The 144,179-nt window shown below is 43.1% G+C and overlaps 3 protein-coding genes and 1 non-coding gene across 6 annotated transcripts; 2 read left to right on the forward strand and 2 right to left on the reverse strand.

Annotated features, from left to right (window-relative positions):
* Positions 1-21,668: 21,668 nt before the first annotated feature.
* LOC134396762 (uncharacterized) lies at positions 21,669-31,268 on the reverse strand. Of its 2 annotated transcripts, none has more exons than XM_063123324.1 (5): positions 31,165-31,268; positions 29,303-29,389; positions 26,029-26,147; positions 22,601-22,657; positions 21,669-21,843 (listed from the first exon to the last, which is right to left on the reverse strand). In XM_063123324.1, exons 2-5 carry the CDS (start codon positions 29,319-29,321, stop codon positions 21,802-21,804), a joined length of 237 nt encoding a protein of 78 aa, XP_062979394.1. In that variant the 5' UTR covers positions 29,322-29,389; positions 31,165-31,268; the 3' UTR covers positions 21,669-21,801. The 2 variants fall into 2 exon arrangements, with proteins under 2 accessions (XP_062979394.1, XP_062979395.1); XM_063123325.1 differs by having other exon boundaries at positions 26,038-26,147; positions 31,165-31,262.
* Positions 31,269-36,963: 5,695 nt separating this feature from the next.
* On the reverse strand, positions 36,964-59,943 carry FAM114A2 (family with sequence similarity 114 member A2). 2 transcript variants are annotated; one of them, XM_063120906.1, is made up of 14 exons: positions 59,864-59,943; positions 55,108-55,316; positions 52,119-52,218; positions 51,171-51,266; positions 49,663-49,775; positions 48,218-48,352; positions 47,871-48,029; positions 47,258-47,381; positions 45,033-45,112; positions 43,112-43,240; positions 42,817-42,956; positions 40,194-40,266; positions 38,602-38,655; positions 36,964-37,937 (listed from the first exon to the last, which is right to left on the reverse strand). In XM_063120906.1, the coding sequence occupies exons 2-14, from the start codon at positions 55,300-55,302 to the stop codon at positions 37,836-37,838; spliced, it is 1,500 nt and encodes a 499-aa protein (XP_062976976.1). In that variant the 5' UTR covers positions 55,303-55,316; positions 59,864-59,943; the 3' UTR covers positions 36,964-37,835. The 2 variants fall into 2 exon arrangements, with proteins under 2 accessions (XP_062976976.1, XP_062976975.1); XM_063120905.1 differs by having other exon boundaries at positions 59,809-59,938.
* Positions 59,944-60,126: 183 nt separating this feature from the next.
* Positions 60,127-76,069, forward strand: MFAP3 (microfibril associated protein 3). Its single transcript, XM_063120907.1, has 3 exons — positions 60,127-60,226; positions 67,711-68,125; positions 70,668-76,069. Exons 2-3 carry the CDS (start codon positions 67,843-67,845, stop codon positions 71,417-71,419), a joined length of 1,035 nt encoding a protein of 344 aa, XP_062976977.1. The 5' UTR covers positions 60,127-60,226; positions 67,711-67,842; the 3' UTR covers positions 71,420-76,069.
* Positions 76,070-113,171: 37,102 nt separating this feature from the next.
* LOC134397031 (small nucleolar RNA SNORA17) lies at positions 113,172-113,258 on the forward strand. Its single transcript, XR_010025320.1, has one exon. It is a non-coding gene; the product is annotated as a small nucleolar RNA SNORA17 (small nucleolar RNA).
* The last annotated feature ends 30,921 nt before the right edge of the window (positions 113,259-144,179 follow it).

Consider the following 144,179-nt stretch of genomic DNA (forward strand, 5'->3'; position numbering starts at 1 on the left):
TTAAGTGCATCCCTCTGCTTCCCGCAAGCAGCCCTTCCTGAACTCGTGGCCCTGAGCTGGACGTTTCCCCTCTCTTTCTCCCCTTCTGTCCTTTCCTTTACGACTCCTGCCTTCGGAGAATGACGCGTTCCGGGAAGGGGATTTTTTTTTTAATCGTTATTATTGACATACAGAGAGTACAGAATGTACCAGATGCTAAAATTGCTAAAAATGTGTGCTGAGATTCAAGTCTGGCATGGTTCAGTGGGGCTCCCTCCCAGGTAAGTGGGCCTAAGCAAGGGTGGGCAACTTCTGGCCCTCCAGATGTTTCCGCCTACTGCTGGCATGAGCCCTCACCATTGGCTCTGCTGGTCACAGCTGATGGTCAAAACATTTGGAGAGATACAGGTTGCTCACCCCTGTGCTTACTAGGGAGCAAGCCCCATGGAATGACTCACTGGAACTTCCTTCTGAGAAAACTTGTGCTGGCTGTAAAACTGCAATCCTGCACACACTTAAGCGAACTCAGACGCCAGGGTCTGCTTCCTTGATGAACCCAAGGGGGGCTTTATCGCTAGTAGCCCACTATGTTGCATGGTAAATTAATTTTGAAATGAGAAGACATGCTGTTAAAGAGGGGGGGAGGGGGAGTCCAGAATTCTACTGGATCACACACACACCCTCAAATAATAATGCTTTGTATCAGCCTAAGTAGCCTCTTGTGTATTCTACTTACACCTGAGAAAACATGGATGTGCTCAGGCTGTATGGCTGCAATGCTAAACACACTAATGATTAAGGTCATTGGAATATGGTGAGAATTATTACTAAATAAACATGCATAGGATTGCAGGATAAAACTCACTGAACTCAATGGGATTTACTGAGAATGCATAGGATCAGGCTGCACAGTTAGCAGGGATGCCTATAGCTATATGGTACTTCCAGAGGGAGGGCTCTTAGCACTACTAGCGAAAAAGCTTTGGGCGACTATTCAACCTTTTCTTTCTTATTAGGGCACAATCCTATGCATGTTTAGACAGAAAAAAGTCCTATTATCCTCAGCATTCCCCAGCCAGCCTGGCTGGGAAATCCTGGGAATTTTAGGTCTTTTTTCTGTCTAAGCATGCATTAGATTTCTCCTTAAATGGCTTATCTGCTCTAAGAAGAAAAGATGAAAGAAGCAGTGGGGAAACACAAGTGGGTTATGAGTTGAAGATGACTGGTTGGAAACCCTCCTGGATAATTCTGTGACTGAGGCAGATGCCATGAAAGAAATTCCCTCTGCGTATAGCTATGCTAGAGAGAACAGATACAAAAGAGGGCAGGGCTCCTACAGGTTTAACTGTTGCGATGAAGAGGGAATTTCACCAGGTGCTGCATGCCTACAAGTGACACCTGCTGAAATTTCATTTTCTAAACAACTGTTAAAGATACAGAAGCCCTGTCCTCCTTTCCATAGGGTCACCCTAAATTGCAAGTGTATGTGAGAGGGAAAAAGTGCACCAAATAGTGTAGATGCAAAAGAGATGAGCTCAGGAAATTGTATAATTAAAAATATATATATGCAGGAGTGCTCAACATTTCGGACTAGAAGATTACAAGAACAAAATTACAAACTACAATTCGAGAAACTTTGGACTACAGCAGCCCATTGGCAGCTTGTTATCCATTTCCATCTCCTGACGAAGGATGTCTACTCCGAAATGTTGAGCACTCCTGGATAATTTTTTTTTAAAAAAAATATACAATTTCCTGAGCTCGTCTCTTTTGTTTCTACACCCTAAATTGCAAGCCTCACCTGGAAGCAGCCCTGGTTGTGAGAGCATGAGAGAAAGAGCTATTTTTATTTTTTTACAATGAGGAATGCACCATCCAGGGCCGGTGCTACCATAGAGGCCACTCAGGCGGCCGCCTAGAGCGCCAAGCTAAGAGGGGCACCGGGTACAGTGCAGCACTCATGCGCATTGGCTGTGAGCTGGGCCAGCCCGAGAATTCAGCTGGGCCTGGGCGGGCAAGATGGCGCCCCGCGCCCGCCCTGCCAAAGCGAAGCCAGAGACGCTGGGGTGGGGGTGGGGCGGCTCCACGTTCGGACTTCCAGAACGTGCCCAGAAGAGAGAGAGAGAATGTATGGGTGAATGGGGTCTTGAGTGAATGCATGTGTTCATGCGTGTGTTTGTTTGGAGTGAATGATGCTGAGTGTGTGTGTGCGCGCGCGTGTGTGTGAGTTGGGGGGGTGATTAGGAGGTGATATTCCTATTAAATAATGCATTTTAGACCCATAGACATTCCTTTCCAATTTGTTTGCTACAATTGGCATGACATATTTCTTGCACTTTAAAATAAATTTAGCACTTTCAAGTTTTGTGCTTATTTTTTCCAGGAAACATATGTTCTTAAAAATCAAAGTTGGCATTTTTTTGGGGGGTGGTGGTGAAAGTAGCTCACCTTGCCTAGTGCGCAAAATAGTCTGGCACCGGCCCTGGCACCATCTTTGTTTAAGCCCAGTCTTTGTTTAAGGCTTCCTGCCCATGTTCCCCAGCAGCTAGTGTATATAGGCTTACTGTTTCTGATACTGAAGGTAACACAGTCATCAGGAACAGTAGCCATTGATAGACTTCTCCTCTTGATGTATTCTACACCCTGGCTGCCACTGCTGATTCCTACAGCGCTAAAGTGCCGTGTCCCCATATTGACACATGGACAGCATCAGAAGGGTTCTGTGCACATCGAGCAACTCCATGTGAAGGGGATGCGGAGACGCTCTTTGCAAATACATTAGTGCATGGGAGAGATACAATTTCCCACACAGTCCAACTGGGTTGTGTGTGGGGGGGGATTTCAGTAGGGGGACGTGCCCAAGACACATGTCAGTGGCTGTAGACCACACAGCCCTGCAATCTTTCAATGAACCCCTATTGTTTCCACCCTCCCCAGTTCCCAAAGCAGTAAGAAGTTCCAGGGGTAGTGCTTAACTCTGATCACTTAGCTTTGGAGGAGAGATCACTGGACTTTTGTAACATTTGGGTAAATATAAAAATATACAGATTGAGCATAGATGAAAGCAAACAGCCTGAACACTCCTACAAGCAGAAAATCCACTGCCCAACATCAGATCCCATCCAAAGAGAGTCCCCTTTACCTGAACTCTAGGTTACAACTCCCAGCTCAGTGGTCTTTAAGCTCCGTCCCACGTACCTGCTTCCCTTGGATTATCCCCGTAGCACTAAGCTTTCGGGGTTGTTGTTGTTTTTTGCTACCGAGCGACAGCGATCCTTTGCATACCAGGAAGTGAGTTTAAGGGGGGGAAATTTAAAAAATCCTTAAAAAATCAACAGATGACCCAATTCAATTCAAATTTGGTATGCTTAGAACTCTCCCTAATATCTATTACTGTGCCAATTTTGGTGTCTTTATCTTTAAAGCTTACGCAGATGTAAGCATTTCTTTAAAATCCTGCTCCTGCACCCCAGCGGTGGCTCAGAAGATACGCTGAAAAAGTTGGGGCTAAATACAGCAAATCTTTTTGCTTTATTGCACAATTAAGGCAGGATGCATGGGAGTACTTCACAATCAAAGCAGATTATAAAGTGGAAGACTTCTGAGTCCTTTGCATGCAATTCGCAGTGATTGCACAGTATAACGCTGGTGTGATAAAGCTCTTTCTCTGCCCCTCTCTCAATCTTAAACTGCCCTTTCTCTTTTGTTTCTTTTCACACATGCACATTATTTCAGGTGAGGCAGTGGGGGACAGATCAGGAAAAGTGTGTCTCCTTCCCTACCTCTGATGGCTCCCTGCTCCCCATTCAAATAATTCCAGGAAGGTCTCTGTTGTCAAGAAATCAGCTCCCATAACAATCAGCTCCTATAAAGAAACATTCACTGACCACTAAGAACACCAACCAGCCATTAACTTTCCTTTGCCTAGTTAAGGATATGGCCAGGATGCCTAGCAGGACTTGGCCAGGCTTTCGTAACATCATTACAGCCAGTGGTGAAAGTGGGCAGGAAGAGAATGGCATTGGTCACTGGCACAATATCATGGAATACGAGAAGAGAAACATTTCATGCACATTTATCATGGATTTCAGGGCCGATTCACACATTACCACAACCACATAGAAGCCACCACAGGAAATACTTTCTCAGATCAAGATGCTATTCCAAAGCAAGGCTTTAAAAACTGTGTCCAATTTTGAAATTAAGGACTATCTCTCTCTCTCTCCCCCCGCCCACCTTCTTGAACATGTAACATTTATTTCCCACAGCTCAGCAATGTATTTTCCTGCAAATGTTTATTAGAAAGAATATAGATGGGGTTTGGCATTTAAAGTTACCCACAGCTTTGTTATCTCACAAAGGAATTATCAGATGTGATTTCAAAGAATACAATCGGAATAGTTGGTTGCCATAACAACAAACAGTCACACATGGCATCGTCATGCAGATCAGGGGATAAAGGCATTTAAAAATGTGAAATGCCACAAATGGCATGTATGTATGCAGAGAGGTCAGATACAGAGTACTCCGATATCCCATAATTTGGAAACTCCTATGGTTAAACTAGATTGACAACTGTTACCCAGAGGATCTTCTCTTCTGCTGCTCGGAATGGCCTGCTGGAGGAGACTCATCAACTTAACAGCCTATCAGCATTTAAGAAAGCAATTAAGACTGATCTCTTCCCGGCAGGCCTATCCAGTGGAATTTTAGGGAGGTTTTAGAATGTTTGTTAGGATGCATTAACAATGTATATTATGTTTAATTCAGTTTTATGTATTTTATATTTGCTGCTGTTCCCTGCCTCAATCAGAATGGAGAGGCAGATAAGAAATAAGATGATGATGATGATGATGATGATCCTATCTTTTTGTTTGTCTGGTTGATTTTGTTTGCTCTGTAATGTTCCAAGTATATTGATAGGGCCTTTTCCGTTGAAGCACCCTGATGATTAACTTTCTTCTGGAGGGGGGGGAGTTTGATTGGCACCCTTTCTCCTGTACTTCAGACAGGCAGCAAAGATGGTTCTGTTTCACCAAGCTTTTAAGGGTGTTGCAATGGCATCACTATTTTTATACTAATTTGAGGCGCTGTTAACCCCAAAACAAGTATTTCCTCCAAACATATGCCAACGATTTGTGCCACAAATCCTAAGTGTAGTGCCACCACCCACAACTGTATACTGATACATCAAATTTTGTAGTTAACACACACAAAAACCAACATTTTCATATCACCGCCAAACCTGTGCCAAAGTTTTGTGCTGTTTTAATAATAAAATAATAATAATAAATTTATTTCTTACCCGCCTCTCCATTTTGATTGAGGCGGGGAACAATAGTAAGTATAAAATACTGATTAAAAACATAGTATACATTGTTAAAGAATCCTAAAATAGCCATCCTAAAAGCATCCTAAAATTCCACTAGATAGACCTGCCGGAAGAGATCGCAACTCTCAGAAGCCTGAAAATGTCATACCCTACATGAGACCTGGTAAAGGCAAGAAAATCCACATTCTCATATCACTTCTGAACCTAAGTCTAGGTTTTGTGCTAGTTTTGTGCTACCAATTCCCAACTTTGTGCCATCAGCAAAAATGTGAAAATGCTATCCTGTTAGGTGGGTCCTGGTGAAGGCAAATAATCCACATTTCATATTTCTTACCCCACCTAAAGAGAATAGTTTGGTGGTTCATAGTTTATAGAGCCCTAATTTTATGGTATTGATGGGGTTTGAAGAAAAATCCAGTCATGTTTTAAGATGGGTAGCTAACCTGATGATTTGGACTTCAATTCTCATCAGCCCCAGCCAGCAAGAATCTTGAGAGTTGTGGTCCAAAGTATCTGAAGGGCATCATGTCCCTGACCCCTGTGTTAAGGTGATTTGAGTCATTGTTTTATTTGGTTTGCCTGTCACCTCGAGTGCCTATTAGGTAGAGGGACGATTCAAAATGTACTGAATAAATAATATATAACTAAATAATAATATTACTTTCGGATCCTGTGTTTCTCAACAACATTGTGCGTTCACAGAGAATATAGAAGCAGTCTTCCCTTTCCTAAGTATTTTAACCAATGCTCAACATTCTTAAAGTAGTGCTACCTAAAAAGGCAGTGGCATAACCCACTGGCCTGAATGGTCAAGAGGGCTTCTTATAGGTCAGTTTCCTTGCAATAGGAGAGCACTGAAGACTTACAGCATAGTTATAATTTTTGATTATTTTTAACTGAACCAGCAGAGGACATTGGGAACTAGCAGTCTCCTACAGTAGACAGTACAAATGCTATTTCTTGCTCTGGATTCCCCAATAGCAACAGTTACATTCTTCATTCAGACAACTTCAGCTCAATAATGGTCTCTGTTCATATTCATACTGCAGTTCTTCCATTTTTCTGCCACACACACAGGGCCATTTCAGTGATGATTAAAAATGATGGCTTTCTGCTACCTGAATGAACTTGCATGAATCCTGGGGTCATGAGCCCTGGGGTGGGGTGGGGACTCTCCCCTCTCTTCTTTTGCTCTCACAAGAGAAATTTGGAAGTATCTGTTTCAGGTTTAAAACAAACTATGACATCCATATCTGGGAAATTGTGGTTTGTTTAGACTATGGTTTGAGAACAAGCCAGGCTCTGAAATCATGGTTTGATTCTAGCTTGTTCTCTGTTTCACTAACCATAGTTTAAACCAGGGGTGGGCAACTTTTGGCCTACAACTCCCATCAGCTGCAGCCGGCATAGCAAATGATGAGGGATTATGAGAGTTGTAAGCCAAAACATCTGGAGGGCTACAAGTTGTGCAGCCCTGGCTTAAATAAGCCACAGTTCCCTGAGCTTGGGCATCACAGGTAAAAGTGGTTTGTTAATGGGATAGAGTTCAATGTTATTACCTGCTAACTGCTGCTGAGCAAACTGCTGTTATACAGGGGCAGCAAGCAACTGCTGGCCCAAAACTGAGTTGGTAATCCTCTTTGGAAACAAGTAACTGTTGCGAACTTGCAATAGTGGTATTTAATGTGAGCTGGATCACTCTAGAAAGAGCATTTCTAGTATTGAACTGTATGCTTTTAGCCTTTTATGTTATCTCTAACTAGTGTTTGACCGTGTTGCCATGCCACCCCTTAATGCAAACAGATCTCTAGATACCTCCTTCATAAAAAAAAAAAAAACTGGATCTTTGATGAGTTCCCATTAAAAACAAATCTATTAGTCAGCTATTGTCAATAATGGTGTTGTTCGGAAATTTTAGACTCTGGCCAGGTATCCTACTTTATAGACGACAGTACTCTACTGTGAAGAGCTGGCAGAGGATACTCTTCTATTTGAAGGTGTATTCTGTTTGAAGTGGGCCTTGAAGTAGCTCATCCATAGTTTAGCACCTGAACAGTAAACTGAGCAGGTACACAGGTCGCCTAGTCAGTTGACTCCACTATGGTGAGATAGATCGTATTTATATTATAAAGGGCGACCATATGGAAAGGAGGACAGGACTCCTGCGTCTTTTCCCTGAAAAGGGAATTTCAGCAGGGGCGGATCCACACTTAAGGTTCGGGATGCCCTGACGGCGCATTAGGGCGTCCCGAAATCGATAATGTGTACCCTACCTTAAGCGTTGCAAGAAGAGGCAGCGGAGGAGGAGGAGGCCGCCCCTCGCGGGGACGGGATGAAGAGTAAACCGCGCCCAGCTTCTTCGCTGGGCAATCAGCTGCCGCCCACCTACCCGCCGGCCTCCTTTTGCCAGCGAAAGAGTCACCCAGGGCCCACCCAGGTCGGAGAGCTTTGCGGAAGAAGCTTCCGCCGGCTTCAGCCCGGGTCATAGCTCCTCCTCCTCCGCCGCCTCTTCTTGCAACGCTTAAGGTAGGGTAAACATTATCGATTTCGGGACGCCCTAATGCGCCGTCAGGGCGTCCCAAACCTTAAGTGTGGATCCGCCCCAGGTGTCCTTTGTATGCATGCAGCACCTGGTGAAATTCCCTCTTCATCACAACGGTTAAAGCTGCAGGAGCTATACTAGAGTGACCAGATACAAAAGATGGCAGGGCTCCTGCAACTTTAACTATTGTGATGAAGAGGGAATTTCACCAGGTCCTGCGTGCATACAAAGGACACCTGCTGAACTTCCCTTTTCTATTCAACTGTTAAAGATATAGGAGCCCTGTCCTCTTTTTCATATGGTCACCCTATTTAAATTACACTTATGATTTCTATTTGCACCTATTCCTATAAATTTACATATGCAAATTTTATGGCAATTGATGTCCTCTTTTGGGGTAACTTGCTGGACAGAATGGCCTTACAATGTGGGGTCTCTTTAGATGGTAATATGTATTCCTTCTCTTACCTCCAGATTTGGTAAACCACCCCAGCTGAGTTTGAGGAGCCCATTCTGTTGAGAGGAGTCCTGGACAGCTGCCCCAAAGTCCTTCCTTGGTTTCCATTGCAGCAGCCAGCTTCCTGGCCTTCCATGGCATGCAAGTAAACCAGGGATGGGCAACTTGTGGCAAAGCAAACCTGTACCTCCACCGACAGAGCAACATTAAACTGTGGCAGTTTCTTCAGAACATGTTTCCCCATTGAAAACATCATTGTTTATTTTCCAGTTGCCTTCCTTTAGTGACTTCTCAATCTGAAAAGTAGCTCAATTTGAAGAGGGAGTCTATGAATCATTTCTGAAAAGTGATCAGATAATTTGGAGTAGGGAACAGACAGTTTTGGGGCTTCACATTTATGTTTTATCTTACAGCATCAAAATTCTGAGGAAAATCTAGGCCATCTGGTAGCTGGAAGTTGGATTGAAAGGTAAGTTGTCCCATCGAGGCCTGCCAACTTCCACCCCACTAACAGAGCTCCTATGTCTTTAACAACCGCAGGACAGATAGAAATTGAAGAATAATTTCTCACAACTACATCTCCATACTAGAAAAATTGCATTCCAGTCTGCTGAACGTTATGCAACTGTTAGAAGTACAAGAGCCTTGCCGGCAAGAGATGGCAACCCATCCTAGCCACAAATAATAAATATATACTCGCGCCCCAATTGATCAGAGTCTGAGGCTCAGAGACAGTATGTTGGTGAGGTGCAGGGCCGATATCAGAGCCTGGCAGAGTTGGGTATCTGCCAAGACCCACAACTCTGCAATGAGCCCGCTGCCAAGCTCTCCCCCGGACCCTGCCACCCGGGTCATGCCGATGCTACTCTTCCTTAGCATTCTCAGTGGTTGCTCCAAGGCTCTGGCACACCTGTCCCAGGGAGGCTGGGCTGGCTCCCTCTGTGCTACAGTTTCGGAGGCAGGCAAAAACTTTTTTATTTTAACAGGCTTTTGGAACTATACTGGACCTGTGTTAATGTATTGGATTCCCCCCCCTTTTAACCTGTTACAGTTTTTGTTTTATTTTTAAAGATGATTTAAATTTTACTGTAGGTTTAATTCTATTTTAACTTTTGTAATTTATATTTATATGTTTTAACTGTACATATTTTAATCTTGAGTCCCATATTGGGGAAAAGGCGGGATATAATAATAATAATAACAACAACAATTCCCATTTTCTCATTTATATGCCCTTTTCCCTGAATATACAATGCTGCTTTGTATGCTGTTTCCCTCAAAACGCTGCAGCATTGCTGCTGTGAGGTGGAATTGGGAAAGCTAGATGGCAGGAGAGAGTGTTAGGCGATCTTGCCAGGAAAGCCTCAGTGCCGGCGGCCATTTGGCTTGCCAAGCCTGCCCCCTGCCATGTGTTCCTAGTCTTACCCTGCACTGGAATCTGCCCCTAGGAATGCCCCCGAATTGAAGGCACCAGAGACAGACGAAAGAAACGACATGATGGCATCGAGCAATTGGAAAAGTCATGGTAAAATGACACCATGAGAAAGCGCACTTCAAGAAGTAAAAAGCCCAATGTGGCTGCATCATGTAAACAACACAGTGCCACTGTGCAGCCACTACAGGATTAATAGAGCATATAAACACACACTCTGCCGAGTTGGTGAATTATGGTGACAAGCAGGAGGAGAAACAGCATCTGCCTCCTTCTCACTCATCAGCTCTCTCTCCCTTGCTATCAGGCAGGCAACCACGGTAAGAGGAAACACAGCAGCTGGTGACAACATAAGCCAGGCAAAAATGGCCCCACACAGAAGGACCCCCCCATCCCCGAGGATGTCTTGTCGAAGAGCCCTCCAAAACCTGGCACCAGCAGTGGTGAGACGTTTAATCTTTTGTTCAGTTAATCTGTTCTCGGCTCTGCTGAAGAACTTGAGCACCTAGGTTGGATTCCTTATGTAAGGATTTTTCTCAGCCCTGCACTGAATGTATGTAAGTGTTTGGAAAGAAGAAGAAGAAGGAGGAGGAGGAGGAGAAGGAGGAGGAGGAGGAGGCGATATAAACCATTTGTCAACAACATTAGTCAAAAAATACATCTGGGTAATGTCTTGAAGCATTACTGGGAAGCAAACAACTCTGAGCAAAAGGCAAAGCTGAGTCATGACTATCAGTTACAAAAAAGTATTGTTACGAAACATGTTTGCAGTGGGGGGTTTATTACTCTGCTCTGAATTTAAGCCACTTTAAACATCTCTAGAGAGTACAGTTATTTTGTGAGTAGACAAGACAATGACATTTGGGGGGACAATGTCAATGAAGTTATGTAAATTAATACAGGTAAGGCTGGTGGGGCTGTTTGGAAGCGGAGCTTTACATGTGGATATCATTCTGTAGCAGAATATGCATTATAGTGTGTGAAATTGATGAGGATTCATTATATGGTGTAGATGTGATTAGTTCTGTGTGTGTTGGGAGGTAACTGTATATATTTTATATTGTATTTTATATTATGCTTTTATACTGGTTGTTTTATATTTTGAATGGTTTTGGTGGTTTTAATTTTTGTAAACCGCCCAGAGAGCTTCACCTATTGGGCAGTATAAAAATGCAATAAATAAACAAATAAAATGAACTGTAATGGAATGTATTCTTGGAAATAGAGGAAGGTTGCCACAAGTGGGCTGGTTAAATATTGAAGGTAGAAAGATGCTTAGCTTAGCAGGGATGCCTTCATCTAGGTGTTAATAGTATTAATGGCAAACCTGGCTACATTGGAAGAAATAGATGTAGTGGTACGACCAGGTCTGAAACTTAGGATGAGGTCATCAACATCATGGGAGTTTTAAAAGATAAGGGTTTGGTCTGTTTGAGAGTGAGAGATCCTGGGAGAATGAGAAACCACCTATGCTGACTTTGCCCACCTTGCCTTCCATTTAGGTAAATATGAAATTCTGAAATTAACTGTCAGATTAGGAGGAATTTAGTTAGGAAATAAATGAATAGATGTACATTCAAGTGTTGGATGGTAACTGGCTTGGCAGTGATATGTGCGAAAACGATCTTTGGATTGTAATCCATTAGGAATTGAATGGGTTTGTTCAGACAACATGCTAAGCCATGGTTAGGCTGCTAACCCTTTTGCAGCAAGTGGTTAGTGAGCATGTGGGTATGTAGCCACCATGGTTAGGAACAGTTCACATGACACACTAAATCATGGTTCACATGACACAATGTTTCGCTCAAAAATGGTTAAGCGTTTTGTCTGAACAGGGTCATTATGAGTTATACTGGTGCAAAAAAGGCTAACGTGATTTTAGGCTGCATGAATAGAACCACAGTTCCCAAGTCATGAAAAGAAGTAATCTCACTTGACTCTGCAAGGCCAGTGATCATCACTATTTTTCAAGCAGGAGCCACTTTGGCTCCAGGCACTACAGCAGGGGCCACTTCCTGAACAGGTTCACAATACTCACTCTCTCCCATTCTCTCTCTGTCACCTACACGTTCAACTTCCCCTCCACCTCCAGCAGCTGTGCAATACATGACTACAGCTAGCCAATCATGTTGCTCTTCATCTTTCAGGCTACACACACACACACACACACAGAGAGAGAGAGAGAGAGAGAGAGAGATCGCTAATTGGTTGATTGCTCCTACATTCCCCAATTGTCTGATTGCTCCTGAACAGCCGCCATACAGCTGATGAGCAGTGGTTGGTCTCTTAATTCTCCACCTCTGAAGCTGAGAACACAGCTGCCAGCCCACTGCTAAAGCAAAGAAGAAGGCACAGTTTGAGAGCCCCTGCTAAGAGTGAGCAGCTAATGCAAAGAGAGAGAAAATGGAAGACAACGACAGAATTGTACTTGGGGTGGCCCTCGGGCCTTGCAGTGAAGAACATTGCCCTCGGCAGTCCTCATCGGGTGTATGGGGCATGGTTGAAAATAAAGAAACTACCTGAAAGTATTAAAAAAACACGTTCAAAAATATCTTTACCATTCCATCAACTTTAAGCGAATGCTCCAGCGGCACAGACATTGCACTGTGGCTGACAATATGGTGCATTGTCTTTGTGCTCAATGAGTCACTGCTCACTGCCCGGCCACCCAGTTCCTTTTCACCACTAAAGAATGATCATGTAAGAAGATAAAGCTGTTTCCACTCCTTATGTTCCTGCTTTCATCCAGCTCACTGGGTGAGAGCGTGATGCTTCCCAATGGGACACATGTAAGCAGAGAGCATCAGCACTCAGTCTGCGTTAAGGTCTAATGAGGTTGTAAGTGAGGACTGGATAGAGACAGTTTAAAAACTGGAGGTCTGAGCAGATGGCAAAACACTGCCTGGGATGAATTCTCTCCATTAGGAACAATGTATGTCTTGCCTTGCCTGACAACAAACCAGCTGAACAAGGGAACTGACGATTGTTATATTAAAAAAAAGACCTTTAGGCCCAAGTGGTACTTATTACTCGGGTCTAACCAGTTTCCCATTTACATGCAGCAATAAATAAATACTAATCAAACCATCCAATTCAGCATGTCTTTGATCAGATGAAAACTCACTGCCAATAAATTGATTTTTGTGGGCTTGCCTCAAGGCAGACTTCTCAACCTGGCACCTTCAAAATGTGTGGACTACAACTCCCATCATGCCCAGACAGCATGGATACACTGGAAAGCAATTTTAAGGCAAAATTTGGCCAGAGTCTTGGGCTTGACAAAGAAGGGATAATAGCTCAGGCTATTCAGGTGATGTCCCAATTTTTAGACAATTGGTTCTTGATACAGGGCCACTCTGGAATTGATCAGGGAAGAGGAAGGGGGCATGTCTCCTTCCCTTTTCCCAGCTAGGAGTGATGATGATGCATAAAAAGAAACAATAGAAATGGCAGTTTTGAGTCATGGGGCTTCTCCGCACCAGGATAAAGGTCAGAAAGCACAGGAGAGGCCCTGGAACTTGACAACTTCATGTAAACGGCCTGCAAACCTCTGCATTTATTACATTTATATCCTTTTTCCTCTATTGCAGGAACCCAAGGGTAGTGTAAACCACACTGGCTCACCATACTGGTTGGCACCTTGAGAGAGTTCCACCTTTTAAGGCAGGGTGACCATATGAAAAGGAGGGTACAGGGCTCCTGTATCTTTAACAGTTCCATAGAAAAGGGAATTTCAGCAGGTGTCATTTGTATATATGGGGAACCTGGTGAAGTTCCCTCTTCATCACAACAGTTAAAGTTGCAAGAGCCCTGCCCTCTTTTAAATCTGGTCACTCTAGTATAGCTCCTGCAGCTTTAACTGTTGTGATGAAGAGGGAACTTCACCAGGTTCTCCATATATACAAATGACACCTGCTGAAATTCACTTTTCTGTGGAACTGTTAAAGATACAGGAGCCCTGTCCTCCTTTTCATGTGGTCACCCTATTTAAGGTGGCCTAGAAATAATTTTAGATAACGATAGATTAGTTGCTTTGATGCCTGTTCGTAGGAATCGCCTTGTATATTTTCAGACACATATTGGAAAGATGTCTTAAGCCTCCAGTGCTCTCTCAACAAAATAAAACTGAGGCTGAAAACCTAAGCACACTTATTTAAAGTAATTTCCATTGAACTTAATAGAATTTTACTCTGACTAAAGATCCCTAGGATGATGCTATGCATATTCTTGTACATTACTCCTGGACTTACCACCAATAAAAGTGGGGCATAGCAGGCTTTGGAGGCAAGGTTATGTCGAGCCAAAACTAAAACTAGGGAATGGTAGGAAATTGTTGACAATCATCCATTTAAAGTCTGTAGGTGTGTAAGCAGCTGTTTAAAAATTTACTGCAGACAGAAATGCTAGCTAGATTTAATTTGTGGGGCAGTGTGTGGGGGGGGTTATATTGCATTGTTAATCTGCTGGGTTTGTTTCCATCCTTTAAACTTTTGGTGAATCATCCTTGTTTTAATGATTCAGAGATCCCAAGGAGCAAGCACACCAAGTTTTGTACACGTCCCCCGAAAAATGTTGTTTAATGTAATGGGATCTTTCCAGTTATAACACAATGAAGCCTGCCGTTTCAGCAGCAGTCCAGAAGAAGAAAACAGCATTTGTGGAATGCAGTTTTCTTCCAAACTACTTGGATCAAGCCAGTAAACCTGCAACCTAGGGCTTCAATATGCTCAAAATACCTCATTGTGGCTGCGCAGTTGTGCCCTGTCATTTTTATGATGCAACCACCAACTTGCAGCCACATTGGGCTTTTCCTCTTGAAACTGTGCTTTTTCTAAGCACAGTTTTTTGAAAGAAAAGAAAGGGCTGTTAAGATATATGATGCATAAATTTCAAAGGCTTTCAAAGTTGCACAGAGTTGCCATAAAAAAAGGTTTCCCATTTCTGCCATCTGACAACAACACGGCAATTTTTCCCAGGCTGGATAGCCTGCACTCATTCGTGCTGTGTAACTCTTTTGATTCCACTTCTCAGTAGCTATGCTGCAGGGTTTGGGGGGGAAAGAGGAGGCAAAGGCCTGGTTCAGACAACATGCTAAACCATGCTGCTTAACCACAAAATGGTTAAGGAAATGCATTAACCTTAACCATAGCAATACTGGCTATGGAGGAAGAGAAATGGCTTGCAGTGATCCCAAGACATTTTACTAGCAGAAGTGAGCCTTGACTCTTTTTATCTTCACCATACAAGTTGCTAGAACTCCCTTCTGGCAATAAAGTCATCATGATAATTTCAAAACGCTATGAACATCATTCAAGTACAGGCATGTCAGAGGCAGCGGTTAGATGACATCCCAGATTACATTGACCTGAGTTACACTGAAACTATTCATGGAAGCCCCTTCTTTTCTCAGCTGGTTTTGCCTTGCCTTTATTTGATTTGGTCCAATGCTCCCCCCACCCCTCAGTGCTGGGGGAACGTGGGTGGGAGGGTGCTCTTGCATCCATGTCCTGCTTGTGGGTTCCCTGGTCGACAGCTGGTTGGCCGCTGTGTGAACAGAATGCTGGACTAGATGGACCCTTGGTCTGATCCAGCATGGCTCATCTTATGTTCTAACGTTTTGGACTACATCTTCCAAGGTTCCTGACCTTTGCTCATGCTGGCTGGGGCTTATGGAAGTTGTAGTCCAAAACATCTGTAGGTCACCAGGTTGCCTAACCCTGCTTTGTACAATAAAAAACAAAACAAAGGTAGTTGTGCTGGTTCATTGGGGGGACCCCAAAATCCACAGTTAGGCAATACCTTTATTAGGAGCAACCAAAATGCCACAAAAGCGTGCAACCATTTGACTTCTCCAGAACACTTTATCTAGCTAGATGGTACAAAAAGCACACAATACTGAAGGAATGAGATGCTCAGCTGTGGATCTATTCCAGATTGTGTTTGCTTACAACTTACACTCCATGCACTCACATTTTTCCTTGGTCTCTCAGGCCCAGATGTGGAAGATGGAGTGTCTGGGACCAGCAAAGATGCCGCACATTGTCCTGGTCCTGTACTGCCCCATGAAGCATCTGAGCCTTACTGTACTCTAGAGGAATCCTCCGGTGAATTTACCCATCCCTGTTTGCTGCTTATATCAGTAGGCATCAGGATGGATTAAATAGTGAGTGGCTATTTCCGGCCCCGTAGTTTACAACAGTAGATCTATGGCAGGCCAGAGAAGAGCTCACCAGCACACACGGAGGCCTCAGATAAGTCCAGGGGGTGGGAGGGGAGAGCAGCTTGCCATTGGGCCAAAGCAGCCCAAGGCGCTTCAGCTGCTTTGGGCTAAGACAGCCCAATCTGGTCCTGAACCAGCTTCAGGCTGAGGCGGGCCAAATCAGCCACTTTGACTCAGATTCAGGCTTCAAGGCTGAGGTGAAGCATAACCCTACAAATCACCCAGTCTATGGGCTTCTCCCCATGGAGCTTTTATCCTGCAATTGAGATTGGTTACTCAAGGAAGTTTGTGGGTCCTTTACATGATGTCAACTTCCAGCGCTTCCTGTGGTTTCTGAGCATTTCCACAGCTTAATTTGAAATAGAAATAATGAACTAACCAAAAGATCTGCTGTCAATCAGTCTCACATGTACGTGAAAAGAGGACATGGCTCTATGGTGCTGTTGTTAATGAAACATATAGATCTTGCAGATGAACTGGAGAAAGTGGGGGTAAGCAAAGCTCATGTGTCAAAGGCGGATCTTATCCCACAAAGAATGCAGAAGCAGAACCTCCAGTAAAATCACAGGCCAAAAAGCCTCAGGGTGGAAAAGCTGGTGAATAAATCACCCACTACCACAAGCCTCCCCTCCCCCAAGGCATATTCTCAGCACAAGGAATGGGTCCTTCTAATGGATCATTTCCCTCCTTCTGGAGTGGCACCCTACTTCCCACAAATCCTCATTGTCCTTGACAGTAGAGGAGGTTTCATACCCCCAAAGGCCTCATCTGACAACCTCTTTCCCCCTCAGCTTCTCCAGTTCAGCTACTTTGGCCACAAGGCAATAAGCTCATTCCCTGAGAACCAGGCGTTCTTTGCACTGAATGCACACATACAGCTTCTGCACAGCGGGCAAGTAGTGGTACGTATGACGTTCTGTGCAATATACTGGATAATCCCTATAGCTCTGCAAGCTTTCTACCTTCATAGCTGTTTTTCTTTATTGAGTTGGTTCACCTGAAAAATCTATTTACTATCATTACAGTGGAGGGAGATGGTTGACTGCCTGGCCTCCTCACCCTCTTTCTAAACTTGCACGGGTGCTCAGCTTGCCTGTCTGCTTAGCTTTCCTTTCATTTCTACAGTTACGATTCATTTCCCTGGTTAAATGTCATTTCTTCAAGACTGAAACAGTACTTTCTGTTTTGAGGGAAGAGGATATAAAAGAGTGAGAGAGCCAGAGACGGGAGAGCAGGAAAAGCTGAGACCATGGGGAAGGAGGAGCTGGAATAACGTAAATGCAACTAGGGTAAAAGAACTTGTGTTTTGCAACTTTCATTTTGTTTTAATGCATTTAATGTCAGCTCTGTTGACTAAATATCTTTACTTGTAATTAGGTAGGTGGCAGGCTTTTCTACCTGCAACCTATTTAACTCTTCTAACTATTCCAAAATACAGAAAAGCGTTTACACTGGCTAAGTTCAATGTGCTTCCCTCTGCACTTTTGGAGGGTAGATACAATAGTATTCCACATTCTGAGCGCTTCTGCCCCTGTAAAGCTGGCATGATAGAGACTGTGGGCCATGTACTGCTTTATTGTTCCTTTTATTGTGATTTCCATAATATTTTCATTACCCCTGTCTTAAAAGGAATACCTGGGAGATCTGATGTGTTTTATATAGATTATCTCCTGGCCGACCAGAATTCTCAGATATCCTCCAAGGTGGCTAGATTCTGTGCTGCTGCAATTGCTTGTCGGCCTGGGATGATACCATCTGACTGTGAGAATGTTGTAATTTCTTAAACTTTATATTATTACGAGTGGGACATGCACAATGTACAATTTAATTAAATGCTTATCTACTTGTACTTTTAATTATTACCTTTTTATATTATTATATTAATAGCCCCATCTTACTTTGCTGGCCCTGGGAATATTATTGTGTTTACAGTGCTGTGCTGTTTTGCTGGTCTTGTGACCGAAATAAATTTTATATTACATTACTTGTAATTTGGTTATTTTATTATTCTAGTAAACACGTTGAACTTAAAAGTGTCTGGAGTCTCACTCACCTCACCTCTACAGCCTACGTTATCACAGGTGTGTGCGGCACATTTCATTAGGGTGTGCACTCAGGGAATTTTATTTATTTAATTTTGAAGGACATTATTTTTATTCATTTATTTATTAAATGCTGTAGACACTGATGCCCTATTCCGTGTTCAGCCTGCATGACCACGGGAGGGCCATTGCAGGGGGGGGCGGAGGGATGAGGAGAAACTCCTCAATCCCCAGCATTGGTGGAGTTTTGTGGTGACACTGGCCGGAAGAGGATCCTATGAGGTGATATTAGCCTTCGGGGGCTCTCCTCCTGGCCTCTTTGAAATGAGGGTCCTGGCAGAGAGGTTCCCAGCACAGCAATTTGTATTTGCTCCTGCTGCTGGGAGAAACGGCACACTGTTGTGGGGGGGGGCAACAGAGCAGCCATAGGGCCATTTCCACTGCATCTAGAACCCCCTATGGATCCTCAATTTGACACTTATTGCTTAAGACATTAGGGTGTGCCTGGGCACACCCCTTGCATGTGCCTATGTACATTATTGGGAAGGAAGGAAGGTGGGACTCTTAAGGAGGCAAAAGATCCTAAAGAGGGTCCAGGTCATAGAAGGCTCCCTGACACCCTCCCATACTGGATCCAAATGGCACCTAAAATCTTATTAACAACATACGCATACACATGTCTACTCTGAATTATGGGATTTACTCCCAAATAAAAAACCATACAGGATTGCAGTGTGAGCTTGATTGTGTATTTAAGATATTTAAGGAATCCTATAGCCCCCTTAAAAAAAAAACCTTTCATTTTTATTTATTTTATTTTTATTTTGTATTCCATTTTACACACACACGAGCTATTCTGGCAGTGCCTGATGTATAATATTCCTGTTATTAAGCCTCTTTGCATGCTGTTTACAGAGCACACTTTTAAAGTATCACTTAGAATGAAGCGTGATGTAACTTGGGTGGCTGTGAGCTTTTCTGTCCAGAGCCAATAAAATGTATTACTCCTAAAGAAAACCTCTGTGTTATAATACTGTTATATAAATGTGAGTAGATGCATGTAAACAAGGTACCTCTTAATTAATTATTGCAGGGACTGCTACTCTTGGCTGTTTCTTTCTTCTCTCTCTCTCTACTCCACATTTAGTGCCTTATGTAACACAGGCATGTGGTTTATATACTGATTCTTTTCTGTAAAGGCTGTATTGTCACGTTGCTCTAGGGGAGAATAAAATACGTTTGAATGTTACGTGATCTCATCAGCATATTAGGCAATGAGCTCTCTTCAGATCGTGAAAGGAATTGGTCCCCTTTCCAAAGCAGATACTTTTAAGATTAATAATATGAATCCTATGCACCAACAGTGAACTCATTCTCCTGGTGGCAATCATTCTGTAGTCAAAAGGGCATCACCTAGGCACAAGAGAGATGTGTGGGAGTCACAAGTTTTGCAAAAGTAGATAGAAAGCTAGCTAGCTAGCTGAGGGGGACCCCCCCCCCAAAAAAACCCCAATGAGAGCATGCTTCATTGCTGGCTGACTATTGTAGGAGGGAGAAATGAAATCTGGGGGTGGGGGGAATGGAATGTTGTACACTGGGAGAGGCATGGCTGACTAGCTGTCACCCTGAACAAGAGCACTCCGCAGAAAATACAAGGCCTGGCAAAAGGCAGCCTTAATTCTACATTAAGGCATTTGGGACTAAGGATGCTGAAGAAATTTGGGACGGACTAAAATGAGTTCAGATTTCTAAGAATCCAAACCTGTGGTGTCTGTCGAGGACTGGCCTTCCCAAGCCATAAAGAGTCCGCGGACTTATTATTTTTTTACTTTCCTGAAATTTACGCAAATTCATTTGTAGGAAGATATGCCTGTTTCTGCGGAGTCATATGCCATGCTGGAAAATATACGTGGGGAAAAGTTGAATGGAATGGGGGACAATACACTAAATGTTACATCCTAGCATAAATTATGTTAATGGTTGCCAACTTTCTTATGGAATTATTTGCAAATTTTTCCGCATAATGTGAAAAATCGCATCAGTCTGTGAATGGACGTCAAAATAAATAACATTGTGCAATCCATGAATCACATACGGAATAGATTTCAGAAAATCAGGATATCCTTACTTGGCACCACTTTCTTTCCAAGTATGTGCCTTTAGTTACCTCCTGTAATGGCTGCTATTCATTCTTACGGGGGGTGGTGGAAATAAAACACTGTAGTAGTGGGTGGTGTTGGTGATGGTATGGAAGCTAGTTGTTCACCCACCCACTCCCGCCGCCGCCACACACACACACACACACACACACTCCCCTTAGCAAAAGTGTGTCTCAAAGGCACTAAGAACCACGCCAGCCTCTGTCTGGAATGCTCTGCCATCAGCTCCATTACCTGGCCACGCTACAATGTTGGTAAATGTGCACGATGTGTACAGAGTGTTCAGTGTACAATGTGTACAATGTGTACCGAGATGAAAGATAAAAATGTAGCCAACCATCGTTTCACCTCCAATCACATAACTACTGCAATAAAAAAAACTTAGTCAATGCCAGCAGCTTAACTCTATCTATTAAATGAATGTACATTGTGCAATCATGTGGCTTGCAGAGGGAAAGCTTTATGAGATGGAACATTTAGGTAAGCTGCAGCACATTAGCGGGACCAGCAGGGGGCAGTGCTATCTCAGTTTTATATACTGCTTCAGAGCTGCTTAAAGACATTTTTTGATAAAAGAGGCAGAGAAAAGTTTCCCCTTACTGCAACTGGGTATTCCACAACCACAACGCTATGAAGTTAATAATTATGAACATTTGCAAAGGCTAGGTGAAGGCATCAATGTTTACATATTCATTCTTGCCACAACAATACACAATACTAACAGTGAATATAGTATCCCAGAACACAGGTAGGAAACCTTTGGGAAGGACCATCGCTGAGTGGCAGAGCACATGTTTTGCTTGAAAAAGGTCCCAGGTTCAATCTCTGGGACTGGGAAAACTGAATGTAGACAATGCTGGCCTAGATGGATCAAGGATCTACCTCACTATAAGCCAGGTGAGATCTGGCTTATAGTGACAATAGATCCCGCTAATGTCCACTCAGAAAGGGGCACGTCTGAATCCATAAATTAATTGGGCTCCAAAGCAAGGTCCAGCTACAATACCCTGCAAATAGCTAACCCAAACACATGAATATATTAATGTATATATGCATATGCAACCCTTGTGTCTGTCAGTAGCCAGGGTCAGGTTCAAAACCTATGGCTTATTTCATTTCCTTCTTTTATATTTGGTTCTGGCTCAAACCTGGTCAGTTCTGGCTCAGCTTTGATGGATTTAAAAGTAGCTGAGACAAATTCCTGGAGGATAAGGCTACCCAAGACTACTAAACATGATGGCTAAATTCCCTCAAGTATCAGAGGCAGTTAGCCTATGTACACCAGTTGCTGGGGAACATGGGCGGGAGGGTGCTGTCGCACTCATGCCCTGCTGATGGGTTTCCTGTGGGCAGCTGGTCGGCCAATGCGTGAACAGAGTGCTGGACTAGATGCAAGCAAATCGCAACGTTTTCAAAAAGATAATGCTGAACATAAAGCATCAGTGAAAGAAACAAGACCTATTGCTTATGAAGGAAAAAAGTAAAACAAATATTGTGTTTTAATGTAAAACAAAATAAAGCTACTTTATTTTGGAGGAGCTAAACCCAGACACTTCATACTTCCCCTACAAATGCCCGGAAGGTCTCCTGAATGAGCTCAGCTGATGCTCCTGTACTATTTTGTAGGCTGTCCCAAAGTTAATCCTTCTCCTTCTTTTTCTTCTTGTCCCCACCGTGAGCCTGTGTGAGGAGAAAAGAGAATGTGAGTTGCAGCTGAGGAGGAGCATCTTCTCCAGTCAGTAGGACAACCATTTTCCAAAAAAGAAAAGGAAAGACACAGCTTCCATCTTTTTAAGTAGGAGAATGTTCACATCAGGTGAAGTTCTCACCATCGCTTCTGTGTCCTTCATAGGCAGAAGCTCGAAGGCGGCCTTCCCCAACATGGCACTCTCTGGAAGTTTGGGACCACAACTTCCACCAGCTCTGGCCAGCATGCTCAGTGATAAGGATTGAATGCTTCCCTTGCATATTCATGTTGTGCTACATCAAAGGGTGCCGTTGGATTGGGTAAGTTTAATACAAGATTGAGATTGTCACTGTTCTTGTGCATGTAGATCAAGTGAGAAACTGGATGTATTTTAGGGTAGCAGCCTTCCCCAACATGGTGCCGTCCAGATGTTTTGGACTACAATCCTTCAGTGGCAGTTGGTGGCCACTGTGGCAAGGGGGAGGAGGACAGGTCACTAGGAGTGGAACCAAGGGGTCACCAGGGATGGAACAGCCACATGGTGGAAGAAGCCAGTGTGTAGAAGAAAGTTTTTTTCTTTACACTTTTGGCCAGGGAAGGGGAGGTTGGGTGGGTGGGTGCTGAACACCCTGCCCTCTGATTGGCACCTCACCTGCAGCACCTGCCTGAAAAGAGCTACTACCTACTAACCAAAAGGAGAACACCTTCCTTCCCATTCAACCTACCAAGCCCCCATCAAACTCATATTACCTTTTCAGAATCACTGTCAGAGCTGCTACTGCTGCTGTCATCATCTTGTCCATCATGCTAGGGGGCAAAATGCAAGAGGTTATTCTAGTGGGAGACAGAACACAGAACTTGCCAGTCCACTTTTTGGGAAGGGCTGTGGCTCAGTGGTAGAGCACCTGCTTTGCATGCCAAAGGTCCCAAGTTCAATCTCAGGCAGCTCCAGGTAAGGCTAGAAAAACCTCTTGTCTGAAACCCTGGGAGAGCTGCTGCCAGTCTGTGCAGACAATCCTGAGGCTAGACAGGACAATGGTCTGGCTTGGCAAAAGGCAGCATCCTAGGATCTCAATCTAGAGTAGCCCCTAGGTGCTCAATGAAAGTTCCTTTCCCAGGACTTCCTCTTACTAGTGTCCCTTCCACCTGGTAATCAGTTTTCCTATACCTCTCCTTGTTCTTCTTCTCGGTCTATCACTTATATCCAATTGTAAGAGAGTTTCCACATGAGGCTTTTATCGTGTGCTCATGATTGCTCAGTCACAGTAGTTTGTGGGTCCTTTACGTGACTGTAGTTTGTGGGCCCTTCTTCCAAGGGCCCTCCCATGCTTTGCAACCATTACTGCAGTTTTCTTTCCCCTAATAATGAAAGTGTTGTATTATTTAGAAATGGCGGAATGAGAGTCTCCTGCAATGGCACAATTCCACTATACCACAGAGCCATCTAGTGGTTGCATAATGAAAGGCAACAAAAGAAAAATCCCAGAAAAAAAGTGCATGTAAAGGAGCCAATCTTAATCTCACAAAGAATCAGTAAGCAGAACCCTTGGTAAAGGTGAGAGATAAAAGCCTAATGTAGAAATGCCCTAAGCCACTCTGGCAGAGACCTGTTTATTTTATTCTTTGTGCACCACTTCGCTAAATTTTATCACAATAAATAGTTCATCACCATCATCAGGCAGGAAGGATAAGGGGACTACCTCTTGCTTCTTCCATGGCTGGTTCCCTACAGTGCTGTAGCAGAGGGGAAGTGTGCAGTCTGGAGGCATGGGCAGGAAGCAGAGCTCCAGCACTTTTTTTCAGAACAGGAGCGGTGGTGTCATATGCTGGAATATCAGGGGAATACATGGACCTGGCAAGCACTTTTCCTGTGTCTTTTTAAAATACACAGAGGTGCCTGTACTTTATGTCAACGAAATGTTAGAACCTAACCTGCCATCTGTCGCCAATGATTGGAAATGAACCTCTACAGCAATGTGAAATGACAGGTGGTGCACTAGATGACACGTTAACAATGCCCACATTTCTCTGACTGGCAATTGGTGGTTTCCTGGCTTTTGTGCATTTTTTTTTTTTTTTTTTTTTTTTTTTTGCACTTTAAAAGGTCGAAAGGCCTCTTTTAAGGCTGAGTTACCTAGCTGCAAGAGCTTTAAGCTAAAATATGCTGGCATTTGGGGGGATTTTGTCCCAGCTGCCGCCCCTTGCCTTTGGCCTTGCCCACTATTTATTTATTACATTTCTATACCGCGCAATAGCCGGAGCTCTCTGGGCGGTTCACAAAACTATTGGACTGCCTTCCCCCACTATTGGACTGCCTTCCCCCTAAGAACTTCTCCAAAATGGCATTCAGCCTTCTTAAGAACATAAGAAGAGCCCTGCTGGATCAGACCAATGGTCCATCTAGTCCAGCACTCTGTTCACACAGTGGCCAACCAGCTGTCGGCCAGGGACCCACAAGCAGGACATGGTGCAACAGCATCCTCCTACCATGTATCCTAGCAACTAGTGCATATAGGCTTAACTGCCTCTGCTACTTGAGGTTTCACATAGCCATCAGGGCTAGTAGCCATTGATAGCTTTCTCCTCCAGAAATTTATCCAACCCCCTTTGAAAGCCATCCAAGTTGGTGGCCATCACTACATCTTGTGGTAGCAAATTCCAGAGTAACTTTGTGCTGTGTGAAGAAGTCCTTCCTTTTATCTTCCCTGAATCTCCCACCAATCAGCTTCATGGGATGACCCCAGGTTCTAGTATTATGTGAGAGGTCTGACACCTCTGGCTGAAAGAGATTTGACACCCCTGTTTTATACTGTCCTTGGGAACGGTGACTACGGGATCCGTCACAATGCGCTCCCTCCAACATTTACCACAATGCTTTTGGTTTTCTAACATATGCTGCTTCTTTCTAGCAGCATATGCACCAGTAAGAAGAGAACGCCAGGATCACACTAAACATGGTTTGGCACACATTTTCTGACCTGGTAGATAAATGAAGGATAAGAATCGCTTGAGATTCTAAATCCCCAGCCATTTGCTATAGCTTACATAAAGGAAGAGCACTGACCACACCTTACAGGAGGAGAAACTAACAGAAACATGGCAACGCCACTGGGGCTGAATTAGCATCTTTTCTCCACACCTTCAACGTATGTCGACAGACACTGTGCTAGTTATATGCTGTGATGTGGGAACATGAAAGTGAATCCTGAGACCAATCTTCATGTCTTCATCACACTCTTATACTAGCTTGGAGGCTCATTCATAATGAACCCTTTGAAAAAAACGTTCCACGCCCATGCCTCTGTTTCCTGTACATTTCCCAAGAGAGTCTCTTTCTACCTCCCTGTTACATGCCCTGTTTCACATGCATTTTCCTAATTAAAGTTAACTCTAGTTAACCAAGTGGGCCCCAGGTTGACTCATGCATAGAACTAGAAGGAAACAGCCAGCAAACTTGACTGCTTTTTTTAAAAAAAAAGTTTTTAACAATGCAAGTGCTGAGTCATGCCCAAACTATCAGTGTGGCATGTAATACCTTGTAGACCCCCAGGGTGTGTGTGAATGACAGCATATATAAATTGGACTCATGGTTAGGTAAAGGGGTACCTCTTCTCCACTCAGACCTTGGGGCAAGCAAGACATCCCCAACTTTTTTTAAAAAAAAACTTCACCAAGCTTCTGTGCCAGTTTAGAAGCTCTTGTTGTCTGATGAAAACGCACCTGTTCTGTGATCATTTTCACTATTCCAAAAGGGCATCTCTGTCCACCAGGCATCCGTTGATTCCCCCACGCCACCTGGATTTACCACATTTGCACCCAGTGTCTGGTGTTGGAGGGCCCTGGGGCAAGACACCCTCAATGCCCCCCTCCCTCAGGGAGTCTATAGTTCCACCACCATTTCCACCAGCTGCTCTTGCTCCTCATCCTCTATCCCATCATTGCACTCCCACTTGTCTGCTAAGCAGGCAGAGAGCCAGTGAACAAGGGCGTGTTTTTACATCTACTGCCCCTCCTTACCACCGTGGTCTGAGCAAGTTTGTTCCTTTGGTTGCTGTGGAGCTACAGGGCCCCGTTATTCATCTCAGATTGTAGTTTTTAACAGGATATTGTTATATTTGATCTGAAAACCAGCTATCTGAGGAAGGAAAGTCACTTCTAATTCTCCATCCTCTTCTTACCTTTTTCTCCTTTTTCTCCTTTTTCTTCTTCTTGTCTTTTTTGTCTCCATCTTTACTATCCTTTCCCTTCTCCTTCTCCTCCTTCTTCTTCTCCTTCTCCTTCTCTTCTCTCCCAAACACTAAGAATGGCAACAAGAAGTGAGAAGTCACAGAAAGAGAGGCAGGTGTGCTGTCACATTTCCAAAAGAGGGCAGGGGAGGGGATATCCATCAGCTTCCCTGGCTTTTCCCAACTAAGGAAACACTGAAGCTCTATTGCAATAGTGGCGAAGGATGGTGGCCATTTCTGCCCAGTGTACCACATGCCAAGTCCGAAGTAGAGAACAGGTTACATATGCAGCCCCCACATTCGGGCATTTGGTGTAGATTCACTGAACCGAGGAATGGGAAGCGGCACAGCACATAGGGCCAGCTCAAGACATTTTGCTGCCTGAGGTCAAGGATAAGATCACATTCTTGCCAGTGGTGTAGTATTGAATTTGGAAGTGCAGGCACTCATCATGATGCTCTCCACAGCCACGCCCCCAGGGAAAGTCCAAAGATTTAGGCAGCTGCGTTGATCCATATCAACAAACCAGTTCTAGTACTTTTCTTCTCCTCCAGGAGCCAGTCTTTTGAAATGATAATGGGTCTTAATTGTTGATGCAAGACCAAGCTACTCAAAAGATACTTTGCATTACAACAAGAATAGCTCAAAACAATAGATTGTTGCTAGGAAAATTCATTCTCCCCATCTACAGTGAGGATTGCAGCTAAACTGGGAAGAAATGGGGAAACCTTGGGGGCAGGGGAGCAGATGAAAAAAACATCCCTGCTTAAAAAAAAAAAATGTTAACCTGCTGATGCTGTGTCCCTGGGAGCCCTGATGCCAGTCCATTCAACATAAAATTGCCAACCGGACTAGCAATTGAATTTTACTTTTTCCAACCCAGCTGAGGGCAGCGGCTAGTTCAGGAAGCCTGCTTGAAACACACAGCAGGGTCACTGCTGCTCCCCAGCCATAGCATTGGCCGCCAGAGGGGGCTGCCTCACTCTGCTCATGGTAGGGCCAGCCCTGAAATTAGCATAGGAGAGACCTGCAGCAATGCAGGCCTGCCTGACTCAGTGCTGTAGGCAGCCTCACAGGCCCTTATCTTCCAATCTAGGTGTGCCGCAATCTCCTGTTGCAGCTGCCACAACTTGGCCGCCCATGCTCTGTTTAGCCCACCGGAAGGGAAAGCAAACAACAGCATGGCCAAACATCTTACCAGAAACAAATTTCACCCTCTGGTTTATTCTGTTATTAAGTTGATAATTGTCTTTGATAGCCTCAGAACAGGAGAAGTGAGAAGGAATGTGGAAGAAGGGAAGTTAACCGTTAGCTCTTGGCTACAAGAGAAAGGAGGGTGGGCCAGGTGTCTTCTTCTACGGAGGACAGTCCTGTATTCAAAGGACTTCCAGAGGACCATCCTCTATTTGAAGGGCTGTCCTGTCCAATTCCAGGTTAAAGATAAAGAACTATAAGAAGGGTGGCCCAGCAACAGTGAGCACCCAGGCAGCAGGTGGAACAGGCAGGGATGCAGGCCACTTGGTCAATGTCTTCTCCGCTATGGTGACATCTACTGTATTATTATTATTATTATTATTATTATTATTATTATTATTATTATTATTTATTATTATTACATAACAACAATGACTTCTAAATTTCGATATACACATATAAATTAGTATGCACAAATTTTGTGAAAATTGCTTTCCTCTTGTGTCCAGAGCCAAGTTAACTGGATCCCTGGACAAGAGACTCTTTTCAGGGAGTGGGGTACATTGCTACAATATTTTGACACCATCTCCATTTGTTAATGCATAAAGCTGAAAGGGGTAAAAGGGCAAGAGGTGTGTCAGATTCCGAGCCTGTACTTCATGGCATCCAAATATATGCCATTCTAGCACTGAACTAAATCTTCCAAATCTGCAGTCCTATGCAGAGTACACAACAGGGCTTCCTTCTGAGTAAATGTGGATAGGATTGCACTGAGGACGTTTTAGTTGAGACATTTTGGGCTGTCTTGATGAAGGTTCATTGGCGCCGCAAGCCCCCCAAATCCCACAGTTTCGCTCCTGCAGGGTAGCACCACGTTACCCCCATGCCAAGGATCAAGTGTGAGGTTTACATAGACGATGTGGGGGGAGCTGCCACCCATCCCTCCCTGGCTATTCCCCCCTTACCTCGCAGGGATGGAAGCCAAGAGAAGGGAGAACTTCTCTCCCTCCCCCTCTAGCAAAAGAGAGACTCTTCTTCACCCGAAGGCAGCACAGGGGTGTTCCGGTGGTCATTCAACTAGCCGGCCCACCACCTCCCCTCCCCTTTGCCTGGGCAGATGGAGGCCAATCAGGGGTCACCATCTGCCCACCCAGGAGCATGGCGATGGACAGCAATGCGCTGTCCTCACCTCGCTCCAGACAAAAAAGTCAGGGTAAGCACCCAACCTTTTAGCTTCAGAGCTATGGGGGTGGGGGAGCCCCAGGATGCCTGTGCGGTAGCTTCTGCATCATATAATTGACGCCGCACCACCGCACACCCACCCCGGGGCTTTCATCATGTATAGACAGCCCCTTGATTTTTGATGGAAGACCAGATGTTCATTTCTTCCTCTTCTCCTTACTCGCTTGAAATTGAATAGTAGGGTGATCAATACTTAATCTTACTCATTAATTGCTGAGGACTAGTCTAATGATTGACCTTGTCTCAATTCCCAAAGGGAGTAGCATCCTTATTCTAGAAGTGCACTATCCTGATTTGAGGAGACTAACCGTCTTCCAGAAGTAGCTTTTTTGACAAATAATTTGGGAAGAGTATACAAACTAGAATACCGATAGGAAAACAGGGAGACATTGATGTTGAATGCACAAGCAATGTGGAACAAAGGAGGAATTTTGACTGCAAAGGTGACTGGGAGGTTTTGGTATAAACATGTGTGGGTCTCCCAGGTTTAGGCATTACAGAAACAGGTGAGTAATTGAGGAATTCAGTATTGGAACTCCCGCTGAATTTCAGGACCATTTCTGCTGTTGACTGATATGTGATCAGATGGATGGTTGTTTAGCGATGCCAAAACACCATGGATATATCCATGCAGAGTTAAAGGTACATAATGCTGAAGCAAGTGGAATTTGGTGTTGATGATATGAGAGAAAGAGATTTTCCTATGTCAACATCTAATTTGAAACAAAAACAAGAGTGGGGTTTTTTGGGGGGTGGGTGGGGGGTGGAATGCAAAGCAAAAGCGACTCACCTTTTAAGATTGAAGACATCCTGCAGTCGTGAAACAGTTGTTGCCTGGAAATTTAGAGTGTGTTGTTACTATTTGGATTGGAGATTCCTAGGCCAATACAATGCAAGTTAGCTGCATGTGAGCAGAAATGGTAGCAGCTAATTGGGGTAGAATGTGTGAAAAGGACATTCTGTATTATTTTTCTGCTGACATCCCTGCCATGATGCCTGAGTCACTGAATTTTGAACCACCTGACTTTGTGAGACTTTCTTTTGGAGGGTAAGTCATGATCCGCCTCAGCGATTTCCAAACCCGGGCAAAAGAATCTGGTTTTGCCTGTTGTCATTTGGCCTCGCCCACCTTCAGCACGATAACCAACAAGCAAATACACAGGAGGCTCAAGTGGGACAAATCAGCAGTGCTAATTTTTGTACATCCCCACTCCACCAACAAAAGCACCACAGATCAAATCAGCCCCCGCCCCCAGCAAAAAAAAAACCCGAGTATAAAAGCTCACCTGGACAATTTTATGCAGCTCCACTGTCACTGCCCCCCACTTTAGGCAGCCATCTGCATTACTTCTATTGTGAAGCACACAATGAACGCTTCTCTTCTCCCCTGTCTCACCCACATCCCATGCTTTTCAACAGTTTCTACTTTCCCTGCTACCTCTGAGCAAACAACCACCCTTTGCCAACCCTGATCAAACAAAAGCAAAAGCTGCTTCAGGGGGAGAAACGCTGTTCCACCAAGGGTGAGCTATTCCACTTGCTCCCCCACCCCACCTGGAGACTTTAAAAGCAAGGCTGGAGCTGAAGGTTGGGAGGTGCTGCTTCAGAGGGAGAAACATTCCAAGTTGTATTTTTCCTTATCTGCTCTGTTTTGCGTAACCTTGTATTTAGTATACTTTTGAATATTATTGTGATAGTGTTGAATAGTATATTGTTAAATATTGTTGTAGTTTTAATTTTTGTAAACCGCCCAGAGAGCTTTGACTATGGGGTGGTATAAAAATGCAATAAATGAAAAATGAAATGAAAGAAAAGCAAAAAGAAAATGCTCTGAGCATGCGCTGCTTTGTATTTTTAAACTCACTTCAATCACAGCACTGCAGCAATAAAATGGAGTTGGCTTCTGCTGGCCCGATGCTGAGCACACCGTCTTGGGAATAAGCCCCATTTTGGAACCGAAAAGAGTAACGTTTTTAATGCAAAAAGAATAAAACGTGTAATGGTGATCATGCAAATGCACATGCAGGGGCCAACTGAGACCATCACTACTCACTTCAAACCTAGTCAGCCCTGAGTAGGGTTGGAGTTAAAAATTGTGTTGGTCTCAGTTGGCCCCTGCATGCAGATGCAGATGCAGGTGCTAGTGCTGGGCCTGCTTGCCATGGTGCCCTCACCTGCCTCTCTCCAGGCAGTCATTTGGGAGGCTGTGGGGCCTTGACTGTAGCTACACCATGGAAAGCTGGGATGGGGAAACTTATGTCCCTGTTGTTGGCATTCAACTGGCTAAGGCTGTTGGGAACTGCAGTCCGGCAACATCTGGAGGGCCAAAAATTGCCCAGCCCTGCTCCAGAGCCCATTCACAATGCTGCCTGTGCTGATTTGCCTCATGCACACTTGACAAGCCCTAACATTTAATCCTCCCAAGGAGTGAGGTGGGGCTCTGGTGAAGTCTTAATCCATTGCTGAAGCAGCAGCACTTTCCCCTGCTTAACTCAAAGCAAAACATCCAGATCCCAGTCTGGTAAATCATACGTAATGCACGCAGCCCAGAATCCCAGGTCCAGAGACCACCCTCCAAGATAAGACAACGTCCTCTACAACCACATTAAATTCTCTTAAGAGGAGAAAGTGATTAAAGGAAAGAAACCTCACCCGGTAGCCTTCCGAATGTTCTCTTGAGTCCTGACAGATAGAAATGCAGCTGTTTAGTACTTCCTTGTCAGTTGTGCTGTGTCTCCTCCCTCATAATGCCCTAGAAGAGATGAAAAACTGGTTCCATCCAGCACCCGGCTGAAGGAGTGTGCTTCGGGTATATGCAATCTTTGCTCAGGTGAACCTTGATCCTTAATCCTGACTAACTCTGCTAGGAAGTCCTGGTTCAAAGCAATTAGGCAGGCCTGTGGCTCAGCTGATATATCTCGCCCTCTCTTTCCCCACACTAGGAACCAAGCCACTTAGGTACACAGACGGTTAATAACAGGGCTTATGCTATTGGCATAAACAACTGCCAATAGCATAAGATGGTGCAAAGGGTTTCTCTTAAGTGGAGCAGTAGCTTTTGGTATTTCTCATAATAATAAATTAATGGTTTTCGGTTTTTTATGACCCCCCAAAACCAGCTATCTGAGTCAGTGTCCTAATTCTGCTAGCCCTTGTCTTGACTCAAAACTTGGATTATGGTTTAATTTGCTTTTAACTGTGTATATTTATTGTTTTATACTGTATGTTTTTATCTGTACGCTGCCCTGAGATCTTAGTGATATAGGGCGGGATATAAATATTTTAAATAAATAAAATAAATAAATAAAATTGGCTCAATGTTTACCAAGTAATACTTCATCAGCCATGTGCCGACAGCATCATAATGTCCCTTTCTTTTTGAATGGTCATTTAAACAACACAGCATTGTCTTGTTTCCCTCTCAATCTAGAATCATAGAGTTGGAAGGGCCCTTGGTGACCATTTAATCCGACCGCTTCCTTAGTGCAGAGATCTTGCAGCTCCAGCAGCGTTCCCAACTTGCTGCCCTCCACATGTTTTGGACTTCAGCTTCCATTAGCCCCAGCCAAGATGGCCAATGGTCAGGAGTTGTAGTCCCAAACATTTGGATGGAACCAGGTTAGGAAAAGCTGAACTAAAGAATTTCTAACAGATGGCCAGCCAGATTCAGCTTAAATGCCCCATCCAAGGAAGAGGCACCTCAACCTTGCATGATAGCTGTTTTCAAGCACCTTGGATAGTTCCTTTAGAGTTCTGACTGAAACCTGGAGCAATTTACCACTCCACTGACATCAGAGACACCAGCCTCCACTGATATTAAGGGTTTCTCCGCCCTTCATCTTATTTTATATGACCCAAAGTTAACTTAGTACTATCCAAACAACCACCTTACTGTCATCTTAAAGTCACTCTCCCCTCACCCCCTTCTAAAATAACTGAGTAATTGCAAGAACAGAAATATACCATGTTGGGAAATTCTGGAAGATTATCAACTTGCCTTCAAGCCTTGTGCCTTAAGGATTTGTTCTGTTCTAAGATTTCAGACAATGAACTGCTAACAAAATGTCAACTGACAAAATGCAAATTCAGCTGTTCTAAGTGGTAACACAGTGACCCATCTTGCACAATAAAAAAGGCACTGTGGCTTATTTAAATTGGTGGTGCTTACTGGGTGCCATCAGCCATGGCTTGTTGTTTGTCTGAACTTGAGCAGCATGGCTTGTTTGAGGGGAAAACAGCCCTCAAATAACCACAGCCTTGGTAGATCATACGAATGGACCCAGTGTGTGGTGAAGGAGTTGGTCTGTTATTTATTGCACTCTACATAGGGAGCACCAGGAGAGAGACTCTAGCTTATCCAGAATGTCTTGTCTACTTATCAAAAGCTTGATGCATTTTTACGGAGTGGAAAGGAAAGGTGCTTTACAGAAGGTTGCTTGGCTTCAGGTCACTGCTGCAAAACAATGAGAGAGGCGAGGGATTTATTAAAGCCAATGTTGTGGACCCCAATTCCTATATGCAATCACAGCATTTTATGATGTGTACTGCTTAGTCATACACCTATGCAATTGAGAGTTGTGGCCTACAGCAGAGATAAACCCAGCATTTATTAAGAACTACTAGATGGAACACTAGCGCAAACACACCTTTGTATACTGGACTTCACACATACCTGAACAGTCAGCAGGAAGGCAGCTATAATGAGAAATCCAATAGCCATCTGTCCCGTAAGAAGGTATTTTATCTGAACAGATTGCATTACAGACTGTTGAAGAAATCCTATTCGTTTATAGAGGAACCACGGGTCCTACTTTACAGTCCTCTATCAGAAGGAAGCTAATATTTGAAAGGTTGTCCAAACCAACTGTGCCACCAGGCTTTTATTGTGCAATCGTCAAGCCTCATTCAGGAAATGGTACAAGGGGTCCAGACATTGTCATCTTCCATTTGTAAGCTTCCTGTGTTTTTCCACTGCTTGATCGTATTTTCCCTTAACAGAAAAAAATCTGCTAAGCAGGAAAAATGGAAGCGCTGCACAATGCTTTCTGATTAGCAATGCTAGGAGCCTTCCCTTGAGAAGTATCCCAAGTTCAGTTTAAAGATAAAGAGCCATAAGAAGAGACGGAAGGCAGGGGCCTTGAAGATGACCATCAACAGTGAGCACCTGGGCAGCAGATGGAGCAAGGCACACAGGTCACCTGTCCAGTCTTCCTCCCTATGGTGAGATGGATTGGATTTAAATTAGAAATATTTGTTCCAAATTTGCACATATACAAATTTTATGCTAATCCATATTGTCGCATCTTGATTTTTGGCAACGTGTTTCCTCTTTTGTAAAAGCGCCCTCCCCTCCCCCATTCAGGGCAGGGAACTCCCAAGCATCCTGTGAAGAGCTGCCAAAGGATCTCTTCTCCAAACTGAGTGGATGGTCAAGAAAAATGTTTTTTGTGAACCGCCTAGAGAGCTTCAGCTATTAGGCAATATAGAACACACACACACACACACACACACACACACACACACACACACAGGCAGATGAGTCAATATAAGTGAAAAATGACACATAGTGGGCCAAAAATATATAACCATATATCAAATCTGATGGTGTCTAAATTGACTCACTGAACATTAGCTCAGGGTGTTTGATGAGTTAAGCATTATTATGAAAGGGATCAAAAATAAAAAAACAATTCTGTTTTCCATCATGTAATTTTATGGGACGGCCAAATTCAGAATACTCCACACAGTTCTGGGCATCCCGTTTCAAAACGGCTATGAGAGGAACACAAGGGTAAAGAACACAAGATCTTTTTTAAAAAAATGAGAAAGTATCATTGCCTCTTTTTTGTTTGTTTGATAACTTATCTGTAGTGCAGAATAGTTCTGCTCCATTAGGAAATAAGAGGCCTAGAGACATGCCATGGCACATTGATACCACTAGAAAGAAAAAGAAGAAAAATCCCCAAGGGGGCCTGGAAATAACTTGAACTGAAATTCTGCCATCATCTGTTCGATTCTAACATGGAATGCAGGAGACCCATGGACCACTCTCCAGGGGTGCACTGGCCGCTCACCACTGCCAAATTCCCCACTGTCTGTACTCTCTGCTCCCTTCCCTAGAGGCCCTGATACAGCTCCCTCTGTCCTGACCAATGCTAACAGCAAGGAAAGGTCAATCCACATGTGTGCATGGTGCACTTCCCGTACACCATGTGGGGCCAAAAAGATTGCAGGCCCAGACTGACTTCTTGGATCCTTGCTGTCTCTTCAAGAGTCTCTAGGCTATGTGGAGTAGGTTCCAATTGCTCTCCTCCTTTCACCTCCTAGTGCCCTAGGAAGCATCTCTGAAGTATCCTTAGAATTACTTGAAATGCCGCAACGGTCAAAACACTTTGGATGCTGTATGTTGCTTGCAGATTTTTTTTATATTACAAGTGATTTAAAACTTGTATTTAAACCCATTCCCCACTTTTTTTCTTCGGTTTTTTTTTGTAATTTAACAGTACTGCTCTCATCAGTTTTGTTAACAGTCATTGTCAATAAATAAGGATTTATATAGAAGCTCCCATTTTCTAAAAACAAATAAATAAAATTGCTCTGATCACAGAATCAATTTGTGGTGCATATGTATATTCTAGCCCCTCTCTTTATATGCCAACATAAAATGTAGGTAGCCAGACTATAATACATAAAATGGTTAGGCTGCAATCCTATGGTCCTGGGGAAGACATCCTTAGGATATTGTGGAAGCCTTGAGAGGGAGGGGGGTGTCTTTGCATTGTGGCAGCTGAGACCTCTGCCACCAATTGTTCCTCCACCAGTGCATGAATGGCAGCAGAGAGAGAAAGGGCCGTGTCAGAGATGCTTTCGATTCAAAGTTCCCTCATTTGCCCAGCATGCCCACCAGAAGGGGGAGAAACTGTGCCAGTCCTGGAGCTGGAGCAGTGATTTCCCCTTCCATCAGAACCAATGGGAAGAGAAAAATGCTGACAAGTGAATGAAGAAAAGCCCTTCTCGCACCCCCCCCCACCCCTCTTTTTGCCCTGGCTGCTGCAAGCCCGACAGGACTTAGCAATAGCAGTTCATTTGGAACAGTCCCTCCCCCAGAACCAGCTCCATAGGATTGTACGTCTGTTACTATTCCTTTGGGGCAAAAGCTTAGAACACTGGTGAAAAGTGTGATTAATCTTTTCCCAAGCTATCCTGGGATAAAAACTAGCCTACAGACCAAGTAAGTCAAACCTCTTTCAGCCCAAGGGCCAAATTCAATTTCAGAGAAGTTCTCAGGGACTGCGATCCAGTGATGGGCAGGCCCCAAACTACCAGGATATTTTAGCTTAAAGTCCTTACTGGCAGTAACTCAGCCTTAGGAGAGGCATTTCAATGTTTGATGGTTTCCTGGCTTTTGTGCAATTGGCGGTCAGTGAAAAGGGCACAGCTTTCGGGGAACCCCAAACGGAGGGACTGGGACCCCAGGAGGGCCAGATTTGGCCTACAGGCCTGAGGTTCAACACCATGGGTGAGTAGCCTAGTCGTTCATTGGAAACCTTTTCTTTTTTACATCACAGAACATTTATTCTCATTATATAATATAGTGCAGATTTCACAAATGTCATACATATACAAAATATAGATTCTTTGCTAGAAAAAGAATCCATCCAAAAGAATAGTCTATACATCTAAAGCGCACGAAAGAACTTTTGCCCTGATGTAGAAGACTGAACATGTTATTGCCACTTTGTGAATGTGTTGCTCCAACACAGTTTGCAAGTAGACAGATTTAGCCACGACAAGATTTAAAAACTAAAGTGTTTGAAGGTTGGAATTGATGCTATAATATTACAACAAACCCATCCTGATAAAGACAGTAGCAAGTTCACGCTTTGTTAAAAAAAGAAAGAAAGCTGCAATCCGCCTCCATCCAAACTGTTTTACCCTACTGCTCAAGCATTAATTTCATTCTCCAGTTGGGGGGAAAAAAACAAATGATAAAAAGATGCACATAATGAAAAGAAGCAGGAGTCACAGTGACCACAGCAAGCTGCTTGGTTGTGAAAAAATGTTATAGAACAAGTCCTCCTGAAGAAAACTAAGATCTCAAGCATACGGAGGAAAATAAAATAAAAACCACAGCCCACCAATAGTGGTACAAGATTAAAAACTGTGCAAAGTAACAATTCTATAAAAACAGAAAGAGTAGTTGCGTCCTGAAAGTTTTGGGAAATGTCCATATGAAGTAGCAAATCTCAATCTTGGAGTCCAATCATGGATCCCATAGTCCTGAATAGTTTCCTCCACAGAAGAAAGCAAACGTTTTCAACCACTTTTAATAGTACTAAGCGGAACAAGACACTGCATCTACTCTGTGCACTTCCCCTATGTTAGTTACCTATATAAAAACATCCTAAATCAGTTATTCAAATAGAATCAACTCTCTTTCAGCTACTCAGCTACTGCTAGAGAGTGAGGACACTGAAAAACGGGTTGGGCAGGTCAGGTCTGACCTATCCACACAAATGTGTTCATCAGAATTTGTTCATGTGGGAAATATTGTCATTTGAAAGGGTTCTCTTTTTTTTTAGAATTCCTAATTTATCTCTAATCACCAAGCTTTCATTGACAGACAGACAAGGCCAGGAGAACTGCAATGTCAAGCAGGCCTTTAATTTCATCTCTTTTTTTAAAAAAAAAAAACCCAAACAAAACACACACTTAGGCATCTTTACTTGAAAGCAAGTCACATTGTGTTTAATGGGACTTGTTCCCAAGCAACTACACATAGGAGTGCAATTTCAGCAATCCTCTTACTGAATTTTCTTCAATGACCTGAGCTCCAAAGGAAGACTAGACCCAACAGGCAAATCATTCCAGGACAGTGTCACATATCTTCTTTTTGCAGTAACTTCATTCTAGTTTGGTAGGTAATGAACTTGAGATAACCATTCATAGTGTATACTGTACATTTAACTACACAGTTACTAATTCCAATAATTCCTCGAAGCTGATTCCATCAGTGCAGCTGTACAACCCCACCCCTTTCTTTTATTCAATAATCTCCTCGTCTCAAAGGCCATAGTTTCTCACCAAAGCACTGGGAGCAGAAGTAGGTAGAACATTACCCAGCATGGAAACATAGCCACACGCACACAGTGAACTTTCTTCGTTGTCTATATGTTAATCCTCTTCGCTTAGGCAGCTAACCGTGGCCATTCAGTGTCTTGTCACTGGTCAGTGAACAACTAGAAGTCAAAACTTTTCTCTTTATTACATGTTCTTATTGTTTTGTGGATCCAGGGAATTATCACAGTACAGTCAAATTTGATTTATTGCGGTGTTAACTCTGTCCGAGCCTGGATGTGAGAGATCTGCAGAACTGGCAGGAGCAACTGGAACGCATCTTGGATATAAGAGGCACTGTTTGAAGCCTATAAATAAGAACAAGAAGGGCAGTCACGCTTGGCATATAGAGTACCCATTAATCCTAGGGGCTTGCTTTTCCTCAGCATCTCACAATCCGTCTCCAAAGTGATCATCTGAATGGACCAATGGACTAAAGGGACACAACAGAGCAACAGGTGTGGAAGGGGAAGAACTGGAGCACAGCCATATGGCTTGCAAGAACCTACATCCCATCTTCACTGAAAGCTGTACCCAAGCACCCCTTGGGTTTTTTAAACAAATTGTTCATATACTTTCAATATTTTTGTGCAATCCAGAGAAGTACCTTAAAAGCTTGTGAGAGTTTGTGCCAAGTTTATAAAGTTTTATAGCACAACCTCATATAGTCCAAGTGTGTAGCTATGAAAATTTCTTAATGTCCTTTCCTCTACCTTTTATCCAACCAACACAATAGAGAAATCACATCATAGTACTACTCTTTTGGTAGTGAGATTTCAGAAATATGTTTGCAATTATATAATATGAATCAGGATCTGTCACAGCATAACAATGGCCACACCATGCCAGATCCCTCAGCGTATAATTATCCCTTCACGTGCAGTCAAAAGTCAGCCATTTCAGACAAATTCATAGGCAGTAATGATCCACTTTCCATCACTACCTAAAATGTGCAAGTGTATTACAACTGACCTCCAAAAATACTCCAGTGATTAAAGGGTTAAGGACATCTGCCTTCTCTTCCACCTGTAATTAAGAGATATTTTATGTTGAATTTTAAAACAGAGCACAAACATTCTTGAAAGAAATGCAACATCCAGTCCTAAAACTGATTTAATATAGTTCCACTGATTTTTATCAGTTGAGAATCCATCTCATACTTTTTGAACATGAAGCGCTGAAGAAGCATTCCATGTCAAGAGCGTGGCTGCATGCACACTGGAGTCAGATCCTCAACTGAGATGTTTTTAAAAAAGGGGGAAAGGAACATCAGATGCAAGTTACATGTAAGTGAGAGAGAAAAGGACAACAGGAACCAAAAGGCTATTGAGGGTGCTACTAGAAAAAAAAAGTTGTCTTAATAATATGCCATCAATGTGAGCTTCTAAAGGATGCAGGAGGGGGGGAAAGCCCTCACCAAGAAGGCACCTCTAGCTGGTCAGGTGAAAAATGCTCAAGTCTAGCAAACAGTTGTCGCTAAACATCAGAATGCAAAAGAATAATTCCTTCTTTTCTTTTTAAATAGAAAGCTCCAATAAGGGAAGGGGAAAGTGAAATATAATATTGTATAGGGCTGTGAAGGGACCCCCCAATCCACCTCAGAGGCTGGTTCGGAGCCCCCGAAGCAGCCCCAATCCACCTCGGGGCTGCCCGACTCACCTCAGCGCTGAAGTTGAGACAAGATTCGGGACCTCCAAGGCGACTCGGACTTTTCTAGGTACCGGCTGTGCAGCCAGCACCCAGAAAAGCCTCCCTTTCCCCACTTACCTGCCACCACCTCACTTCTGCCAGCTTCCGTCACTGGCGATGCAAGTAAAAAAACACCAGGCCATGTGTGATTTTAAGATATCGCGGGGCCTCTGAGTTAGTGAGAGTCTTGTGTGGCGCAGAGCAGTAAAGCAGCAGTTTCTGCAGCCGAAACTCTCCCCATGGCCTGAATTCGATCCCAGTGGAAGCTGGTTTCAGGCAGCCAGCTCAGGTTGACTCAGCCTTCCATCCTCCCGAGGTCGGTAAAATGAGTACCCAGCTAGCTGTGGGAAAGGTAATAATGGCCGGGGAAGGCAACGGCAAACCACCCCGCTATAAGGCCTGCCAAGAAAACGTCAGCGAAAGCTGGCGTCCCTCCAAGAGTCAGCAATGACTCAGTGCTTGCACGAGAGGTTCCTTTCCTGAGTTAGTAGTACCTCTACGGCCATTTTAGTTTGTGGCCCTGCAATATCTTAAAATCACGTGCGGCATGGTTATTTTTACCGGCGACGGAGGTGGCAGGTAAGGCCCACCCGGTGCCGCTCCGAGTCGGCCCAAGGTGACCCGAAGCTTCAGAGACAATTGGCTTCGGGGCACCTTGGGCTGAGCCGGAACCGAGTCAAGGCAGGCCGAATCAGCCTGCCTTGGCCCAAGGCAATGCACAGCCCTGATACTGTATTATTTGCTACAGCCACAAAGGACCATAGGATACTCTCATTTGAAATAAACTAGCAAAACAGAACAAAACAAGGCTACTTTTGCAGGCAATTGCATCCTTCTGTTTTCACAAAACAAGCCTTTCAAACTTGACATCTTACCCCTACAGCTGTTAAGCAGGTAGCAAAGTCTTTAGAAAGAGATGACAGTTCTTTACACAGGACAACGGTCATTCTAGAAAAGAACACAGCATAGTAAATACAACTTGTTAGAGAAATTTTCCTCCTTTATTCAGTGTTGTTCAATCGTTGTTCATTAAAACAAGTGAGTTGATGTAGAATTTATTTCTGTTTTTTGGTAAAAAGAAATTAAGGGAACAACCATCTGCAAGCTGACAAAATGTGTGTCAACAAAAGACAGATGGCAGATGGAATATCTTGAATAATTTGCATGTACTGTCCCTTAACTCCCTCAGGGAGTCACTCCAAAGGTCATTTGCCAATGTCATCCACCTGGAGTTAAAGGGTTAATGTGCACCTGAACAAGGTGGGAGGGGATACTGTTGTTTTTATACTGTTGTTTTTATGTTTCTGATGTTTTTAAATTTTGTATACTTTGTTTACTGTTTAAACTTTTGTGAACCGCCCAAAGAGCTTCAGCTGTGGGGCGGTATATAAATGTAATAAATAAAAAAATGCTTGCTTTTCCCTTTCCTGTCTCCTCCCTCCACTTCCTTCTTCTTCTTGTTCCCTGCCTCATGGGATGCTAAACACATGGCTGACCTGAGCCATCCTAGCCTAGGATGGAAAGTTACTTATCCCTAAAGTAAAGTTCCTTTCAAACCACCACAGGCGTGTTTCTTTTCTTGACACACATGGCTACTCACAGGGAGCCGGTTCGGACGACCATAAACATGTACATGGCCTCTTTAAGGAGCCTTGCAATCCCCCAGAGGCAAGAGCAAGCAGCAGAATGAGCCATAAGTAGTCTGGTCACCACAGCAGAGGGGCCACAACCTCACCTGCAGGAAGTACTGGAGGTCTTAAGAGAGACGGGAAAACTCTTGCAAGACTATGCTGGTTGCAGCAAAATGTATTGCAGAGTTAAGTGGGAGGCCGAAGAGGAGACAGCTTAAGAAAAAGGGGTTGGGCAGGAAGAGAAAGAACTGGGTACTTTTTAACCCCCTTCCCCCTCCATTTCTGAGGTGAAGGGAAGGAAATCCAGAATGGCCAAAGGGAAAACCAGACCACATGTCGTGTCTACACGTTCCCATTGAACTAGGAGCAGCCCCAGAGGCTACGTACCGTGTGAAATAGGTGCAAGGTAGATATTTCACACCGGTACCAATGTTTGTTTCAAAAACACACTTGTGTGCCTAAAAACATTAGCATTTTCAAACGTTTTCCATTCAAGGAACTCTTCCCCCATCAACTGCTGCTCAACTCCCACAACAGAATATTCTGAGGAGTACGTTAAAATCACATATTTGACTCCTGTGGCATACTGACTAGACCTCTTGGGGCTGACCATTACCACATGTGAAATGAAGGGCAAATTAAACATTAAATGCAGACACGAGTAACATTACTCTGATGTGTTTTTGTTTTTTATTTTTTTAATAACTGGAAAAACTAAAGAAGTTTTCAGAGGGGCACTTGGGACCTGAAAAATGGTAGTGGCCGCTTGGGTACTTCCCTGCCCACCACTCTTCTGCTCCACATCCCCACCACCACCACACACACAAACAATAGTGTTTATATCTGTCAAGAAATACTTTTGTAAGCCGCCGTGACAGCCTTTTTTGGCTGAATGGCGGCATAAAAATCCATAAATAAATAAATAAATAAATTATATCTCTAGGGTTTCAACTACGTATTTGAACCCAGCAATGGGACAGGGAGTGGGAAACCTGTTTCTGGAGGAATAATCAGGATCAGAAAAGCAAGTGGCTTGTAGGTTTATGCAAGACGAAAAGCAGTTGGTGTGGGATCTTAGCAACACACACTGTAGATGGGAGGTGCTGAACTTCTTTTAACCCCCAGGGTTGAATTCCATTTCAGAGCAGCTCTCCAGTGATGTGCGAAGCTGAAGGCAAAAGAGATCAGGCCAAGACACCAGAAACACCAGCATAATGTAACTTAAGCGCTTACTGCCAGTAGCTAAGCCTCAGGAGGAGCATTTCAACCTTTTAGAATTGGGGGGGGGGGACCCGTGCAAAAGCCAGGAAACCACCCAACAATCGACAGTCAGGGAGGGGGGCAGGGAAAGGGGGCGTAGCCATCTGGGGAACCCTGGGACTCCAGACAGGGTAGATTTGGCCCACAGGCCTGAGGTTCAATTCCACTGCTGTAGATGGAAGTATTAAGCAGCCTGTGTCCACCCCTGACCCCTGCCGCCCACCCCAGACCATAGCTTCCAAGGCTGCATTTGACGGATGGGAAAAGGAGAAACATGCTCCATGATTACGCATCAGATATAGTATGGTCTAATAACTGTTTTAATTGTTTTACTGCTTTTAAATTATATACTGGTTTTAACTTGATTAGTGGTTTAATTTGTTTTTAGCTGTATATATTTATTGTTTTATATTGCATGATTTTATCTGTACGTCACCCTGAGATCCTAGTGATATAGGGTGGGATACAAATGTTTAAAATAAATAAATTATGTGTCTCTTGTTAATTGCAGAATTGGTAAATAAAATTGTGTAGTTGCATCAAAGCCAATAAGAATTTTATCATCTTAACCATACACGGCAGAGTAGCCAGGAGCGATCAGACTTACTGTGAAAGGGCTCTGGCTCTGTCTATGGCCAACACCTCTTCTTTCTGACCATGAAGAACCAAAGCTGCAGTTTTGTGGAACACTTCAATGGAATAGGCTGTCAACTCAGCCAGGCTTCTGATTGCAAATGTGTGGATATCCTGCAGAGGTTAGAAAAGAGGTGTTTGTCTACTGGCTTAAAAATATATCATTATATCAGTTTCCCAGCCAATTCCATCCCAAAGGCTTCACAAGATTATCTAAGCACATCCACAGTTAGATTGCATTGCAACATTCTTTTAGTTAAAATTACTACCTCTACAGTTTTTTCATCGTCTCGTTCAGCATCGCCCAAGCCCACTTGCTGGTCTCCATCGTGCAGCCTTTCTTCTTTCGCAGTTTGTACGCTGAGGCTTTTAGCCAATTCACGAGCAGAGTTCCTTGCCTGTCCAAGAGGAAGCAGAGAGACATCAGCACATTGCTGAAATGACAGGGAGGATGACCCCACTCATGCTGCCATTGGAAGAAGTGCAAGCGCATTTGGAATGAAGGAACACCGTCCCCATTTGGGGAAAAAGAACCAGAACTAGAGTCGGAAGCATGCTGAACTTCGCAACGAATTTGCAAAGAAAGCAGTTTCGTTGTATAAAGAATTCTCCTCCCCTAGAGATTTGACTAAAGCCACAGTTGAAATCTTTCAGAAGCATTAAGACTGCTTCTGACAAAACTTCAAGCAAATCCCATACCCATGAGGAGGGGGCAGGCAAGCAACTGTCCCCATTGCAAAACTTTCCCCATAGAAGACAATGAGGACTCCTCATTATGAAGAAGTGAAGGGGAGTTCTCTTGGGCACCAACCTGTTCCCTCCCCTTCACATCTCCAGCCATCAAGATTCAAGCCTGCTTCTTTTGGCATGGCCCCATCACAGATTTTTAGTCACGCCAGAGTGGGGTAAAACACCGGAAAACAGCTTGCACAAGTGTGACTTGCAATAAAATGTTTGCAGCAGATAGAGCTCCCTGATCAGGATTCATACCACTCTATTCCATTTCCTTTTCCCCAGTAAGCTATCAACACACTCCCAATAATCATATAATAATTATTCTCTACGTCTGCAAACATATATGCGCACATGCATGTGAGTTACTGTCATTTGAACCAATGGGCTGGGTGACAACATTCAATAAGTAAATTCCTTAAAAACCGTTTCCTCTCTAACAGTGAATATCATTATATGCTTTGCCATAAGAACGGGTCCATAAATAAGAGGCTTTTTAAACTTCTTTGGAAAACAGTGCCACCCACTGCTATGCAAGTAACTACAAGCGAGTGTCTGGCTATTTACTGTGTTATCTGTACAGCACCATGTACATTGATGGTGCTATATAAATAAATAATAATAATAATAATAAGAGTGTGGAAATGGTGTTCATCTATTCCTTTGAAGCAGAACAAACCACCTCTAATTGAAGATTGCATTTAGTGCACTTAGTAGACATTGCATGCTTTCAAATTTGTACCATATAAAGCCTACGGGGCAGTAAACCAATATCCAGGACTTAACTTTAGAAACCTGGCCCTTTTGAAAAGCAGTGACAGACCAGTAGCACAGAAACAGCCTGAAGAATTTGCCCTATTAAAAGATAGAAGGTTTATAATACCTGATGTCCCAATTTGGAAAATCCTCCTATTGTTTTCATATACCATTAAGTAGAGAAAATATATCACAGGGAATGCCACCCCTCACATTTCACAGCCAGAAGACACTGCAAGAACAACTCCATAGACGAGCCAGGCTGGATCAGACCAAGGGTCCATCTAGTCCAGCACTCTGTTCACATAGTGGCCAACCAGCTGATGACCAAGAATCCACAAACAGGACATGGGAGCAACAGCCCCATCCCATGTTCCCCAACAACTGGTGTATATAAGCTAACTGCCACCGATACTGGAGGTTGCGCATAGCCATCAGGACTAGTAGCCACTTATGGCCACTAGTAGCCATTCCTTCTCTTCCAGGAATGTATCCAAGCCATCCAAATTGGTGGCATCACTACATCTTGCAGTTGTACATTTCATAGTTTAACTATGTGCTGTGTGAAGGAATATTTCTTTTCATCTGTTCTCAATCGCCCATCAATCAGCCTCATGGGATGATCCCGGGTTCTAATATTATGGGAAAGGGAGAAAAATAACCCCAACCACCAAAAAGAGGACAAGACAAAGACTCACTCACTTGGGTCAGTTTGGCTGGCTTTGTAGAGACACGTAGTTGTGAAAAGAGATCTGTTACTTCCTTTGAAAAGTCTTCGTCTTCTGAAAGCAACAGGAGACCGATGTTGAATGCTCTATGTAATCATGCACTGAAAACCCTGTTACTATTTCTGCGAATATATCACATGAATGGCTGCAGAGCAATCACACACTTGCTTCTTTCCATTCTTCAGAGGAACACTGCTTCAAATATGCCTAATGCTTTGAAATAGAGGGTGTCGGTTTGGGCATCCCCACTGCCCTAGCAAATGATAATAGCTCAGTTCAGACAACACATTTCTCAATGGTGGTTTTAGAACTCCACGGTTGAGTTTTTACACCATCGTTGAGAAATGTATTATCTGGCGGGAAAACTCCACCCCACAGCGTTTTTTTTGGAAAACACTCCATGCTGAATATCTATGCTGTGCAGAGGAGAGTTCCTGTTGCATGTTATGTGGTGAGCTCCATGGTGTTTTCCGTTGCATTGAGTTGACTTTTCCCATTGGCTACAGAGATTCCTGGCAAGAGGGGTGAAAGCAGGGAGTGCCGCTCTAGGATAGCTGCCGGGATTATTTTTTTGCAGCAATGGCTGATGAGATACCATAGGGAGGACCAGGGGAGGAGAGAGGGCAGAGGAACTATAAATCAAACTTCGCAATGGATTTCACTCAACTCCATGGTAGCCCACAGTCAGGCAACAGTGGAGTTAGAATATGCTGTGTGGGGAGCGACCCCTAAAAGCTCAACTGTTGAGTGGAGTTTTCACACTGCATTGACTATCGTGTTGTCTGAACTGAGCCAATGATGACGATGGGGCAGAGGCCATCAGGCAGCACCAGCACTTTGGCCATCATGACATACTGGGGCCCATTAGGGCAGATAGTGGTCACCACAGAATCCTTTCTTTCTAATTAAAAAAAAAAATTGTAGTCTGGGGCATGGATATGAGACAGCTGCTCATTGTATTATTTTTCCTTAAAATATGTTATCCTTTTCTACAACAAAATGGTGCTTATTCCCGGTAAATGTGTCTAGCATTGGGGAAGCAAAAGCAAGCTCTTTTTTATTCTTGCAGTCATGATGGTGCTATTATTTCAGTGAGTTTTAAAATGTGAAACTGCACATGGTCCGAGCATTTCATTTCTTTTTTAAAAATCTGGGCTGGGTGGCAGGTTGTACTTTGGTTTTTGCTCTAACGTATCAAGGATGGAGAAGCAATTGAAAAGCATGGAATGGCGAGTGGCGGGGAGAAGATAAATGTGAATTGCGTGCTTCACAACCAAAAACACATAGTCATTTAACAGGGCCCTCTGTAAGACCAAGAAGTCCAGGGTCTGTCTAAAACTACTAAGCTGCACCACTGGTGCAAAAACAAACCATTAGCCCATCTAGTTCAGTACTGTCTATACTGACTGGCAGGATTTCAGACAAGGCCTTTCCCAGCCATAACTGAAGAAACCAGGGATTGAATCTGGAACCTTTTGTATACAAAACATGCACTCTTACACTGAGCTATGACCCCCACCAAACTTCCGTCTGAATCCTTACTAGCTCAGCAAAAGAGTGATTGACCACTATAGACTTTTGGATTGGTTGGGTCACCCAAATAGTTGCCAACCTCTACTTTGAGGAGACCGTTCGAAACACTGTAAGAATACTGAAAACAGTAATAAATGTATTGTCAGCTGTGCTTCAAATATGTCTAATGCTTTGAATTACAGGGTGCCAGTTTGGGCCCTTGTTTCATAAGAGGACGTCCTGTAAGGTCTGAGAATCCCCTGGCTCAAGCAGGGTTGGATGTAAGGGCTGGGTATTCAATCTGAGCAACCCTAAGCCTCTTGAAGGAAGGGCAGGACCCAAACATAACAAAGAATGGAAACTAAGAATACCAGTGACCAAGATGTCGATGGCATATATAATCTTGCCAAAAGCATTCACCTGAAAAAGTCTGAAGTACATAGAGTACTCAATTAATGTCCTGTGCTGTCCTGGACTTCCCACAAAGATTTGAGAGAAATGGACACTGTCAGAAATGGAAAAATGCCTAGATGGACAATTGATATGACTCACTAGGCCTGCTCTTATGATCAGTCTACTGTCCTTCATGTGGTACTGCAGCACACTTACCGCAGAATGAATTAACTTGCCATTCAATTATTTTAGAAGTCTGCTTTTACATTTGTAAGCTGGAATTCTTGTAATTACCTTTCTTTTCTTCCTCTTCATCGTCATAAAATTCCGCTAACGAAAATGCTTCTTTGAGCTGTTCCAACTCTGCCTTTATAATATCTAACTCCTCTCCAGAGAGAGCGCTTATAACTGACTTCACCTGATTGAAAGAAAGAAAGCCACAGAGAGAATCGTAAACTCGGTAGCAAAAAAGAAACGCTTTGCAATTGATGTGAAAAGTAAGGCAGCAGCACTAATGATAGGATGCGTAGTGAAAGAAATTCTCTCTTTGAGAGGAGAACACAGCGTTTGCATACCCTCTTTCCCCTCCATGAGGGAATAAGAGTATTGAAGTCACCACATCTCACATAGTCATTGATTTTTTTAACTATCAAGGGCCTAGTTGGCCAGCGCAACAAATATTGAGAAAACTCTCATTTAAAACACACGACACAAAGGCAAAAGAAACAGCGGGAGAAGGCAGGATGTCATTTTTCCTGTTTTTACTGGTTTTCATTTACTTGTGCTTGTGTGGAATCTATAAAAGGACTCTTCCCCCAGAGTTTATATAGATACCTATGCTTACTCCTCTTCAATTGTTCAAAAAAAAAAAAAAAAAAAGGAAAAGGAAATTGCTCAAGGCCATTACCTTTGATTCACTCTCTCTGGAAAGCATCTCTAAAGCTTCCAAATGAGAAAGGCCCTGAAACTCATCAAAGAGTAGCCCATAATGGGCTTTCTTCTCTGTAGCCATGGAAACCTCAGTAGCTGTCCGCTGTTCTTCTCTCTCCTTTGCCTCTCGCAAGACCTACAAATGGAAAAGCTAACACATTAGAACTCCAAAAAAACACAAAACCCCGAAATATACTAAGAAAAAGTTCATGTCTGGAATATTTGGAATTCTACTGTGAACCATTCTATGGACGACACGTTTGTTATTGACAGCCCAGAAAGAAACCATTCATGTTGTTATGGGAGCTTAAAGGGATCCAGTACCTGAGAAAGAGTGGAATTTCTGTTCATCAGACCTTTTGTTTTCTTAAATCCAGGGTCACCTTCAGCTATCACATCCATAGTCTTCTTACCAATGAATTCTAAGGCATCCAAACTTCCAGTAATAACCGTTTTCCCCTAGAAAACAGGTTTGCACATTTTAAGAAAGGGGAGTGAAAGTCAAGACTTGGCCTTGAAGAAGAAGGCATTCACTTAAGACAGAGACATGAACACACGGTGGAAGCTCTGGGAGTCCAAGGTTCAAAGTGCAGAATGGGCTTTTATCACTGTCTCCAGAAAGTAAGATATAGGTAAAGGTTACAAGAAAGAGCACAGCCTTTATTCTATTGGTGGAACAATCCCAAACAAGACAAAACCTTTTTCAAAAGCATATCATTATATGCTGTATGAAGCTGACAAATCTGAGTGAGTTGTGTTTCTTGTTTTGTATTATGAACATGGCAAGATCCAAGTTTAGTCTGGTTTCAGATTGGTATAGGATAGGCAAAGAATGCTTTCGCCAATGAACAGAGAAATGAGCAGCCACTGGGAGATGGAAATTTCCTGGATCAAGAAAGTAAACTGGGCTGGGGAAAATCTGCTGGTTGAAGGAGGCCCGAGCTACTTTCTGTGGTGGACTTACATGTTTGGAATGCCAGGAAGTACATACGACCCCCCCTCTCTTTGTTGGCCTTTGGGTGAATTCTAAAGACTTATTTATTCCACTCTGCATTTACTTAATTCTCACATGCTGTGCTTTAACTAAGGTTTTATCTGTTACCTTATTTGTTATATTTCTTTTTTATTATTTTTATTATTTATATACTAAATATTTTTTAGGGTTTTATTTTGTATTTTAAACTAAGTTATAATCCACTTCATGGGGGTTGTTATCCTGAAAAGGGGCACTATACATCTATTAAATAATAACAACAACAACTCAAAATACCTGCACATAAAGCAGCATTCTGAACTCAGTCATTACAAAGGTCAACCACATCACTAACTCTTGGCAAAGTCCACAAACTACTAGATGACATGTCTTTTGCTACTGTATGCATGTACTCTCAGGTTCTTTGACTCCAACCCAATTAAACATCAAATCTAGATTGAGGAATTCACATAAATTGGTGCCCAGGTCTTAAAACACAGCAGGAAATCGTCTTCTATGAAAGAATGACATCCTACATTTCAGATTTCATATCTCAAAGCTAGAATGTCTATTTCTCCTCAGACTCTTTAATTGGAAACTTTCCCCTAAGACAAACAGGCTCTAGACACATCACAGGCTCCTTACACATAGCCAACAACTCAGTTATTAATAGTTAAAAATAGTACATGGGGCTCCATAACTGAATGACCACTTGATGAAGACAGCAGAACAAAGGCTACCCAGGACTCAAAATAAAAGACATCAGTGTTCATGTATCCGTTTCAGTCTCACTCACTGTGCTCTGAACAGCAGCAGAGATGGTAGAAAACATTCCAAGTGCACCACTAATAGGCGAGGGGTTTTCAATCTCTCCTTTGTCATTGTTGCCTTCTTCAAGGTTTTGGTTTTCTGAAATGAAGGGGGCAGTGGAATTTAAGCGTTATAAAATTTCAGCTCCCCAACAAAAAAATTTCCTCTGCAAACAGAAACTGGATGTCCTGTGGTTTAAAATAGGCAGCTCAGAGCAACACTGTGGCACGTTGCCATGGGAGTTGCTGTTTCAAACCAGTCCAAAGCCCCTTTGGGCATATAAAACTAGCATTTATTTCATTTCCAAAACATATTAGTTGCTCTGTAACTAATGGCTCTTGAAATACAAATAAAATCTATATGTCAAATCTAAACATCACAGTTAAAAACAACCAGTTAAAACAGCAATGAAAAGCAGCAGAGACTAAGACAGGCATCACGAGATCTAAAAAATATCGCTACGACAATAAAACTACTTAAAAGCACAACATAGCAGCAGAAACAGAATGAAGATTAAAAGATCTGAGAGAATCAAAAGGCATTTGTCTGGAGATAACAAAGCAGGGGGTGGGAACACAAGAATCATAAGACATGCCCTGCTGGACCAGACCAAGGGTCCATCTAGTCCAGCACTCTGTTCACACAGTGGCCAACCAGCCATCGGCCAGGGATGAACAAGCAGGACATGGTGCAACAGCACCCTCCCGCCCATGTTCCCCAGCAAATGGTGCACATAGGCTTATTGCCTCAAATACTAGAGATAGCACACAACTGTCAGGGCTAGTAGCCCTTGATAGCCTTTGCCTCCAGGAATTTATCCAACCCCCTTTTAAAGCCATCCAAATTGGTGGCCCTCACTACATCTTGTGGTAGTGAGTTTCATAATTTAACTATGCACTGTGGGAAGAGCTCTCTGTGGAGGGTGTTCCATAACTGGGGGGCCACGAATGAAAAGGCCCGATCGCCTGTATTTCCCCACCACCACCACTTCCAAATGAAAGGGCACCCAGAGCAGTTCTTCCATTAACTTTCCCAGGGATCTAGTGGTGCATTTCCCTAGATCCCTTCCACTGTAAAAAAAAACTAGTAGCACAGCCAATAATTTTATAGAGATCTACATTCTTATCTATATTGGAGCCAATAGCCATTGGCAGCAGAGGCTGCCCAGACACCCCAGCCCAGCCCAGAAGCCAGTGTGAATTTACATATACATCTAAACCTCCTCGCTGGGTGAGGGCAGCAGAATGGATTGCAGCTGCATTCCTCTGGGAGAGCAATGTGTATAAATCCCAGATAAAACGAGAAGGCAGCAGCAACACTTATGAAAAGTCTCACTATTTCTAAGTAAGGCAATGACAGTGGGGCAGCCAGCTTCTCTGGCAATATACAACAGATTCCCTTGAGTAAGAAGTAATACTGTTAACACAACACCATCCTTCACAGTAACCACAGGTGGCCAACTTCAAGTTGTTTTTATCTTTAGTAAGACCTGACCTTCCATAGCATCTTTGGTCTCCGAAGGTAATTCACTCGGGCTGGGGATCCCAAGGGAGGTCTCTGCTTTTTCAATGACGTTTGAGATTCCATGACCTAAAGAAAGCAGAGATATTACTTTAGTCCTAAGGGGGGGGAAATAAATTACTTCACCAAGCAAGCAGAGGCCAAGTCGATATGGTGGAACTGTTCAAGGCTGTATGCTGCATTTGGAAAAAGTACAAATAAACCTACAAAAGAATAGCCATTAGCTTAATATTCATTTCACATAAAATGTATCCCTTGCTCCTCTGATTAAGAGAGAAGGTATGCATTTTTAAGAGCATGTCATGGTCTACGTGTGTTTATCCCACATTTTAGAATGATTTGTTAATCAGTCTCTGATTACACAGCTTGGGACCACAATACCTGACGAAATGCCTCTCCAGACGTGAATATACCCGGTCACTACGTTCAACATCTAAGGTCCTCCTCCGGGTGCCTACTCCGAGAGAGGCTCGGAGTGTAGCAACGAGGGACAGGGCCTTTTTGGTGGTGGCCCCCAGACTATGGAACGATCTCCCTTATGAGGCTCGCCTGGCGCCAACGCTGCTATCTTTCAGGCGCCAGGTTAAGACTTTCCTCTTTGCCCAGGCATACGGCAGAACATCTTAATCACTCACATGTTTATTTTTAACAGTTTTAATGCTTTATGTATGTACGTTCTGCATTTTAGAATTTTAAATTTTGTATACTCTATTTTATCTCAATTTTAGAATTTCTGTAAACCGCCCAGAGAGCTCTTGCTATGGGGGCGGTATATAAATATAATAAATGAATATTATTTTGCTTCTATATTTCTCCTTGCATTTGCCACTATTAACATTTAAAAGCAAAAAAAAGCAATATTGAGTGGAGCATTTATATGATTTCAATTGCAAGATATATTACATAGCTAGCAAGCCTTACCTACAGTAGCCACTGTAGCAGAAGCAGTTGAGAGGAACGATTTCCCCCAGCTTCCCCAATACCCCCATCCTGTTCGTGACCCCTCGATGAAACTGGAGGCCTTTAAGAGAAAAAGAAAAGGAGGTGACCAATCTCTCCATTATACCTGAGACCTGATGCCCTTTTTAAATAATGGCACAATCCTATGCATATCTAGCAGAAAAATGCCCTACATCTCCCAGCATTTCCCAGCCAGCTATGCTGGGAGTTGTAGGGCTTTTTTCTGTCTAACCATGCCTAGGAATGCACCCTAAAACTCATTTCCAGCCACGAGAATCAAGATAGAAACAAAAATAATATATTTCTAATCCTGTCTTATAATTGTTTTATGCTACGATTTAAATATCTTACACTTTACTGTTAGACGCCTTTTGCGCTTAATATGAAAAAGATGTATAAAAATTTAAATAACAACTCAAATTATGATATAAGAAACGAAAAACAAAATTATAAAATAGGAACCAAACCAAAACTGTACAATCATTTTTTTTATACACACACAAAACTATATAACCCTCAAACTGATCATTACAGAAAGTTATAAATTAATTCCATTTTCAACTAATCTATTTGGCTCTTCTTTTGATTTCTTATGTGTCCATTTGTTTAAGAATGCTATATTCCAAATATATTTATACCAGCCTATTAACAGTAGGGGTATTGGAGAGCTAGTATCAAAGGCAGTAAGCCTATATGCACCAGTTGCTGGGGGACATGGGTAGGAAGCAGAACACTGGACAAGATGGACCCTTGGTCTGATCCAATATGGCTCTTATGTTCTCATGCAGCTCCAACAAAAAGCAATACACAATTTGCAGTTACTCTACTAGCAATCAATACCAAATAAACATTTGCAATGGTATTCATTAAATATTCTCAAAGAATTTAGATTTTTTTTTAATCACATAGGATTTGGTAACATATTATTTTTTTTCATTTTTCCTGGAATCTGATTCAAGAATGAGTTAGAGGACAGCCATATTGAAATGATTGATTCAATTGCAATATCAGCAAGACAAACAATGAAAATAAAACGTATACCTGTAATTGGAAAACATTCAGACTCAAAACTCTGAGTCTCCAGAAAGGACAGAGTGCCATCTGTGGGCAATATCCAACGGGGTACTGTTATGCCCCACTGATTCACTTCCGCAAGCGACCCCTCCTGCCGATTCCATTGCACAAGCGGAACCCACTTAACACTTCTTCACAATCCCTTGCTGTTTGTATATTAGCACTGATTGTGTGCCACTGTTTCTGTCAGACATTGCTTAAAGTTATATACACCAATTAAAATCGTAAAACAGATAGAAGGGTGAAGTGCAGACAGATAGCAAAGATAAAGGAGTGCACTGGACTGGCTCGCATGTAATGGCAGCAAATACTGTGTTCTAGGGAGATTTTGAATATTCAGCCTCCGATTGGGAAGATCAGCGGTTGCTCTGTGACATCCAAACCTGGACTCTATAGGTTAATTGAGCATTAAACAACCCCCAGTTAACCTACACTGTAGTAATGTCTGGGTTTGGATGTCACCGTAACAAGCCCCAATTGGCAGTTGAATATTCAAAAACGTTGTGGGATGTGCCCAGCACATGCCACAGCAAATCGTGGATTAATTAACCCATGACTTGTTGCCCTCACATCCAAATGAGTTGAGTGGCTACTAAGGGCAGGGTCTTTTCAGTTGTGGCACCCTAGTTGTAGAAAACCCTTCCCAGAGATTGCCTGATGCCTTCATTGTGCTTTCTCCAGCACCAGGTGAAGACCTACTTATTTTCCCAGGCTATTTAGTCCTCCAGGTTTTTTTTTTTAATGTGTTGCTGTGTTTGTAGATCTTTACACTGCTGCTGGCTTTTACTCTGGTTTTATTCTGTTTTAAAACTTCTAGAAGTTTTATATTTTATCATGTGGCATTTTTTTAGGGGGGGGGAGACATTATCTTTTGTGAACTGCCCAGAAAGCTTTAGCTATTGGGCAGTATAGAAATATAGTGAATAAAAATAAACAAACACAAGCAAGGTAGGTAGAAACCTTATGGTGAAGCAACATCAAAGCACAAAAGCAGGGTCTGGCTGCAATCCTACACGCATACATACACAGAAGTAATACATACACTTTGAGACTTCTGAGAAGACACGTACAGGAGTGCATTTTTAAGGAAGGGCAGCATCTGTGTTTTTTTAAGGCATTATAGGTTAAAACAAGCGCTTTGAAGTGTGCCAGGAAGATCAGTGAACTCCTGGAGGATAGTTGTAATGTATTCTCAGGGTCCCACTTCTAATAGAGATGCCTGCGGGGGTTCTGCACTAGCTGGTATTTCCAAGACCATCATTAAAACAGCTCCACTTAAAGCATATTATAGAAGCAGTGCGTATGCTACCGCCTTCCAGCACTCTCTCTCTCTTGCTGACTACAGAAGACAATGTCCACCCAAAATGATGTAGGTCACCAAACAAATGATGCCAGCAGTTCCCATTCAGGAAACTGAGTATGTGTCTGCTCTCTCGGGTCAGGAAACAGGGCACCCTCCTCCCACCCTGGTTCATCTGCTGTTTCCAAACAAAGAACTGGCCACCTCTGGAGCACAGTCAACATGAGCTCTGCCCCAGAAACAGGGGTCGCCTTGAGAAGGTTCTCCCTAAAAAGCAGCACACACACGTTTAGATAAATAAAATCCAACAGTGAAATACAGGACAAATTTACATGGAGAAAGTTGCCTGTTTTGTCTCTTGCTTCTCCACGATCCAAATAGTTCGAAGATTATAAATATTAGGGATGCATTATACACTCCCATGTACAGAACAGTTGGAAAACACAGATACACCTGGATCTTACATTTAAAGGGACTTTCTCAGTCTCAAAGTCTTGCCATGAAGGGTACAACACTGAAAGTGTGAACACTGGGGGGTAAACTGCAATTTACTGATAACAGGTTTAGCACAAATACCTGCACATTCTGGCCCAGTAGCTCTTGTGACTTAGCGGGCTCAGTGGTTTTGGCTTCAGGTCTTTTCCGTGTCATAGCCACAGGCTCAGCTTCCACTCCATTAGTCTCAGTGGTGTCAGCCTCTTCTGTCTTCTGATTATTTTCTTCGGGTTCACATGCATCTTCTTTCAAGGGTTCACTATCCTTTTGGGACATGACTGGAGCATATCCTAGATATATAAAGAATTATAAATTTATAAAACATGTTAATTGTGCGTCTACGGCAGATGTGTTTTAATTGAAATACAAATAATCTCAAAGGAAACATAAATAAAACCATCCAATACAGCATCCATAGGGTGTCAATTCCTGAACTCTGTGCCACAAAAGCTGAAGAGTAACATGAACATTTATGCTTGTGGACCTTAATGTGGTATCCATGGATATCTCCGTTGGAGCCTGCAAGGCTCCCTGCCTGTCCTAAAAAAATTTTTTTTAAAAAAAAATCTTTAAGTTGGCACGCTGCAAAGCAAAAGCACCAGCCTCTAGTGTCTTCTTTATTTCCAAAAATGCAACTGGGCCCCCGAGGAATTCTTAGAAAATAAAAATGGTGATGGCTGTAGCCTGAGCTTTTTTTTGAAGCATGCCAGCAACCCAGAAAAAATAAATAAAGGTATGCTGTGGGTGGCAGGGAGTGAGGTGTGTCTTTGGCCTAGGTTTTTGGTGTGTGTGCATGTGTACATATTTGTTATCTGGTTTTGTTTTGGTATGGTGTGTTTTTTCCTGGTTTCTCTGGGTGTTGTGTGGGTGCGGGTGCGCACGCACACACACGCACACACACACATTTTGACTGGGCTTCTTTGGTGTCAGTGGTGCCTCTGAGCATCACCAGTTTGCTTTCCATGAAATGGATATATTGTGCTTTGTGGGGGCAAATGTGGGATTTGGTGTTTGTGGCGCAGACCCCCACCTCTGCCTTGGGTTCAGTTTCTTGGCCAACCTACTTGTTCCTGAGCGATGGGTTCAAGAGCTTGTTTTCATTTTGGAACTCAGATCCTACCTCTGCCTTGTACCTAGGTCCTTGGGCAAGTTACTTTTCTTTTAGCCTCACCGGTTTTCCTTTCTGGTATTTTGTGACTGGCCATGGCCACCCTGGCTGCTATTTTGTGTGAGAGTACACACAACATTCTCTCAAAACTCCAAATGTGTCCACTGGTCCGAAAAAATTGGGAACTTCCACATCTTTTGGCCTCAACTTTGACTCTTGAGGCCCCAGTACAGCTATGGCCAAAGATGCCTTGGCCCAGTTTGCTGCTGTGACAATTACATCCGTTTTTGGAGAAGGCATATCTAGGCGTGACAAATGCCTTAGTTACATCATGACTGGACTATATGTGGGGCTGCCCTGTACATTTGCAAAAAGCTTCAGCTAGGAACAGCCAATTTGTTAACTGGAACAGGATACGGAGAGCATGACATCCCATTGTTGAAACAACTGCATTGTCTCCCTAACTGTTTTCAGCCCCAATTCAAAGTGGTCATTATGACCTTTAAAGCCCTATATAGTTTAGGACCAGGGTATCTAACAGATTCCTCTTTTTTCCCACATGGGCCTGCCTGCTTATTAAGATCACCTAAGGAATACTGCTCTATTTGTTTGAGATAAGGCTTTCTCTTTTGCCACATCCAGACTGTAGGTGTTCTTATATATGGAGGTTCATCTTTCCCCTCCAGGTTGGCCTTCCACTATTTTTAAATTGCTACACTGCCTGCATCAGTGACATGAGTTTTCTGGAAAAGTTTGAGTTGGAAAATTTTCTGATGAAATTGTGCTAATTTGCTTAGGGTCATATGCATCAGAAAATGTTCAATTTGCCTCAGTAAATCACTAGACAGTGATCGAATTTGGCATGCTTTCTAAATACAAGTAAAATAAACAACGAAGTCAAATGAAGTATTCCATATTATCTTTTCCCCTGTGCACAAGAATTTGACCTGAAAGGTTGAGGGGGGGGGGGGGGATTAAAGCACACTTAATATGATTTAAGTGTTATGTAGACATATTTATTGGAATCCTTGTAAAAAAAAATTAAAGCCAATTGCTTGCTTAAACGTAAGAAAGGAGCAAATGTACTGAAAACTGTTGATACATTAATTCAGCCTACCCCAATCTGGTGCCCTTGAGATATGTTGGACTACAATTCCCAGCACCCTTCAGTCAGTATGGCTGTCTGGGGATGTTGGTAATTGTGGTCCAACACATCTGGCAGGCACAAGGTTAGAGAAAACTGCACTTATTAATTATAACAACCTAACAAAATGAGCATGATATACTGACAACCACTCATCTATTTCAACAGAGCTCAACTCTCCTCCACTGAGGTTGTTGGCTTCACTACTTATTAGTCCCATTTCACACTGAGGCATATATGTATTTCAGTGTCATATATGTGTCCTCTCACATACTTGGTTCTACGGATAACCACCTGAAAAACATTAATTACTGCCAAACTTGCCTAATACTGTATTTGCAACTCACATCCATTCATTGTTTCTAATGAACTTCTGAAACAAAAAAATCCCACAGAAAAATAACTATATGAGGAAATAAAAGGTATAAATATTTTAAGTATAAATAGTCTAAGTGAATAAATAATAAAACGACTACTCTATGACCCTTGGAGCATTGAGGCCCGTACAGTGGCTGCTGTACAGCTTTGATTCTTCCTCTCCACGACAATGACATCTTCCCAAGGGGGAGTCACACCAAGACTCCCTGATGCAACCCATGCTACACATGACAGGTGGAGGGGGGGGGGGGGGAGAATGCCAGCATTGTCCAGTCACCATCAGAAGCAAAAAGGACACCAGACACCAAGAAGTAACATTGGCAGTGATACATTGCCACTGAAGGAAGATGCCAGCCGATTGTTCTGCAAACTGATCAAGATGATGGGCCTACTTGCATGATCATGGTGGGAAAAATTGGCTTATTTCCCCCACCACAGATGCCAGTCACACATTTCCCCCTGTTGTGCATGTCATGGTGAACAAGCCACTTCAGAACCCTACAACAACCATTGTGGCTCTGTGATCGTGCAAAGCTGGTCAGTACATGTGTATCTTTTTAAGTGTGAAAATGAGGTGTCCACTAATTGTATTCTAGAAAAATATTGTGCCTCCAGGGTACTAAAGTTCTGAGAAACCTTGATTTACAGAGACATAGACAATGGACTGAAGCTTCCATGTGAGCATTTATCATTATTATTATTTATTTATATAAATTTATAAATATATAAATTTATTTATTATATTTTTATAAATGAGATTTCCACCCTATCCCACCCACTCCAATTGGGATGCTCTATGTTTCAGAACATTTTTTAAGTTATATCATTTTATCACTGTCTGATTGTGTTTTAGATTTTCAACTTAGTATGCTACCTTGGGAGGGTTTCCCCTGAAAGGAGGACTATAAATCTCTTTAAAATCATTGTCATCTATTTCCCAGTGCATTTTGCAGCCAACGTACAGGGATCAGCTTAGATGTTCATCATACAAGCGTTTTATCACACACTCGTTACTGCCCACTTATGGATGTGAGCACATCCCACTCCTTTTGCTCATTTTTCCATCGCAAAAAAGACCCCTTTTAATCCAACTTTTTAAAAAAATGGAATATGCCTCCATCTCCTGCTGTGTGCAGTAAAAGTAGTGCAATCAAAACAGCCCCTGAATGGGCCACATGGTCTTTGTTTACTTCCTCTTTCCCCTCCAGGAACATTGAGGAAGTGTGGAGAAGTGAGGGTAAGGAAACATGATTTTCCCTGTGTGATGATGCTCTTAGAATATAAACTTTTTCTTCTATTAAAATCTGAGATAACAAATGACCTTGACTATCCCTCAACAGTCCTTTTCTTCTGCTTTTCCTTCCAACACTCCTACCTGGCACAACACACTGCAGCTACCCCTGAAAGTATTTGTTACTGCTTAATTTTGTTGAATGACTTCAGTGTGCTGTGTCCAAGGAACCCTGGAGAGATGCATCCTCAAGCTCAGAGAACTTACAGAAAGAAGGTAGAGGAAATAGCCAGATGCAGTGGAGATGAGTTGAGCTACTAGTGAAGAAGCTATCAAAATACAACTTTTCAAGAAGTATTCAACTAGGACTTTACTTAAACACGTTTATTTTATCCAGGGCAACAGTCATTCAGTAAGGAAGAAAAGAAGACACCGGTCTGGATTCAGACTACTGGAGTTCAACCCAAATTTAAATAACAGGCCAAGTTGCGCTAGGGCTACTTTCTCCATAATAAGAAGCATCCATTGCAGCTGCGTTTTATGGAGCAGCTTGAAGGGGGGCGGGAAAGAGAGCTAAATGCAAGAAACATCGGGAAATCCGTAAACAGGGGCAGCAGCGACTGACAAGAGCTCTCGCTGCTTCATCCGAAAAGATGCTCAGTCAGTACCCCAGTTCACAGCCTCCAGAGTTGGGCAAACAGCCTGGGTGGGGCACCGGGGATGCACCTCAACAGAGCGACTGCTCATCCTGACGGGGAAGCTTTAACCCCATCCCTTGGCATACATTTTAACTTGGGGGGGGGGGAGGGCTAACAGCGTATCGCTCCCCACACAACAACTTTCTAAAGATTTTGAATAAATATCACTCCCCAGAGCAATGCAGCACAGACAGGGGGAAAAAGTAACAAGTGTGTAACTTACATATAAAACGAGCAACCGCACACAACTCGGGGTCTAACAGGCCTCTTCTTCTCACCTGCAGGGGCGGGTTCCAGCCAGGCCTTCTCCTTTTCAACACAGCCTCAAGTCACGAAGAGTCACGGCCACGTCTCCGCACCCGTCAACATACCCGCCCCTAGCAAGCACAATCGGCCGTTCCTCCACACCATAGAGATGACCGGGGAGAGCGGCATCAACCCGGAAAAAACACCCCAGAGAACGGAAGTCGCGTCGCTTCTCTCTTTCGCTCAGCGAACGCTGCGCATGCGCAAAGGCCCTACCGCTGGGCTGGGACGCGAAGAAGGAAGGAAGTAGCAGCTTTCTCTGCGTAGATCCCTTTAGTGGAAGGGGCTGCCGTGGGGAGACGGGCTGAGCGGCTTCGGTGCAGAACGGCGCCGCGGTGAGTCGTCATAGATGGTGGAGCGACCCGCTGGTGCTTTATAAGAGAGAGTGACGTCACGTTGTGATTAGACGCTTTATGCTGCAAGGTTTTTACCTTAGATCAGCCTTCCAGAGGTGCCGAATGCTACTCCCATCGTGGGCATGAACTGGCAGGGAATGATGGGAGTTGCAGTCCAACACCTCTGCAGGCCCCCAGGTTGGGGAAGGTTGTCTCAGGAGCTATTGAGAATGCCCTGCAATGCAGTGGGGATTACTTTGTAGTGGTAAAAGGGAAGGACGATGCCCCCCAGTTGTATAGGCCCCCATTAGCAGGGTTAGGGGATGGTGCTTGCACAGGTTGGTGGGCGGGGAGGAGAAACTCATAAGTCAGGACAGAACCTGATGACATCGGCTGGGTTAAGGTGGTTCAGGTTAAAATCTCCTGGATCAAGGTGGTATTCATTTATTTTAAGCACTTCCATCCCACCTTCTAGAAGTTCTTCTAGGAGAATCATGTGGATCAAGAGCAGACTCTGCTGGTGTGGGGTTGAGGAGTCTTTGACCAGACACTCATGAAGCTTCACTGGTTTTTCAGGCTCTACTATTCACCTATGCATTAGAACATGTTTTTACTAGTTGGATTGATGAAACAATGGCTACTTGATTATCTCCGTGTGCCATAAATGATCCTCTTATGTTTACCCATTTTGGAAGGGACAGTGCTTTTCTTGGGGAGAGAGATAACCTGGAGAGTCTTAGTCCTTGAGATTTGTTTTGAACAAAAATTTAGCACCATTGGTGTACTATTGGAAGAGTCATGGAAATGCCTAATCTGAGTCTTTTGTGCATGTACTAGATACCAGGTTAAAACTCTAGCATCTCTGTTTGATTAGTAAGTGTTCAGGTGGCAGGGCTGGAAAAGACCCCAGTTTGAAGTAAGGTTGCCAAGAACATGTGTTTGCCTTTAAACACTTCAATGAAGCAGAAGATGAGGCAGTAGCGAGTGGGGGCCCATGATCCTCTTACTGCAAGTGTGGGTAGTGTTAAGGGTGGTGGAAAGAACTCCTCCCCAGCATTATGAGCATTTATCAGTGCATTTAAAGATAAATGTATATTCTTTTGGTGGCAACCTGGCAATCCTAGTCTGCACTCTTGGAGAGTCAGAGTACATAGGTGGAATAAACCAAAGCATCAACATCTATTTCTTGGCATTTTGTGAATCGTTACTTACCTGTTTTGCTTCTGTCTTCTCATTCCTGTGATGTAGTTGGTATCTGTACTATGGCTGTAGTAGAGTAAAACTGTATGATTTTTCTTTAGTATTACCTTGTTACTGCAATATAATTAGACCAGAGTCTAGTTCATTGGAACTATTTTTTTAAAAAATAATAACTTCAATTGCTTTACAGAAATTGGGGCTTGAGAAATGTTTAAAATGCTCCGATATAAGCATGACATCTTTAAAAGTCAGTGTTGGATTTGGTTGAAAAGTATTACAGGCATGTAGGCTCAATAGCACATTTTAGGTGCTTGTGAGTGTTTGGGGATTTTTGTCCAGCCCTTTAAATGAAGGAAGATATCCTCCATGTTACATAGAACTTTATTTCAGAAAAATATACATTTTTTTCTAATACAAACATGAACCTTTCCTCATAGGAGAGCTGGTCCAGGCTCTTGATAATTTTGGCTACTCTTTTGAAAATACTTTTGTGCATCTCTCTGGATCACTGTAGTGAAAGGAAACAGTGATTATCTCTTTGTAATATGTTAGTTGACATGAGGAGAGAGTCCAGATGCTGGACAGTGTGTATCTAATATAGTTTCAGAATATGGCCCATTGTAAAAACTATTGTTGTAAAACACTTAAAAACATTGGTAATTACCAAATATAGCCAGTGATTCTTAAGCGACTTTTTATGGGGGAGGAAGAGATCCAATGGTCTATAAGGTTTCTTATGCATACAAGGTGTTCCTGTGTGAACATGTGCTTTGCTGTGCATGAGAATATTAGGAACAGATCTGTTTTGGCAGTAGGAAATTGCGTGCAGAGCTCTTCGTGTTTAACTTCATGAAACTCCAGCTCTTAAAAAAGTTCTGTGTAGTCTGGAGCTGCTGAATTGAGAGCATCAATAAACATGTAGACAGTGGTGATCCAGTGGACATTGGTTACCTGGACTTCCAAAAGGCTTTTGACAAAATTCCTTACAAAATACTCCTGAGCAAACTTAGCAGTCATGCAATAAGGGAAGAGATCCTTTTATGGATCAGTAACTGGTTAAACAACAGAAAGAAGAGAGTAGGAATAAATGTAAATTTTCCCATTGGAGGGAAGTAAATAGTGGGGTCCCACAGGAATCTGTGTTGGGACCAATTCTTTTCAACTTGTTCTGGAATTAGGAGTGAGCAGTGAAGTGGCCAAGTTTGTCGATGACACCAAATTATTTAAGATGATTAAAAGAAAAAGGGATTGCGAGGAGCTCTAAAGGGATCTCGCCAAGCTGGGAAAATGGGCATCCAAATGGCAAATGTGGTTCTATGTAAGTAAGTGTAAGGTGATGCACCTGGGGGTGGGGGCAATCCCAACTTCAAATATAACCTGATGGGATCTGAGCTAGCGATGATCAGGCAAGAAAAATATATTGGGGTTGTGGACAGCTCAATGAAAATGTTAACCCAATGTGCAGCTATTTTAAAGAAGGCAAAGTCCATGTTAGGCATAATTAGAAGAGGAATTGAGGTGCGACCACACTTAGAATACTGTGTACAGCTCTGGTCACCACACCTAAAAAAGAGGAAGATATTTTAGAGCTAGAAAAGTGCAGTAAAGGGCAACTAAAATGATCAAGGGGCTGGAGCATCTCCCCTATGAGAGAAGGTTTATTTATTGATTTATTACATTTTATTTATTTATTACAAAGGGAGACATGATACAAAATTATGCATGGTGTGGAGAATGAGGATAGGGGGACATTTTTCTCCCTCTCTCATAATTCTAGAACCTGGGATCACCCCATGTAGCTGATTGGTGGGAAATTCAGGACAGAAAAAGGAAGTACACACAACACATAGTTAAACTATCGAATTCACTACCACAAGATGTGATGGCCACTAATTTGGATGGCTTTAAAGAGGGGTTGGGAAATTCCTGGCGAAAAGGGCTATCAATGGCTACTAGCCCTGAGCGTTATGTGCTATCTCCAGTATCTGAGGATTTATATACCGCCCCACAGCCAAAGCTCTCTGGGCGGTTTACAACAATTAAAAATAGTAAACATTAGAAGTATACAAAAATTAAAAAACATAAAAACAATATAAAAACAACAGTATCCATTTAAAAACAACAATCCTGGGGTCCATTAAAAACAAACTTAACGTTGTTAAATGCTGTTAAAATGCCTGGGAGAAGAGAAAAGTCTTGACCTGGCGCCGAAAAGATAACAATGTTGGCGCCAGGCGAGCCTCATCGGGAAGATCATTCCACAGTCGGGGGGGGGGGGCAACCACTGAGAAGGCCCTCTCCCTTGTTGCCATCCTCCGAGCTTCCCTCGGAGTAGGCACTCGGAGGAGGACCTTAGATGTTGAGCGCAGTGTACGGGTAGGTTCATGTCGGGAGAGGCATTCCATCAGGTATTGTGGTCCCAAGCCATGTAGGGCTTTATAGGTTAAGACCAGCACCTTGAATTGGGCTCGGAAACATATAGGCAGCCAATGCAAGCGGACCAGAATCGGTGTTATAAGATGGACCCTTAGTCTGATTCAGCATGGCTCTTCTTATGTTCTTATGAAATTTATTAAAAATGCATCCTCTATTTGATCAAACAATTTAGTTAGTACATGAAATATTTGTGTCCTGTTCCCTTGAGACCACACTTTATAAAGTGCTGTGCACTTGATTTTTTGGTTCCCCATGATCTATTTATGCAATAATATTGTAGTCTTCCAAGAAAAAATGATAATACTACAGAAACTTGAGCATATCCTTCCTTTTATACTATGATTATCTTGATGATTGTATGCTGTCCAAAATTAGGCATGTTTTAACTTTTAAGTATGCAGGTCAAAATTAAAGTCCTATGTTCTACTTTTGGATACCTATACCGTATTTCTTCGATTCTAAGACACCATCGATTGTAAGACGCACACTAATTTCAGTACCATCAACAGAAAAAAAGCTTTGATTCTAAGAAATAATAAACGCACCCGCGATTCTAAGACGCACCCTGTTTTTAGAGATGTTTATATGGGAAAAAGTGCATCTTAGAATCAAAGAAATACGGTACTCTGGTTTGTGCAGGTATAATCTAGATATTCAATAAAGATTAAATGAGTTGATTCTGTGTGAACGTTCATTATTAACAGCTACTATATAATATTAGTGACTTTGTTTTTCTTAGTTATTTCTTAGTTATGTTTTTCTTTGTTATTTCTTAGAAATAACATCATGTTATTTGTTCCTCCTTGTATCTAATTGGACGCAACAGCTGTTTTGTATAAATACAGGTGCTTTTTTGTCATAAAAATGTAGCAACTTTCCCCCCAGAAAACTAAGCAGTGAAAGATCTTTGCTTAATTTTAATGGGTGTGCATAAAAGAAAATGAGATTAATAGATCAAACATTGAAGGATTAAAAGGAAAATCCAATGACCCATTACAATTACTGCTGTGCATTATGCAGGGTCAGTACAATTTACTAGGGAGCATATGCAATTATTGCAGATAGTTATCTCAGGCTTTTGAAGGACAATGTACCTTGATATTTTCCAGTTATAAATAACGTATTTAGATATTAGTGTCAGTCCATAAATGAAACCAGAAAAGTTTGTTGAACAAATTTCTTAAGTAAAATATAAGCTGGAAGTATAAATCTTATGAAATGAATGAAAGTACAGGAATTATATTTCATAAAATTAATACCAATTTCACCACCCTCACAATTTTTGTAAAGCATCTAAAGTTGGTACACCACATAAATAAAAAATACCCTGGTCCCTGTCCACAGGTTCACAATCTAAATGAGAATATGGCAGGGAAGTTGGGAGGGAAAATAGAAACTGTACTTGCTAACTGAGGTTGAAACCAACCATAAAAAGTTACAAGAAAAGCTCCTAGAATTAGCATAAAAATAAATAATTGAGATAGAGCATCATCAAGAGGGTAATGCAAGAGAAAAGAGGTGGGTTTTAACAGTTTCTTTAAATGGGAAAAGAAGATGCCTGACCTCTAAAGTATTAGAAGCCACAAGAGAGAAAGCACGTGGACAGGAAATAGATGATAGAGAGAGGAGGTTTAATAAGAATTGCAGGTGAAACGTGGGGGCACTTTTCTCCTTGGAACAGTTTCCCCTGCTCCTTTTTCTTTTTTTAGATTCCCGCCCCCAAACTAGGAATAATGGGACCAACCAACCCCAGGTCTGGTATCTCTTCTTCCTGTCCCCCCCTTGACACATCCCCATTTTACCCTCTTCATGTCAGCAGGAAGACTGGGCAGCGGACTATTCCATGGTGTTTGGGAGGAGGCTCCCCTCTTGTGACACACCCTCCCAGGGGCTATAGTACTGCATCCTAAAAGAACGTAATTAAGAGAGCTGTTTTTTCAGTATGTGTTGTGATTAACTAACTCTCCAGTGCAGTGTTTTGCATTAGGAATATTAAAATGGATAAACATCAAGAAGTGTTTAGGACAATTATTTGCTGCTTTGATAAAATCAGGTGCTACAATCTGTCATAGAAATAGGTATGTTTAAGGCCACGTATTTCAGTGGACTTCAGTGCTTTTAACCCTGCGTTAGATTGTGGCCAGGCATTCATTTTGATATTGGTAAAAGGTACTGTTGCTAGTCTGAAGCTGTTTATACAGCAGTTATCTTTTTCACACATAAACAGGGCTATAATGTTGGGATTCTCGCGTAATATCCTCAGGGAAATGTTGGAAATTTACCTGATGCATATTTTTTGTTACACAAGAAACTTTTAGTCCAATCCTAATCATCTTTACTCAGAAGTACATTCCACTGGTTTTAATATCTTTCTTTTCTATGATAGTATTCTTCATATTGAAGCTTTCAGGTTTTCCTACTGAAGATGTACTTCTAGCTCTGAAGATGGTTTAGGATCCAAAAAAAGATAATGTTCTTGGAGATAGATTTGCATCAAAAGGGTTGTGTTGGGTTGTTTGTTTGTTTTAAAAAATCATGCTAGTAAGAATTTCCATTAAAATAAATTATTTAATGCAGTTTCAGAGACATAAGCGGTTTTCAGTGCAGAATTAGTCCATTGTTAGTTTTAAGAGCATTTTGAAAATAAAAGAGAAAGAGTTGCTGTGTACTAGATATTTTGTGTCTAAATTACTGGGGGGAAATGCCGAAAGGGGGTTGGGAGGGAAGGAAATAGCCTGGAGAAAGACATAAATGCACAAATGGTTCATTTTAGAGAAGTGGCCTTCTATTTTATCAGGAAATAGGTGCAAGTGCAGTTTTATATATGCAAATACAATGGGCGCACATTCGAATACATACATTGTAAGGACACTGAGAATGTGGAAATTGAACATCCAGATAAAAATAGTTGTAGATCTTGGAAATAGACACCTGGAAAACAGTATAAGCAAATTGGGGGCTGATAACCTATGAAAGGTTATTCACATCTCTTTTTCTTCTCCCTACTGAGAGAAATCTGTGTAATTTTTCCACGTCTCTCAGAAACTTGTTTAGCCTGCCTTCTTCAGTTTTAACCCAATAACGAACAAAAAATTGTTTAATGTTGCAGACACTGGAACTCTTCATTTTGGTTCAGTTTATAAATAGGGGCCACTAAAGGAGGGAATAGTCTTCATGAGATCCACTGATAGGTCCCATACCTTTATTGGAAAATTACCTACTCTCAGCATTTCATTATTCTCATTATTCTGTTAGCAGTTCAGAGTTACTATCACAGTGTCATTTTTTTAGCTGCCCTACCATATCTTGGACTTAGTACAAGTACCTAGAGACTAATTCATAGAGTTATACTTTACACAGAAGTAGATCCACAGTTTTAGAGAGCAAAACTCTGTTCACTGGGTGCTCCTACTAGAAGAAGAGAGATGGGTGATTTTCACTGATTGCTCCTTCACCCCCCTGTATTTCCCTGAAAAGCGGCTCCTAAAGATTCAGGGGCCGTCCTAAACAGTGTTGAGAATCCACAAAAAACATTCTGCTCACCCCCCTTCCTTCAGCAGGAACTTCCACTGGATCTTGGTCCCTTCTGGATCCAACCTCAGACTAGCAGGTCTCAGCACTTTCCACTATACAACAAAAAGAGGGAAGAAGCATTTCTTTGCCAACTTCTAATGTGCAGAGTAGTTCTCAGTTGTGATTGTGCTAAATCCTGCTCACATTAAGCACATTTCAAATGCAGCTGACATCTTACATTGTTTCACTCTGGAATCTTGTTTGCTAAGTAAGTTTAAAAACCATAAAACTTTGCATTGTTACTAATCCTTGTTCATGTTTTTTTTAATTTTCAGTTGGATATTCCATTTATTTATTTTAAAATCTTCAGAATTCTCTGTTGATGAAACAATCAAGCTTTTTCATGGTGACTTTGAACAACTTGCTTCAGCTGTTATATTCTATGAAATACCTTATTTAAAGCTTTCATGAAGCTCAGCTACTGCCTGTTGACTCTGGTTCTCCATACTAGTGTTTTTGCACTAAAAAATGCGGTTTCGAACCTCACAACAACATCGGGGTCAAGATCCCACCCTGTCAATGCATCACTTCTTCCCATATTACAAGCCTTGACAAAATCAGCAGTACCTCAGTATATCATAGAGAAGGAGGGTAACTGTGCATTCATTGAATGTATGCTGAACATTACCCAGCATGACACCATCCTTTGGTACAACTCAAAAGGGCATCTGCTGGACCAAGACAGAGGAGGTAAGAGATTCCTGTTTGACTAGCATACAACATCCCTAGTCCATTGCATTGCTGTGGTTCTTTTCTATGTCATGTTTTTAGGTGACATGAAGGGGAAAGTGTTGTCTCCAGATGCTTTATCCCTCTGCACAAAGTTGTGCACATGAAAACACAATACGAATCTTTTTTAAACTTAAAATACTATATTTTGACTTCAGCAAAAACATTGTGATTCCGTTTCGGATCCAATTGTTCATCAGTTAGAGCAAACTCGGAGGTTAAATGAGCTATTACACAGTTGGCAATCCAGTTACTCTTATGTAACCATCCTGCTGCAATTCAGTTCGTTGCTTTAGGACTATAAGCCCTTGATATTTTAATCCATTTGCTGATTGCAGGATTTTTCTCAGGGGCCATGTTCACGTCTGCAAACCCAGACTGGCATTTAGACTAAATAGAAGAAATTGAATTAGTATAGCTTTTCACCATGGGTAAGATCATCCGAGTGAATGCAATCCTGAAAAGTTTTGTCAGCATCATACAAACAAATGAAGTGCAAAAGAGTATTAGAAAAACCCACTGGTTTTTCGGCCACTTCTTCAATCCAGTTGAAACATGCTGTGCTTTTTCTTGGGCTGAAAAGAGCATTGCAGAACTTTTGTGAACACCTTTTCCAACTCTTTAAAAGACTGGCAGAGGTAACAATAATAGTAACATGGCTCTTTTTTCCAATTGTAGTGCCTGGTCCTCTGTAGCTTCCTGCTGCCAAGAATAGTCACCTTTTAAATGGTTTGGGAAAGACAACCATTGTACCACTGCATTGTTCGTTCTAGCTTAGGGGGGGAAAGGGTTTGCAGCAGCAGTCTCCAGAAAAGAGGTGCTAACCCTCATCAAAACAGGAACCTGTCCTAGTTATTTTTACCCTGTCTTTAAAATCTAAATAGACAGAATTCATGGGGAAAGCGTAAAACCTTAAGGTGCTGCCATGATCAAATGCAGCCTTACCTAACCCACTGCCCTCCAGATGTTTTGAACTACAATTCCCACAATCCCTGATCACTGGCCATGCTGGCTGGGGCTGGTGGGATTTGGAGTTCAAAACATCTGGGGGGTACCAGGTTGAGGAAGGCTGATCTAATGAATTTCTCAAGGATCATAGGCATGAAGCTGTTCTGGCTATTATTTGTTGAATACTGCATGTGAATCTCATGTATACCAATGTTTATGCAAAGGGGAGGCCCCACTGTATGCAAGCACTGGATTGTTTTGTCCACTTTTTATGGTCCACCAAACATATTTAAGTACACAACATATCTAACCACATTTGTTGATGAAAATATTCACCAACATTATTTTCACAAGGATAAAAAGAACACACAGAGGCACACACAAATATTTCTCCAGAAAGAAAATTACAGCTGGAAAATCTGCCATAGAGCATTTAGTATTTCATGACATACTCCTACATAAGATTTAATTTTATTCCAGTACATCAAAAAGGGTCATGCATATTAATATAGGTGAAAATATTAGTCCATGTACTTCCTACCTCCAGAATATTAATAAGCACTGTTAAGTGTCTGTGTTTTCATTTTGAGACTCTGGAGGAAGTTTTTAATTCTTTGCACATTGTTTTAATTTTTACTTGGGGATCCATCTTTGGAGGGAAGGCAGTTCTGGATTCCCACTCCACCTTTCCTAACTACTCTGCTTTTTAATGTTGATTACTGTGAGTTGGATCCCGACTAACTGTAGTAAAACTCAGCCCACGGGATGTTCCATGCTCTGCTGGAGAAAAGTAATTTTTGCTGATTCCCCCATTCCTTCTACAGCACCCTGACCCCCACCCCCCACCCCGCTTAAAAGGATCAGGGGATGTTTTGAACAGCATGGGAGGTAACACTGCAGGGGAAACTGGCAAAATTCATCTCCCCCATACATTCTTTCCTCCAGCAGGACCCTCCACTATATCTCAACATATCAGCATTAAAATGTAAACCACTGCCTAAAACAGCAAATTAGTTGAATATTTTCTTGGCTAGGTAAAGATATTCAATCCTGTTTAATTAGTAGACTAGCAAATGATCAGTCAAATATTGTTAGTTGGGCATCTTCCCCAATCCTGTGTTGCCTTCAGCTTAGTAATACAGTTAATGGGATATGCCTATATTTACTTTTTATATCCCACTTTCCTGGCAAATAGGTTCCACAAAGTAGTTTTACAACACAAGTTTAATGTAAAATACATTAAACTAAAGGCAGCAGCATTAAAACATCCTAATCCAAAGAAGCAAAGATAAAACAGAAAAATAACAGTTTTTAAACTCCATACCAACATCAGCAGTTAAAAGCAGATTAGAATAAATAGATATTTAAGGCGCATTGAAAAGCATCAAAAGAGGAGACCAAATGCACATACTTTAGGAGGGAGTGTCACAGAAATGGCCAGACAGATGGAGCCCAACAGAAATGGCTCTGTCTCTTGTGCCTGCCAATGTTAGTAAAGGGGTTAGTATAATCTGTAGCTAAGACATTGACATCTTTTTTGTATTTGTGTCTTTAGATGGAAGATGGTTGATCTCTGACCGCATCCTTAATATCACAAGTGTAACTTTTGGTGACCGGGGGCGATACACTTGTGTTGCCACTAATGAAAATGGCACCTCCTATTACTCAGTCACCCTCCGGGTGGTCTCCACATCTGGGGACATGGGTATTTACTACATGATTGTCTGCCTGGTTGCCTTTACCATCATCATGATTTTAAACATAACTCGTCTGTGCATGATGAGCAGCCACCTCCGCAAGACAGAGAAGGCCATCAATGAGTTCTTCAGGACAGAAGGGGCTGAGAAATTGCAGAAGGCCTTTGAAATTGCCAAGCGCATTCCTATCATTACTTCTGCCAAAACCTTAGAATTGGCCAAAGTCACCCAGTTCAAGACTATGGAATTTGCTCGGTATATTGAGGAGCTTGCCAGAAGTATCCCTCTCCCACCACTAATCCTGAACTGTAGGGCCTTTATGGAAGAGATCTTTGAAGCGGTGCACGTTGATGATCCTGATGAAGTTGGAATCAAACAGACCCAGGCCTTGGGTGCCCAAGAGGGACTCTATCCCTTAAACCCGGAAATCAAGCGCAGTAATTCGCCAGCAGGGGATTCGGATGATGGCTCTGTGAATGACCATTGCAAAGAAATAGCTGTTGAGGTATCTGTCCACCTTCAATCAGAAGCACAAAGCATTGACACTGTTTCCCATGACAGCGTCCCTTCCATACCTTCTGAAGATGATGCATGTGCTGAATCTAAATAGAGCAGCAAAAGCATACAAGTTGCTTCAAGAGAGAGAGAAAAGCAAAAATGCCATAGTCACAAATGCACAAAACCCGTTTTATTGTTGTTTTTTAAACTCCTCTGGCGGCTTTAAGGTGCCAAAACAGTTGGCAAAGATGTGGATTTTTGTTCTGTTCTGTAATGTATATCAGTGTTCTCAAATCAATTTGGAAATCAGCTTCGAAGCTGTTTTAAAATTCTCTTTAGCAGGAATTTTATTGCACATACTGTAGGTGTATTTTGCAGATAGGATACTTCATTCCAGTTTTTGGTGATCTCCAGTCACAGCAGCAAAACACAAAGGAAAAAACAAAATAAGCTGTTTTTGACATGTCTATTGGGAAGCATAAATTCTTGAATGTGCCCAGCGATAATTTCATGATGTGTGAGGGGTCATAGTTCACCAGACCATGAGAGACTTCAGCATATCTAAGTTTGTGTGATATAATAAATGCTCCAACAAGAATTTGAGATTATTGCACTTTTAAAACTATGTCAGTAAGTTACAAAATCACCAGAACTGTCACTTACTCTCAAATGCAGTACTTCAGTTAGAAAATGGAAACCTAAATACAAATTTTGACAACTTGAATCTTATCCTACACCCAAGAACTGGTCATTTAAGCTTGCTGCCAGTTGCCAAGAACTTTAATAAAGGATCTTTTTAATTTGTTTTTCAAGTAAAGCTCAAGGTGTCAGCGTTATGAGTATTCTCTCTTCTCTGGGATTAGTCCTGAAATGCCAAAGTATTCTGGTGCCATCAACATCGCTATGATGAAGTTAACAGCAGCTTAAATAAGAGTTAAGATCTCGGAGAGCCTGCAATAAGCTTAAACATTAAAAAGAAAATATTTTGCTTTTTCAGGCAGTTTGTTTCTAAAAATTATTAACAAAAAAGGCAAATGCCATGAGTCAGTCGCAAGTCTGAACACAGTAGATGTGCAAAACAGTCCCCAGATGTGTATGTTTAATGAAAATCAGCTGCAGGAGGTGGGAAATTATTGAAGTGGGGGGAGATGTGCAGCTAGAAAAGGAGGCTGCTACGTGCTTGTCTTGTTTGGCCCTTAACTAGAATCCAGTGACTGGTGGAAAGGGTAAGGCATTACCACTCTGAACAGCTTCTCTCTGATGCTGATGTTCGGTTGGCTGTACGTGTCTACCAAGTGGTACAATGGCATGTACCACTTCAAACTGCAAGTGGGAGCTACTACATTTGAATACTCATCAACGTTTAAAAAAATCCTTGCAAATAGAAAACTAAAAGAGCAGGCAGGTTCTAGCTTTGCCCATTGTTGGCAATTCTTTTCGTTTGTTTGCAAATAATAATAATAATAATCTCCAAAATGAGATTCCCTCGCTTGCAGGCCTTATTCTGTTACATGTGTGTAGATTAATCCTTAATCAGCATGTTACTGACACATGATAACATGCAAATCTGTTCTTGCCCATTCTCATGAAGCTGACACAGTCCTGGGCCAATTCATTCTAGCTGCATTCGCATGATCAGTGGGGGAAACTACGTAGTAGTAGTAGTTGTTTCCCCCAGCCCCACCTGCTATTTACTTAATTATCCACACTGTATGTTGCTATGTTGTCCGAACCAGGCATGCAGTGCAGCAGAGGTGGCTTCTAACCCACCCCACAACCATGATTTGTAGTAGGGGTTGTGGCATGGGTTAGAAGCCACCCCACTGTAGTGTGTGCTATGTTCAGATGACATAGGAACCCATGACATGACACAGTATGGGTAATTAAGGAAATGCCAGGCATGTGAGTAGGATGTGTGGGCTGGGGAAAACAACCTCTACTGTGTAGTTACCACTGCTGATCATGTGAACCCGGCCATTACATAGAATTGGAAAATAGACTGAATAACTGGAAGAATTCAGTTTCCTTACTGGAATGAATGTGGCTGTGTGTCTACCTATTTCACCCTTGACTCTTTTCTTTCACTTGACCAAAGGTTAGGGAAATTTATAGGTCCAATTTTTGTGCCTCGGCTAGGTGTTTTCAAGAGTGCTGGATAAGTGAAATAAACTCCTGCTCTCAGTATTTAGTGTTTTTCTTTTTCCTTTTACACTTTAAAGGTACCGCTTTAATTGGATTTATATTTTGTTGATCTGCACTCCGAAAATTAGTTACTTAAAATTTTTAGAACAGCTTTATAACTTGGCAACAAGAACCCCATGAAATCTCATTTGAGCTAGCAGTTGCTGAAGGCGAATAAGCACAATGTTCAAGAGGATTTAATATTAGATTTATAGCAGTAGAAGTGGATGATGAACAGCAATGATGCCTTGAAAATCTGCAGTAATGCCCAGCTGTGTAACAGATAATTTTAGTAAATCTTATTCAGCTTACAGAATTTAACTTGAATTTCTTTCCATGAAACCGTCTAAAGCAAAATAGAGATGGTGTAAGCATTAACATGGCAGAATGATATTGTAGTATAGGAATATGTCCTATACTTTAGAAACTGAGTTTGCCTGACTTTCTGAAAGTGTTATTCAAACTGGGGGTTGCCAGCTTCTGAACCAGACGTGTTGGCTTTTGTTTTAATTGTTTTGAGATCGTGAGGCATTCTGCAGGAATAGCAATTCACGGCCTAATGCTCCAGCGGCCCATTTCCCTGCACGTCACTACTGCATGCCGTGAAGTATAGCTGGGGTCCTACTTTGGAGTGTGGCCTGCTGCAGAAACAAATCAGGACTTGCTGTTCCTGTATAATATCTTGCTAGCCCAGATTTTTTTTTTAAAGGAATAGGCATGATCTCTGGGTCAGGAGGTGGCACTTCTACTTTCCACCTAGTAACTGCGTAGATCAGACATGGGCAACTTGTGGCCTTCTAGATTTTTTTGGCCTGCAGTTTCCATCAAGCTTAGTCAGCATGGCCAACGGTGAGATATTATGAGAGTTGTAGGTTAAAACATCTGGAGGGCCACAAGTTGCTCACCCCGGCCTATGTACTCCTCACACCTCTGGGCTTCCCACAATGTTTGCTGCAGCATGATAAAGATCCCTATGATAAAGATAGAAACTGTGCTAATGCATACTAGTTTCACTTACATAAGCCAAGCTGGCAGCATTAACACTGAGAGAGAACGCTACTTTGGTGTGCTTGGCTGATAAATATATTCAGTTGGGTTTCTGCTCTATCCTGGATCATAAGGGCAAGCTAATTAATTATAAGAGCCTTATTCTGATAATGGCCAATGTGTCTGCAAGATGAAGCAATTCTGCAGCAAAGCATTAGTGTGACCCCGGAATTGTGCTGAATGCTGCAATCTTCGTTCTGCACAGTAAACATAAATCTGCAGCGCCATTGAGTTGATTGTTTTAATGTTTAATCACACATGTTGCTGTTTTGCGTTGAGAGGAGATTGTGCTTAATATGTTCCAAGTGCATAGGCTTTTCTAATGCTCGAAATGAGCAGATTGAAAGTTTTGAGTTCCAGGAAATTATGTCCTCAGTTATACTTTACAGCCGTGAATGCTACAGGCCAATTAACAATAATGCCTGGCATAGCAACAGTGATAATGCAATGATTGAGAGTGAATTTGTAGGCCAAATCAAATCAGATTATCATAATTGTCCCTCTGGACATTTGTGTATCTGCAAAACATTGCATTCTGTGTATAACATGGAGACACAACTAGCACATTCAGGTTTCTTTTATGGTGTTTCCAACCCAGCAGACATACGATAATGGTACATGATATTTCCATAGAAAAGCAGCAGGGCAATTTTCAGATAATCAGATGTCACTGGAAATGGGAAAGAGACCTGTGCAAGGCATTCTGCTTTTTAATTTGTGTGATGTCTGTATGGAAAAAAAAGTCTGTAACTTCAGGTATGTCCTTCTGTGCTTCTGAAATATTTTTTATTAGGCTTAGTATAATGAACAGAATGTTTACCAGAAATAGATCCTAAAAAAAAAAAAGCCAGTGTTCTTTGTGGCCCGGTAACAAGCTTCTACTGACCCCTGCCCTCCCAGTTCTAGTAGATAGTCCATATATTTGTTTTGAGAATATGAAATGTGGAGTTCTATTTCTTTTACATCCTTCTGTAAACACATTTATGACATTTCAGCAAAGGCAAAGCTGAGAAATAAAATGTGTTTTTGAAGAGGTAGATTTTAAAAAATCTTATTAAAACCAAATGCATGGTGAATATATTGTGGAGTGTGAATAGTTTTCTAACAGATTTTAACAACATATTGATGTATTACTACTAATGTATGTGGTGAAGATTGATAGTATTTCAGTGAGCTAAAAATTATGCACATTTCCTCAGATGGTCAACATTCTTTTATCTATTTAGAGGACAAAGAGCAAGAAAGCCCATCCTTAGAGATGTCCACTGACCCAATGGATATAAAGTTCTACCTGCTCACATTTCTAATGTCTCTGGTCAATCATGAGATTATTGTCTTGTTTCCTTAGCCTCTGACTTTTGTAGATAGCATAAAACTCTACTTTGTAAACTGAATACTGTCTAAAGCAACATCAAAGTAATTTGTGTTCTTGAGGTGGCAATGTCAGTGTTCTGTAACAGCGTATAATTTCATACTTTCATATAAAAATACAATGGTGCTTTTTTTTCCAGAATAAAATTCATTATTAAAGGTCTGCACTGTTTTTCTGGTTTTGTCACTTCCTCCTGTCCAAGAACATGGCAGGAAAATTAACTGTCCAATGAATGGTTGCTAAACAACTGACTTTAGCCAATGCCAACAAACGTTTCATGCAACTGGAGAAAGTTTAGTAGTTGAGTGTCCATATCAGGCATCTTTTATTTGTTTATTGTCTTAAAGCCTTGTGGCCACCTGTAACTGTTTATCCCAGGTCCAGAGACAAATGGTTGTAGAATAGTTAAGGTTGCTTTACAGCTGGGATGGGGAACCTCTGGCGCATGGAGCTTCTGCATCCAGCCTACAGAGCCTCGTTGGGTTCTTCCAGGAGGTAGGGACTTGGCCTCTGAGCCATGGTCCTAGAGGCATCCCTGCTCTTATCTCCATAGCTGTTTTTATAAGGATACTGTTGTTTTTATGCTTTTTATGTTTTTAAACTTTGTATATTTGTTTTTAATATTTACTGTTTTTAACTTTTGTAAACCGCCCAGAGAGCTTCGGCTATGGGGTGGTATATAAAGGCAATAAATAAATTCTGAGATCAGAGACAACAGCTGGTGGCCACATTGAGCAACATTAAGAGAAGCCTAACACTACGAGAAGCCATGGTGGCCTATTGAAATCACAGCATGTGCAGGGTACAATTTCCATAATCACTGCCTGGGCATGGCTTATGTCATCTGAACCTGGGTAGCATGGCTTGTTGGCAGCAAAATAACCATCCAATAACCCTACAACAGCCCATGGTTTTCCAAGGGTTGTTTAATCCTCAAATAACCCATGACACCTAGGTTCGCAAGACATGACAAGCTGCAGCATGCATATTCAAAGTGGATGCCACCATACATCTTGAAGTCCAGGGGTGAATTAACACATGGTGTGCGAAGCAACCCATTATGTAATTGGAACTCACATGTGGCTTTGTGTTTGTAGTCTGCCCTGTGTTTGTTGATATAAATCTTCCAATGCCTTCCCCTCCCCCCCCCAAAAAAATTGGGTTATTTATCAGTAGACTGATCTCTCTGCGTCTTTCATTGGAAAACTAGAAATATCCCTTTCTACACATGGATATCTGTGTTGGGGGCTGAAAAAAACACCTTAGAACCATTTACAGTGCGATGTGAAACTGGGAGCTCTCCAGATATTGCCGGGTCTCCTAACCATTGGCCCTTCTGGTGGCGTGTGTGTGTGTGTGATGGGAGATAGTATCGAACAATATTTGGAGGTCCACAAGTTCCACAGCTCTGGTTTAGACCCTTAGTTGTTCCAAGAGCTGGACAATTATTTCATTTCAAACTGGCTTCAGGGTAGGATATGGAGTTGAGACAGCTATGGTCGGTCGCCTTAGTGGATGATCTATGCCTGAGTATTGACAGGGGGAGTGTGTCCCTGCTGGTGCTTTTGGACCTCTCGGCGCCTTTCGATACCATCAACCATGGTATCTTTCTGGAACGCCTGGGAGGTTTGGGAATTGGGGGCACTGTGCTCCAGTGGTTCCGGTCCTACCTCTCAGGTAGATTCCAGATGGTGACGCTTGGGAATAGCTGCTCCTCATAGAAGGAGCTGTTGTATCATGTACCATAAGGTGCCATCCTATGTATTTTATGGTGTTTGCATTTGTGTTGTACCCCACCTCGATCCAGAGAGAGAGGCAGGTAACAAATTTATTATAATTATTATCCCCAATGCTGTTTAACATCTACATGAAACCACTGGGAGAGATCATCTGGAGGCATGGGGCGGGGTGCTATCAGTACGCCGATGACACCCAAATATACTTCTCTATGCCTTCGACAACAGCGTCAGCTAAGGATAGTGTGTCTCCTCTGAATGAATGCTTGGAGGCGGTAATGGGCTGGATGAGAAAAAACAAACTGAAGCTGAATCCAGACAAGATGGAGGTGCTTACCATCAAAGGCTCCAACCTGGGTTTGACTGCATTCACAGCTTGGGGGTGCTCCTGGATCTGTCGCTCCAAATGACAGCTCAGATAGATGCGATGACCAGGAGTGCCTACTATCAGCTTCGGCTGATACGCCAGCTGTGCCCCATCCTAGAGTTGGAAGACCTAAAGATGGTAGTGCACGTGCTGGTAACTTTGAGGCTCGACTTCTGCAATGCGCTCTACATAGGGCTTTGTGCCTAGTCCAGAAACTTTAACTAGTGCAAAATATGGCAGCCAGGTTGGTCACCAGTACATCTAGAAGTGACCATATTACCCCAGTTTTAAAATCATTACACTGGCTGCCAATTAGTTTCCGGGCAAAGTATAAAGTGTTGGTTATTACCTTTAAAGCCCTACATGGTTTGGGTCCAGGTTACCTGCGGGATCACCTTCTCCCATACAGTCTGCCCCACACACTCAGGCTGAATTTACTTTAGCCAGCAAAAACTAGATTAACAACTGTTACCCAGAGGACCTTCTCTTCTGCGGCTCCCAGACTGTGGAATGACCTGCCAGGAGAGATCCGCCAACTCAATAGTCTTTCTGAATATAAAAAAGCAATAAAGTCTGATCTCTTCCGGCAGGCCTACCCAGTCGAATTTTAAGACCTCTGGCTGTTATTTTAATAATGTATTCGTTTTTATATGTTTTAATCAGTTTTATGTATTTTATAATATTTTGTATTCCATTTTGTTCCTCGCCTCGATCCAGAGGGAGAGGCAGGTGGTATTATTATTATTATTATTATTATTATTATTATTATTATTATTATTATTATTATTATTATTGAGCTATTAGCAGCCCAGATTTTCTCCAGTAATAATGCTACGGTACAAATGGGCACCTGACTTGCTAGGAGCAACGAGGAATGCTGTGATCTGTTGAACAGAGTGAGAATTGCACACCCCTTCAGCTTTGTAGCTGGGAAATGTATGATCTGGAACAATTGGAGAGATCTGGGTTAACGGCAAGAACAGACTTGTGAAGGGTAAGGGATTTGAGTGCTTTCTCCTTTTTCGTGTAGTGCTTCCCTCCTTTCCAAATTTGAGATACACTGCACAATCTGCTGTTTGGTCCAAGCCAGAAAACTGGTTTGCCTCAAGCCAAGAAAGGTAGTAGAGAATCATTTATTTATTTATTTATTTATTTTTATACCGCCCAATAGCCGAAGCTCTCTGGGCGGTTCACAAAAATTAAAACCATAATAAAACAAACCAACAGGTTAAAAACACAAATACAAAATACAATATAAAAAGCACAACCAGGATAAAACCATGCAGCAAAATTGATATAAGATTAAAATACAGAGTTAGAACAGTAAAATTAAATTTAAGTTAAAATTAAGTGTTAAAATACTGAGAGAATAAAAAGGTCTTCAGCTGGCGATGAAAAGAGTACAGTGTAGGCGCCAGGCGGACCTCTCTGAGGAGCTCATTCCACAGCCGGGTTGCCACAGTGGAGAAAGAGGGGGAAAGGCATAAGCGGAAGGGTCGAGCCAGGATGTTACATCTGAACTGTGTGGAAGAACCACTGAAACACATAAAGATCTATCAGATCTATCCTCAACATGCCCATTTTGTTGTTTGAATAGGCAGTACTAGAGAAGTCAGTCTGGCCCCACCTTTGCCTAGTTTTAGGCAGGCTGCAAGGTATGTTTTGTTCAGACTGGCTTTTGATGGGTTCAAATTGTTTGTTTGTTTTTAGTTCATAAGAAAAGCCACTTTGCATCAGACCAAGGCGTCATCTAGTCTGGCAGTCTGTTCAAGCAGTGGCCAACCACCAATGGTTTCCCAGCTTTTGTCCAGTTTTTACCCCAACTATAAAAAGTTGGAAGATCCTGCACTAAGGGATAAGTGTGTGGGGGGGGGGGGAATAAAAATTATAACAGTCTTCCTGGTGTTGCAGCCATTGTGAGTTTTAGAAGAATGGAGAATATAATGCTCTGCAGCCAGCTAGTTAAATGGATGATTCAAACAGGAGAGGTTACCAGAAACCGTATTAGTGGTATATGAGTACTGCTGGATAACATTTGGTGCTAGGTACAGAATATTTTTACTATTCACCATGCTCAGTAGAAACAAAATTCTGAATTTATATAGTGTGCAAAAGGCTTTTGTTCCTCCCCATCCTCCGCCAAGTTTTCACCCATAACAGATATAAAAATTTTAATGCAAAATTTAATGAAGATCAGGGCAGAGGTAAGCAAGCCAAAGCTCTGGTTGCCATCCAGTTTGGCTCTTGAGAGTAGGGCTGTGCTCCGCTTTGCTTAGGGTCTTAGAAGCGGCATCGGAGCAGCCTGATTCGCCTCCGTTAAAGGTGGATGTGAAACAAGTCAGAGGCTTAGCGAAGCATCACAAAGCGGACTGCCCATTTCCAGAGCGCTCCGCTTGTTTTCGGTGCTCCACCCGCCATTTTGGTTTCTTTCCCCATAGGATTGCATTGGCCGAAAATACACTGATAACTTTTTTTAAAAAAGCTAGATCCCTGAAACTTACTGTGTGTAGACATTGATGATTGGGGGTCATTTGTGTCGAATTTCAGAAGTTTTCGACGTGTGGTTTGCTTGCTATAATTTTTATAGAATTGACAGATTCAATTCTAAGTTTCCTTAGAGTTAAAAAAACAGAGATCATTCAAAGGACCAATCCAATATCTGGAATTGGCCCTTGGTCACATATAAGTTCTTCAACACCTTACTATTATAATTTGCTTTTCGTTTGCCAGCTGCTGTACAGTAAAGTAGCCTGGAAGTGTAGGCATGTTCCTTACATTTGCAATATTTTAAACAGTAGAAGCATATATAGTGCACAGGATATTAGAGAAGGAGCACATCAAACTCTCGATCCATAGGTTCCGTAAAAGTCATGGAGCTCAAGATGAGTTTAAATGGAACTTTTTAGTTTAAGATTTAGCCTAGTTATAGCAGTGGCTTCAATTTCCTTCAGTACCTACAGAGCATTTTGCTCTTGCCTCCTCCAAGATGCAGCAATAATCAGGGAATGGAATGCCCTTTGGAATCTATGCATAGAGGGATGAAACTGTTCCCTTAAGGGTTTATCTCCTTGACTTAAACCATAAGCAATTCACTCTTTCTCCTGGAGCTTGCCCTGGTGTTTCTCCTCTGGAAGGGGGTCTCTTCCCACTATCTCCAGCAGACCTCTATTCCTTCTGATTAGGCTGCTTGTTCCTCGCCAAGGGGGGTGGGCAGATAATCCAGGATAGGCTCCCACAAAGCCCTGACCTCCATTCCCCTGAACTGCCAAGAGTCAGAGGTAGGGGAAGTGGTTTGCCACCAGGTAAGCGAACCTCTTCCCTCCCCTTTTCCTCTCCTCTCCTCTCCTCCCTCCCTCCCTTCCACTGTCTCTTCCAGGTTTTCCCCGTTGCTTTGTCCATTTCTCCCTCTGGCTCTCCCTCTCTTTTATCTTTGCTTTGTCTGCTTGCCACTCCCAGCTGTCTCCACCCGCTCCCAACCACAACTCTTCAAGATGGCCAGAATGGATTGCAGAAGACAGCTCTCTGGTTTATCCCATTTGGCTGTCACCATCCCAAGCGCCTCGACTGGACTGATCTTACCGCCACAGGAGTCTGGGAGGAGGTGATATATGAATACACACACACGATTAGTCAATAAATATGCCAAAGTAATAACTAAAAGAACAGAGAAATCTCCAATATAAAAACATTTAAACGAGAAGAAACCATAGCAGCAAAGTTCAAATTAGCTCAATATATCCTACTCTAAACATCTTCATACATCATCAGAAGACGGAGCCAGGCAAGCTTCCCAACTCGGGAAGTTCCAGAACCAAGGTTCATGTTCTCTGGGTTCATGAGAAAACACCAACCAGGTTCCCAGCCTAACACCTTATAGATTGACCTGGTTCAGATGACACAACAGCCCATCAAGGATTAGTTTACTATTGAGGAGCTGAGGCACATGCCAGCTGCTATTGTGATTATGCAACTCCCAACTGGGGGTTGTTGTGCCATGTGAACCTAGCCAGCTGGGGTTATTTGAGGGCTAAACAACCCATACATAACCCATGGTCTGTTAAAGGGTTATGTGAGGGTCGTTTAACCCTCAAATAACACCTACCAGCCTGGTTCACATGAAGCAACAGCCCCCAATTTAGGTTTCATATTGATAATGGCAGCTGGCATGTGCTGCAGTTCCTCAACAGTTCCTATAAACTGTTTTTATACTGTTTTTATGTTTTTTAAATTTTTGTATACTTTTAATGTTTACTATTTTTAATTGTTGTAAACCGCCCAGAGAGCTTCGGCTGTGGGGCGGTATATAAATGTAATAAATAAATAAATTAAATAAATTAACCCCGATGGGCTGTCATGTCATCCAAACTGGGCCAATCTACCAGGGGTTAGGCTGAGAACCTGTCTACACATGCATACAACATAAACCTCTTATGTAATTTTCATTTTGGGTACTTGCAGCACAAATTGAGTTGGATCCAGACTAAGTTAGTAATTGCTTGCATTTCAACGGGAATGAAGTTCCAACTAAATTAGTGTGGAATTATCCCATTGTATTATGAAATGTGATGGAACATCATACTTTGCTGGTGATTTATATTATCATAATGCTAGCAAACACATGTTGATCTTCAGCTTCCCTAAAGCCAAAAACATTATTTATTTATTTTTGAGATAGTACTTACATGCATTTATCACTAGAGGCAGCTGTTGCTTTGAACATGGAGGAGATACCAAGGGGACTTGTATTAAAAAAAAAACACTAAAGAGACTTGAACAGCCTCTGCTTGGCCTGGCGTATAAGATATTCAAGGCTACCATATGTTCAAAAGGTTCTGATTTGGGGACCATAATAGCTTGAGATTTCCTGACCTATTTTTCATTACAGATTTTTAATGGATTGTAATCCTTGGATTTCTCAGCATTTGCAGCTGAACCACAGGCACCTTTTCAAACTATTCTGTAAAGACACAAGGGAAAATAATGCACTTTGCTGAAAGCTGCAGGCCTTGCGCTGTTATTAACGACCCCCCCCCCCAACTCCCACCGGCACAATCCAGAACTGAGAAATAGAATAAAACGCTTTAGACGAGGGCTGCTGGGATTAGAATTTTAAACATAATGTTCTATCCCTCAGCAGACAACTGGGTGCCAGTCACTCTCAGACAACTTAACCTAACTCACAAAGGATAAATGGGAGTTGGGGGAGAATTCACACCATGTATGCCAGCTCAAGCTCTTTAGATGAAAGGAAAGGGAAATTCTAAATCTATCAATCAATAAGGGGTTAGTGCAGTGTAATGGGGCATAGGACCTCTGGATTAGGTGTTCAACATCATGATTCTCAGTTCCAGGCAAGTGCCTTCCCAGGGATGTTCCTGGGCTTACCAGACAGCGGCTGTTTTAAATTTCCCACAGGGCCTTATAGCACTTGACTTAACATCGCTCCAAGGCATTGTGGGAAATATAAATGTACAACTGGAACATGAGGGGGGCATCAGTGCTAGTGGGCCCTCCTGGGCCTCCAGCAGCGTCCCCAAATTTTATTTATTTATTTTATTTATTTATTACATTTTTATACCGCCCAATAGCCGAAGCTCTCTGGGCGGTTCACAAATGTGAAGTGTTGACACTAGGCCTGTTTCTGTGGACATCTTAGGTTGGATTGCCCCCTTTTTCCTGCTGGCAGTACTCCAACGATGTTTAGACAGGGAAAAGTTCAACAAGCGAAGCTTTACGCATCGTTCCATCTCCATTCTGTAAAGCTGCCACTGTGACTTTTCTGTCGTGAGACGGCTGATGAAGGAGTGCCTTTGGGCTTAGCCAGGGATAAGGAGTGTCAGTTCTGCAATGCTGTAGGGTTCTCGAAAGAAGAGTGTTCATTTTTTTTAACTGCCCAGAAAGTTTCAGCTATTGGACGGTTATAGAAATGTAATAAATAAATAAAAAATATAACCTGAAGAGCAGCTTAAGTTTATGGAATACTGTTTTGGGGACAATTCCTCGGTAGGGTTTGCCAACTTTTTTTCCTGGCAAGGCTCCTGGTCGTGAGGAGCAGCATGACATGTACAAAATCAGAAGCTAATTGTTTTCTTGAGAGGAGATTATTTCTGCGTGTCAGGCAGCTGCTCAAAGCACAGAAGCCTTGCCAGAGAAGGTTGGCAACTCTATTGGAACTCCTTTATTGGCTCAGTTTCCAGCAGCTGAGTAGAGCTGGAAATACCTTGTTATGTCAAAAATTAGAGGTTTTGTCATCTGGACCATAAGAATGAAGCCCTTGAGAAATTCCACTGGGACTTCAACAATTTCCACCTAAGTCTAGATGATTCCTTGCAGCAGATTTGTTTTCTGGACATAACAGTGCAATTATGCAATATACAATGGATTGCATCCAATGTTAGTCTAACTTAAGTCCCATTCATTTCAATGGGTCTACTCTGAGTAGGATAAATATGGGCTACAACCCACAATGAATACATACTTCAAACTAGAAATGTACAGATTTTATAAAGTATGTTCCATTTATGTTTTGCCGGTTGTGAATTGCCTTTTGTTCCATTGTCCGTTCAGTGATGGAATTGGTGGTATGTGTGTTTTTCAATTTCCTGAATTTGCACAAATTTGCAGTTGTGAAAATGTGTAAATCCCCACCCACCCCATGCACATTTTCATGCTTTAGCCAATGGGTAAAATGCACATTTTTTCAGCTAGTATTTATTTGTTTGTTTATTTTAATTTTACGTATTCCAATGACTAAATTGCATGAAATTCCAGAAAGTATCAAAACTGAAATTCCATGGAATCTGTGTGACTCGGGAATAGCCAGTCCACTGTGGAATTTACGGGTCAGATTCATAGAAATTCGAATTCATTTGGCTCCATTGCGGATTTCTCCGCCAGGCCTACGACCAACTACTGCCCAGCACAAGGCAACAGGATCTGTCCTCCACAGCCAAATCCCCCCATGGAGCACCATATCCATCCCAGTTCCTCAGTCATAGACGTATACCTGAGGGATTTACGTTAGGCATTCTTTCAAACAACTAAGTCAATGAAATAAAACCAAAAAGACAATGCCAGGAATTGCCAATTACAAGCAAGACCCAGAACAGAAATGACAGAAAAACACTTGTCACCTCCAGCTAAAACTGCTATAACGTATCATCAGTGATCTGCAGCCCATCTTTGATAGTTATACTTCTCTCACACAGGCCTTGGATGGCAGGCCTTTTGCTGCTTATAGACAGACGTTTAAAATAAAATGGCTCCTCTCCACCAACAACAGATCACCCAACTAGAGCTGGACTTTGGGCATATTTGGAGAGAGAAAAACGAAGGGCATATCTACACCAGGCGATATCCCGGGGATCATCCCTGTGCATCCACATGACACACAGGGGATCCCAGGAGCAGGAAGGGATGATCCCTCCATTTCCCCAGGATATTGCCATACCCTTTTTTCTCGCTTTTCCCCATGGTCCCGGCTTCTTCCCCGTGAGTAGTGGGGGACATCGGAGGGAAGGAGCTAGGCTCAAGAGAGTCCAGGGCCATCGGGAGTGGGGGAGAGTGGGGTCAGGACTTTTTTTAAAAAACGTACACACACCTTACTTTTGTGCTGGAGTGCAGGTGCGCTCCAGGTCCTGTCTTTTTTTTAAAAAAAATGGTGGGCACGACTTCCTTCCTTCCTGGACATCACACACCACGTGTGAACGCAGGGGGAGGATCTCATGATCAGCATATCGCGAGATCCTCCCCCCTTCCTCCTGGATCACCGGGAGGTGTAGACATGCCCAATGCCTCATGAATGTCATCCATCCAATGGTATAGATTTTGGGGTGGCAGACATGAATGTTGATGCTTACTGATGCTATGGGATTCACATCCCAGAAGAGCCCCATCCATATTTTTCTGTCTGCAAATGTGGATTATCATTTCCAATGAAAAACCTCCTCAGAGGGCCAACTAACACCCACATTTGGGTTCAGTACCCAAAGATCTATCGTTCAAATTGGACCATGAAAATTTACATCCTGGTGATGCCTTTGTAAGGATTTCAACCGGCTACATCTGAGCTGTTGAGCCCAGCGATTTGATGAACACAACCCCAAGCCACTCTCAGCTCATTATAACATCCTAAATCAAGTCAGTGGGCTTCTCGGTCCTTTTTACAATGTTCCACCTTCAAGAGTGAAACTCCTGTATAGATCATTCACAGGCCGGCCCAATGATTCACTGGGGAGCCTCTATGCCAGCTCAGTGCTTTCTCCCCTTTGCTGCTTTTGTTGCATGTGATATATCCCTCTATGTACCACAGAGCGGCTTTGTCTGTACAATACTCCTCATTAATTTGATCACAGGGCACGAATGGAAGATGTGATTTGACTGACTAAAATGATCTGAAGAACGATTCTGGTTGGCACTTCCTTTTGTAATCTTCAGTTCGTGCCTTTGAATTAATTAGCTGCGAAAACACACAGGCACGCACACACATACATACATGCTGGCAAGGATCGGTACTAGGCAGATGCGCCTATAAAGAGTTTGCCCTGCATTTCTGAAAGTGTCATTCTGCAGAGATGCTATTGACAAAGGACTATATCTTGCTGTCATTCTAAATGGATGTGGGAACCCACAGGCTTCTGGCTCATACTGCTAGTCTGTCTTGGAGTTGATTTCATCAGGATATAAAACTAGAACAGGAAGGCCATATGTAGAGCGAAGCAAGACACCCCCCCCCAATCTTTTCCATCAGTCTTGGAGGGATCTTTGTAGGCCATCTAGTCTAACCCCCTGCTCCAAATAAAGACCCAGAGAATCCACAGCAGGTGGCCGTCCACAGTGGTGTAATGGAGCCAGAGCTCACAGTGATGCAGCACCAGAACATTTTTATTAGCAGGGATACTGATACTGCCACCACCCACCACCTCAGATGTCCCTGTTTCCTCTGAGCGTATCTGCAAGCTTCACAGTAGCGGGGTGGTGGTGGTAATTTTCCCAGCAATGATAAATTGTTCCCTGTTGTAAAGCAAAGTATTTTGGGGTGGCTTGGTCTTGAATGGCCAAATAAGACCCATTGGGACTGTTCACACAACCCGCTTACCCAGACTCAGTGGTTGTATGTGGGTTGTTGTTGAACCATGGGTTAGATGTTGTCTGAACCCAGGACAGTTTCCACAGGGTGGCTTGTTAACCATGCAGTGTGGCTTATTAACCACCTTGAACAACCTAACAACAAAGCTTGGGTTCACAAGGCAGCTTGTACGAGAAAAATAACCCATACTGCGTGATTAACAAGCCACCCTGTAGAAAATGTCCTGGATTCAAACAAAGCTCTAACCAATGGTTAAACAACAACACACACTCAACACACTGGATGTGTGAACCAGTCATTACCTTAACTGCTTCTGGTGGAGATGAAAACTGCCAGAACTGAAATTCCCAGTTGGGACATAACAACAAACCAAGGCTAGTTGGCAATGGAAGCCAATGCTTCTGATGTCCTCCTCCTACTGTGTTGGGCTTCCAGACTCATTCTCAAAATACTAAATGACAATTTAGCATTACGTCCAAATGCTGCCAAAGCATCGCAGAACAGATGCCCACGCGCACACACACACACGGCGCAGGATTACAAGCAACTCACTGTTACTGGCTTGAAGATTTAAACCTCATTTATTCCTACTCTGTGCTAACAGCACCAGGCCTACCATGGTGCTGACACCTCAGTCTGTGCCATTTCTGGGTTTTGGAGGGCCCTGGGGCAAGACATCCTCAATGCCCCCCTCCCTCAGCAAGTCTACCTTCTCACCACCTTTGTCACCAACTGCTCTTGCTCCTCATCCTGCTACCACTTGTTTGCTTGCCAGGCGGAGAGCCATCCACTGCTCCTCACCACCACCACTGTGGCCTGGGCCAGAGCAACAAGCAGGTTGCAACGGGGAAGAGGAGGAGCACGTCTAGGGGGGGCCTGCTGAGGTGTGAGCCCTTGGCAAGTGCCTGGCCATGCCTAGCTTTGACACCAGCCCTAACCTCGGCAGAGCCCAGCAACCTGGTCCGCTGCTCCATTCTGCTGGAATGCACCAGCCTCTCTGTGCTGCCAAGCCAGCCCTGCTGCTTTCACCCCTGCAGAGGCCTGATAGACCAGACAACAGGAGCCAGGTCGTGCGGCAATTGCCATATGGGCATTTCATATCCTTTGCAGAAGCGAATGTACACATGAGTGTCGAGCCCCTCCCCCTGTTCAGCCTTCAAGTGCTCCAAGCAGCAAGGGCAAAAGTGGTGCCTAAGAATTAGTGCTTCAAGCCATGATCAGAACCATGGGTAGTCAGGATGGTAACAACTAGCCTGATATCACCCCACACTCCATCAGTCCTTTGCAATCAATGTTCTATCCAGCCCAAACCTACCTGGCCTGTGATTCCTCTTCCTATTTCTCCCATTAACTAGGGAGCCAAGTCATTATATTTCCTAGTTCAGTTCAGCTTCACCTGTAATGCATGTTGCTCTGGGCTGGATCTGGTTCAGAATCAATACATACGCTGTGACCAGGCAAACAACCAAGGATGTATACCACCACTGCCAAGGTACAGCTAGGACAAGCTGCTTCTCTCTGTTAAACATTATTGCTTCTCAGCTGCTTTTCAAAATATTTTCCCCCAATCTATGTTATGGAGCACCAAAAATTAAAATACCGCTCAAAAATAAAAAGCAGAAGGAACAATAACTGCCAACATTTAAGACATTCAAATACACCCCCAAGCCAGCCAGATAAGCATAAGAAAGTAAAACCTCAGCATGAAAGACCGAAAACCCTCCTTAGCCAAAGAAGACTCAAAATAAAAAATGAGAAAGACTTAAGACACAATCCTATGCATATTTAGAGTCCCCATGGCTGGCTGGGGAATGCTGGGAATTGTAGGTCATTTTAGGATTGTGCCCTTAAAGGCTTGCCTGAAAATTAACAGGGAAGGGGCCAGACCTATATCCTGGGGCAGGGAGTTCCACAAGGGAGGGGAGCACTGCTGATCGGCATCAGCAACATTCCTTTTATTTTCAATGTCTGGGCACAAGTTCCATTGCATATGTAGCCAAAATGGCACCCACACACACACAAGAGGGAGATATCAGTAGGGTTGGTTTGCCCAGTGAGGACCGAGCATGTTCAACAGCCACATAAGGCTGCCTGATTGTTGGGGGCAGGGGACTGGGTAGGGCTGGGGCCATGGAGGAAAAATGGAATGCAATGGCTGGGATCTAGAGCAGCAGTGCTCCACACGGTGATATTTTGGTGCAGTTTCCACTTGTTACTGTCTCAACCAGCAGTCAGGTTGTCTTAAAGAGGGAAGCGTTCATCCCTGCTGCCTAATGGTTCAAGGAAGAGTAGGGATGACAGCCAGAAAAGAAAAGTGTGAGTTATCACCCACTTGCATTTTCCTATGCTCATTCTGATTTTGGCTTCCCAGATGGCCCATGCAAAGACAAATCTGTGACAGACAGCAAGTGGTGTCAGTTTAAGGGATATAATGCAGGAAGGAAGTTATTGGGGGTGGGGGTGCACAGCTTCATCAGAACCCACAATCTGTTCTGGACCATTTTCAGAGCATGGGGCCTCAACCACTGTGGGGCTTAGGTCTCATCTAGAACTGGAAATTCATGGGCAACAGTGGGTGAGATGTTGCCAAAGTGACACTTGCAGGGAAGGCATGGGAATGAGCCAGGGCTAAGGGAGGTGATACAAGAAAGTAGGTTTCTCATATTCGAATCGTTGGTGATGCATGAGAATGAATCCTGAACTCTACATGGCAGCGTTGCAAGCAGAGAGTGGCAGTCCTGGTGGGCATCTGTTGTGTACATGGCATAGTAAGACTATCAGTGTGGTTTGGAGATGGGGCAGTGCAGCTGGGGTGTGTGGGCATTAGGGTGGCCCCAAATGGCATTGCCTCACACACAGCCCAAAGAGAGAGAGAGACGCCTAATCTACACCAAGCAGGACATTGCATTATGAAAGCGATATATAAAAGGCAGGAGCCACACTACTGTTTTATAGCGGTATTGAAGTGCGCTGACAACTGTTGGGGCCAATTGACATGTATACTGCTTTCATAACACTTTCATGGTGCTATATCCTGCTTGCTGTGGCTCCTGCCTTTTATATACCACTTTTGTAGTGCAATATCCTGCTTGGGTTACATTAGACCAGAGAGAGAGAGAGGACACATATTGAATAATATTTACATATGCTAATGTATTTGTATAGTTGCAACTTTAGAAACTATTGCTATAATTTAAATGGAAAAACAGTGCATTTGACCACTGCGGAGAAGGCAGTGACCAGGCAACTTCTGTGTCTTCCTGTTTCGTCTGCTCTCCAGTCAGTGAGGAGCCAGGCAACGGGTCTCCTGCGCTCCTTCCCTTTTCAGGTCTCTGTCTCTTTAAACAGGCCTTGAACCTTCAAATAGAGGGCTGTTCCCTGTCAGCCCTTCAAATAGAGGACTGTCCTCTGTAAAAGAGGACATAGATTGGGGAAAAGAAGGGAGGAAGTAACTCCGCACTTCAGCAGTACTTTTAGCTGCCATCTCCTCCCTTCCTACCCTTGCATTCGTAAAAAAAAACAGTGAAGCTCCAGCCCCAAGGCCAAGAGTGCTCTTACATAACAGACAGGAAATGGAGAGCAGCAGCAAAAATCCATGTCCCATAAACTGGAGGCAGAAGCAGTGGGACCACTTTTGAAAAGTGAAAGAGGTTCCTGACACAGGGCATCTTTGCACCTCCCTTCCACACTGCTGACTGCTGATGTCTATTTTTAAAAAAAATGCTAGAAAAGACGGAAAAGTTAAAAAGAGAGAAACGTACTCAGAACAAATGCTGATGTCAAGAAAAACACGGGCATGGAACATAAACGTGTGTGCGGTACAGTCAGCAATTCTGAAAGCACAATCAGAGCATAGAGCTTTTGACAGCATTAAAAATGCTTTGGATATAATCAGCCATCCATGCAAGATGTCAGCCAGGAATAACACTACACCAAAACTGTCATTAGCTCTGTAGTATCATGACAGGCGGATGGAATAACCGAACGACCCCACCATTTCAGCATTCCTACATCATGTGTCATTTCCCTAGGAGCAACAGAGTTTGTTTTGTTAGCTAAAATAATTTGACGATGGGGATGATGATTTGCAATGGCCCCTTGTTTCCGACTAGAATCTTGGCTTACAGTCCTCAAAAACATAGTCTTTTAGATTCCTCTGTGTGGGTCTTTGGCTCAATGGTCTTCACAGAATGAGTGGGATTTGCAAAACATTAGGATTAATGTATTCACTTTGGCTGTGATCCCATGCGCAGTCATGTGCTCTGATATGCACCTCTCTCAGTAGTCATATAAAAGTGTTTACATAACTGTGGGGGCCTGAAGTAGGAATTATAATATCATTTCACACTTTACACATCAAGAAATCCAGAGTTGCCATAGAGTGTATGCTCAAGAGAGAGATGCAGCCATTCATGGATCTCTGACAAATATGCCTGTACAATACATCAGGGGCTGGAAATATCCCCCCGCATTTCCTTGGAGGAAATTGGTTGCAATTTGGATACTGCTGGTGGGTGGGGCTAAAATAAAACTCAGTGAGGCAAAATGTGTTTCCTCTCTCTCTCTTTCACACATACATGCGTGCACACCACTACACAAATAATCTCACACACCACATTTTCTTTCTCACTAACACACACACTTTTGGCTTCTGTGCTATGAGAAGGAGCTTTCCCTCCTCACCACAAAGCACTGGGCAGGGAGAAAGAGATTGCTCTCTTTCTCCACAGTGAGATCACCTGGCTTCTGTGTTTTGCCGTGAGATGGCAAGATTCTGGGAGTAGGTGAACTGCTTATGGTGCATAATTTATTAAAGCTGCAAACTGATAACACTGACTGCAACCTGATGTATATGACTCTTACTTCTGAGCAGACATGCCTAGTATTGTGCTGCATGTCTGCAATCCTAAATTCTTTTACTAAGGTGTAAGTTGCATTGAACCCAGTGGGGCTTAAGCCTGAGTAAACAAGTTTAAGATTGCATTACGTATGTGTTATATTTGTGTCCAGTCCTTATTCTAGTCTATTGGCTTACTGTGGCCTGGCCAGATTTGGAATCACAGCTGCACTTTTCTCTCTGACCTTAAGATCCCCTTTAATATAAAGTGCGTAACTGATAGGATAAGCCAAGTAGAAAGGACAGCATCCCTGCTAAAGGTAGCTTTCTAAGTAACTGGCCCCTTGTCAATCTCCCTAATTGTTTTGTAGCTGTAGGCATTTGCAGTGCCTTGTTTTAAAAATTTCCTTGTGATTCATCTGACATTAAGCACTTGTCCTGCAGTCAGAGGAGTGATGAAATCCAATTTTAGAGCCGCACATGGCATCTGATTTGGGGAGCACTCAAACACGAACAGATGCCCATTCCTCAAGACATATTGATGCAGGAAATTAAAGCCCGAAGATTTGCTTTCTTATGATAGCTTCCTACGTGCAAAATCTGAATCAGGCATCATAGCTGCTTTTTCTATGAACAATCTACAGCTGATGACATTTAGAGAGGAAAAATGTCTTCTCTTTCAATTTGTTTGCTTTTGTTTGATTGTCGTTATAGCCTGGAAATGTGCATGAATCTTTCTCTTCCTCCTCCTCCTCCTGACACAATCCCATAAAGGCCCTCTTGGTGTACCACAATTAATCTGTAGCTTTTCTCATTTCATTGCGTAATAATTTAGGTAGTCATTGAAACAAGCACAGAGCTCCTTCTTTAGAGCAAGGGTATCAAACATCTTTCAGCTTATCAGCCAAATTTGGAGAAGCTCTTGGAAGGCACATTCCAATGGTGGGTGGGGTCAAAGGGAAAAGGGGCCGGGCCAAAATTCCAAATGCACCAGAATATTTTTGCTTAAAGTTCTTATCTCCAGTAGCAAAGGCAATAAGCCTATGTGTACCAGTTGCTGGGAAACATGGGTGTCACAGTGCTGTTGCACCCATACCCTGCTTAGAGGTTCTGGACTAGAAGGATCCTTGGCCTGATCGAGCATGGCTCTTCTTAAGGACTTATTTTTACTAAGATTTAGAAGACGCATTTCAACCTTTCAGACTGGGGCCGTTGCTAGACCTACCGGGTGTTCTGTCGTTGAGGAGCGGTGAAAGCGGATTTTCCCGTTCAGCCGTGACGCCTCATGATCCACACCTGCCTTCGATTTGTGGCGGAAGTTTGCGCCGGTTGTGCTGCTGCCGCCGCGAGCACGGTTGCGCAGCCACACCGGCCTGATTGCCGCGGCTTTTTTTTTCCGCTCGCTGCACGGTTTGCGCACGTCCGAAAGACCGCAAACTTGCGCAGCCATCAGCGATGCCGCCGCCGGCCCTGGCGGCAGCAGTGCCAGTGCCAGCTGAAGTGCTGCTGGTGCTGTTGAGGGTCAACATTGATGCGCTCACTTCCTGATGGGGGTCGTGGCGGGTGTCATATGACCCGAGGTCAATCGTCTGCATGGCCACTCTGTGCCTACATCTCCCATCATGCCTCTGAGGTGTCGGCGGCGATGACCGCCTCTGTGCCCTGTGCCCCATCCCAAGGAGCCAACCCACATCTGGCCGTAGCCATGGCAGCAGCCCACAAACAGCTCTGCCCTCTGCCAGCCTGGTACCCACACTAACAGGCAGCGTACAGCACCGCCATTATGCGGCCACGGTAGCTGCCCACCGCAAGGAGTCACCAGCCACTTTTCCGGTCCTCCGGTCCTGCGCAAACTGTCACTGGGGAAATAAAAAAAAACCCACTAGAACAGGCGCACATCCCCCACCCATCCCCCACACACCCCAGCAGCACACTAGCCACTTTTCCGTTCCTCCGTTCCTGCGCAAACTGTCACTGGGGGAGTAAAAAAAAAAAGCCGCTCTGCCGCGCTGCCCCAGCTGGCGGACTGCGCGCAAATGGCGGAGGCGGCTTGACCGAAGCCGCTGACCACTCCCCCTTAGCACGCCTTTTCCTGCCCAGTGCGGACCGCAGTGACCTCACATCCTCCCACACGTACTCCGAATTACCGCGGGACGGCAGGAAAAGGCGCCCTAAAACTCACTTTTTTAAAGTCGGGAGAAAGAGGCTTCACCGCAGGATAACGGCGGATCCTCATGAACGTCATCTGGAAGCCTCGACGTGACTGTGGAAGGTAACGCGCGCTAGAGCCTCGTCTAGTAACGCCCTGGGTCTGCAGGGGAGGGGGGACGACCGTGCAAAAGCTAGGAAACTTTTGCCCAAAACTTTTGCCCACCAATCATTCCCCCAAATGATTGGTGGGGGAAAGGGGTGGGGCCACGTGGGCCTGCAGTTCAACATGCCTGTTGTAAAGCAAACAGAATGATGTCAATGAAATAATTGCATCCGAATCAGAGCTACCTCTGCTGTTACCACATTAACACAAAGCAATGGTATGTTAACTAATTAAAACACCTTACAAACAACCCTCGAAGCATAATAGGCATTATGACTGGTAGATATCTCTTGATTTAAAACCTTGTCCATGACTCCAGGGGCCTGTCTTCACAGCACCAGGTTGGCGCTGCCTGCCTCTTCAATCCCAATTTTCCTTCTCCCGGGGTGGCGTTGGGTAATCCCGACACCGAGGAGGGAGAACAGGATTTGTGGGTGGCCATCTGGGTCCTGGAGCTTCCCTGGCCTCTTGCTGGTGGTAGGCAACCAATTGCTGGTCGCCTTCCACCAGGCTTCCCCCCCCCCCAGGTTGACCCTGGATTGGTCCCGGAGGGACGTTACACAGCAGAAGCACTTTGTTGACATCGCTCCATTTGAAGAAGTCGGGGTAAATCCCTGACTTTTTCAAAACGCTGCATTGCGGGGAAGCCCCGCAATGGCTGCGAAGCTGTGCTTGCATCATCTAACTGATGTGGCGCAGATCCACAGCCACTGCAGGGCTTTCCCCACATGTAGACAGCCCCCAGGATAGCACATTCTACTGAAGAAGGCAAAGACTGTCCCTTATTTCATTCTACTATAGTTCTGGTGGCTCTTTCCTTTCTGCCTGCAGCTTGTACCTCTCCAGCCGTGCTCAGCAAGCACTCCTGCCCGACAACAAAAGAGCCCTGTGCCAGGGGAAAGATCAATTAAAGCATAGTGCCGGCGTAAAGCCAGGTGTTCTAAGGATTGTCTCCAAGTTCTAATCCAAAGGGGAATTGAGAAGACAAATGTGGAATGGATGAATTGGTGACAGCATGACAAGATGACCATAAATGCACACAAATGTCAGAGCCTGAGTTTTAAGCATGCTTTGCCTCCACACCGTCATCTTGCTGGTAGAGGTTGGCTCTCTGCTACTCCACCACTCAGCATGACTCTTGCTGCAGCAGGGTTTTCAACTTGTTAAGAGGCTTATGTGGCTCATATCTATGTGACTGATGGATCAATAGAGAGGAATGGCCAGCGACCAAGCAATTCAGAGAGGTATAGTACAGAGATGATGACACTAGGCCAAGTCTTCTAAACTAAGGAATGTACAAATGAAGAAGCAAGGACTTTCATGAAGCTGACCTGTGAACTGAGAGGCAATTGTGAACTGACGAGCCACTAGGTAGATAGTAGAAAGCAAGGCTAGCGTATGACTGAACACATACAGAGGGCCAATGTGGTGGAGTGGCTAGAGCGCTGGACTGGGACTTGGGAGATCTGGGCCCTAGTCTCCACTCAACTATGAAGCTCACTGGGTGACTTTCGGCCAGTTACAGATTCTCAGTCCAACCTACCTCACAGGGTAAAATGGAGAGGAGGAGGACCATGTAAGCCTCCTTGGGTGCCTTGCAAGAGGAAAAAAGGTGGGGTCTAAACATAATAATAAAATGTAATAATAATAAATACAAAGAGTAAATGTCAATTTTACTGATCCGCAGACTGTTTTACTGACCAAACACAATTAAATTTAATTACTGCAGCTAACTTGCCTAGTACAGCTGACCCCCTCTCTAAGAATGGGCTCTTTTAATGTTTTGGGCTTTGCTAAGCTTAACAATGGTAAGCACAGGTAATTCCACTACCAACAGAAATGGGGAACATGTGGTCCTCCAGATGTTCTTGGACTGCACCTCCCATCATCCCTCATCATTGTCTATGCTGGCTAGGGCTGAAGCGAGTTGCAATCAAGGACACATTGGGGTTTCTGGGTGCCTATCCGGGGACTGGAGCCACCCCTGCCCTCTTCCTGATGGAAGGCGACCAATCACAGGTCACCTTCCATCAGAAACCACATGGCTACACCTCCACTGCAACTCTGGAGTGAGGCTTTGGGGCTGTCTTCATGCCATCTTGTGCATCCTGACCTCACTCCAGAAAAAAAAAGCCAGGGTATGTCCCTGACTTATTTTCTCCACAGCTTCGGCAGAAAGGCCTGAGGTGGGTACGTGATTGCAGCAACGTCATATAATCAACGCCATGCCATTGTACATGCACCCCGGGGCTTTCTGTGTGTTAAAACAGACCCTATGTATCATTGCATTGCTTGGGTTTGTGAAAAGGGGAGCGAGAAAAAGCAGACATGCCCAATTTTAATAAAGTTGCTGAATAATGTGAGTAAAGTAATATACAGTACCATCTAAAGAGGGTCCCTCGGTAAGATCATTATGTCCAGATTCTAAAATTGCTTCTCTGCACCACCGAAAGTACTGTCTAGTCCAGTCTAATCCAAGCAAAGCATTTTAAGGAGAATCCATGAGTAGGTATATCATTTACTAAATTGTGCTGAATACGGGGTGGGGGGGAACACAGACAAGTCAATGGAACCGATAAACAATATAAAATGGGTAATATTACAAATAGAAAACGGTGTGTGCGTACTATGTTACCAAAATGATACATGAGAAATAAAAATAACACATATAGTAGTCAAACATCACGATATAATCTGAACATATACAATTATAAAGCTGAAACTGAGATAAATGTACAGTAGGTCGATGATGAGATTTCCAGTTCATATCTTGTTTCAATACTTCATCAAAACTAAGTTAGGAAAGGAATATTTCTCATGGATGGCATTGGAAATATAGCTACACATCCTAGGGGGAAAAACAGTTGTGAGATTGTACACCTCCTATTAACAGGACCACTGTATTTATTAGGGATGTGCTCCGCTCCGATTAGGAGCGTAGAAGCAGTAGCGGATTGGCCTGCTCCGCCTTACCCAGAGGCGGAGTAGGAGCGGACCGTGGACCCCCTAGAAGCAAGGCGAAGAGAAGCGACCATTTTTCGGAGCTCCGAGTTCAGGCGGAGCGCTCCGGTCGCCATCTTGAAAACATTTCGCCATAGGATTGCATTGCGGCAAATAATCGCGCATAACTACGTTGTTTTTGAAGCTATCGCTCTGGAAATTCTTGTGCTCAGAGAGTCGTGGATGGGGGTCATTTTGAGACCACTCTCACCTTTCTGCGTTGTCCGTGTCGCGTGCTATATTTTTTTGAAAATCGGGTCAACCGCGCGGCTCAAACTGCGTTTCGGCTTTTCGCCCATAGGATTGCATTGAGGGAAAGAATCGGGGATAACTGGGGGGGGTTTAAGCTATCGTTCTGAAAATTCTTGTGCACAGAGAGTTGTGGATGGGGGTCATTTTGAGACTACTCTCAACTTTCTGCGTGCTGTGGTTCACGTGCAATGTTTTTGTGAAAATCGGGTCAACCGCGCGGCTCAAACTGCGTTTTCGGCTTTTCGCCCATAGGATTGCATTGAGGGAAAGAATCGGGGATAACTGGGGGGGGTTTAAGCTATCGTTCTGAAAATTCTTGTGCACAGAGAGTCGTGGATGGGGGTCATTTTGAGACCACTCTCAACTTTCTGCATCGTACGGGTCGCGGGCTAGAAGTTTTAAAAAAATCGGCGGGAAAAATACCTTTTTCAAAGGGCTGAGGGGCAGAGTCAGCTCCCGGTCATGATGATCCCAAAGTTGGAGGAGGGCATAGGCAAAACAGGTAACTTGGGATTCTGGGAAACTTCTCTTTCTTCATCTGAACGGGCTTTTCCCCGTGTTTTTTAACACAGTAGCCCCACCAAATGCACAAACACAACCTGAAATCATATACTAAGCCAAGAATAAGAGATAGAAACACAGCACTGCTCCCCACCCTAACCTTGGTGAACAACTGAATCGATGTGGTGCAAGGGGATGAGCTCCCCTAGGGCATCTCATCGTGGACGTGCCCCCACTCTCTCCTGCACTGGAAGGCCATTAGAGCCTTCCAAAGAGAGTAAAACGGTGGAGCAATGCCTATCATGAGTTGAAGTGAATGGTCACTTTTCAGTGGTGGAGCAATGCCTGTTATGAGTCGAAGTGAGCGTTTTACTTCTTCTCAGAGCTGTTGGTGGCTGTCAGTGTCTTGAACTGGCAGCTACTTCCCCCTCCCCCGGGCACGTCCCCCTATTGCTGGTAAAAGACAGATATAGCCTTTTAAAAAAAGTTCTTCTTGTTGTTTATTGAGCAACACTGCTGCTTTTAATTCCACCCCTCCTTTGTTTATTGATTGATTTATTCCATTTTATATGCATTACTGGCTTATCCTTGGCTCACTTCCTTATGCCCCCAGAAATGCCAGCTGCATGCCTGCCTGCCTTCCCTCCCTCCTCCCCTGCCCACCTCGCAGGGATGTTGTGTGTGGGGTGCCCAATTTTCAAAAATTCGCCAAAAATCAGGGGATGATGGGATTGCTTTGAAACTTGGCATGCGTGTGTATATCCCCATGAGGTGTCATGGTGCCAAACATGAGGTTTCTAACTTGAACAGAAAAAAAGTTGTATAATTTTTTAGCTTTCAATGCAAGCCTATGGGGGGGGGGAAACGGAGATCCGGATCCGGATCCGGAGCTCCGGGCGGAGCGGAGCGGAAGTGGGCGGAGCGGGGGCGGGGCGGAGCGGCCCGATCCGGAAAATGGCGGATCTGCAAGTGAAGCGGAGCGGGGGGTCCGTGCACACCCCTAGTATTTATTACATTATTATACTTTGCTGTGCACTCCCTCCTTGGCATCAGGATTACCCGATGCCACCCTGGGGGAGGGAAGAGCAGGGGTTTTGAGGGATGCGGCACTCACCCAGCACCATGAAGACATCCCCATAGAAAGAACATCAAAGTGGCTGAGAAATCATCTACTGTGTTACTTCTCTGTTCTTCCATTACCTTGCTAACATCTCAGGACAGAACTCACTGTAACCTGGATTTGCAAAACATTCCACAGATTATCATACAAAACTGCATTGGGATGGCAGCTTTGCTAGCCAAATTTACCCATAATCTCTGGATCTCCCCATGGTTCTGTTTTATCACCTTGGACTTAACCAAAGGAAAAGATGGGGTGGGTGTTAAGGGAGGACAGAGACCGCCATTTTTACTTTGGGATAGAAGGGATTGCCCCACCCACCACACACAAAGTCGTTGCTCTCTACTCCTAGCTTGCTTCCCTCGCCAAATATGTGAGGTTCTCCAAGTGGTATTTTTACTTCCCCATCCAAGCTGCAAGACTTGGTGGTGCCCTTGGAACACAGCCCAGCTGCTGGTGTGGTTTGGAAATGGCAGCACAAGTGCCCTTGGGAGGGATTGCTCGCAGGGTCCCAGACTTCCATCCTGGAGTCCAGCCTGCATAGTGGTGCCACTGACAGAATACTTCCATCAGCTAAGCCTTCAGATAACAACGCCGAGTTAGAGTTAGAATTCTGCTTGTGTTCTAAAGGTGCATTAATGACTCTTCTATATGATGGGCATATAGATATTGAAACAGAACAACAAAGCTAATTGTTTAACACAGGAGTGGCTAACACATGAGCTGCACACAGCCCCCAATGGCCATTTTTGTGCCCCCCATCCCCACTTCTGCCTCCGAATTTGGTAGTAGCAAAACAAAGGGGGGGGGAATACAGTATGGGGTAGGGCACAAATAGCTGCAGTAAATAGAGCAGATTTATTTATTTATATCCTGCCTTTTTTCCTCCAGGGAACCCAAGATGGTGTACATAATCCTCCTCCTCTCCACTTTTATCCTCACAACAACAACTCTGTGAAGTAGGTTGGGCTGGGAGTCTGTGACTAGCCCAAAGTCACCCAGTGAGCTTCCATGGCTGAGTGGGGCTAGAACCCGGATCTCCTGACTCCCTAGCCACTACACCACACTGGTGATGATGAACATTAAATGTCCCACCTTGCCCAGACACAATCCCTTTCTGCTAGGGCAAAGCCACCATTAGATACAACCCACAGGACACCACCATGTCAGACCACTGATCCATCAGGCTCAACACGGACTGGAAGCAGCTGTCCAGGGTTCCACTGGACCACCAATATGTAATAGGTCATAGGGTTCCATGCCCTATTTGGAACTGCCAGGGATTTCACCCGGGACCTTCATTCGAAGCAGCTGCTCTACCTTTATGATATGGAGGAAAGATGCAAAATATGATGTAATGGGAAATCTGAGGTGAAATTGCTCAGACTCCGTGCATTACTAATTTGTGATTTCAATTGTGGCTGAACTGGGAGGCTTTCCAACACCTCAGATGAGGCAAAGGATATGCTCCCCCTTCCCATGTCTGTCTTGATTCTATGTCCATGGCATTTGGCAAATAGCACGACACTGACATTTCCTATAATATCCTGTGGTGTTTGTGTTGGCAGACCTTTGCAGGTTGGAATGGTACAGCTACATCCACTCGAAACCATCCTAAAGACCCCACATAGGTGATCTAATTCAAATCGCTGTGTTTTTCTCATGCAGTGAGGTTTTTATATATATATACTGTATATCACATCACATCTGCAGCTGTTACAGTGTTCTGGCTGCTCTGTGCTCAGAGGAACCGATAGAGGAATACTTTGATGTCATCATTACGTTCTATGATAATTGAGAGACCAATAATTGAGAAGAACTTTCCAGCTCTTGCCACACGTTACATTTAGCCAGATGCCTACAGTTCACAGTCAAGAGCTTTTCTAGCAACCAGATGCACAGGGAACCGGATTAACTATTACGCTACAGAGCCCTAACCAAAATAGGTCGCCACCTGGTACATAATTATCCGGGAGTTTCCCAGTGTGAAGAATGTGCCCACCCTGTTGCTTGCACTGAATTAAAACACAACACAACATAGAACTCAAAAGAACACTGTTGTTTCCTCTTTCTTTTATCACAATAATAGGTGGGAACATTGGCTCCCATATTTGTTCTACCTCTAGGAAAACTATGAATACTAGTAGCCTAGAGAGCATGAGGAGGAGGAGGAGAAAAAAAAATTGTGAGTCTCTACCAACAATACTGGTTTCCTCAAGGACCAAGACAGCCCCTCATCGACTAGCCGGCTTCCTGCTGAGAAACTGGGCAGGCTATGGAAATCCTTATATGTTCAGCTTTTAATTCCTTGGCTGCTCCAGACATGAGGCTACAAGGCACTCAACAAGGGAGAGGAGATAAACCGCCAGACGTTTGAATGTTTAGTGAGCTGGATCTTGAATAGCAGAGGCTGGTGGCTCCAATTTTGGTAGGGCTGTGAATCCATGCTGGGTTTAAGTCAGAACCAGTCAGAACTCTGAAGGAGCTATCCAAGGTGCTGAACCGATTCTGGGGCTAAGTTTCAGCATCATGGACAGCTTCGTTAGAGTTCTGGGTGGTTCTGACTGATACTCAGAATGGATTCATAGCCCCACTGAAATCGGTGCCACCAGCCACCACTGCTTCTGAATCTCTTTTCTGGTTTTTCTACCCCTTCTTCAAGCATTCCAAGCAGCAGGATTTGACTATGAGTAATACTTGTTATTATTCATTTTGTTTGTTTATTTAATACACTTATATACTGTTTTCCAGAAAATTATGTGCATAACCTCATAATATAGTTCTGAATGGAAGCCAATGTATTCTAAGCCAGTGGTGGGCAGAAAGGAGATCTCCAGATGTTTGACCTTCAACTCCCAGCATTCCTGACCACTGGTCATACTGGCACGGGTTTCTGGAAATTGAAGTCCAAAACATCTGGAGATCTATCTTCTGCCCACCCCTGATCTAGTATGAATCTGGTGTTCCTAGATCTAACATTGGTATTTATATATGTCTCCTATAAAATAGGTTCCCTAGGCAATGTACAATTATTTTAAAATAATACAATAAAATACAAAGGGAGTCCAAAAAACACAACTATACAAAACCAACATGATAAACATTCAGATGTAAATTAAAAAAGGGGGGAAGATTTAGAGCGCCATCACACAGGGGAAAATTGCATTTGCTTACTGTCTCTTCTCCACCCACGTGTTTGTCCCCCATTATTTCCTCATTCTCAAGGGAGAGAAAGGAGGAAGTAAACAACGTGCATATGGCCCATCATACAGTGAGCCATTTTCTCCTATACACAGCAGGCGATAGCGGCAACTTCCATCTTTAAAAGTAAGTAGGGTGTTGTTTTTTTGTAGCACGAAGGCGGCTAGAAGGGATAGGAGGCATGTGGGAGGCAGATGACAACATGAGAGGGACCTGCAAAAATCTGTGAATGCCCAGTAATGAGCGTGCAATAAAATGCTCATCTGATGGAGCTCTTAAAAGGCCCGGATGAACAAAAAAGGCTGAACCAGGTGACTGAAAGAAAGCAATGATGCTGCCCAGCAATTTTCCTTGGGATGAGCATTCCATAATTCAGAAGCTACCAGAAAGAAGATGCAGTAGTATTCCCTGATTTCTCCACTTGCATTTTTTGAGAATAATAGTAAATCCTGCCACACACAGGGAAAACTCTTTTGTCCCAATATTTATTTATAAGTACATATCCTATTTCACGGCCAACAAAGTCCCTCAAAACAGCTCCCAGAACAGCATCAATAAACAGCAAGACCCAAATAAAGTGCAAACAAGATGACAGTAATCCAATCAGGCAATAAAAATGGGAGGTATTTTATACAATATCAAAACACCGTCGTTTTCAATTCTCCAAGCCCTGGTGGAATGGATGCCTTGCAGTTTCTGATCACTGCCAATTGTGTACATGGAAGCCTCAAAATCTCACATCTCTAAGCATCCATTCCTGCTGTGATTAAAAGCAAGGGTTCCTCTTGAAGTATGCTAATTGTTGTTCATGGTAACTAAATACAAGTTTGAATATGTCAAAGTAATTTGAAACAGTGCAGCGGAAGCCATTTTTGTTGCATAAGCCAAGGGAGCAACATTTATTTTTAGCACCGAAAAGGTGAATTGGGAGTTTTATGGTAAAATATGAGCAGCCTGTCATTCCAAGGAATGCGACAGACCCACAGAGTGAAATGGCAGCGAAAATAAATAGATAGCAAATCCCTGAAACATATGGCATGTGCACTCTATCTTTCCATGAGTAGCAGAAGCCCAATAAAAGTTTAAGATGGAAAAGGCAAATAAAACTGATAATCTGCCCAAGGAGAGTGATTCAAATAAAGCTGGCACATTAGAAGTGGATGCCTGATTTACCATTTCCTTCTCTTCACCGTTTTATGACTGCTTGAGTTATTCTTGTGCATGCTATTCATTATGTTGCTATTAATTCCCAGGAGCCAAAAAATCAAGAGTTTATCAGCCAGTAGCAGGGGTAATGAAATGCTGACCCGGCCAGCAGCTTTGATGGGAAAATCAAAGTCAGCACTACACTACAGCCCCAAGGTGCTAGATCAGGGTGGAGGGCACTTTGCAGCCTCCAGATGTTTGAGCCCACAAATCCCATCAGCCCACTCTTAGACAACTGCATGATACCCCACAAAGAATATGATTGTTGGAGGGTCAGAAGTTGCTCACCTCAATGCTTAGGGATGGTGCAGAAATCTGCTGCGGACTCAAATTAGGCTGGATTCTGAAGACTTCAAAAGAGGAAACTTCTCTAAAATGAGGGAACTGGTGAATTTATTTATATTTTTTATTTTATTTATTACATTTATATACCGCCCCATAGCCGAAGTTCTCTGGGCGGTTTACAAAAGATAAACACAGTGAACATTAAAAAGTATACAAAATTTAAAACCATCAAAAACATCAACAGTATAAAAACAACAGTATCCATTTAAGAACAACAGTGAAAAGAGAGTTGAAAGGGGAAATCAAGAGGGATAAATCCTTGCAAAATACATGGAGCTTACTCAAAAGCACAATAATAGAACAGGAATCAATACGTCTTAAAAATTCATGATTTTACATTGATCTGGATAGGCCTGCCGGAAAAGGCTAGTCTTTAAAACTGCCTTAAAATCACACAGAGAGTTAATTTTACGAATCTCACAAAGGCAATGCAAGCAAACAATAAGAGATGTGGGGGGAAGCAAAAGAATTTTGAAGAGCACGTCACTAATAATATCAAGTCCAACAATAAAGAATTCTTTAAATATACCAGAAGCAGGAAACTGGCTAGGGAAGCAGTTGGACCATTGGATGACAATGGACTTAAAGGAGTACTAAAGGAGGACAGGGAGATTGCAGAGAAGCTGAATGGATTCTTTGCATTGATGTTCATTGCAGAAGATACAGGACAGATGCCTGTGCCTGGAAGGGAGTCTGAGGAACTGAGACAAATAGTGGTGACAAAAGATGAACTTCTCAAACTTATTGACAAATTGAAAGCAAATAAATCACAAGCTCAGATGGTATCCATCCTAGAGTTCTCAAAGAACTCAAACATGAAATTGCAGACCGCCTCACAAAAATATGCAACATCTCCCTAAGCTCAGCCTCTGTACCAGAAGACTGGAAGATGGCCAAGGAAACACCAATTTTCAAAAAGGGATCCAGGGGGGATCCAGGAAATTACAGGCTGATTAGCTTGACATCTGTTCCAGGTAAATTGGTTGAAAGCATTATTAAAGACAAAATTAGTAAGCATATAGAAGGGCAGGTCCTGCTGAAGAAGAATCAACACAGCTTCCGCTAAAGGCAAGTCCTGTCTCACTAATCTACTAGAATTCTTTGAGAGTGTCAACAAACATGTAGACAGGGGTGATGCAGTGGACAGTGTTTACTTGGACTTCCAAAAGGCTTTTGATAAAGTCCCCCACCAAGACTCCTGAATAAACTTAGTAGACATGGAATAAGAGGAGAGGTCGTCTTATGGATCAATAACTGGTTAAAGAACAGAAAGCAGAAAGTAGGAATAAATGGTCAATTCTCCTGATGGAGGGAGGTAAATAGTGGGGTCCCACAGGGATCAGTATTGCGACTAATTCTTTTCAACTTGTTCATAAATGATCTGGAATTAGGGGTGAACAGTGAAGTGGCCAAGTTTGCTGATGTCACCAAATTATTTAAGGTTGTTGAAACACAAAGGGATTGTGAAGAGCTCCAAAGGGATCTCTCCAAGCTGGGAGAGTGGGCATCCAAATGGCAGATGCGGTTCAATGTAAGCAAGTGTAAGGTGATGCACGTTGGGGCAAGAAAAACCAACTTCAAGTATAACCTAATGGGATCTGAACTGGCAGTGACCAAACAAGAAAGAGCTCTTGGGATTGTGCTGGACAGCTCAATGAAAATGTCCACCCAGTGTGTGGCCACTGTAAAGAAGCCAAACTCCAGGTTAGGCATAAGAAAAGGAATTGAGAATAAAACTAGGGCTGTGCACCGCCTTTCATACCCTGCATAGGAATGGAGTCAGGGGATGAGGACATGGAGCAACCCAGACCTGTTGCTGAAGAGTCCAGCACAAGGGGGGTGGAACCTGTGCCAACTGGGAATCCTGCCAGTATAGGGAGCAAAGAGAAGGAAGAGCCTGGTCAAGTGTATCGGCACCTATGCCAGCAGAGAGTCCTGCCAGCTTAGATAACCAAGAGGGGGAAGAACCAAACATACCTGTTCCGTCTTTCAGCCAGCATAGGGCGGAAAAGGAAGCCAGACGCAGCTCCCAGAGGCTTTATCTGAAACGCCAGGCAATCAAGGAACACCTGGGGGCCACAGTGACTTGCATTGCTGCTGTTTTTATCTGGTTGAGCTTTTATATTGTGTTTTATATTATGGTTTTATACTGTTGTTTTATACTTTGAATGTTTTTAATTTTTGTGAACCGCCCAGAGAGCTCCGGCTATTGGGCGGTATAGAAATGTAATAAATAAATAAATAAATAAATATGCCTCAGAGAGCTAGGGAGAGTTTGTCAGAGGTCAACTGATTACCCTGGCGAAAGCTCCGGTGTTTGTTGCCTGTGACTTCTCAGCCTTGTTGCCTAGAATCCTGTTTGACCCCGGACCGACTCTTGACTACACTGCCTGCTAATCCTCTTGGACCACGGACTGGCTCTGGACTCCGCCCCCGCCTGCTGTAAGCCTTGACCTGGACTATTCTTTGTGTGTCTTCTTGCTAGCGTCTGGCCGCTTCCAAAGAGACTGAACGCTGCCTGTAACTTTGAATGCTAACTGCCTTTCCTTCATTGCTGTATTATAATAAAGTGTTGGCAGTGGTCTTATCTCTGTCAAGCTCATTAGCTGTTTGTTTGTTGTCGGCCTTTGGCAGCTCACCTGGACACCGCCTTCAATCCGAACCCGAAGCGGATTGGGCTGATTCGGACCTCCGAATCACCAATCTGAGGCAGTTCGGGGGGGTTCCAGATTGGTCCGGAGCGGAGCGGACCTTTACAAATTGTTCGGAGTGATTTGTAGATTCAGACGCCATTTTAGGTCATTTTCTTCCCAGAGGGTTTCATTGGGGAAAAAACCGCCTATAACTTTTTTATTTTTTGACTTAGAAACTTGAAATTTGAGGAACTTAGAGATGGCCTCATGTATGTCATGTGTGTTAATTTTCAGTGCTTCTGTTGCTATTAATTTTTTAAAAAAACTTTTAAAAGGGGGGATGAGTTTTTTGGGGGTGATTGGCAGCTTGACCTGCCAATCGTCCTGAAGCCTCTAGCACAGTATTCCCCAATCCTGCTCAAGTGTCCAGCAGCCGCCAATCACAACGGTGGAGGAGGGCTTAATGAGGGAGAGGTCAGCAGAGACCTTTCATCCTTGTCTCTTTGTGGCTAGAGACTTATAAGGAGAAAGACTGTTTTTTTGGAGCTCTGTGTGTTGTTTAGGTGTTTGGTGGATTTTTGGTTAGGTCTTCTTTCTTTAACTTTCCCTGTTCTCTCTCTCTTTCTCTCTCTTTAGCATTTAATTTTATTCTGCTCTTTATAAACTTCAGTTTGTTTGTTCCGTTCCATTTGTGTTTGTTTTCTTCCCTTCCCCCCCTCTCTCTTGTTCCAGCCAGGGGTCCTTTGTGTTTGTCTGAGTGTGTCCCAGTATTAAAAAAAACCTCTCTCTCTCTCTCTCTCATATATATATATATATATATATATATATATATATATATATATATATATCCCTCTCTCTTTCTCTCTCTCCATCTGTGTGTGTGTGTTCAGTCAGTCTTGTTTGTTAAAAAAAAACTTCTAAAATATATATAAAAAATAATTCTATCCTGTGTGTGTGTGTGTGTGTTGGTACTAGTCTGCCTGTGTTACCATAAAGCAGGCTGTGTTGTACACAAGCACACAATTTGTCTTGGCAAAGCAGCACACAAACACATATATTATATAAATATAAACTTCTTTATTTTACAATGAAAGGCGGCAGCAGACGCATTCAGGCAGCGCAGGGCAGAGGCCTAGGTGTGAGTGCTGTGCCCAGCAGCACTAGTAGGCAGGCTGTCCAGTATTACGTTCTTCTGCTTTGCGTAGCCACTAGCCACATTCTCTGTACTGCACCTACCTAGTCCCTAACTTATAGTCCTTCACTGCTAATTGGAGTCTGAATGGGAACACCCTCAGGCTCTGCTAGCCCAGCTTTTACAACACAAAAGAAAGACAACACTGTGAAAGGGAAATTTGCACTTCAATGGATAGTGTCTGATCTTCTCTTGAATACACAGCCCTTCTCTCTTTGCTAAGGGAGACTACTTGAACTGTTCCTTTGAAAAATACAATTTTTAAAAAATATTTGTGACAAAACCTGTGAACAGACCATTCTCAAAATTTCCACAGATGACAACCATGAATCCATCTGTAAGCTCAGAAAATTTCATGTTGCTGTCTTAAAAAATGAAAAAGTTATAGATCTTTATTTCTCCCAATGGAACTTTATGGAGAAACGCATCTGAATCGCAATTCAGATATCCGAATCTTGCCTTAGATCTGGCTCCGAGGTGGATCAGGGGAAGTCCAGATTGGTCCGAGGCAGATCGGGCCTGATTTGGAAAGTCCATGCACAGCCCTAAATAACACTCCCAGTATCATACTGCCTCTATATAAATCTATGGTGCGACCACACTTAGAATACTGTGTACAGTTCTGGTCACCACATCTAAAAAAGGATATTATAGAGCTGGGGGGAAAATGCAGAAAATGGCAACTAAAAGGATTAAGGGGTTAGAGCATCTCCCCTATGAGGGAAAGTTACATCAACGGGGATTGTTTAGCTTGCAAAAGAGGAGGCTAAGGGGAGACATGATAGAGAAGTGTACAGAATTATGCATGGTATGGATAATGTGGATAGGGAGACATTATTCTCCCTCTCTCAAAATACTAGAACCCAGGGTCATCCCATGAAGTTGATTGGTGGGAGATTGAGGACAAATAAAAGGAAGTATTTCTTCACACAGCGCATAGTTAAATTATGGAATTCACTACCACAAGATGTAGTGATGACCACCAATTTGGATGGCTTTAAAAGGGGGTTGGAGAAATTCCTGGGGGAGAAGGCTATCAATGGCTACTAGGTTGTGTGCTATCTCCAGTATCCAAGGCAGTAAGCCTGTGTGCACCAGTTGCTGGGGAACATGGGAGGGAGGGTGCTGTTGCACCATGTCCTGCTTGTGGGTCCCTGGTCGACAACTGGTTTACCAATATGTGAACAGAGTGCTGGACTAGATGGACCCTTGGTCTGATCCCACATGGTACTTCTTATCCAACCTGTGGATTTCACATTGGACCGGCTGCACTCACCTCTGGGTGCTCTGGATTTCCTGCAGGGTGGCCATCCTCCATTCTAAACAGCACAATAGACTAACGGCAGCCACCATTAGCCTATTGCAGGAAAATTACAGCCATAAATTTTATAGTTGGTATTTGTGGCGAAAAAGTGCTTCCTTCTACGTAAATTGTGGCATAAACGACTGCAATTTACATAGGAGGAAGTGTTTTATGGCCGGAAATGCTGTGAACGATTCAATTTTGGGGCATAATTTTCCTGTGATAGAAGTGGAGGTGTTGTCCTGAGAAATCTGACAAATGCAGTAATGTTATGGGGAAATCCATGAGGCCCCAAGCAGCCTGGATTTCCCTGCAGCAGCCCCCCGCCCCCAATGGACTGGATGTTGGAGGGAGGATTATACTTCCCTACATGTGCTCTAGTGATATATGAGATTGCACTCCCTAGATGGAGTTGTACTCCCTTTGAAGGAGCAGGTACATCCTTTGGAGGTGCTCCTGGATCCCTCTGTGTCACTGGAGGTTCAGGTGACCTCAGTGGCTGAGAGCACCCATTACCACCTTCAGTTGGTATGCCAACTGCCCTCTTCCTGGATAGGGATTGCCATGTACTGGTGACCTCATGATTAGACTACTGCAATGTCCTCTATCTGGGGCTACCCTTGTGCATGGTTCAGAAGCTGCAGCTAGTGTAGAAAGCAACAGTTAGGGTGCTCACAGGGACACCCAACTATGCTTACATGACATTTGTATTAGAAGAACTGCAGTGGCTGTTGGGTCATAGTGGCTGACGAGCCATAGTGTGCTTTGGCCTTCCCTCTCCACCAGCTGAGAGGAAGGTCTGTGGGCAGAGGTCTCCCCAGTTAAGCAGCAGAAAGCTCAACTACTGTTGCTGACCTGACATGAGAAGAGGCATCAGGGTAGCTGTGGATCCTCAGGACTCTAAGCTTTCACATTACCCCCAAACACACCCTGGGTTTAATTCCCCGCATTGATTTCAACAGCCAAATTCTCACTGCTTATTCTCTGTCAGTGGTCAAATATTGAGTGCTACTACATGCCAGCTGCACTCAAATACTAAACACCATTGCATGGCATCTGTCAATTGCTGTGAGAGTGTCTATTAATTTAAAAAATAAAATATTGAAATTAAATAACATTTTTTTCTCAGATGCTAAATGTCAAGTAGCACACATCTACCACTGAGAATTTACATTCAACTCCTTCAGAATGGGGGAAATCGCATTCTCTTACCTTGGCTCTGTTTCTCTTCCACATTTGCAACAAGCTGTAGTTACATGAGGAAGAGATCAGTGACTTCATGGTCCATCCAACTCAATAGGATAGCATCCTCTACTGGGCATTTCATAGCGCATATTTGCCTGTACACAGCAGGAAACCCTGGCAAATACCAATATATCACAGAAGAATTGGGGTTTCTGAGGTTTATATTTTGCTGCTAATGGAGCAGGAGATGTGCAGGAGACTGAGAGCATTGTCAAAATGACCAGCGAACATCCATGAGTGGCCAGTCACGAGCATGCTATGAAACGCTTGTTTAAAGAATCTCATTGTCAGAGGGTACAATGCCCTTTACCAGTGGAAGTCCTTTTTACCAAGGGGAATTTGTTATGTAGGAGCAAAGGAGACATTCTTCTCAGTGGTGGTACCCCATGTTTTGGAATGCCCTCCCCATAGAATCTTGACTGTCATCAATGTCACTATAATTCTAGAGTTCTGACCTTGGAAAGGCTCCCTCATTCTCGCTCTACATAGCCACAACTGACAGTATCACCATCTACAAGATCAGACCTCTGCCCTTATGGGGAGGGGGAATGGCTGTGTTGGGGGCATTCCAGTGGACAGGGAGGGAGTGGCCAAGGTTCACTGGCATCCCAAGATTGCCAACCTTGCCTCCATCACAGGGAAATATTGAGATGTGCTCAAGGGTGTATCTAAATGATCCTCTCCCATTGCCTGCAGTGGGAGGGAATGATATTTCTTCTGGCCATGTATGGAAGAAAAAAACAGGAAATTCCATCACCACCCTTGACTTCTGACAGGCACAGGAAGGAAAAGAGTTCTCCAATTTTGGAGCGCTCCATCAAGAGCATAAGATTGCTCCTTTAAAGCTGGTTTTTACTTAGACTGTTTTGCTGTTTTTATGTGTCCGATTTGGTTTTTATTATGTTGTTCTACTGTTTTACTACATTGCATTTATGGCCTGTTTTTCGTTTTTTCGTAGCTGTTATGGTATCTGTTAGGCTGCAGGGCACTTTAAATAAATAAGTCACAGCATAAATAATAAATACCTGGAGAATAATCAACAGCAATATTCCACATGTTCGTTCTTGGCCAACATGATTAGAATGACAAATTTTAAAAAATAAAGATAAAATCAAATCAAAACCTATATGTACAGAGGAAAAATTGTAATGGAGAATTCAGGGGACAATTTTGTTTCAGTTCTAGCTGATACAAGAAGAAAGAGACAGGTTTAGATTTATTTTCAGCTTTACCAGTGAATCACTAATGCTTCATTCTGTTTGTTATGACTTGACCATTTCATTGCTTACATTCCGAATAAATGTCAGGATTAAAGTGGCATTTACAGTCAATCTCCAACATGTGAAAGAACAAGTGTCTGTTCTTTGAACATTTGATCCTGAACAAGCTATGTGGTTCTTCTTCCTGTGTAATATCCACCTGTCTTCCCCCATCCCACTGGTTGCATTAACACTGTCTGGTGTAAATCAGGTGCTTATCTTGCATTTAGATGCAAGGGAAAGGATGCTTTCAGACGATGTTTTTACTGTGCAATGGCCTTGCTTTGTTCACAGAATTTTTCAGGGGGTCCAGACATTGTTGGTTTTCCATTTGTAACCCTCCTCTGTTTTTCCACAACCTTTTTTTCTTTTGGAAAAAAAAAAGATATTAAGGAGAAAAAGGAAGCATAGCTGCATGATGCCATTGGATTGGCAGCCGTAGAAGCCTGCCATCTGAAAGCACCCAAAGAGACTTTCCCACCGTAGCATACATAACATATTTGGAAGCATGATAACCAGCAGTTAGAGCTGCAGGAGTCCTGCCCTCTTGACTAGATAAAAAGAGTAAACCGCCCAGAGAGCTTCAGCTATGGGGCAGTATATAAATTTAATAAATAAATAAATAAAAAAAATGGGGCAGGGCTCCTGCAGCTTTAACTGTTCTGATGAATATGGAATTTCACCAGTGATGAAGAGGGAATTTCACCATTTGGTGAATTTCACCAAATGACACCTGCTGAAATTTCCTTTTCTGTACAGCTGTTAAAGATACAGGAGCCCTGTCCTCCTTACACCCTACACTCTAAGCCATGGTGGTTAAGCATTTTGAGCTAAACATTATGGCTTAGCATGTCATGCGAACCATTCCTAACCACGGAGACTACATAACCACAGTTTAAATTTGCTCACTAACCATTTGCTTCAAAAGGGTTAGTGGCCTAACCATGGCTTAGTGTGTCGTCTGAACAGGCCCACAGTATAAATAGCGCTTGTACTCTAAAGAACTGTTTAAAGTTTTATCTGGTTAAAGGAAAAATAATTACAGGAATATTTTTTAAAAAAATCAAGAAGGTTTTAGCTCTTTGCCTTGATGAACAGGACTGTGATGCAGGATCACAGTCCTATGTATGATTCTGCAGTAAAGAGAAATGACTCACAAAGAAAGACCAGGCCTATTTATGGCAACACCGGAGGGCTTCTCCCTTTCAGGTTATGAAATATCAGCATGGAAGTGTTGCAGATGATTTCTGACGGTAGGGCAGCCCCAAGACATTTTGCTGCCTGAAACAGGGCACCAAATGGTGTCTCCCATCCCCCACCTGCCAATTCCTTATGTTCTGATTTCTTGTGGCCAATGCATTACATACCAGAAGTACCCAGTTGGCAAACAGTACCATCCACATGGTTATAAAATGCAGATCAGTGGAGGCTAGTGAATCCACTCTGGATTTCAGTCAGAACCAGTCAGACCTTTGGATAGTTCTTTTAGAGTTCTGACTGGTTCTGACTGAAACCCAGAGCAGATTCACTGCCCCACTGACATTAGAGCCAGGAGCCTTCACTGGTGCAGACTTTAAACCTGACTGATTTCAAAACTGCAAAACATGAATTCACTGCCAATCACACCAGAGCCAGCAATTCCAGATGCCTTGTCTTGATGAAGGCTTTGCCCCTAGATGGCTTTGCAATGGCGGCTGCATGATGCAGCCGCCATTGCAAAGCCATCTAGAGGCAAAGCCCAGAAACTCCACTGAAAAAAAGTCAGGCACATATCTCAATTTGTGACTGCGGAGGCATGTCACAGCCGATGGCGCTCCCTGATTGGTCGCCATCAGCTGGACAGGGAACGGGGCGGACCTCCAGGAGCTCAGGAGAGCCCTGTGTGTCCTGATAAATTAAAAAAAAATAGGGGGGAGAGGAACAGGGCCGATTCCTCCCCCCATTTTAATTTTTTTATCTGTATCTGCGCAGCTTCGTGGATACAGATTAAAAAATTAAAAAAAACAGGGGGGAAGGAACAGGCAGCCAGAGGGAGGTCAGAGGGAGGAGAGTTGGTTTGGGTGCCATGCATCCCTCTCTTCACCCCCCTTTGGCTGCCTTGTTCCTCCCCCATCCCTCCCAGTGCTCAGTGCAGGAGCAGTGGTGGTGGAAACTCCACACTTGCATTCCTTCCTGTGCAGATGCTGGGAAGGAGCGCAAATGCAGGAGCCCAAGGTCTCACGGCGTGAAAGCTGAGGCAGGTGAGTCAAGGCAGGTGTAGGAAGCAGGGTGCTTCTATATGGAGGGCTCCCAGCATCCAAGCGCATTGCGCAGCTATTCCACCTTTCCTTTTAACCCATTGTTTTCTGGTAAGAAAAAAGTATGGGGGGGAAACAGTGAGGGGAAAATTGGAGGGCTACAAATTAAAGGCGATGTTGTCTGGACCCCTGTAATATTCTGGAATGAGGCAGTGCTATTGCACAATAAAAGCCTTGTCTGGAAGTACACATAGATGGTTTGGTAACATTAAAATCATGTTCACAGGCCACAGAATGTGAGTATAATGCATTCATGGCATTTATACCTAGGACTCCTAACTACTTCCATTGGACAGATGGACTGGCTGCGGGCTCAGGTGGTCAAGGATGGGCAATCCGTCAACCTCTCAATGACTGAAGTACACTTGGACAACCATCAGGCTTGCTGCTCCTGAAAACAGGCTCAAGTGGGCACTGGCACACCAGAAATGGTGGTAAGAGGTGGTATGTAGAAGCCTGAAGCCCACAATCATAATGCCACTAGAGCAGATTGCGTAGCAGGGCAACCCCCGCCCCCAATCAGCAACACCCCCAACACTGCCTGTGCTCTGAGCTTCCCCTAGTCCCACCTGGGATTAGGGATGGGCAAATCTGTCAGTTTTGATTTCTTTCACTTTCTCATTTTTTCAATATTAAGTTTGTTTTGTAAACTTCAAGAATCTTTCTATCTTGTATTCAGATCGTTCCAAACTTTGAGGAAAGAAAGGGTGCGTGAAAATTCGTACATATTTTTGAGCACATTCCTCCTAGTATGTGCATTTGTGTACACAGTTTGGCTAATAGATGTTTTTCCCCCCAAGCCATTTTCCTAAACTAATGCATTTTAATGTTATTTCCCCCCCACAAATGCATGCATTGTTGTGCATACTTTCCCCTAATATGAAATTCTTTTTATTCATTGTTTTTGATTGGAGAGCTCCATTGCAAAATTTGGAAAACTATAGACATTGAAGGATAATTTAAAAATTAAATTCTAGCCCAGGTTGGACAACTCACAGCCCTTGGCCTACACCTGGCCCCTGTCAACCTGGAAATGACCACATTAGTGCTACAGTGTGCGAAACAGGCCCAATTCAGCTTGTTTAATGCTAATTTTGACCCATATAGCTCTCTGTATAACCACTAATGTAGCCACTAAGATAGCCATTAATGTAGTGCTCATGGGGTCATTTCTTTTGTTTAAAAAACAATTTCAAGTGGCTCATGGCACCCTGAAGAGTGCAGCCCTCAGGGGGCTTGAGGGGGATGTCCTCCAGATCCCCCAAAGTTGCCTACCCTTGCTCTATATCTTAAACCTGCTGTTTCCCAAAATCTGCCACCTGAAGCAGTCTGCTTCACACTGCTTTATGGCAGAGCTGGCTGTGTCTAACTCCCTTAGTGCCCAGCTGGTAGAGTGGTAAAATTCCAATCAGGTCTGAGCCTGTGCTTCTCATTTGACTCACATGTGTTCCATGGCTCATTTAATACAAGCCCGTTAGAGAGGAGGATTCCTGCCAGGTAAGGAACCCCAATGGACATAAATCTTGTTAGTGGCAAACTGTGCAAAGCGAGGTCGCATCTTCGGCTATTGCAAATATCATGTCTTTTTTTACTCCAGGAAAATGAAGAATAGCTGATGAAAGACCTGGATATGTACTGTGTGCCTGCATTATTGTGTGCCAAAATGATCTAATGAAACATGTGCACTCGTGCGTCTCCAGCATCATGGTTAATTATGATACCCAGTAAAATCCAGGCTGTGTTAGAAGGTCCACAGGGTCTGCCAATTTGTCTTGGCTCTTTCCATGTAGAATGCAAAAGGAATAATCAAACCAGATCTAGTATGTTTATGCTTGACATTTTTATTTCATTTATTTATGCATTTTATTACTTACGTTTCATTATAAAGTAATTCCAAAATGAGGTACAAATGGCCTAAGAAAGTTCACCATGAACAAATGTACTTTTACAGTATAGATAAGGTCATGTGCTTAATCATCACATTGCAGGAACGTCTCCAAAAAAGTACTTCTTCAAAGTGAAACCAGTGAAAAGTGAATAAGCAGTTCTTGATATTTATTCCAATATAGTTCTTAGATGTTTGTGTGCATGGTCCAGTTGTGGTGAAACCACTTCATTTTGGTTGTAGAGCAAACCAGGATGCTGCATGGTGCTCCTCCAAACACTACCAAAGGGCTGTGCTCCAATACCCTAAGGTCTCTGTGTCCTGCCTGTCATGACCTGTAGCCCTGGGATCTCCCAGGCCATGGCTAGACCAGGCCTATATCCCGGGGTCATCCCTGTGCACCTAAATGACACACAGGGGATCCCGGGAGCAGGCAGGGATGACCCCTCCATTTGCCTGGGATAAACCTTAGGTCTAGCTAAGGCCCCAGTGTGCAGCAGAGAATTCTGATGAGAACAAGGCACAAGCTCTCTCCCTTGGGGCAGGGCAGCCAATGTCTTATCCATGGCCCTCCCCACAGGGTACACAGTACTTCCTTTTATCTGTCCTGGATATCCCACCAATCAGCTTCATGGGATGTCCCCAGACTCTAGTATTTTGAGAGAGGGAGAGTGGAGAGGCTTTTATTTCTGGCTATGGTACATATTTGATGAGACATCTTTTTATGGGCACTAAATAGCGCCTGACTATTTTTAAATTTAGAGCCATATTGTCCTCTGTGAAGACTGGGAAATAGGCAACCATGGATTTCGTTGAGAAAGAGCACTCTGAGTTTTAGCTGTAATTTGGTTCCTTATAGCATCCAACTTCTTTCTGAGATTTCACACGCTGGCAGAGTTTACACTCCAAGGCCAGAAGCACTCTGGTACAATTAGGCTGCAATTTTAAGCACAGTTACTGGGAATTAAGCTGACTCATATTCAGCAAGGCTTACATCTGAGTAAGCATGTTTAGCAAAGCACAGCACATCCTTATTCTGTAAAATGGTACCAATTAAGCTTGACCTCTGATGTTTACAAAGAGAACACTCCTATGTCTAAGAACATCACATTGTTCTACAGATTGACACATCAGTTGTCTCACACATATACATCACATTTGTTTACATAGCATTTTTTATTTATTATTTGTTTTTGGTCTTAATCAGTTCGTGTTCAAATGGAACTAGTGCTATGTATGCATTGTATGTCAAATGCTATTAAAGGGTGTGCACAATTATTATGGTAATAATAGCAATAATGTGGTAATAAAGATTTGTTCTTTGCTTAACTGTTCTTTTCAAATGCTGCCTTGGGCACCTCTAAACTGAAGTGGATAGATAGGGTAGGCATTAAAATAACAACTAGAATAACAAATGCATCAAATATTGCTCTTTGAGTGGGTTTTCTCCATCACGAAGCTTGTGTGTGTTTTCATATTAATTGCTCCCATAAGCAAAAGCCTCTGTTAGCTCATAAAAATGAAGAATCTTCCAGATGTTTTCTCTCTCAATTTCTTGTTATTGGCTGCTTGTGACTGGAGACAACTGTGATGATTTGTGTTATGTTGCACACAGGCTACTTTAGCTGCCTCAGTGTCTATTTCTCCAAACCATTCCAATTGAAAGCATTTGGCTCCCTGCTAGGAATTCCAGTTTGAGATGATTTTATCTATTTATTTCTTACATTCATATCCCACCTTTTCTCCAAAGAGCCCAAGGCAGTGTACAGGCTCTGCCTCCTCTTCATTTTATCTTCACAACAACCCTGTGAGGTAAATTAAGCTGAGAGTCAGTGATTTACCCAAAGTCACTCAGGGAGATTCATGGCCAAGTGGGGACTAAAACCTGGGTCTCCTGAGTACCAGTCCAACACTTTAATCACCACAGCACTGGCTCTCTAGCCCTAAAAAGGGGCAACAGTCACCCTGCAAAATAGCAAATGGTTGGCATATATAGCTGCAGTTACAGAACCCACCAGGCTTTGGGATCAATAGCCAAAAATGGGATTGCAAACAGGGCTGCTTGTTATAGTGCTGCCAGACAGATTACAAGCTGATTAGAACTAATTACATCAGTGGCTTCATTCAAATTCTGTGTTTAGTGGACAGGCACATGGTTATAGATCAGTCGGTCTTCCTTTAGGACTTTCTTATACATGCCTAAAGCACTTGTGCGCAGGGGCAGAGTGGTGGCTGATTCCCCCTTTCAGCTTCAGCCCTTCATTCACTGGGAATGACACCTTTAGGAGTGGCTATTCAGTGTGCATGAGGGATTGCACAGGGAGTGGTAGCCCTTGGGGTCTCCATGCAGTCCTTGGGGTCTTGATTTTTCATAACAATCTTTGTGTAATCGAGGCCTATTCTCACAACTGCTTTGTTATGTGGTCACTGCAGAGAAAAGCTCTGCCTCTGTCCCTTTCGAGCCACTAGTCTGTTGCAAGGTGGCAAATGTACTCTGGGTTGGCTCTTCTTGGCATTCTATTGCAAATGTAATATGAAATGGTGCAGTGAATGCTCTGGAGGTGGCTGGTCATCTTGGGCAATGTCAGAAGACAACGTGTTGCTTCCAACCTTGTTACATAGCAGAGAATTCACATGATCATCAACTCCTGGTAGCTTCAGCACAAAACATTTTAAGTGACCCTTTAAGTTTATTTCCTTCATCTTGTGTGTGTGTGTGTGTGTGTGTGCGTGTGCATGCTTAATTTCCCTATCATGCATTTTGTTTTCACTTCCCTCCACCTAATCTTTTGGAATCCTCCACACACAGAGACACACATTACAGCTCACCCCATCCAGCAGGGTCTCCTGACTCTCTCTGTACAGTATTTTCAGGAGGCTGAAGTGGCTACCATGGAAAGCAGGGGCAGGGAAGTCCTCTTCTGCCAACACAATTGATCCAGCTGAAATTTGGTGCAAACCCCTTGTGTTCTCCAATTGTAGCACCATCACCACAGGTCATTTTCGTTCTTCACTCTTTCAGTCTCTTTGTCATGGTAGACATGTACAGGCAGATGTCTTGATGAACTTGCTTCCATTCAACAAGAAGTCCAATAATAACTTACTAAAATTCAGACCAAATTTGTATGCATAGAACTTCATTTCCCCCTGTGTTTATTTGTGCCTCATTATTGATCACCTTGAATAACTTTCTGGGGATTCTGCTGTGTGCTGCCAGACATGAATTATGAGATCATCAATAACTTGCTAAAGTAAACAATGTACACAGAGGAACACCTGTATTCTCCAGGTTTGCTTTCCCCTCAAGAAGTGCCTTATCTGTATGTTGTGGTAGAGGTCTCCTCCTCTACCATCCCAGCTTCATTGTGTTTCAGTCAGTTGGGAACATGATCTGGTTATGTTTGATCAAGTCATCTGATCCTTTGTTAAAGTTATATTTGTCTGCTCTAACCTGGGAGCCTTCTCTGAGAATGACCACAGCATGAAACAGCAGAAAGTGTTGTTACTTATTTATGTATTTCCAGAAAGACTTTGCATAAGATCACTCACCAGGGACTATTAAGAAAACTTAATATAACTCACAGCTAAGACATGCCAAGTTAGGAATTTCAGACTGCTCTAGGCATTCAGCAAAATTATCTGGCAGTATCCCTCCTGGACTGTAGCACGTCAGTCTGCAGGACACTGTTGCATTTTTAATGCTTCCACATGTTTCAAAAATGTTTCTCTGTATGATACATAGAGAACTAGCACCTGCGAGAAAGAGCCTGGTTTTCTATATGGATGGGAGTATGTTATACACCGAAAAGCATTCCAAGGTGTGATTCCCCTGCTGGAGGGCCTTCTCTGCTGTGGCACCCCGGCTGTGGAATGAGCTCCCTAAGGAGGTTCGTCTGGCACCTACATTATATTCTTTCAGACACCAAGGCAGGATCTACACTATTCATTACACCGTTGTTTAAGTGCATTGTTGTGTCCTCCCTTGCTACGTTACAAAATGCAACTTGAGCCCAGTCAATCGAAATACCTTTTCTTCTATCGTTTTACCCCGGCACACTCTTCTTTAGAACGTTCTTCATTATGCTCATACCGGCTCTGAAGTAAACCTCCTTCTTCTGGTGACTCTGAGCTAGACCTGCCGGGATAAGCCGGCAGGGAGGCGACGCGACGCGTAGGGACGAGGGAAGCCCTGCAGCGTCTTAAAGGGGCCACGTGCACCCCGAAAGATAAGCAGTTTTTTAAAAAAATTAAGCCTCTGTCCCCTCTTTCACCGCCCTCCCTCCCCCTCGTCGCGTTGTGCCAGCTCTCCCTCCCCTAGAAAAGCCCTCACTTGTCCTAATCAGGAAGCAAAGACCATGGTCACGAGACATGACTTTGAAAGATGGCATTGAATACAACGAAAGGTTGGGGCACATTGTTAGTTTTAAAACGATTTTAACAGAAAGTGGAACGGTTTTAAAAGTCAGAAGAAACGTAACAACAACAGCATCACGTGACTGCTGACGTCATCTCTGCCAACTTGTTACGTTTCATCTAGACAAGTGTAGACGGGCTCCAGGTGAAAACCTTTTTATTCTCTCAGTATTTTATCAATATATAAATTAATTTTAACTTTGCTGTTTTAAATTTGTATTTTAAATTTGTATTTCTGCACCACTGCTGATTTTATCCTGGTTGTGCTTCTATATTGTATTTTATATCGTGTTTTTATACTGTTCATTTTATACTTTGAATGGTTTTAATTTTTGTGAACTGCTATTGGGCAGTATGAAAATGCAATAAATAAATAATTTCATGGCTCCCTTATAAGCTCTCTGTCCTGAACACCAGAACCCCCAAAAGGGAAGCTGAGTAACAATCTGGTCCATCCCTTTAAAAAAAATAAAAATAAAAAACTTGAATTGGTTTAGAAATAATGCTATATTGAAGCCAGATTCTTTTTATTCAACCCCTTGTTTCTAAGCCTTCAGTCACTACATTTTCAAACTTATCTCTACCATCCTGAGGACTAGAAAATTGCTGCTTTGTTAACAAAACCAGCAGTATTCTCAAGATTCTGAGGACATCATGTCATATATTACATTGTAATACCTTAGATAAGTGGCAGGTCTCTCCTGTATCTGAAAACACTCCTTGGAAAGGTATTGATAAATGCTGTTTTTGAGAAAGGCTGACGTACTGCCAACAACTTGGAGCTTTGCCAGATGTATCTTTCTTAAAGGCTGCAATTTGAATTCATTAACCCATTCCCATGTGGCACTTTCAGATGCAGAAGTAATGTGTAGGAACGCTCCCATGTATCACAAAAGTAATTCTGACCAAAACAGCTTGTAGAAAACGTGCATGGAAATAAAAGCAAGTTTGGATTATCAGTCTAGCTGTCTTGCAAAATAAATCTATTATCTTTGTCCTCAACTCTCCCTTATTTTTTTCTTCCTTTGTGCTTTAATTTTGCCATACCTGTTTCACTTCACGGGGCTTCCTTTACTGTTTCACATTGTTTTAAATTAGGCGCCTCTCTACACCATCTCAATGGAGAATGCGTTCATTTTCTCATTGGGTTCTGTGGTGGAAATTGATAATCCCCCTCGAAAGGGGAAAGAGTTACTCTGTCGTGGGAAAAGGGTGCTAAGCGGTGCAGAGTGAAAAGGTCACATCCACATTCTAAGACCTCTTCGGTTTTTGAACCTGCTCATATATTACCAATGTTTCCCCATTCACCATAAGAACTAGAAACTTTACTTAGAATTAAAAGACACTCTAAGATTCTTAGTCAAATTCTAGATCTGGTTTAGGATTCTATGCACTTTGGAACACATGCATTCTCAGGTACATCATATAATTCAAGTCATTTCTACACTTGCCTTTTTTCTAGAGATTGTCCCAGGGTCATCCCTGTGCATGCAAACAGGGATGATCCCTCCATTTTCCTGGGATAACCCTTAGGTGTAGAAAGAGCCTCAGCCTTCCCCAACTGGTACCCTCCATGTTTTGAACTTCAACTTTCATCAGTTGCAGCCAGCATGGCTACTGGTCAGGAATTCTAGGACTTATAGTTCAAAACATCTGGAGGGCACCAGGTTGGGGAAGGCTGATATAATTCATTTAACCGCATTGTCTTTGCATGATTATTTTCACTATTTTCATTGCTGATTTTGGATGGTATTCAGAAGTCCTTCTCATGACTTTGTCTAAGAATTCTGCTGTTGTACATTAGATAGGACAGAGAATTGACTGAAGAGCTCTCGTTCCTTATTTTCCGAGGCATAAGCTAATGGTCAGCTGGTGTCAAAATGTAATGCTCCCTACGGCACAGCACTGCAAAATTAGGCACATTGAGGAACATTATTGTTTCAGTACTGGCTGCTATTGGAGAAAGCCAGAGAAGGATCATCGATTCCTTTGCATGAAGCGATTCATATCATCACTGCCCCCTCCCCCACCCTAGGAGGAAACAAAGCTGAGGAAACCTAAAAGTTACCGTTGTCCAAAAGTTTCAATAACGAATGGCAGATTGTAAAGGAAGTCAGTCTTCTAAGATGGAGTCTGGGGTGGGGCGGGGCTTCTATACCACATTGCTTTGCTAGCTGATGCCCCACAAACCCCACAGCATCATGGCTGTGAGGCCGAATTGATAGGAGTTTCATGGCAGGAAAGAGCGCATGCTATATGGCTGGGGAAAACTGCAGCGCTGTTGTCAGATGGCGGAAACGGGAAGGAAATATGGAGGGACTGGAAAACCACAAAAAATACTTTTTTCTGGCAACTCTATGCATTTCTGCATTATATAACATAACTGCCCTTATTTCGTTCCCTGGAGTTTCACTTCACCATGGCGGCCATTCCTAGGCTTGTCAAGCCTATCGCCTGCGGCCTGCCCTGCATTCCCACACTTACCCTGCACTGGGATCCCCTCCTAGCTACACCCACTTTCTTAACCCAAACCGAAACTACCATTGAGAATCAAAGGAACAACGTTGTGACATCAGAGCAATTGAAAAAGTCATGGTAAAACACTTCGAAAAAGTACATTTTCACGGGGAAAATCCCAATGCGGCTGCGAGTCGGTGGCTGCACCATTTAAACAACAGGATGCAATTCCGCAGCCACGATGGGGTATATATTATATAGGGCATATAGACAAGCCCCAGATCATCACATCAATGCTAAATATTGCTTTAAACAGGCACTGAGAAGGGGGAAGCAGAGGATGTATAATATTAGGAGCACTGGGAAATGAAGCAAATGATTCATTCACAGCCCAGAAGACAGCTGTGCTAAACTTCCCCCCGTGATCTGTTACCGCTTTGCTGCCAAGAGCATACTTGCCCAGGTCATAGAAGTCAATGGAGACATGATGACATCATCCCAATAGGCCTTCAGTGGACTCTTCACCAGTCAGCAATTGGATGGGAAAAGGACAAAAAATCAAGCCTCAGCATATCATGAATTTCATTCCTTACTCTTAGCTTTCGATCGCCCCAGAGATGACCTTAATATGCCCCCCTTCCATGTCACTAAATAGTTGGGGCTGACAAAATGAGTAAATTAAACCATACTGATCACACAGCAAGGTGTTGGCAGGTTGTTGAAATCAGCAGCATGTCAGCAGCGGGTTTGCTGTATGTGGCAGGGGAGGAAAAAATGAAGCTCAGGCATGCTAGAAGACATATGGCTTACCAGAGCTGTTTCACTGAGATTCTCTTCTCTGCCTCAGCTGTGGTGCCTGGAAGGGGGGAAGTGACTGCATCAGCTTGTAACCAACTTGTTCAGCTGCGAGAACATCAGGGAGTTTCAGTGAAATTTCACACGTAAGTTGTCAGCGTTTTCCCTCCGGAGCTTCCACATGTTCATCTTGGGGTTTGCCAAAGCGGTCGCACAGGGGTGGGGGTGGGGGTGGGGGTGGGGGAAGGAAGCAGAAGGTGAATTGAAAATAAGAAAGAACTGCTTGCTTCAGATTCAAAGTGCTAAAGAATGGGTGTTCTGAGAAAGAGAAAGGAGAAACACTGTAAAGATGACATGCTCTGAATTCTACACCTGCAACTAAGACCCAAGGACTTTTGTAACAGAGATCCCTTACTCTGCCATGCATCAATCCAGCAAATTGTAACTGGGACTGGCATCAGATTTGAGCCCTCCCCCCCGGAAAAGGTGACCCCCCTAGCCCCTCCCAGGCAATTCCTCTCCCAATCACCTCCTTCCCAAGTGATTATCTTCCGCCTCCATCTGCCTTCATCCACCTCCATCCGGGGCAATTCTTCTCAGTACTGCAAGCTTAATGGGTGGTGAGGACAAATCACCTAGACCAGTGGTTCTCCTTTCTACCTTCCTTGTGTAAATAGCAGTTGTATGTGTGTAGGGGATTTTTGCTGAGACCCTAGCATGGGTGGTGGTGGTAAGAGTTGGGGACTGCACTGCTACAATTTCAAAATACACATGCAAATGGGGAAAAATGAATTTAATGTGATGTGCAATTTGCTTAGCTACTACAGGCCTGGTGTCAGCACTCAGCATAGTTGGGAAAATACTGGGCCCATCAGGGTCAGACAGCCCAATGGTGCTGATGTCAGGATCTTAGTAGTAGTAGTAGTAATTCTTTTTTTAAAAAAAAAAAGTTTTTGTTTAGGCTGGCATAGAAAAGACAACTGCTGGCACCATCTTACACACACACACACACCATACCTCTGGGCCTTTCCCCCAACATAGTGACACTTAAGGTGGCCACTTATGAATTGACCTAAAAGAGGAAACACACCACTAAAAAGGGGGGACAAAAGAAGATGCCAATTTGTGTACAAATTGCATGTGCTAATTTATATGTGTAGTTGAAGATTTAAAAAATATAATAATTTAAATAGAAACACAGTCCATTGTGTGGAAGACTGTGACCAGATAACCTGGGTACCTTGCTCAGTTTGCTGCCAAGGTATTGATGGGCAACTTCATGGCCCCCATTTCCCCTCCATTCTTATGATTAAGAACATAAGAGCCCTGCTGGATCAGACCAAGGGTCCATCTAGTCCAGCACTCTGTTCCACAGTGGCCAACCAACCGTTGGCCAGGGACCAACAAAGCAGGACATGATGCAAAAGCACCCTCCTGTATTCTCTAACTTTAAACTGGAATTGGACAGAACAGCCCTTCAAATACAGTATTATTATTATTATTATTATTATTATTATTATTATTATTATTATTATTATTATTATTATATTTTGCATTTGTATACTGCCCCATAGCCGAAGCTCTCTGGGCGGTTCACATAGGATACCTTCAAATAGAGAATAGTCTTCTGACAGACCCTCAAAGAGGGAGCTGTCCTCTGTACAAGGGAGTGCATATGTTGGGTATCAGACGTATTTAGAGGAAAGAAAATAGCAACTGCTGTAGAGTCACAAAACCTGGCATGTCTCCTTTCAGGCTAGCAAGACGTTCTTCTCCTCTTTCAGAGGTCTAGTGCTGAGAAGAGATGCACCAACCCAGGAGACTTTGGGACCGTCTCAGCTCTGTGATTGTAGCATCCCAAGGGCCCTTCATACCCCCCAAGAAAATGAAGGAAAAGAGATAAAGCAGAGTGAGACTAGAACTAGCAGGTGGAAAATGAATACATTGCCTCTACAGACTCTATTCCAGGCATTTTGAAAGATGGGCTTGCCTTTTTTATTTCTTTTGTTTAATTCCTTATTTTTCCTCATTCATCAAGAACTTTCACTGTAGCTCAGTTGATGCTTGAAAGAGGGTTTTAAAAAGCCCAATGGTATTGATTTTCCTGTCATGACAAGGTGCAATTCCCATTCATCCACTAACTGAAAGTTTAAAATCCCCATTTCTAAGGCAGTAAGCCTATGTGCCGGAGTTGCTGGGCAATATAGGTAAGAGGGTGCTGTTGCACTGTGTCCTGCTTTGTTGCTCCCTGGTTGACAGACTGCTGGACTAGGTGGACCCTTGATCTGATCCAGCATGGAACTTATGTTCTTATTTCAAAAATTATGGGTTGCATGTTTCTGTCAAATCTAGTGGCAGCTAGGGAGGGACATATTCTGTGATATCATATCCCTAATGAAGTCAGTGGAAAGTAAAAGGAATAATAAGGCTCTCTGGTGTAATTTTTGAAGAACTGTAGGAGGAATTTTCTGGTGGTCTTTTTAAGAGGTACTGAATACTGCAGGTTCCTGCAATACCGCCCAGAGAGCTTTTGAAAATCTCCCAGAGAGCTTTGCCTATGGGGCAGTATATAAATGTAGATAATAATAACAATAATACCTTGCAACAGTACTCCTAAAATTCCCCACTGTACACTCAGACTCACAAGCACAATGAAACTGTTATAACTTTAAAACATTTATTAAAACAATTTAAGAAAGTTAAAGTCAAACAGACGTACAGACCTCCATTCAGCAAAGCAAATTAAAAGAACAGACTCACATGTGGCAGATTTTCCAGAACAAGACAAATATAAACAATCACAAAGACAGACAAACACAGACTCTGTGAAGGAGCTCTTCTTCACAGAGGGATTCCCATCTCTCCCAGGCAAGACCAAACCATGCTTGAGGGAAATGGAAGACATCTTTGAGCTCCATCACAGTGCATAGTTAAATTATGGAACTCACTACCACAAGATATAGTGATGGCCACCAATTTGGATAATAATAATAATAATAATGGCTTTAAAAGGGGGTTGGATAAATTCCTGGAGGTGAAGGCTATCAATGGCTACTAGCCCTGATGGTTGTGTGCTGCCTCCAGTATTCAAGGCAGTAAGCCTGTGTGCACCAGTTGCTGGAGAACATGGGTGGGAGGGTGCTGTTGCATCATGTCCTGCCTTAGAATCATTGAATCGTAGAATAGTAGAGTTGTCAGGGGCCTACAAGGCCATCGAGTCCAACCCCCTGCTCAATGCAGGAATCCCCCCTAAAGCATCCCTGACAGATGGTTGTCCAACTGCCTCTTGAATGCCTCTAGTGTGGGAGAGCCCACAACCTCCCTAGGTAACTGATTCCATTGTCATACTGCTCTAACAGTCAGGAAGTTTTTCCTGATGTCCAGCTGAAATCTGGCTTCCTTTAACTTGAGCCTGTTATTCCGTGTCAGGGACCTTGTTGGTCCCTGGCTGATGGCTGGTTGGCAACTGTGTGAACGGAGTGCTGGACTAGATGGACCCTTGGTCTGATCCAGCATAGATCTTCTTATGTTCTTATATTCTTAACCCTTACTAAACCTTCTCTGAGATTTATGAAATAAGAGTTGCTGTCGTATTAGCCTCATTTCGAGATCAAGTGTAGCATGTTTCATGGTTTTCAAAGCAAGCTGCCATTTGATTTAAAAGAATAGAACACTCAAGTTCATTATTCCAAAGATCTTGAAGATAATTGATATCAATTTTATCTACACCATTACATTTCTACTACTTTTGTTGTGACACTTTGCACTGGCTGTGTTGTGCGTGTCCATTCAGTGCCTAAGGCACTTGCAAGAGCAGTAGAGCAGAGCCATTAGAGTGAACATGCTTGCGTCTGATTCTGATTCCAGAAGTTCATCCATTGATTGGAGGTTCAAAGCTCATCTGGTCCTGGTGGGCTGGCGGGATCAGAGGAGGATGCACAGGATGCCTGAAGTTGGCTTCAATCTTTTCTTTTTAATGGTGATAGATTCCTACTTCTTCCTGTTCTTTAGCCAGTTACTGATCCATAAGAGGACCTCCCTTCTAATTTGATGATTGTTAAATTTGCTCAAGTCTTTTGAAAGAGACTGTAAGCTTCATCCCACGTACACTTTTATTCTGGTTCTCCCTCAAATTATCCCATACCGTTGTTGTTGCTGAGCTCCATCACATCAGCCTCCACCCTGTACCAGCGCACGCCCAGGGAGGGCTGGGCCAGGTTCCGTGGCACTCAGCTTGGGGGCTGATGAAGGAGGCCCTGCTCGTCTTCTATCTCCAGCACATGCCCCAGGAGGGCTGGGCCTGCTCCGAGCTCTGCGGTGCTCTGCTCCTCGTAATCCCTCTGCGGCCCCAGTGGCCACTCGGAGCTCAAGAAGAACCGTTCTTTCTGCGCTGCAAAATACTTCGCCAAGAGGGGGGGAATCAGAGCTGGATATGTTGCATGTCATTGGAGTCCTTCACCCCGAAAGCAGACTATAATGTAGACATCAAGTGAGTCCTTTGCATGCAATGCGCTGTGAATGCAGACTATAAGGCTGGTGTGATAAAGCTCTGTGTCAAATGCCTTTTGAAAGTCAAAGAAAACCTGATCGTGTCTGATCACATATTTGCTGACACTCGTGAAGAACTCTAAGAGATTTGTGGGACAGGGCTTACCTTTGTGGTAGCCATGTTGATTCTTCTTCAGCAAGACTTGACTTTCAATAAACTTGATCATTTTGACTTTATTGCATTTCACCAATTTACCTGGAATCAACGTTACCCTAACTGGCACTGGCTTTTAAATTCTTGTATAGTACAACAGAAATCCTTTAGACTGTTCTAAGCTATGAAGAACCAGTGTGTTTTATCAGCTGATAAAGTGAAGCTTTATCAGCTGATAAAACAATCAAACAGCCAATAATTTCCCCTGAAGGAAGAAACTCTAATGAGCTTGTAAGGAATAGAATAATAGATGGGAGCACTGTTGGGTATTAAATCAACATAAATCAGTCCTGATTCCTTTTCCTTCATGGGTTCCAATAAGTAATTGAAAACATTCTCCCAGGCGTCTTAACTCTTGGCATGGATATATGAGGAGTTTGAGAATATATTGAAGAATATTATATGCAGCAGCAGAGCAGAGGCAGGGCTCTTTGTGTGAATTGGGAAGAAATAAAGAATTTCAGAAACTGCAAAGTCTTACCCTGGTTTAGAAAAGAAGCCTAGTACTAAAACATTTTAAATCTTGCATTTCCCTTAAGACAAAAATTCTCACATCAAGGTAATGTGAAAAGAATTTTAGTGATGGGACACACAGTTACTTAAGTGCATGGGAAACACAGAGAAAGCTTGGTCCTGGATCTGAATATAGCAGATGGATTTTCTACTCATCCATGTGAAAGTTAAGCTAAGCTTTCCCTTTCCTTGGAATTTGGGAGATACTTGGAACCTGATTCAAACCTGGCAGCTGAAGCCAATTTCCAAATGTATTGAGCTTTCTTGTTTCGGGCTTGGCTCCACATCAGCGTTGATCAAAGAAGCATTTGTCCATCTCTGTCCTGTTGCTGTGAGTCCTAGCTGGCACCAGGAAGTGAATTGAAAGGGTTTGAGTATAACCTCCTAATTGCTTGACTTTTTAATGCGTGCCTCTTCATCTCCATGCCAAAGTGGGGGGGAAAGCCATCATCCTCTAAGCGAAGCTCTCTGGGTGGTTGATAACAAAAGAAATACATGTGAAAACACCAGCGAAATCGGGGCCAGCTTTCACTACAGAACATAATAAAGAGGCTCCTTGCAGACAGAACACCACCTTGGCAGTTGGGACAGGAAGCTGTATCCCAAACCTGGGATACTGGCTGAAATATACTAGCCCAATACCTACTTCAAAAAGCAAGGGACAGTAACATCTAGTGGTATTGGCAATTTGTAAATAACTACTTAGTATTTCTAAGTGTCTATATAGTATATGTGACCACTGAGGAAGATCCTCCTTTAAGGTTGAAATGCGTTTGGTCTGGGTTTTTATATATATATATATATAATTCCTTGACTTTGAGTGTTTTTAATGGGTTCTTAGTATTTGTTAGTGTGTTCTTAATGTGTTCTTAGTGTCAGACTACACAGCCCTACAGTGGCAATATACTTTTTTTCTGCACTAGTGAAATGTATTAATGTATTAAAAGGCTTTTATAATACTTATCCACCTTTGTAGTATATGTGAATACGATAGTGATACAATCCGCTCCTTTCTCTTACTTTACTGTCTTTTCTTTAAGGGGCCTGGATAGCTCTTTTGCTTATCTCACAACAATTAAAACCATAAAATACAACAGGATACAATATAACGTATAAGAAGTATAAAACTATAGTATCAAATAAAAATAGAAAACACATGAAACCTACAAGCAATGCAAAGATTTAAAATACAGTAACAAATGTTAAACAGAAACTGGAAGACTAAAATGCCTGGGAAAATAAGGAGGCCTTCAACATGGCACCTGAAAAAGTAGTGTAGGCAGCAGGCGAGCCTCTCTGGGAAGCTCATTCCACAAGCAGGGTGCCACAATGGAAAAGGCCTTGTTCTAAGTGGCCACCCATCTCACTTCCTTTTGCGGGGGCTCTAGAAGAAGGACTGCTGAGGACAATATTGGGGTCCAGGCAGGTATATATGGAAGGAGATGATCCTTCAGATAACTTGGCCCCAAGCCATTTAGAGCTTTGTTAATACCAACACTTTGAATTGGGCCTGGACATGGACTGGCGTCCAGTGCAGATTGAAAAGCATTGGTATAATACGGTCACATTTGGCAAAGCCCTTTTAAGTAATCCAGACAAGAGGATATCTGAGCATGGATAACTGCAGCTAGGTTATCTCTGTTCAGATAAGGATATATTTGGTATATCAGCCTAACCTGATAAAAGGTGCTCCAACCATGCCTTTGAGTCCACCTTTGACTCTAGTAACAATGGTGGATTTAAGAGCACCCCAAAACTACAAACCTGATCCATTAGGGAGAGTACAACTCTTTCAGAACAGGTTGAACATCACTTAACCAAACAGACGAACCACCCACTAACAGGACCTGTTTTGGGTCTCAGTTTATTGCCCCTACCCCCTTGCAGTCCATTACTCCGCCCAGGCCATGGTGGTGTTTTTGTGAAGATGCTGCCATATGAAATAAAGAAATATGTCATATGGTGTTGTGACCGGGGCTTTCACCCCGTAAGAAGCCATTGACCCCACTTAAAGGCAATACTTTGAGCCCTTGCTTAGCCCTTAATGGAGGCTAACATTGCATCTATAGTGGCAACAAATTTGCATCTAAATTGCCACTATAGCAAAGGGATAAAGCTAGGCAAGACCAGCCCTAGTAGTAGCAGCAGCAGCAGCAGCAGCAGCAGCAGCAGCAGCAGCAGCATAGGAAAGCCATAATAACAATAATTTTATTTACATCCCACCCTTCTGCACTCACACCCAGAGAAGCATACAAAAACAAAAATATATACAAAAATCCAGTAATAAAATATAATAAAATCAACCATTTGTTATCATAAAACCATTTGCATCTTTTAAAACCTATTTTAAAGAGTTTTATTCTGTTTTTATTTAATTTTATCTTGTACACCGCTCCAAAATTTTTCAGTGGGGAGCAGTCTTAAATCATCATCATCATGGCAGAATGAAGCAGCTCACTCAGGTGACAGATGCTAGGGAGAGGCCTGAACAGTATGTGAGTCATATAGCCTGCCCCGTGCCTCCTAAGCTAATTGTCTGTACTCAGGTGCAGTGGAGGGTGCTGTCCCATTACCAGTGCTGAAGTAAATTTCACCTGCCAGTCAGTTGGGTTTTGTACATAAAATGTGGGGGGGGGGGCATCCCAGACATGCCGGTGATTGAACCAGGAACCTTCTGCATGCAAGGCAAGGGCTGTACTACTGAGCTACGCCTCCTCAAGTATGCCTACATCGAGAATTTTAGAAACCCCAGGCATAACCCTGCTTGCTCCAGGGCTGATTCTGTTGGAGCATCGTAAATGAGAGAGCATGGGGTGTGGGTGTGGGTGTGAGAGTGTGAGTGTGAGTGTGAGTGAGTCACTAACACATTGTCAACCAAAGCTAGGAATAATTCAGATTTTGTTAAATCACTTTTGTCTGTGTTTCGTGGGTTCTCAGGTGTCTTTTGTTCTATCCTCTGTGCATTGACAGAATCAGTTGTTGTTGTTGTTGTTTGCCACCCTGACACCCAGAATTGGGCAAAAGGCAGGATGATGATGATGATGATAATTGTATTAGAATTCCATTCCTCTTGCACATTAGTACAAATCCCCCCCACCAAAGTACAAAAAAGGTCTGCAAGTCTGTGGAATCCAGGCAACTTCGAAAAAGCCATTCTGTTGCAGAATCCAGAGATCAGATTCATAGAAATCCAAACTCATTTGAATGTATTGCAGATTTCTCTGACACCTTTACCTGTGAACAGCTCCTCCATGCTTGTTCCTCTGTTGTTTTCTTTAGAGGAAATAAGATAGTCATCTAAAATCTGTCCTCTGGAATAGTTTTCTCAGAGACAGACTGGTTCCATTGTGAGCGTAGGGAGGGACTTAATTCCATTTGCTTGGCACAATTATTTCTCCCTCCATCTGCTATTTCAGAAGACTCATTCTGACTTTTTGACTTTTATTCCCTTTCCTAGACTTGAACAGGGATGGCTAGCAATTAAAATATTAGCTGGGGAAAAGGATTATCATAATGCACATAATTATCCTTCAGTCCTAGAATTAATTAGATAAAATTGGGAAGAAAAAAAGATCTGAGAAATTTAAAACTCCCCGTGAGTTATTATGATCAAGTGGCTGCAAGTCCTAAAACAGGCTAAAAGATTACATTAAACATTTTTTCCCCAATTATTCCTGAAAGATAATAGAGATGGATGTCATAGGGAGGTGTATTTGTGCAGTTGGGAAACGCCATAGCCACAAATGTGTGGCCACTGTTTAAAATGCTTGATCATTCACTTGCTACATTGAGAAAAGAGGACACTTGACACAAGTGAATAGCATCAAAATACAGATAGGAAGGAAGCTCAAAAATAAGCCCGGTTCTACATCAAGGATATCTAAAGTGTTTCAGCCAACCATGTCATAGTAAGCTGCAATGCCAAAACATGCTCACATATGAAGCCTACGCTGACAAAAACATTAACTGATATGTCTCATGTAGCAGTCTTTCTATATTTGTTTCCTGGCCAAAAATGGAAATAAAAGCATTTATGTGGAAAGCAGGTAAGGTTTTACACTAAGACAGGTGTATTGCTTATGGAAATCTCTCTCTCTGAAATCTGAGATACTACAGACTGACCAGGAAGAAAAAGGGGACTAGTCAGAGTAATACTTCAGTGTGAAATTCACATCATGTTTATTGCAATGTGCTCTGCATGGGGTTACCTTTGAAGAGCATCCAGAAACTTCAACTGGTACAAAATATGGCAGCTAGGCTGCTAACCACTGCATGATATCAGGATTACCTTTGTCTGTTATTGAAAGAGCTGTAGCACCGGTTGCCGGTTGTTTTCCAGGCTCAATTCAATTTTAACCTTTCATGCCCTAAATGGTTCAGGGCCTGGGTATCTTAAGGGACACTATCTCGTTACAAAACTGCTATGAATATCTACATGAGAGGCTATTTTGAGGATTCTGCAACTTCCAGAAGCCCACTTGACAGGCACGCCAAGGGAAGGGGGAGCTTTGAAATATTTGTAATGGTGGTTGTTTCTTTTCTGACATTGTTTTTTATATAGTTTTTGAACCATTGTACAACACCTTGGTGGTTTTTACAGAAAGGCAGTATAAAAATACTATAGCTAGCTGGATTGATAGATAGAAAGATAGATTTCAACAAGTCTGATGGCATGCTCAGCTTTTAGAAGTTTATACCCCTGGAAAACATCCAGACTTGAGGAAATAAAACTCATTAATGCTTTTATACAAGTGGGTGTATTTTGAATATTAAAGACATTTTCAAGGCTTTCCGAGGGCAACACATTTTTATTTTATTTTTAAAAGGCAGGTTTTTAGCACTTTGAGTTAGCAGCCTCTAATCTCCAAGAGAGAAAGCGGCTGATACTTGCCAGTCAAGATTTTATTTATTTATTTATTTATTTATTTATAATAAAATGCATATCTTTCCTGTCTCTGCAATGCAGACACAACACACATGTGGTAGTTTGTAGAAAGGCTTAGGGGTATAGGAAGGGAGCCAAATGAGGCTGATCCCTTCCTGTGGGAGAAGGACCTATGTGTTCAGCGGGCACACAACCCTCATCCTCAGCGGATCCCAACCACTCATCTTCAGAGGACAAGAACCCTGAGTTAATTGAACATGGAGAGGGTTCAGCTACAGAAAGGCATCATGAGGTGTCCACTTCCTTGGGATCTAGTTCCCCAGGAAGATCCCAGAGACCAGTCCCCCTATGTCTGGAGGAGGTCACATTGCCACCTTCAGATTCTGAGGACTCCAGCCATGAATATATCACCATGCCACAATCACCACTGTATTGTCACAGCCTGAAACTGCTGAAACAAACCAGGCCCCATTAAGGGAAAAGGTCTCAGTCAGTATGGAGGTGGGGCTAACTAGCCTGTTTATTTATGGATTTGTACCCCATCACTCTAGCAAGAAAATGGCACTCAAGGTGACTTCAAGTAAGCCAAATCCATACTTAAGGCTCAGTCATGATCTGCTGGTTGTTGGAGCAACATACAAGCAAGTTTATCTGACTTGCAGACCCCAACACCAGTCTCCTGTTTCTGCCTCCCTGGGAAACTTGACTGCTGCTCAGTCAGCATCCAATTAAACATGACTTGCCAAGACATCTGGAGGGCACCAGGTTGGGGAAAACTGTTCTTAACAATAAACTTATTCTTTTAGGCATCCAGTTTGGCTTGACCTCTTTTCTGAAGCAGCACTAGAGAGCACTGGAGACCTATGGTGCTTTCATGGCAATTGTTTTATTGACAAACTAGCTTGAATTGTACAGACTATCTGCATGCTCAGTAATATACTTTCTAGCAGTGTGTAGAGTGGGTTTTCTTCACCCTGAAATTCAGGGTGGAGCTCTGTTCAGTGGGTTCTCTGCTCCAATTTTTGGAGGGGGCCCATCTCTTCACACTGCCAGAATACTCATAAAAAAACCTGCTCCATTTTCAGAGAACAGTGCTATTATCATCAATGGGATTTTTTTAAAAAAAAAAAAAGTATACATCCCTTGAATTTTTAGGAATTTAAAAAGTTTGACAGCTCAGCTGTCCAAAGTTTGACAGTCAGCTGTTCCTTTAGCTGTTCCATTAGTAAAGGATAAAACCTCCCTCCATAAGTGTGCAGGGGTGAATTAATGCAGAATCAGGTGTGCATGGGTTTGAGGGGGGGGGAACTTAAGAAATTCCTAAAAATCACAGCCCTATTTAAGAACTTTATCTTTAAAAATGATGTTGTAAGCATTTTGTTAATTGCCATAGGCTCATGGTTATCTGAAAATGGGACAGAGCTCCCAATGACCTTTGCTCTGCACCATGGGTATCCAATGGTTTTAAAAATGTCCCCTAACTGCACCAAAAGTTTAGAGCTCTGTCAGAGCACCATCAGCCCCTTGGATTTTCGGTGCGCACCCCCCCCCAGATCTTCTGTGGGCACCCAGAAAAGCTGGGTGCAAGGCCAACCAGGAGTCCATTGGACTCCACCCTCTCCTCCCTGCTCCCTCCCAGTCTTCTCCCCTCGACTGCCCACCGACCCACAGTACTTACCTGAGGCCTATACAAGTGCCAGCAAGCTGCCTGGCCTTCTCTCTGGGCTCCCCACCCCCCCAACCGCTCCCTCCCAGCCACTCCCCCCCCCACTCACCTGCCTACAGGAATTACATGAGGCCTCCATGCGTGCCAGCAAGCTGCCCAGCCTCCTCTCTGGGATCACCCCCCTCCCAGCCACTCTCCCTCACTCACTCCTAGCTGCTCCCCCCACCCACTCGCAGCTGTGTTTATATATCCTATTGCTTAGCAACACAAAGTCCTTAGCTCAGAACCTCCAGCACGCCATGCATTGGTATGTGCCATGCATTCAAGCACGGCACAGAGGAGGCAAATAACACTCTCTAAGCAGAAGACACAGCCACTAATCTTATGTCAGGTCTCAGAACAACTGCACCCCAAGCCAAACATGTAGCCAACTCACAGCTCCCTGTGCTGCTTCTCAAATCAAACTGCAAATCTGGCTGTCTCAGACTCCACCCCTGCAGGTAAATTGCCCATTCAGGAGCTCATTCGACAATCATCGAGAACCATTACAGTCTTTTGTCAAGTACACAATTCCCATCAGGCAGCACTTTAGACAAAACCATAGGGATGAGTCCAATTCAAGATAATCAAGACAGCTCAAATTCACAACAATATTATGGGGAATGACCCTGCCTTTCCACAACTCAGACATGCAGTGTATAATATACGTATTGCTGTCAGGCTTTGGGGAGTACGTTGTGAACACATGCAGGGCAAACCTAACTTCATAACATGTCAAGTGGTCAATTTTTGTAAACATAGTATAATTCAGCTTTCCCTAACCTAGTGCCCTCTGGATGTTTTTGAATTCAACTGCCAGCAACCTCAGCAACATCAGGAATGATGGGAGTTGTAGTCCAAACATTTGGAGGGCACCAGGTTGAGCATGGCTGGTATAATGTGTATAAAACCATGAGAAGGATACCAAGGAAGGGAATATTGGTTTTGAGTGCTGCATTTTCTGATCTTTGATGAAAAAAGAAGACATCCTGTCTTTTGCACATATTTATCAAATATTTGGTCAAATGTACATGACATATTTGCAAAATATGTGACAGCTTCCAAGGGAAATGGTGCATGTCATCTTGTAAAATTGGCTAGTTTCCTTAAGTACTCCAAGTGTATTGTAGGATGTTGTTGAGACAACTCAGATGGCAGATGGCAGAAAACATCTACTAGTTGTTTTATTCTTCTTCTACAGATTAGATAGAGGAAATTGCTGCATAAATACTTTGAAATGTTGCTCTCCCAGCACTTGACGGAGCTCCACTGACATCAGAAGAGCTCCATCAAGGCAAAAGGGCTTTGAAGATCTGCGGCTCAAGAAATATCTGGCTCCTTTCCCCTTTCATGTCAGAAGGCATGCAATGGCTCTCCTAGTCCCTTTAAGAAGGTAAAAATCTTGAGTTTCACTCAAGGGCTGAGCAACCTGTCCCATTTCCTGAGCCATTTTCTACAAAGTCTTTCAGCCACTTCAGCTGCCTCAGGCTGGCCCCTCAGTGTTGGTGTTGTTCTCTTTTATGTAACGGGCATGGACTGAACATACCTCCACCTCACTGGCATATGGCCCAGAACTCCAGGAACAAATTAGTAAGATTTGTCCATTCATCGGGACACTTGGACAGTTGTGATTCTGCTGCAGTAGCTCACCACAAGAGACAATGGAGTGCCGATCTAGAGCTCGCCACAAGGGACAATAGAGTGCTAATCTAGAGCTCGCCACAAGGCATGATGGAGTGCAGATCTAGAGCTCGCCACAAGGCACGATGGAGTGCAGATCTAGAGCTCGCCACAAGGCACGATGGAGTGCAGATCTAGAGCTCGCCACAAGGCACGATGGAGTGCAGATCCAGCACCAGTGGATCCTGAATCTTTTATTTGTTTTATTTATTTTTATTTATTTATTTCGTTTATATACTGCCCCATAGCCGAAGTTCTCTGGGCGGTTTATGAAGATTAAAACATTTAATACATTAAATAAAAATATACAAAATTTAAAACCATAAAAAGCATAAAACCAGACAATATCCATTTAAAAACAACTGTTCTGGGGTCAGTTTAAAAAATCAGCATATGCCATTAAATGCCTGGGAGAAGGTCTTGACCTGGCACTGAAAAGGTAACAATGTTGGCATTAGGCAAACTTCGTTGGGGGGATCATTCCATAATTGGGGGGCCGCCATGGAAAAGACCCTTTCCCTTGTTGCCATCCTCCGAGCTTCCCTCAGAGTAGGCACCCAGAGAAATCTGCTCCATATGGTGGGGGGAACGACTCTGGAGCAGATTTGAGGGTGCAGCAGGAAGAGAGTAAGGAGAGGTTGTGTTGTGTAAGTGGAACATTGGATTTAACCCTAAATATACCCAACTGCTTCAACTTTTCCTCTTGGTTTTCAAGCCTTTCAGCCCTGTTATCGCCCTCCTCCTCTGGACTCTTTCCAGTTTGTCTATATCCTTCTTAAACAGTGGTGCCCAGAACTGGGTGTGGTACTCCAGGGTGCCCTGCATCCAGTTCTGGGGAAAGCTGTCTACACGTGATGGCTATGGAGCTGCACCTCATCGGTTGGACGACGCAGGCGCAGCTACACAGCCAGTGCAGGACTTCTGTGCAATGCTCTGATTTGAAAAAGTCAGGGATTTCAAAGGGACCAACATCAACACAGGGCTTCTACTGTGTAACATTGCTCCACAGCCAATCCAGGGCCAGGAAGAGCACACGGGCGGCTCTGGGACCCAGATGGCCACCCAGAAACCCTGTGCTTCCTCCTCAGCATTGGGATTCCCTGATGCCACCCTGGGAGAGGGAAAGCGCAGGGTTGAGGAGAGAGGCAGTACTAACTCGGGGCCATGAAGAAAGCCCCCAGATGAGGTTGGAGCAATGCATTACTTCTCACAACCTGAACACTGAACTTCTGATGATGAAGCCTAGGCAGGATCTACACTACGGCCTTAAAGCGCTTTATAACAGGACACACGCCATGTACAGTTTTCAAAACTGTTATAAAGCGCTTTAAAGCAGTAGTGTAGATCCAGAGCATTTGCCCTTTTAGTCACCACCTTACACTGCTGACTCATGTTTAACACCTAAACTCTTTTCATAGTTTTCATGTAACTCTTTTCTTCTTTTCCAAGAAGCCTTTCTTTAACATGCAGCCTTGGATTTCTGTTTTTGCTTCTTTTAAATTTTGTTTTAACTGTTTTATTCTGTTTTGATTTTCATTTTACCTTGTACACCGCTCCGAAATTTTTCAATGGGGAGCGGTATATAAATATTCTAAATAAATAAATAATAAATAAATATGTACTGCTGTCATAGAATCATAGAATAGTAGAGTTGGAAGGGGGCAATAAGGCCATCAAATCCAAACCCCTGCTCAATGCAGGAATCCACCCTAAAGCATCCCTAACAGATGGTTGCCTCTTGAATGCCTCTAGCATGGTAGAGCCCACAACCTCCCTAGGTAATTGGTTCCATTGTCATACTGCTCTAACAGTCAGGAAGTTTTTCCTTATGTCTAGTTGGAATCTGGCTTCCTTTAACTTGAGCCTGTTACTCCGTGTCCTGCACTCTGGGATGATCAAGAAGAGATCCTGGCCCTCCTCTGTGTGACAACCTTTTAAGTATTTGAAGAGTGCTATCATGTCTCCCCCAAGCCATTGTTACCCACCATGTATTTTTGCATCTGAGTCTTCTGCCCTAACTTGTCATTTATCTCTGTTTTTTGTTAGTTCAAGGTGAAACCTCCATCTTGTTTCCCCCTTTCCCTGTTAAAATTGCCCAGCCTCCCCACGCCCCCATACTGAAGCTATGATTTTACTCTCTTAGGGCATGTATATCTTCACATTTCCACTAAAGGGGAAAATAACGTATTTTGGGGGTGGGGATGTTCATCAGGAAAAGTGAGGGGGGACGAGCTTTTCATATCAATAGAGGTGAGCCATCGTTGCTGGATTTCAGATACAAAGGGGTTTAATGCTTTTCATTTGGGCAGGTCCCAATTCTGTCTCATCTCTCCAAAATAAGAGCTATTTCCAACACAAAGGACTAAGGGCTTTGGAGTGTGAAAGCCTTATCGTTTTCTCATAAACTGAAAGTTCTTCTCCTACACCCTTCAGGGAATAAATACAGGAAATCAGGCAAACAAATGAGGTTGCTGTCAGAGCAGTGTGAATATTTTAGCATCAAATTTCAGCCTATTTGGGCTGTCCAAATTTGCCTGAAACCTAATGGCTCCTTTCATGTAGGGCAGAGCAGTCTTATGGTTCTGTGATAAATTAGTGACTGACGCTTAATCATTTCTTTCACCCATGAGTTAAAGAATAATTATACCAACACACACACACACACACACACACACAGAGAGAGAGAGAGAGAGAGAGAGAGAGGATGTTCTAGAACTAGAACCTCCCATCCAATTAGAAATATACAAATAAAATCAAGGGAGGAATCAAATAAATCAATATATTTTTTATTAGGGAAACATCTGAAGAATATATAAAAATGGGATTTTCTGTAGCTAGCAGCTCCTCCAAGATACCTTACAGTGACAATGATCAATTTGAGGGAATAAACCCTTAATAGAAAGAAACTGCTTCTTTCTCTGCCCCTTTGCCCAGGAGGGTGTCTGTACTGCCTATTTACCCTGGTGTTGCTATGCAGTAGGGCTGTGATCCGCTTCTCCTCGGATCGGAGAAGCAACAGCGAATTGGCCTGATCCGCGTCTTCTACAGGCGGAGGAGGGTAGAAGACCCTCTGGGGGCTGGAGAAGCACGGTGAAGAGAAGCAACCATAAGTGGATTGCTTCTCTTTTCGCGGAGCGCTCTGCCCGCCATTTTGGATTCTTTCACCCATAGGATTGCATTGCGGAAAAGATTAGTGGATAACTTTTTTGTTTTTCAAGCTATCTATTTGAAACTCGCTGTGCTTAGAGAGTCGTGGATGGGGGTCATTTTGAGCCTATTTTCAGCACTTTGCTTGCTGTGGTTTGCTTGCTATAATTTTTTAAAAAATAAGGTAAAAAAAGCAGAAGAGGTACCTTCTTGAAGTGCTGAGAGGCAGATTCAACTCCCAATCATGATCACCTGATGAAGCATCCTCCAATCCCAAAGTTGGAGGGGGGATAAGCAAAATGGGATACTTAGTAACTTGGGATACTGGGAAACTTTTCTTTCTTAGTCTCTGAACGGATTTTCCCAGTGTTTTTTAAACAGTAGCCCCACCAAACGCATAAACACAACCTGAAATCATATACTAAGGTGGCTACTAGGAGGAGGGCTTTCTCCGCTGTGGCATCCTGGTTGTGGAATTAGCTCCCCAGAGAGGTCGGCCTGGCACCTACACTGTACTCCTTTCGTCGCCAGCTGAAGACCTTTTTATTCACTCAGTATTTTAACACTTAATTTTTAACTTAAATTATACTGTTTTAACTCTGTATTTTAACCTTGTATCAATTTTGCTGTGTGGTTTTATCCTGGTTGTGCTTTTTATATTGTATTTTGTATTTGTGTTTTTTAACTTGTTGGATGTTTTATGATGGTTTTAATTTTTGTGAACCGCCCAGAGAGCTTCGGCTATTGGGCGGTATAAAAATGTAATAAATAAATAAATACTAAGCAAATAAATAACAGGAAAGACAGCACTGCTACCCACCCTAACCTTGGTGAACAACTGAATAGATGTGGTGCAAGGGGATGAGGTCCCCTAGGGCATGTGGACATGCCCAGTGTACACACTCCTGTCCTTGGAGGGTCATCAGAACCCTCGAAAGATTAACCAGTGGAGAAGCTATGCCTGTTATTAGTTGAAGTGTCAAGTAGCTTCTTAAAGACTGGTACTTAGGGCCAGTCAAATTGGCACAGTTCCCCCTCCCCCTGGGCACGTCCACTTTCCTCTTACTGGTAAAAGACAGACATAGCCGTTTTAAAAAAATTCTTCTTGTTGTTTATTCAGCAACACTGCTGCTTTTAATTCCACCCCTCCTTTGTTTATTTATTTATTTATTTATTACATTTTATACACCCCATAGCCCAAGCTCTCCTGGCTTTTCCTCTTCCCTGCAAGGCAGGCACAGAGGAGGACAGGCAGCACTGGGAGCAAGCATGCCAGAGGCTTGTGGGGTAGAACCACAAAGCCCATCATGTAGTACAGCTCCCAGGCACCAGGCGGGCAGAGAGGCAGGCAGAGATATGCCATAGATCTATGGGGAAGTCACTCCCAGCAGATAACCCAAAACAACAGCACCCAGGCGGAGGCAGGCTTTCATTGTGGTTCAAGAAAGTCAGGCAGGCTTTCATTGTGGTTCAAGGTCTTATTGTTGTGGTTGTATTATTATTATTATTATTATTATTATTATTATTATTATTATTATTATTATTGCTATTAATATTAATTAGTACTTCTATTATTAACGTTATTATTTTGTTGTTGTTTAATAATGGGTGTGATCACAATGCAGTCAATCAACTCTGCAGCATGGATCACAAAGCTTTACTCTTATCCTCCTAGCCTCCTAGTTATGGGATGCAAAAGAAAAGGCATCTCTCTGTGCTGCTCCCGCCTCACAGGGATGGTTTGCATTACTGGCTTTGAAACAATCCTTGGCACACTTCGTTGTGCCCCCAGAAATGTCTGCTCCATGCCTGCCTTCCCACCTCCACCTGGGTGCTGTTGTTTTGGGACTGACTTCCCCATAGATCTATGGCATATCTCTGCCTGCCTCTCTGCCCGCCTGGTGCCTGGGAGCTGTACTACATGATGGGCTTTGTGGCTCTACCCCACAAGCCTCTGGCATGCTTGCTCCCAGTGCTGCCTGTCCTCCTCTGTGCCTGCCTTGCAGGGATGGTTTGTGCGTGTCTTGCTTTGACTCAGGGGATAAGTCCTTCCTGTGCTCACTTAGACTTTTTGAGGTTCCAAATAAATTTTTCAAGTGTGGAAGAAGATTCATATTTAGGTTTATCTACTCCCCAATTCATGACATGTTGGGATTTCCTTTGAAATGGCCATAAATAAAGAAAGCCTATTGAGTTGTCTGCAGCTTTAAAAATCCCTGAGATACTGGAGTGTCAGATTTTCAAAAAATCCCCCCCAAATCAGAGGATGCTTGGATTTGCTTGAGGCTTGGCATGCGTGTGTATACATGGATCAGCTGTCATGGTGCCTAATTTGAGGTTTTTAACATGAAAATTGATGGAGATATCGAAAGGGGTGTGAATTGGGGTTAGGGGTGATGCTTTAAAGGTTAAAAAACCCGCCAAAAATCAGGGGATTTGCTTGAAACTTGCCATGAATGTGGATCTAGATGGCATCTGTAAGGGTGCCTGCTTCAAAGTTTTTTCTGTCAAAATGTCGGAGTAAATCCCATTTCTGAAAATGGTGTCAGATTTTCAAAAATCCCCCCCCCCCAAAATCAGGGGATGCTTGGATTTGCTTGAGACTTGGCACGCATGTGTATACATGGATAAGCTATCATGGTGCTGAGTTTGAGGTTTCTAACATTAACCAAAAAAAAGTTGTAGGTGTTTTTGGATTTCAATGCAAGTCTATGGGGGGAAAAGCGGCGCTCCAATCTGGATCCGGAGCTCCGCAGTGAAGCGGAGCAGACCGTAGGCGGAGCGGAGCAGAGCAGACCCAATCCAGAAGATGCGAATCTGGAAGAGAAGCGGTCCGTGCATAGCCCTACTATGCAGTGGTGCTGCATTGCTTATATTATGCAGCTGCCAACTCAAAGCCACACCAGGCTTTTTCACGGTGTCCTTTTACCATGAGTTTTTTAGTTGCTCCAAGATCACCCTGTTGTTTTCCAGTCTACCGGTGGTGGCCTCAATACGGGTTCGGTCAGTGGACATTTGTAGGGGCGAATGCAAGTCCAAAGGTAAGTCCAGGTTAGTGCAGGAAGGCAGGGCAATAGCAGAGGTGGGCTTAATGAGCCAAATGGCCACCAGCACTGCAGTTTTTCTGGCCAGATAACCCAGGCTCCCTCCTGCCATCTGAATTTATCATTCCTGCCTCACAACAGTGATGCTGCAGGGTTTTGAGGGGACCAAGCTAAAAAGCAGCATTGTATCGACACACACAGAGAGAGATACATTTGACCATCAGAATTCACTAAGTTCACGTGTGTAATCAACAGATTGATTTTTTTAAAAAATGCTTTTCTGAGCATACAAATTTGCCTGGAAGGCTAGAAGCTCTAAACTACATGCCTAGTTAAGGAAATTGTACTAAGAAATATAATAGATGCAAATAAGTAGGATAGAGAAGAACGAGCAAAGACTTTTATAATGTCCAGCTTTCATTATTTCAGGTCTATTTAATATATATATATATATATATATATATATATATATATAAGCATATTTTAATCAATTTGGCTATTTTGCTTATTAGAGATCAGTTTGGTTGATTTGCTTATTAGAGATAAACATACATTCTTACTGGGAGAGCAAAATGTAGGCAATGAATTATAACAATGCTAGATATAGTTAGGGCCTGGCTACATTAACGTGGAGGATCTGTACCATTTCAAATAGTTCACCTTCATGTAAACAAGAATTCATTTTATGTAGAAAAACAGCATGTCAGAGAGAAGGTCTGTGTTGTTGTTGTTGTTGTTTTGCTAGGTTGAGTAGATGAATTGTGTCCTTATACTGTGTTGGTTGTTCTAGTGTAAGAAATGGTTAGGAATTGAATATTATATGGATGATAGAAATTGTTCTGTGATTGTTTTGATGATGTATTCATTTTTATAAAGAACAACGCATGAGCACAATCTGTTGTGAAACCACTCTGAATGCTCTAATTACAGAAAAGTGTTTTTAAATAAACTTGATGACTCTTTTTTTTTAACATGGAAGAAACAAAAACTGCATTCCAAAGCCTTACAGTTCCAGGCAGGTGGCTTCTTATCATTTCTTTGCATGTGTGGACTGTATGCACAGCAGGGCTCTCCCCACGCTCTCAGAGGTTTCAAAACCATTTGGTCAACCGTGTGACATATCTGTGCAGAAAGCTGTTGTCAAGGGATA

Source organism: Elgaria multicarinata, chromosome 3 (assembly GCF_023053635.1).
Source record: "Elgaria multicarinata webbii isolate HBS135686 ecotype San Diego chromosome 3, rElgMul1.1.pri, whole genome shotgun sequence".
NCBI classification, from domain to species: Eukaryota; Metazoa; Chordata; class Lepidosauria; order Squamata; family Anguidae; genus Elgaria; species Elgaria multicarinata.

Excerpts from the sequence above, each read along its gene's own strand:
- LOC134396762 (XM_063123324.1), bottom strand. Across the intron at positions 22,658-26,028 it reads AGGAGAAAAAGGAGAAAAAG|CATGATGGACAAGATGATGA; the intron begins GTAAGAAGAGGA and ends TTTGCCCCCTAG. Across the intron at positions 21,844-22,600 it reads CTGACAGTGATTCTGAAAAG|GCTCACGGTGGGGACAAGAA; the intron begins GTAATATGAGTT and ends CTCCTCACACAG.
- MFAP3 (XM_063120907.1), top strand. The coding sequence starts at position 67,843 with ATGAAGCTCAGCTACTGCCTGTTGACTCTGGTTCTCCATACTAGTGTT. Across the intron at positions 68,126-70,667 it reads GCTGGACCAAGACAGAGGAG|ATGGAAGATGGTTGATCTCT; the intron begins GTAAGAGATTCC and ends TTGTGTCTTTAG.
- FAM114A2 (XM_063120906.1), bottom strand. The coding sequence starts at position 55,302 with ATGTCCCAAAAGGATAGTGAACCCTTGAAAGAAGATGCATGTGAACCC. Across the intron at positions 49,776-51,170 it reads GACCAAAGATGCTATGGAAG|AAAACCAAAACCTTGAAGAA; the intron begins GTCAGGTCTTAC and ends CCTTCATTTCAG. Across the intron at positions 37,938-38,601 it reads TCACTGGAGTATTTTTGGAG|GCTTCAAACAGTGCCTCTTA; the intron begins GTCAGTTGTAAT and ends TCTTATTTATAG.